The sequence below is a fragment of the Zootoca vivipara genome, chromosome 3 (assembly GCF_965207765.1).
Source record: "Zootoca vivipara chromosome 3, rZooViv2.hap1.1, whole genome shotgun sequence".
Classification (NCBI taxonomy): Eukaryota; Metazoa; Chordata; class Lepidosauria; order Squamata; family Lacertidae; genus Zootoca; species Zootoca vivipara.
The window spans coordinates 88,907,526-89,051,704 of record NC_142586.1 but is presented as its reverse complement, the minus strand read 5'-3'; the positions used below and the strand labels follow the sequence as shown (position 1 = coordinate 89,051,704).

Sequence of the window (144,179 nt, the reverse complement as noted above, 5' to 3'; positions counted from 1 at the left end):
GTTCAGGTTCATGTGTTTTAATTAGTAAGCTTGCTGCCATATTCTGAAAGTCTTTCAAACAGTCTTCAAGGGCAGTCCCAATACAAGTGCATTGCAACAATCTAATCTGACCTCACAAGAGCATGGATAACTGTTGCAAGCTCATTTTTGTCTATGAAGGGACTCTGGCTGGTCTACCAATCTAAACTGCAAAAAGGCTCTTCATGCCACGGACCCAACATGAGCACCCAATGAAAAGCCCAGGTCAAACATCACTCTATGACTATGAACCTGCTGTTTAAGGGGGGTGGCAGCCATCCAGAGTTGTCTAGACCTCTAAGAGATATTGAGGCATCAATGCCCCTCCTGGTTCAAATGAAAAGGACAAATAGAGCTGCGTGTCATCATTATATTGAGGGTACCTCACGCTACATCACCTTTAGCAGAGATTCCTGCATTGCAGGGGGTTGGATAAGATGAAACTTGGGTCCCTTCCAACTCAGCGGCTTCAAGTTGATGATAAACAAACCCTATGCAACACCACAGCACAAGTGCCACTGCCATGAGAACAAATTCAGCACAGTTTGAAATACAACACTTGATTACCACATTGTGGGCCCATACCCTCCTGAGTTTTAAGCAAAGCTTGTAATTTCTCACCTTGGTCCTATAGCTTTCTCTGTTACCTCATTTCCCATTTACTGTACTCTGGTTGTTGTGGTTAAAGGCAGGAAGGCTTTACCAGCACCCAGAACCTCATGCTTAATGCATAGCTTCTGGTAGGTGAGATTTTAATATTCAGGATTACTTCCAAGGGTCCTGGGAAATGGAACTACCAAGAGGCTTCGGGTTCAATGGAACCCCATTCCTCACTCTGGCTCCCTGGAAGGAATAGAAAGCAGAAGATTCATTTAATATTTGTCGATGAATTTTAAGGGGCCCAGGTGGCGCTGTGGGTTAAACCACTGAGCCTAGGGCTTGCTGATCAGAAGGTCAGCGGTTCGAATCCCTGTGACGGGGTGAGCTCCCGTTGCTTGGTCCCAGCTCCTGCCAACCTAGCAGTTCGAAAGCACATCAAAATGCAAGTAGATAAATAGGAACCGCTATAGCGGGAAGGTAAATGGCGTTTCCATGTGCTGCTCTGGTTTGCCAGAAGCGGCTTTGTCATGCTGGCCATATGACCTGGAAGCTATACGCCGGCTCCCTCGGCCAATAATGCGAGATGAGCGCGCAACCCCAGAGTCGGTCACAACTGGACTTAATGGTCAGGGGTCCCTTTACCTTTATTAAGTTTACCTTTTACCTAAGAAGCCCAATGGCATTTGCAACTGGGACTGAAATACAGAGAACTTTTTTATGATTTTAAAAAAAAAAACCCGAAGAAAATATTAGCTTGGAGAATTTGCTTGATGTTTCATCTTTTGCATGCGTAACTGGGAATAAATCTGACAGAAAACAGCAGGATTGGGCTGGGGAACTCAGTCAGCCCACCCCCAAATTTCTTTCAACTCTAATTCAGTGACCTTTTTAAGTAAGGCTAGTGTTGGGTTTCCCCATCTTTCACACTTGAAGTTGATCTCTGAAGAATGGTTTCAGTAAGGACTCTCTTACACAGAACAAAGCTGTAACCTAAATGACTTTTGTATGCTGAAAACATATGGGGCAGAAGGAGGCCTGTGTCATGCTTTTACAGTATCGTCACTGTCATCAAGAGTACCTTGGGAACAGTGCTTTCTTCGCAGCCAAGAGAGAGATAAGTGGCTCTGGCTTGCATTGAACTGAATAATGTCAGTGTAGCATGCATCATCCTTGACAGCTTTCGAGGCCTCGTCCATGAATAGAAAACTGAGCCTGAATCTTGCTCATTACACAGATTTCACAGGCATGCAATCCCACAGAAAGTAAACAGAATAACATCAGCATAAGTGGAGGGAGAATCGGACCCTAAAAATAATACTTTATGGTTCCTCAGCAGCACCAAACTCTTAAACTGAAACAAATTCCTGACAGCGGCATTGGCAGCAACCTAAGCGGCCCCCCGTCTGACAAGCTCATGGGTAGTAAAAATACTGCTTAGGGTCACACTCTGTACTTTCCTGCACAGATTTAATGAATGGAATGCATGATGTGCTTGCTAAGCTCGGCTGGATAAACATGGAAAAAATCTAGTGGAGCTGTGTCACAGACCACAATGGTTACATAGACTATGTAACTGGAAGAAGAGATTCCTTTGCTATGTATCACTTACTTTTTATATATCTCTGTTGACGAATATTTCACAGCCATTAATTCTTTGCTGATGTTCACTAGATATATATTAGATGAGATTGGCACGTACTTTCGTGGTGTGATAATTGGTTGCAAAAGCTATTTTTAAAAACCATGTTTGGAAGACTCTGTGGTGTTTTTGACTTTCGTTGCAGCTAAAGGCTATTGTTCGTTAGCCATTTTCAGTCTTGGAGCTGTACAATAAGTATCCCGTGGGTATCCAGGCAGAAGGAAATACAGCCTTTGTGGCTTCTTCTTGACATGGAGGATGTGCTAGGTAATATTTAAACACACACACAGAGAGAGATTATCAACTCCTGGTTTCTATTGAACCTGCCATTTGTCTTCTTTCATTCTGTTCTTTGCTTGTCTTCTCCCTGTTGTCCACTGACATATTGAGAAGTCTATTCCTGGTGGCCAGATTACAGAAAGCCTAAAGGGACAAACTCAATGCAAAGGCATGAATTTACACCATTTTCTACTTTGAACCAGCAAACATGTACATGCCTTCAGCTCAGTCACTGAAATATGGACTCCCCACCACCATTTTCCTCCAAGCTTCTTCACAGAGAGCCTATCTTATAATGGCCAATTGGGTATTAGAGTCTAGATTTTGAGTCTTTCACCTCACTCCACATTTTCTGGGCCATCAATACATGCAAGGCACGCTAAATTCCGAGGCCCCAAAAGCTCTGCAGTTGACATGCAGCTGCCCGCTGCATATTCCTCAGAGCAGGTTTGGGGAACCTCGGGCCACAGGCCTGATTGCCATTCTCCAGGCCTTTTTAGATGGCTCTTGGGACTTTCCCTAAGATATTCCCTATCCCCACACCACACCATGCTCTATGCTTGAGTGCATTTCCCTGTCTGGAATGTGTCCTTGAACAGGCACTCTTCTGTGCCTGTATGGAGGGGGTGGGGTGGGGGTGTAGAAAACCTTGGCTTGAGAGGCCATTGTACTTTTAAGCCATGTCTTGCTGGGACTCAAAGTGTTAAAAATTCTAGATTATTCAGATGGGAGCAGATTTGACACTACAAAGCTAACAGAAGTCAGAATGCAGAATGACTCTTCTACCAAGGGGAAAGTCTTCTTCTCCACACCCTTTCCTCAGAATCATCCGCCTTGCCCATGTCAGTGAAAGGATAGTAAACCAACACGAATCTGTTGAACTGTAGGTTCACATTCCTACTTATTCTGCATCCAGTGCAGTCCTACTGGTGGTTCTTCGAGCAGCATTCACACAATCCATATTGCTCTTGTAGCTTCTTGATGATTACTGCTGTTTGATACGGTTTTTCTCAAATCAGCATCAGTCAACTGGAAAACTGGATGTGGAATAAGCAGTAATGTGAACATTTGAGACAACCATTGTTCCTGCATAGAGGAGCATCCATAGCTTCCTGGGGGCGGAGGATGTTACAGGGCAGGGAAACCAAAAAGACTCACGTGCAGCTGGTGAAGACCTCCTCACCCCTTCTCTGCTGTGAACAACACAATGTAAATGCAGCAAGAACAAATGACCTCACTGTGTTTCAAAGCACTCTTGTGAACATACCCTGAACTACAACATAGGTGAAGCATTGGCCATTGGTCTTGCATAGGCCCTACTTCTTATAGCAGTGTGCCTCAGTGTGCTGTAACACATTGCCTTTTAGGGTATAGCAATGCTTTACATCCCATTACCTATTCACCTTCCCTCTCCAGCTGTGGAAGCAGTGACAGGAGGAAGACAGGAGGGGCAGCTTTAACTTGGCGCAACCAAACTTGGCCCAAGAAAGAAGGCAACCAATGGGAAAGGATGGCAGTGGCAATGAGGTGCACCCATTAAGGGCATCTTGCCAAAAGGTCATAGAATCATGGAATTGTAGAGTTGGAAGGAACCCCTGCAATACATTTTACAGTATATCTTTGTTTCATTATGCTTTATGGATGTTTATTTTTAGAAAGTTTTATGTATAATTTTGAACAAAATCCAGAACCCAGAATGTAAATTTAATAAGTAAATATAAATAAATAAATAGCATTCTAATACTGGTTTGTTTGTTTTTGGGTGTTTTTGTAGCAAAGGGCTTGATGTAATGGGATTTCCTAAAATGAGCTAAGTTGTTGTCTCATCCAGATCCCAAAAGCTTTGTACTTTCCATGAATATGCCGTTTATTCACCCGGTTTCATCTCTCCCCTCCCCATTTTTCATTCCTACAGATTCTTCGTTCTTTCTGCCATCCTCACATTTCTGATTCCACGGGGAGTTTTGCCATTCATCTTAATAGCAGCAACTCTGGGTCCCTTTGTAATCTTAGGGCAGGCTAAGACATGCTGAAAAAGCAGTTCCAGTCCAAGAAGGGGGCATGGTTTACTGGTAACATTAATATCCTTAAGGAGCCGTAATATTGCAATTGGATTCTGGCAAATTATGGAGCAACATGATGAGATGTGCAGAATCCACACTATTACCCTTCCCACAGCCTTCCACTGGCCCTAATAACAGCTTTGTTGCTAAACCTATATAATTTGATTTTTAACAGCATACTAAAAAACAAGAGCTCAGCATTCTGCAGGGCAATTTTACGTAGTTTGTGGGACAAAGATTCTGGCTCTACTGTGTGATAATAATTAGTACAAACGGATTTTGGTACGGAGAAGCTAAAAGACCTGTGGCTATGTAGTTTTAAGCAAAGGAGACCAAAAGGAAGGCAGGGAAGAAACCCAACTACAGTGACTGTTAAGGCACCCACTGTGTTGCTGGCTGCTGTTGCCCACCAGGGCATATAAGGAAATTCACATGAATTGTCCATGTAGGAGCCAGGGGATTGACCAGGGAGTTTTCTGGGTGTTGTGTTGTGTGTCCTTTCCTTCCTCTCCCTTCTGTCTGTTCTGACAGCAAGAGGACTCAAACCTCTGCCTGTAGAGAGATCTGTGGACTGGCAGTGGTGGGTCTGTGTCCGACTATGTCACTATGCCAGATGGCCTGGGGGTGCTGTGACAACATATTGTGTGCCATGATGCAAGGATGCCTCATCATCATGACAAGCTCTCCATATCCTTCAACATTTCCCTGATGAAAATAAGGAGCTAAGAAAAAGCGGGACATTCCAGGTTCAAATCAGAAACCAGGATGGCTTCTATAAATCAGGGACTGTCCCTGAAAAACAGACACTTGGAGGGGCCTGGCTCACTCCATTGGTGGAGACAGTCCTTGCCTGGTGAGCTGTGGAGGTGCTTTCCCAGTGACTGTGGGCATATCTGTCATTTCCCCACTGTCTTTGCATTTTCTTAGGACAAATCCACTTCTAAGTCAGTTGTGTGTGAGTGACTGCTTTACTGCTGTTTCTCACAGAGACTGCATACCACATCTCTTTCTCATCGTATCTTTGTCATGGGCTCCTTGAGACATCCTTTTTATCACACATTAATGACGATTTGTGCTGAAGATGCTACTGGGGCAGTCACACTGCCTCATCAGTGCATATCCCACAATTGCCTGGAATCCTTTAAGTTTTAATACCACAAATGTTCTGGTTTGTTTTGTTCAACTTTTGTTGAGCTACAGCTCCTCTGGGCAGAATGATGTGGTAGCATGAGGGGTGCATTGCAGTACAAACCAAAGCAAAATAAATCTATCTATCACTAATGCACTATTGTTGCATCAAAAGCATGTTTCAAAGTACACCCACACAGCCAAACAGCAGTCTGGAGCTGCCCTTTGTCATTTATTGTGCTTCTCTATATTACATGACACAATTTATGAAGGTAAAAGCAGTTTTAGGAATTTCCTCCTTCCCCTTCTAGCCTGAACACAGATTAGCGTAGATAGGGTGGCTGTTCTGTTAGTGTAGTACTGACTGACATCTCTTCTGCCCTGGTGTAATACAAATACAGGATTGCTCTGCTATTGTCCTAAATTTTCAGACTGAGAAAGCACAATAAGGCTGCAATCCTATGCACTCTTTCCTGGGAGCAAACTGCATTGCGTTCAGTGCAATATACTGTTATTAATATACTGTTATTATAATATCAATATACTGTTAGTACATCTGTTCTCTTCTCTTAACATAATTAAACGTAAATGGTTGTTTTCAAAGAGCATACTATAAAGTTTGGGTTTAGAAAGAAAAAGAAAGAATCACAGCTTAGCTTAGCTGACTGAAACTGGAAGGTCAAGTTTACTTGAGCTTTTGTTTTCTTGGTGCATTGCATTCCCATTGCACAATAAAAGACATTGTGCTCTCCGCCTCCCAGGAGCTGCCTTGCTAAGCCTTTTCTCTTCCAACATGCTTCACACAGATGAGCTTAATTGGATTCAAGTTCTCCTGTGATAATCACTGCTAGAGTATTTGGGCTGTAAACATTGCAGATGAACGAATATGTAAACCAAAATAAACTCTTCCTAAGGATTTGAAAACAAGAAGATAAGTCATGGAAAGATTTATGTTCCTTGCATGCAATTTAAAGTTTTCTGGCTTTATATAATCTGTTTTAAAAAATATGTTAACCCTTTAAGAGTGAAAAGGAGTAAGATACGACTGTATATTCCTGCGTATAAGACTACTTTTTAACCCAGGAAAATCTTCTCACAAGTCGGGGGTCGTCTTATATGCCGGGTCGTATTTCTTATACGGTGAGTATATCCCAAACTCTATATTTTAACTGGAAAAGTTAGGGGTCGTCTTATACGCCAGAATATACGGCACTATACTAACACTATTTTGAGCAGCACATTGAGGCCTTTCTTATTTTACCATTAGGGGAGGGAAGAGGAGCCATTGACATAATGTCAGAAGACGTGGGCCACGTCAGAAAACTTTATAGTAATATATTTCTATATTTCATATAGTAACATATTTCATATAACGTATTTCCCATGGACTGCAAGAAGATCAAACCTATCCATTCTTAAGGAAATCAGCCCTGAGTGCTCACTGGAAGGACAGATCATGAAGCTGAGGCTCCAATACTTTGGCCACCTCATGAGAAGAGAAGAATCCTTGGAAAAGACCCTGATGTTGGGAAAGATGGAGGGCACTAGGAGAAGGGGACGACAGAGGATGAGATGGTTGGACAGTGTTCTCGAAGCTACGAACATGAGTTTGACCAAACTGCGGGAGGGAGTGCAAGGCAGGAGTGCCTGGCGTGCTATGGTCCATGGGGTCATGAAGAGTCGGACACGACTAAACGACTAAACAACAACAACATATTTCTGAGGCAGTATTGCTCCTCTTGAAAAAGTGGAACAGTAAAATTGTAGGAGGAAAGTTTGCTGCATGGTGCAGATTACTCAACGAAAGAGTTAGCCAAGTACAGGTGATTTGTTGCCATTGTAGCTAATGGTCAGAGATGTTGTTTGGAAGCAGTAATGTCAGTATATACTTAGTCATTAGCTTACAAATAAAAATTCCCCTTTTTGCAGAGTCAAAAATGATTCATTAACTCCCCATAAAAACTGATGAAGCACATGAGCTGGGGTGTGCGGGGTAGTTCCAGAGGACAGTACTTGAACACCCCCAAAAATGCACTAATGTGAATTTGTGAGGAATTCCCCAACATATCACAGAAGGGGAGCCACTGACAAAAAAAGAGTAATCTCTCTTGTCCTCACCCTCCCAAACTCTGGAGAATGGCTTCACGCAATGATTGCAAGGTTCAGGCATTTTCCAAGTGGTTTTCCATTAGATGTTGGAGTCCTGAGGTTTATAGCCCTTTTAAGGTTAAAGTCAGCTGAACTGGGCTCAGAAATGTTCAGGTAGCCAATACAGGTCTGCTAGAACCAGAGTTAAATGCTCAGATTGCTTGATTCATGTCAGCAGTCTTGCAGCTGTATTCTTCAACAGATGCCGTTTCTGAGTCATCTCCACAGACAGCTCCATGCACTGCAGCAATCTAAAGTTACTACAGCATAGATCGCTGAATCCAGGTTATTCCTGCCCTAATGAGGAGGCACCATAGCTGCCAAGTTATCCCCTTTTTAAAGGGATTTTCCCTTATGCTGAATAGGCTTCCTCGCGAGAAAAGGGAAAACTTGGCAGCTATGGGAGGCACTGGCCTACTGGCCAAAGCTGGTGGAAGGCATTCCTGCCGTCAGCTACGATAGTGGACCTAGGACCTAGGGGGAGTGCGATCTCCATCTAGAACAGGCTGTACACCACTCATCTAGCCAGATGAAGCAAAGAACATCTCAGTCTGCTTTGGACTGAACCTCAGTGCATTGGCCCACATCCAGTCTGTTACCGTGACCAGCATCGGTTCAGCACTTCCACTGCCTCACTTGCAAAAGATGAAAAGGAGAAATAGAGCAGTGAGTCATCAGGATGCTGGTGACAGTGCACTCCACGGGACTTTGGCCAGTGGTTTCATGTTGAAGTTAAACAGCATGGGGGACAAGACCGACCCCTGCAGGACCCAATCATACCAACTCCCAGAAAAGACATTAGAAGGGTGGAGTGGCCCTTATTCTTGTGCCCCGCAACCCAGATTTGAGCAGAGTCTGTATTTAGCTGTTTTATTTATACAATGCTTAAGATTTCTGAGATACAGAAATACATTTATAATTAACTATTTTTAAAAATAATAATAATAATAATAAATCTAATTGGTTTTCTACTGCTTTCTCTTATTTCAGGGCTTCTTTTCATATTGCCCAATGGGAACATTTTGCTCAACGTAATTCATCACACGGCCCCCTCCAAGCCTTTTAATGCGCTGCCTAAGCCACGTCTTCTATGTGAAGCCTACAAATGCCTGGATACTCCGAAGACTACCAAATGCATTTTAATGAGCTGGCTTTGCCAGTGCTTGAAGCCTTAGGCACAGCTGAGCTGCACTAAATCCCAGTGAAGTCAATGGGAATTAAGCAGCCTAACTGCAGGATTGCCACTTTTACTTTCTAAAGGAAGCTGTTCTGGAGCAGAGAGCATTGTGTCTGGATGTCAACAAAGCAGGATCAAACCCACACTGAATGGTGAATTTCCCTTGGGAAAGACACTCAGACTAATCTACCTCACAAGGTTGTTGTGGAGGATTTATAATAAAAAAGGATTGTATAAATTGTTGGGTTTTTTTAACAGGAACTCCATTTGGGGTTTTAGCAAAGGACAAAGAGATTTCAATGGCATGGGAGAAATCTGTAGCACGATTTAAAGACCCAGTCCTGGATTTGTTCAAGATTAAGTTGCAAAAGGCAGTGTATTTTAAGTGCATTTGTTGTGGTTACTTTTTATATCTCATATAACCATAACAAGGTCAACCACATAGGACAATCACACAATCTTCTTTCAGCAAAGGCCTCTGGAATGCAAGTTGGTTATGTAATGCAATTTACAGGGGAAACCCAGCCAGATGGGCAGGGTATAAATAATAAATAAATAATTGTTTATAACAATAGTTAAAATGTGTAGCACTAATGGGCAGACCACAACTTTAGGTGCTCCAATTTTTTTAAATTAAAAAAATCAGTCTGACATATGCACTGTGTATACATGTGTGTGTGTACCGGTACGTACTCTGCCCATCCTAAATGACACTTGAAAAAGGCTATGTAAATTATTAATATTAGTAATGTTCTTAAGGGCCACACATTTTTCTTTTAATTTCTTTTATGCATTTAGCAGTCTATTAGCCCTCGAATGCAAATGGAAATTAAACATTTTATTAAATTAATGCTGCCAAGTTAAAAAGTGTTTTTCGATGTTTTAAAGCCCGTTCATAGAAACCTACCCAAAGCTGAACTTTTTACCCAACCGTTTCACATTGCAGATTCAGTAAGAAAATCCCAGTGATTTTTGTGCAGCATTTTTAATTGGTTCCATAGGTTGCCTGTCACCACTGACACTGTGCAGAAGGTTCACCATACAGAAGGCTCCCTCCTCTACCCCTCCCCTTGCTTTTGATCATTTCCCTTGTCTTTCACATCTTAGTCCTTGAAGGTATGTATTCGGTAACCAGCAGAACGTGCTTCCCAGATGGTAAAAATCAGACATCCCGCTTGGGTTATTGTATTTTTCTTTTTCGCTTCTCTCAATCCCCTTTGCGCCGTTAGGACTTTGCTGTTGCTAAGCTTAGTGCGATCTTGGCTCTGTTCCAGTGTAGGTAATTATATCCTGGCTGGTCTAAAAATTCCTCCTGTTGTTTCATCTGGAGAAGCTGATCTTCAGTTTCTGTCCTCTGTGGTCTCTGGGTGTCCATAAATGATAGGATACTCCCCCCTCCCCCGGGTCCCAAAGGAGGATATACATTTCAATGCTGGATGAATGAGGGCTTTTTGAAGGAAAGAGAGTGAAAAGCACAGCAGTTTGCAAAGAAAAACAACAACACAGAGAGACACTTTTTTGTAAGAATCCTTAGAATGTATGGCAAATGGTGGAAAGCAGGGAATAAAGAACGGGGAATTGAACTTCAGTGGGAAATACAGTGGGTCAGTATCTCCTTAGCAAGGGAGCCTAGAGTAACTTAGACATAACTTCTATCTACCTATAGAAAGATACTGAAAGATGCATTCCCTAAGCATGTACAGAGTACCACTCCCTTATCACTGAGCAGCTGCAGTCAACTTCCAGGCTTTTGAGCAAGCACCCTATAGAAAAAAACAGCATAAACATTATGTTGAATTGTATGCCTTCTTTGAGCAGATGAGGAGGTACATCACAACAGACATAACATTAAGGCTCTCATGATCCAAGATATTTTATCAAATTCCTCTGCCCACAAATAGGATAATTTTGAGAGGCCCTTTGTCTACAGCTATTGTATGAACTAGCCATAGTGCAGTCGTTAACAGTCATCAACAGGTTTACCACACCTATCAACCAATCACCCATTCCCACCACCCTTCTGAGTAATACCCCTCCCCACCCTCTCACTATATATAAGGGTCTGGTGACTTCTGTTTCAGTGTATCTGAAGAAGTGTACATGCACACGAAAGCTCATACCAATGACAAACTTAGTTGGTCTCCAAGGTGCTACTGGAAGGAATTTTTTTATTTTGTTTAGCCATTGTACTTTCTTCATGGCCTTTCATAATGTCCACTCACAAATGAGTACTATCTTGCAAAGGTCCCTAACAATTTTTTTAAACCTAGCCTGCATGCTCATTGCTCAGCTGGTTTCATTTCTACCTATTGGTCCAGCCTAGGAGAATAATGAGTATTTCCCCCTTGAATATCCTCCCTGTGAATTGTCACATGTCAGTTTCTGTTCCCCAACATGGGAAGGAGAGGGGGAGAAGGTCTATTACAAATTTCCTCTCATTTTTTACTTTCCTTTTTTTAATAGCAAAATTTCTCTATTAACAAAACAAAGTGGAAATTCCACCGCAAACTGCAAGTGGATAAGAAAATGGTCAAATGAAGAGGAGGGTGGGGAAACTGAGAAAATTGCAGAATATAAGAGGCACCATGGTCAATACAGGAGATCAAAGAAAACTACACCACGCCAGTAGCTATTACTTCTACAACTACGAGAAAACGACATGCAGTCAAAACGTTGTTGACTCCATGATCATCCAATGCCAGGCAATGTCAAGGGAAGGGTTCAAACTGCCTGTCAAAGAAAACAATTCTGCACTCAAAATAAGAACATGCTTAAAAGGCTGGGAAGCACAACCTGTGGAATAATTTAAATGCTTCGATTCCTGGTGCCATTTATGTAATACTCCCAAATTTTGGGAGAATGGGAATGGTGCTCTTTTGTGATAATGGACCTAAATAAACCCTGCTACTTACAATCCAGACTGTTGTCACCGTTTCCAAACAGCAGAACTTTCCAGTGTCTGTCTATATCAAGTCACTACATAAACACAATGATGCTTCTAGGCTTCTAATGCTAGACTAAGATTTAAATTATGGAGACTAGGCCTACTCCTGCCACAAGTCCTACTTCCACCCACATTCCCTTCTCAGAACCTATTTAAAGAGCATCTTCTCTCTTATGCCCTGCCATAATCTCTAAAGATGCCAGAAAAGATCTCCTGAGGCAGACTCAGAAATTAACTTTATGGACTCTTAAAAGCTCACTTTAAATCAGAGGCAATCTTTTAATGTCCCAAAGTAAATCAGTATCACACCCCCAGAACAACCATATTTTCTCACCTTGCTCTTAAGGTTGATCAATTGATATACTGATATATCAATATATTGATTGATATGTGTAATGCAACAGTGTTTAATGTATTGTTAAAGGGAGGTGATGGGGCTCTTTCTTTCTTTCTTTCTTTTTTCCATCCTTCCTTCCTTCCATAGATTTGTTACATTAAAAATATTTTTTTTTCAAAAACTTCCCCTTAAGGTTCACCCTGGAGGTTGAAAGATGATAATTCCAGATTAATAAACTTTCACCAGCGCCAAAAAACTCTAAAATCAAAATGACTTGAACTTAAAGACAGGGCACTTATGGTCACTTTTTAAAAGGCTGCTTCCATCCTTAAATACCCCTGAAACAACAAACTGTATCAATATAACAATCTTATATACAGAATCTAGGGTTGCTACCTACCCATAATCCTCAAATAATAATAATTCACCAAAATACAGAACACATATTTGCATATGCCCATTCATATGTATAGTTGCAAATTTAGAAAAAAATGCTGCAATTTAAATAGAAAATCTGTACATTGCACCATAGCGAGGAAGACTGTGACCAGGTTACCTATGTGTCTGCTCGGCCTGCTATCCCAGTGCTACTTTCAGGGACCTTGCTCCCCCTTCTCATGGCACTTTATATTTAATCCAGGCATAGACTGGACAGCTCTTCAAATAGAAGGTTCCTTTGAATAGCAGGCTGTCCTTTGGCAACTCCAAATAGAGGAATGTCCTCTGTAAAGTAGCACACACCACCACCCTAAAACTTGTGCACCCTCCTGAGTACTGCTACAAAAGAGGATATACCATTTTGTATACCTTGTGAAAAAGGAGCTATGATTGAGCATAAAATTACAAAAATTGAGATCTTTCTTTCTTTTTGTAAATAATTTTTATTAGTTTTTCACAGTTACCTTTTTACAAATAAAAACAAATACCTTTTCACAAACCTCCTCTTTGAGATTCTTTAAATCTCTGGACTTCCCTCCATATCCTCTTCTGGTTCCTTATATTAACCAATTTCTTCCGCATATCCATTCTTAAACTTTGCCCATGATTATTTCCCTTAATTTTATCTAATTTTCTACTAGTTTCACGCGTTTACTTAAAAGCCGGCCAATGTATCAACTTGTTTACGGTATTTTTGCACATAAACAATTCCCACTCTTTTTAAAAAATTCTCATTTATCGTAGTCTCTGAGTTTTGCTGTTAATTTTGCCATTTCTGCATACGGTAGTTCATTAGCTCAATCTGCCATTCTTCTTTCGTCGGTATCTTTTCTTCATTCCATCTTTGGGCTAACAGTATTTGGGCGGCTGTTGTAGCATACTGTACATAAATATTTTCTTCTGTTCTTCTGTCCACAGAACAAAAAAGGAGATCCTTCAAACCTCTCTTACTATTTACACCATACAAATAACACATTCATTTGTTCATGCATGCATGCACACACGGGCACGCACACGCACACACGCACAGAGCCTTCTTATCGAGCACTGTAGAGCTGTACTGTATCCAATGGTAGCTGCTGTTGACGAATAGTGATACAATTTTTAGATGTACTTTGCAGCTGCCAGACACTTCTAACCATAGGAGCTTAGCCACAAATGGTAGGAAATGGAGCCAAGAAGAACACGTTATCTGTTTGCAAAACTGACAAAAGTCTCATTGTGGTAGGATTGGGGAAAACAAAGGATGCACCACATTCTGGTAATGCAGAACTAAATGCTCTCTAAAATCCTTTTAAAGGCACATACAGGGATTTTCAGTTCTGGAATTTAAGAATTATGTTACAGTGGTTCCTCCTATTACTAAAATTTTAAGACCATAGGAGGCTGTCCTACACCAGATTTGTTTGTCTAGCCCAGTATGACTGGCAATAGCTCTCCTGGGTCTCTGGAAGAGGTATTTTCCTTTCCCTACTACCTGATCCTTAAAAAAAAAAAAAACTACAGAATCACAGAATTGTAGAGTTAGAAGGGACCAAAAGGATCTTCAACAATTATTTACCTGGAACAAAGAGAACCACAAACAAATATAATTTCAGGCCAAAGAAAAGGCTGAACAACTATGAAGACATGATAGCTGAAACTAACAAAATATTATTGCATATTGGGCAGGATGTGTCCTTGTACTAACAGTCTCATTAGCATGAAAAATAAAACTACTCTTGATATACCTAGAAACAGACTGCACTGGTTTCACCTTCTAGATGCTATCTCACTGACAAGGTGGAATTTCTGCCCCTTTATCTCTCTTGTGTGCAACAGTGATTGGGATGGGAATATATGAACACCAGGACTGGCTTGCAGAATCAGAACAAAAACATAGCTAATCTAGCATTTGTGGGAAGAGCCATAGCTCAGTAGGAGAGCACATGTTTTGCATGTAAAAGGTTCCATGTTCAATCCCTGACAATTCTAGGGAGGCCTGAGAAAGACTCCTGGCTGAGAACCTGAAGGACCACCGATTGCACATGCTAACCAGGGATGGGACACTTGTTGCCCTCCGCTAGCGCCGGCCATTTTTGGTGCCCATAGATGGGCAAAGCGACACCAGAAGTTGCATCTACGCAACTTCCGGTGTTGTGCGGCTGCCGATCCCGGATTTCTCCGTGAGAGACTTGCCAGGTATGGACTCCCAACTCCCATCACCCCCTGCTACCACGACCAACAGTTGTAGTCCAACAACATCTGGAGGACCACAGATTCCCCAACCCAAGTGTAAACTGGATAAACCAATTGTCCAGGACAAGGCATCTTACTAACATTACAGGCTAGCCAACGTTGATCAGAGAAGCTCACAGGCAGGGTGGATTTGATTTAAATCAAACTGATTTAAATCACGATTTAAATCACGATTTAAATCACTAGTCAGTAAGGCTTGATTTAAATCATAGTTTTCTACATAAAGACTAATTCTTGCTCGTATAACTTTAATATGCAAGTAGATCAAGATTTTTAGAATAACAACTTTTCATATTAGTTTTTTATCCCCCAGTTTAATAGGTTAATCATATTTGGACAACTTTACTGTTGTACTTAGGAAGGAGAAAAATAATCATTACCTTAATAACAACAATTTAAATAGATTTATTCAACTGAAACAAGAACATTACAGCATATGTTATTTGCTTAAACAAACATCCATGTTTGTTAACTAATTTGGCTAAACAAAAACAAAATATATATATTTTAAGAAACTTAGACTGCCAGCCCAGCCTACACATGAAAAACTTAAATACTGTCTATTCCAAACAATCAGAAAAATATTGTTTCTATTCTGTTCAGTGAACTTTTTGAAACTTAGCACTGAAGGGATTGTTTCTGTATTCATAGGTTTGTAGAACAATAGGATTAAGGTCTTTTTCTCAACTCTGTTAATGTTATAACATTTTTGCTGTGAAGAAGAGGCATGTGATCTCTGTTGAGTCAAATTCAGTTTTGAGAACTGCAAAAATAAACCAAGCCTCTGTGATAATATCTTGTAGGCAGAGAAACTGCCCAATAATCTTACAAAAAACCTCTGGAAGAGCATGACATTGTGAATGGATTAATGCAGGCATCCCCAGACTTCAGCCCTCCAGATGTTTTGGACTACAATTCCCATCTTCCCCGACCAGTGATCCTGTTAGCTAGGGGTCATAGGAGTTGTAGGCCAAAACATCTGGAGGGCCGCAGTTTGGGGATGCCTGGATTAATGGAATTTATTTACCCAAAAAAATAAACATATACAACCTTATTCTACATAATTTAAAAACTAATCTTTATTTCATGATGGAACAACCTTTGGATGGTAATATATTTTCCTCAAAAAGCATTATTTTTTAAAAAAATCCGATTTAAATCAAAAAAATCGATTTAAATAAAAAAAATCCGATTTAAATAAAAAAAATCCGATTTTTTTGATTTTAATCATTGATTTTTATCCACCCTGCTCACAGGTCATGGGGGAAAGCGCCAGTCTTTCTGTTCCCAGCGTCTGGCACTCAAAGACACATACCATTTTTAGATTTGACCTAAGATTCAGTCTCTATAGTGCTCTTGATGCAGCAAACAGCTTCCAGCACTAGCTTCAATAATGTATGCTTTCCCTTTTAGCAAAGCAGCTTGGCCCCGTGAGAGAAATTGCATTGTCTGCTGTTTGCTACTAAAAAGCTATTTGTGGTGAGAATTTATTAAGGGCAGTGCAATGGTCTTAGGGTTTCTAGGCCCCTGCCTCTCCTTTAATCTTTGAGCCAAAGCTCTTAGCTTCTGCAGCAGGGTCCATTAGCGCTTCTTCGTGAGCATTGCTAACAATGGCTTCCTTACTGGGGGTATCACTAGGATTACGCTCCCTGCCAGAATCCTCTGGCACAAGAATCACTGTGAGTCAGAGCAGGAAAATAATTAACCCTCATGATACTTCTCTGAGGAGTGAATAGAATACATAACAAGCTTTATGGGATATTGAATGAAATCTACTCCTGGGGGGGAAGGCATTCCATGGTCTTTATTATGCTTAAGAATTAGGATGTGGCTGTTCCTGGGCAGAACAGGTCTCCGAACTCATCTCACTCCAAAATGGTTCCTCCAGTTTCCATTTAAACAGATGTGTGCCACTATTTGCTAACCACATCTTATCATGGACTTTTAGGAGGTCAAAGTATGCTGGAGCATTCTCATCAGCAGAGACACCTTATTGTGCTCTCAAGAATCCAGTTCTCCAGTTTCTCCAGGCAATCTTGTAACAGAAAATTCACCTTAGAGCACCACAGCAAATTCAAGTTCAACAAGGGCTGTGAATTAGTAGAATTCTTACACATTAGCACCTACTGTAAATGGTTGCCAGTTTTCGGTGATTAAAAAAATCTGTGTTACATGCATATGTGGTGCCTAGCTTTTGTCTTTATCACCACTTTTTTTAAAAAACGAAGTTCTCAGTTCTGCATGGAAAACTACCGGTATGCATGGGAAACTGTGGGAAACTATGTTGACATCCACATTACACATTTGAAGCATTCATACAATTTTAACAGCCATAGCTTCATGGAATAGTGGGAACTGTAGCTTAAGAGCTGTTATGAGACCCCACAGAGAACTTCAGTTCCCAGCGCCCATAACAAACTACAGTTTTCAAACACCACACATTTTAAACACATTTATAGCACACTAGCTGGCCCTGCCACACGTTGCTGTGGGTCCCCAGTTCTGTTCCCTGCAAACCTGAGCTATCCATCCCTGTCCTGCCCCCACCCGCAACGCAGGCGAGTCCCCAGCTCTGTTCCCTGGCAAACCTGAGCTGAGGTGTTTTGGAATGTGGGTAGCTAGGGGCAGGATCCCGGCATGGCCCTTTGTGTAGGAATGGCCATTCTGACAGTTATAGCATATTGGTTGCTGAGACGCAGGTTCGGCCTTCTATTTCTCAGGATGCACTCTGTCTCGCCCTTGGAGATGCAGCTTCTGGGTTCTATTTCCCAGAATGCCCGGCAGTGTCTGCTATCTGAATTTTGAGGTCCACAAAATGGGGTTTTACCTTGCGCTGGGGTGTCATCTGTGTACACAAATAGTATGTGGACACTCAGTTAGTCGCATGTGATGTTGTGTCCAAATTTCATTGGCATTGGTCAAGTGGTTTTGGTGAGAGGTGGAGACCAACCAACATGCCCCTTTTACATTTTTGTGTATATAGATGTATAGCACATGGTGTGCTCTGGTCCATGGAGTCACAAAGAGTCGGACACGACTAAACGACTAAACAACAAAAGCAGCAGCAGCAGCAGCACATGGCTTCCCCCAAAGAATCCAGAGAACTGTTGTTTGTCCCTCAAAGAGCACCCTTAAAACTACAGATCCCGGGGTTCTTCGGGGCAAGTCATGACTGTTAAAGTAATATAAGAGTGTGTTAATTGAATAGTGTGGATGTGACTTATACCCTGCACCACAGTAGCTACAGCGACTAATGAACCAACCTGGTACAATTTTTAGACAATCACCGTGCTAAACTAATTCCTATGGATTCCAGAGGTGTGTGTTAAAATTTTTCATTGAGGAACAGTTAGGGTCAGAAGTGCAACTTGTGAGGGCGATGCGGGTGTGTGGGTGGGTGTGTTTGATGTCACGCGCATGAGCATCACGCCTCCCTCCCAAAGCCGGACAGAAGCTTCCTGGGCTTTGGGAAGGAGGCGCCAGGGGAACATTTAGGGGACTAGCCTAGTCCTTCTAGTCCACTGATCGTACATCACTGGTGGATTCCCATGTTTTGTCAATGCCGCCTAGAGTGGCTGGGGAAATCCAGCCAGATGGGCGGGGTATAAATAAATAAATAAATAGATGATGATGATGATGATGATGATGATGATGAAAATGCTTCTTACAGATATCTCACGTTTATTCTGCCCATTCACTACCGTACTTTTCAAGGGACATCAGGATCTCAAATTGTGGTACAGCTTTGTATGGGCTGACCTTGTGACCTAGTCTAAGGCTACCAGTATTTAAAAGATTTTGAAAGGGGGACTTTTAGCAACTGAACCATAGGAAAAACCCTGCTGGCTCAGACTAAAGTTGCCTCTAGCCCAGGTTCCTGCCTCCCAGAGTGGCCAATCAGGGTAAAAACAGAAGTCCGGTAAGCCTACAAGCAATAGTGCTCTCTCACTGCTGCTTCCCAGCAGCTTGTATTCCATTGCATGCTACCATACCATACTATAGTATCAATATAATAATCAGGCTAACAGCCATGGATAGAGCTATTCTCAGTTAAGTTGGCTATTCCCCTCTTAAAACCATCTAAGCTAGTAAGCTATCGCCACCACTTGTGGCAGCAGATTTCAGAGCTGCATGGTTCCCTAGGGGACCAGTTTGGTTATTGCTTGTGCTCCAGCAACAAAAAATGGAATATTGATTCAAGCTCTGGACTCCCTGCTTTGGTTTGGTGTTTGGTGATACATTTGCACTGCATAAGAGGAACTGCCACAGTTTCTTAGAAGAAAACAACATGGGAATGTTATGCAGATTATTGCATTTTTGGGATTTGTTTTCTAGTTAAAGGGGGAGGGGGATGTCAGTCTTCCACCAGCAGTCATCCCCAGCAAAGCAAATTAACGCTCCTCTTCCAGGAGGAGCTTGTCCTCCGTAAAACAGCTGTTTGTCTCAATAGAAATGGAGGAAGAGCATTATACACTACCCTAGAGAGATCTCCAGAAAACTGGAGATCACAGAGATTTGATAATGAGAAGCAGCAGTCTTCCAAAAAATGGAAACCTCATGATCCATCACACCTCCGCAGGGAGTTTAGTTCACAGAAACTGTGTGTTCATGTTTGTTGGCAAATGCGATGCTGGTTAGCGGTCTCTCCGTAATCCTTGCTTTTAATAAGTAAAAGCAAAAGATTCAGACCAACGGGCGGGGTATGCCAGCATTCTTATGTTCTTGTTGTTGTTTTACAATCATTATGCGGGAAAATGGAGAACAGCTTGGGACTCAGCTAGATTGGTAAAGAAAAAGCAATTTATATGTGTTGTATATGCGATATAACATTATGCCACCAGATGGCGATGTGGACTCTCATTTTTCTCTACCAGTTTCCCCTGTTTAAATTTACAGCACGTTTAACTGAAACGCTTGTTTGAAGTGTCTAGATCCAGCCTTGGTTAACAAATGTTAAAAGTTCAGGGATATTAAGGGGATGCTCCTCGCTTAAGATGCTTCAAATCTATTATCAGCTGGGGAGCTGGGGAGCACAAAGGTCACATTCGCATCGTATGTTTAAAGCATTCTGGGAACCATAGTATATAGTTGTTAGGAGATCGCTCATGGAGCTACAATTCCCAGTACTTTACAGTTCCTGGGATTCCTGGGGGTGGGTAACAGCAAAACAGTGTGTTAAATGTATAAAAATTCCTCCCAGTAGCACCTTAGAGACCAACTAAGTTTGTCATTAGTATGAGCTTTTGTGTGCATAAGTACACACTTCCTCAGCTGAAGAAGTGTGCGTGCACACGAAAGCTCATACCAATGACAAACTTAGTTGGTCTCTAAGGTGCTACTGGAAGGAATTTTTTTATTTTGTTTTGACTACAGCAGACCAACATGGCTACCTACCTGTTAAATGTATGTTATGGAAGGGACCTAAGACATCAGTATCAACTGGTTATCATATAAGGAAGCAGAAGTGCTGTTTTGCACAACCTTTAGCCCAAGAGCTAGCTGGAGACCTGGTTCACAAGCCTGCAATTTATTGTTTCAGATTTCCCAGCAGAAAACTCCAGCCAAGAAGAAAGGGCAGCTACAGTAAGGCATCTATGACAAGCCATCTTTAACTACAAAGAAACGGAAGAAGCATAAGATACTGTCCATATGCGATCTCATGAGAGGCAGACTTATGCAAATGAATGTAAGTTTAAGGAAACAGAGAAACAACAAGGTGTTATAATTTGGCATTTCATCTAAAGAAGGCGATTCATGGAAATGTAACTAGTCTCTCAATGACATATCACTGTACATTCCAAAACCTTAAAATGGGTTCATGTTGTCAACTCAGGACTGAATGCTGTCGCCTTCTTTGAGTTGTTGAGGAGAATCCTTCAGGAGAGACTTTTTAAACTCCCTTCTGCATTCCTGAAGGACCACAGATGACACAATTTCCTAAAACTGCTAAAGTTTTGGAAGGGAAAATAATTAGATGACACTGTACTGGAAACTTTGCTACCTGCAGGGCAGTCTTTCACACTTCCTAACTGCTTACCCTCACCCCAGTATTGAAGAGTGACCCTAGGAGATCTTTGTTTCTAAACTCACAGGTTTCTGGAAATATTCAGGATGACAGAAGACTGAGCCTAATTTCTGTAAAAGCTAGTACTCCCCCCCCCCCCACTGGCATCTTGAGGGAGTTTCTCTCTCTCTCTCTCTCTCTCTCTCTCTCTCTCTCTCTCTCTCTCTCTCTCTCTCTCTCTCCAAGAGAAGTTATAAATACTACCATGGAAAGAAGTGATTTTACTTAGCCAATTGCCAGAATCTGAAATACATATTCAGAAAGAGGGAATCCCCTCCCATATACATAATGCATGAGTTTTGTGAAGGATTCTCTTCACACACGCTTCCCACCCAAGGCTTTGAATATTTAATTTCTCTGCAATAACAAGTTCAGAAAGAGATTTTTTTTTTTAAGGCACAAAACCTCCCTAATGTTAAACATTCACTGGCTTTCAGCAGGAGCTGGTCTGTTTATGCAATTATAACTTTTTAAAGAGAGTAATTCTATCTCCTGCCAAAGAGAGCTCAAAATAAATAAGATTATGCATAGATGCTCCTGTATTGGCACAGTTTCAGTATTTCCAGATTGCCCTACTGCAAGAGACTTGAACTGCGCAGCTGTACTCAGGCAAAGTCTTGCAAGGGTATGTATCCTGTACAAGGGTGTAGGCCCGACTGAACACAGTGAGACTTACTTCTGAGTAAAAAGGCATAGGATCCGTCTGCATGAAACTGTAGGGCAGGGGAAGGATGAGAAAGTAGTAATTGCCACACGATCTTTCTGCCAAGGACCCAGATCCACACTCACTGAGTTGTGGGAATACAACACTGTATTCCTAAAACATCATCGTAAATTAAAGCCAAACACTGCACAGCCTAATATTAGCTACCAGTCTAAATTCAAGGTACTAGTTTTGGCATATAAAACCCTATACAGCTTGGGACCGGGATACCTGAAATATCATTTCAACCATTCTTTCTAACTGGGACATATATTGCTACCACATTACCCTGACCACATACATTTAAATGCAGATTATTTGTGTCCTGCTTCATTTTGAACTCCAAGGCCAAACTTGCCAGTTGTTCCTTTAATCTCTTGATTCCCTACTTTAGCATTCCAATCCCCTATAATGAGAAGAACATCCTTCTTTGGTGTCATTTCTAGAAGGTGTTGTAAGTCTTCATAGAATTGGTCAATTTCAGTTTCTTCAGCACCGGTAGTTGGTGCATAAACTTGGATTACTGTGATGTTAAAAGGTCTGCCTTGGATTCGTATCGAGATCATTCTATCATTTTTGAGATTGCATCCCAGTACAGCTTTTGCCACTCTTTTGTTGACTATGAGGGCCACTCCATTTCTTCTACGGGATTCTTGCCCACAGTAGTAGATATGATAGTCATCCGAACTGAATTCACCCATTCCCTTCCATTTTAGTTCACTGATGCCCAGGATGTCAATATTTATTCTTGCCATCTCATTTTTGACCACATCCAGCTTACCTTCCTTCATGGTTCTTACATTCCAGGTTCCTATGCAATATTTTTCTTTACAGCATTGGACTTTCCTTTCGCTTCCAGGCATATCCGCAACTGAGCGACCTTTCGGCTTTGGCCCAGCCGCTTCAACAGCTCTGAATCTACTTGTACTTGTCCTCCGCTCTTCCTCAGTAGCATGTTGGATGCCTTCCAACCTGAGGGGCTCATCTTCCAGCGTCATGACTTTTATATGCCTGTTGTCTTTGTCCATGGAGTTTTCTTGGCAGGGATACTTGAGTGGCTTGCCGGTTCCTTCTCCAGGTGGATTACATTTGGTCAAAACATAACTTCTCTAAGTTATACTAGGCCTTGGAGTTCAAAATGAAGCAGGGCAAAGGCTAATAGAGTTCTGTCAAGAGAACAAGCTGGTCATCACAAACACTCTTTTCCAACAACACAAGAGACGACTCTACACATGGATATCACCAGATGGGCAGCATAGAAATCAGACTGATTATATTCTCTGCAGCCAAAGATGGAGAAGCTCTATACAGTCAGCAAAAACAAGACCTGGAGCTGACTGTGACTCAGATCATCGGCTTCTTATACCAAAATTCCAGCTTAAACTGAAGAAAATAGGAAAAACCACTGGGCCAGTAAGATACAATCTAAATCAAATCCCTTATGAATACACAGTGGAAGTGAGGAACAGGTTTAAGGATTTAGATTTGGTGGACAGAGTGCCTGAAGAACTATGGATGGAGGCTCGTAGCATTATACAGGAGGCAGCAACGAAAACCATCCCAAGAAAAAGGAAATGCAAGAAAGCAAATTGGCTGTCCAACAAGGCCTTACAACAGGGGTGTCAAACTCAAATTCATCGGGGGCCGCATCAGCAGTTTGGTCACCCTCAAAGGGCCGGTTGTATCTGTAGGACTATGTGTCCACTCTTTATTATCATAAATTATTGTCACTGCATTCAATTATTACTGTTTTTTGTAATAATGTAAGTAATAACTAGCTCTGAAAGCAAAAACATAGTCAGAATAATGGCAGCTCCCCGGCAACTCATTCACCTGCGGCTCCTTGCCCCCCACGGCAGGGGCGTAGCCAGGATCAAAACTAGGGGGGCAAGGGGCGGGGCTAAGGCACGGGAGCGAAGGGAGGAAGCGTGCACGGCGGGGCGGGGGAGGAGCCAGAGCGCGATGGCTGCTGGGCGAGGGGGCCGCCGGCGGCAGCAGCAGGAGCTGCTGAGTTCAATGGGACTTGCTCCCAGGGAACAGCGCACAAGAGGGCAAGCTTCTTAGCGCCCGCTCCGCCAAGCGGCACTAATGTGGTGGTCTTTTAAGGTGACCTGCATGCCCAGAAGCACTCTCCTTTTTTCTTTTCCCCTTCTCTGAACGCAGTTCAGCAGCAGGATCGGCGGCAGCTGCTGACTAACACTTTATCATAGATTTGTAGAGTTGGGAGGAACCCTGAGGGTCATCTAATCCAACCCCCTGCAATGCAGGAACCTCAACAAAAGCATCCATGACAGATGGTCATGCAACCTCTGCTTAGAAACCTCCAAGGAGAGTCCACCACCTCCCAAGGGAGACCACTCCACTGACAAACAGCTCTTTCAACCAGAAGGTTATTCCTGATGTTTAGTTTGGAATCTCCTTTCTTTTAACTTGAAGCCATTCATTTGAGTCCTGCCCTTCAGAGCAGGATAAAACAAATTTGCTCCATCTTCCATATCAAGGTGTGTGTGTGTGCGTTTGTAGGGGGGTGTTGAATCAAATAAAGGTGTGGGGGTGTTGAATAAACTCAAGTGGTGTGTGTGTGTGTGTGTGTGTGTGTGTGTTGAAGCAAGCCAGAGGGTGTGTATTTGTGTGTGGGCAAAGAGGTGTTGAAGAGAAGCTTAAGGGCTCTGTGTGTGTATGTTGGGGTTGGAGCAGCCCTCTCTGCCCCTCGCCCCGTTCAACAAAGAGCAGCTGAGGGAAGCGACTTTCTTCCTGTCACCACAGCTGCTAACGCGGGTGGGCTGCTCGTTCCTCCCCCCCCCACCGCAAAAGCGGAGCACGCTGGCAGTGGCTTGGGAGGAAGAAGAGCAGCATCGTTAAGGGCTGCCCCCCTCCTCTTCGTGAAGGCAGCCCCCGTGCCTTCCCTGCTCCCTGTCAAACTTCTCCCCCTCCCCCCGCAGCTTGCGGAGCAGGGGAGGAGGGGCAGGCTCGCTTTTCCCGGAGCGGAGCTGCTTTGGAGGGAAGGAGGTGGAGCCATCCTCCGTGCTCACCCCAAAGCAGCAAAGAGGGAGAAAAGTCTTGGGTGGCGCTTGGATCCTGACCCGGGCTCCTGGAAGGGAGGGGGCGGTGGAGAAAAAAAGCAGAGGCGTTGCCAGCAGCCCCCTCAGGAAGAAAGGCAAAAAGAGAAGTATAGCTTTGGGGGCCGATCTGTAAGAAGCGGACAAAATCGGTGTGTGTGTGTTTGACAGACAGAGAGGTCTTCAGGCTGCAGCACCCTGCCAGCTTCTCCCCTGCCCAAAAAAGGGAAAGGTACGTGGTGGAGTTAGTGGTGGTGAAAGCCAGTCAGCCAGCCGTGGTGGCAGTAAGTACTATAGTTGCAGTGCTTCTGCTATTAGCTTCGCCCCCAAGAATCCCATTACACACACACACGCACAAAACAACAACCCCCCTTCATGCACACGAGACGCACACCCGTGTGTCCAGATTAGTGTTACAAGACCTCCTCCTCGGGGCGTGAGGACTCCCGCTTGGAGAGCTTCGGGGAAAACCTTTCAATGACGGGGAAGGGGGGGGGAGAGAGGAAGGCAGACAGGGTTAATTCTCCAAAGAGCCTTTGCCCCCCCTTCCAAAAAAAAAAAAAAAAGGCCGCCTCGTGACCTTCCTTGACTGGGGCGGAGAGAGCACAGCGGACGGGAGAGACCTAAAGGGGAAAGAGAGCAAGGTCGCTCACTACACTGCGCTTTGCCCTTAGGCAGCAGCCCGGCGGGAGGAGCTTTTATTCCGCTGCTTCCTCTTCCTCCTCCTCCTTCTCCCCGCTGCTTTCCAGCTCGCGGAAGCGGGAAGGCAGATAGCGGCCCTCTTTTGCGACCCGGCGGGGGCGGGCCAGGCTCCGTCATGTGTGGGGGTGTTGCCGGGCGAGTCTTCCTGCCGAGGCAGGTGTGGTTTGTCTTGGAGAAGGGGCAGCGCCCAGAGGCGCCCGTCACTTCTGATTGGCTGCAGCTGCTTAGCCCGCCCCTCACCACCTCCCAGGCCCCCCAGCCCGGCAGCCTCGGAAATAATCCAAAAGAAAGCCACCACAGGCGCGCCGTGGGAGGGCGGGCGGCGGGCAGCAGCGGGGGTTGGGGGAAGCGGCCGGCGGGCCACATCGCGAGGTCTGGCGGCGGGCGGGCGGCGGGCCACATCACGAGGGCTGGCGGGCCGGATTAGGCCCCCGGGCCTTGTCCTTGACACCCGTGCCTTACAAATAGCGGGGGAGAGGAGGGAAGCAAAATGCGAGGGAGATAGTGAAAGATACAGGAAACTGAATGCAGATTTTCAAAATATAGCAAGGAGAGACAAGAGAGCCTTATTAAACAAGCAATGCAAAGAAATAGAGGAAAACAATAGAATGGGGAAAACCAGAGATATGAAAGGAACATTTCGTACAAAGATTACCATAATAAAGGACAAAAGTGGTAAGGACCTAACAGAAGCAGAAGACATGAAGAAGAGGTGGCAAGAATACACAGAGGAATTATACCAGAAAGATATGGAGGTCTCGTACACCCCAGGTAGTGTGGTTGATGACCTTGAGCCAGACATCTTGGAGAGTGAAGTCAAATGGGCCTTAGAAAGCACTGCTAATAACAAGGCCAGTGGAAGTGATGATATTCCAGCTGAACTATTTAAAATTTTAAAAGATGCTGTTAAGGTGCTACACTCAATATGCCAGCAAGTTTGGAAAACTCAGCAATGGCCAGAGGATTGGAGAAGATCAGTCTACATCCCAATCCCAAAGAAGGACAGCACCAAAGAATGCTCCAACTACCGCACAATTGCACTCATTTCACATGCTAGCAAGGTTATGCTCAAAATTCTACAAGGCAGGCTTCAGCAGTATGTGGACCAAGAACTCCCAGAAGTGCAAGCTGGATTTCGAAGGGGCAGAGGAACCAGAGACCAAATTGCAAACATGCGCTGGATTATGGAGAAAGCTAGAGAGTTCCAGAAAGACATATATTTCTGCTTCATCGACTATGCAAAAGCCTTTGACTGTGTCGACCACAGCAAACTATGACAAGTTCTTAAAGAAATGGGAGTGCCTGATCACCTCATCTGTCTCCTGAGAAATCTCTATGTGGTACAAGAAGCTACAGTTAGAACTGGATATGGAACAACTGATTGGTTCAAAATTGGGAAAGGAGTACGACAAGGTTGTATATTGTCTCCCTGCTTATTTAACTTATATGCAGAATTCATCATGCGAAAGGCTGGACTAGATAAATCCCAAGCCAGAATTAAGATTGCCGGAAGAAATATCAACAACCTCAGATAAGCAGATGACACAACCTTGATGGCAGAAAGTGAGGAGGAATTAAAGAAACTTTTAATGAGGGTGAAAGAGGAGAGCGCAAAATATGGTCTGAAGCTCAACATCAAAAAAACTAAGATCATGGCCACTGGTCCCATCACCTCCTGGCAAATAGAAGGGGAAGAAATGGAGGCAGTGAGAGATTTTACTTTCCTGGGCTCCTTGATCACTGCAGATGGTGACAGCAGTCACGAAATTAAAAGACGCCTGCTTCTTGGGAAAAAAGCAATGACAAACCTAGACAACATCTTAAAAAGCAGAGACATCACCTTGCCAACAAAGGTCCGTATAGTTAAAGCTATGGTTTTCCCTGTAGTGACGTATGGAAGTGAGAGCTGGACCATAAAGAAGGCTGATCGCCGAAAAATTGATGCTTTTGAATTTTGGTGCTGGAGGAGACTGTTGAGAGTTCCATGGACTGCAAGAAGATCAAACCTATCCATTCTGAAGGAAATCAGCCCCGAGTGCTCACTGGAAGGACAGATCCTGAAGCTGAGGGTACAATACTTTGGCCACCTCATGAGAAGAGAAGACTCCCTGGAAAAGACCCTGATGTTGGGAAAGATGGAGGGCACAAGGAGAAGGGGACGACAGAGGACGAGATGGCTGGACAGTGTTCTCGAAGCTACAAACATGAGTTTGACCAAACTGCGGGAGGCAGTGGAAGATAGGAGTGTCTGGCATGCTATGGTCCATGGGGTCACGAAGAGTCGGAAACAACTAAACAACAAATTTGTGTTCTAAAGCTACAATCCTGTACCTTCTTACCTGGGAATATAATCAATGACACTTTTCTATAGGCATGTGTAGGTACTGTTTCCTTCTCTTGCAGCGCAAAGGTAGCTGAAATATAACCAGAATAAGTTTACATAAGGAATCACCATACCATATGTGTGGTATGAGGCAAATAGGAACATGAAAACACCTTTGTATGACCTCTTAAGTGTTGGCATTTGGAGTTAAAATGTTCTGCAGAAGTTAAACTTAATACTGAATCCCTTTTGGAGCAGCACACTTTACCCTGGATATAATCACACAGAGACTTGGAGTTTAGGAAAAATAAGATAGCTAGGAAATAGATGCTTGATAGGAGATATCCTAGTTCTAACTAAGGTGGAGATGCTTTCAGCCATGCTTGCTCTTTCATCTCAGTAATTTACAGGCGGTCTTCAAGGAAAACTAAAAGTAATAAATCTGAAGTGATGCTAAAACATGGGTCACTGAGGCCAGGCTATCCTGGTCCAGAAACCGCTGCAGTTGATGCAGCAGCTTTAGCTAGGCAGATTTTATAGGTGATAATATAGATGGTATAGGAGAGCATCTAAGTGTATATAAATACAAGAGCAGAATCAACCCCAAAGGGTTTAAAAACTTGCTTTTGATCAAAGGCCCAACACCTGTTTCTCCTCTCCTGTGAGAGGACCTAAATGGCTGTGATATTGTCACACAACCTGAGATGGAAATCACAGGAGAAAAATGTGTTGCTTTGCTTTATGACAGTGGTGGAGCTATATGCAGTTTTTACTCAGTTGTTAATAAAGCTGATGTGAAAAGGATGGGGGAGGAAGCTAACCTTTCTCACTGATGCAAATATTTTTACAATGTGCTTTGTCACCGATATTTTTTTAAATGCCAAAGCCCAGATAAGTCAGCTGGGATTTCATAAATATTAAGCACAACTGTGAGGCATTAGTAGCTAGTATCTTTTTTTAAGTGGTAGGACTGGTGCCTTCCCCAAAGCAGGATTTTCTACAGCATCCATGAAGAAAAGAGTGATATTAAAAATGTCAGTGTGCCCTGCTTTCCTCCTTGAGAAACATCAACTGCTCTGTAGGCACTCATAGACAGAGGGAATGCCTTCTATTTAAGAAAGAAGGAACGTGACTTTCAGACAACATCTCTCATTTTGAAACTAAGCCATACCAGGCGACATAAATTCATGCTTTTAGGAGTGGAGCAGGGAGGATGTGACAGGCACATATACTGTACACCCAATACCCATACCTGCCAAATCCTGGACGGAAAAATCCGGGATTGGCAGCCCGCGACACCGGAAGTTGTATAGACGCAACTTCCGGTGGCGCTTTGCCCTTCTATGGGCACCAGAAAATGGCGGCGCCAGCGCCGGAAGTCGCTTCTACGCATGACTGGACACGCGTAGAAGCAACTTCCGGTGCCAGTGCTGCCATTTTCTGGTACCTATAGAAGGGCAAAGTGGCACCAGAAAAAATGGCCGCCGGCAGAAGCAGATTTAAGGGAGAATAACGGGATAAAAACCTATACGGGAGACCGCCGGGAAACGTAGGAAAAAAGGGGGGTTTCCGGTGAAAGCGGGATACTTGGCAGCTATGCCAATACCAGACCCCCACAAAAGTATAAATATGGCAGAGCTTTTAGAAAAGCAGGAAATACTTGCACATAGTTAAAACAAAATAAAATAAAATCCAGCCTATTAAAAACAAGCTATGTTTCTCCTGAAGCTGAAAGAACTTGCCATTTCAGCCAGATACTCCTCACTTCAAAACACTCCTTGCTGCTGCCTGCCGGCTGTCGTCCACCAGAGAAGGCCTATAAACATAAAAGGGGTATCACCCTGGGGCACTCTTATCTAGTGCCCCCTCAAATATGGAGCTGGGCCAGGGCCAAACTACACTGCTCAGCAGGGGTGGGAACCTGTGACACACATACCCCAGATGTTGCTGGACTACAATTCCCATCATGCCTGACCACTGGCCACGCTGGCTAGGGCTGATGGGATTTGGAGCCCCACAACAGTTGGATGGCCATAGGAACTCTACCCCTGCTATTCTGCAATGTAAAAATATTGGTGGTATAACTTGCACCACTGTCAGGATCACAATAACCAGTGCTATTTTTCTGGAACTCACCATGAACACCTCCCTCATTCTCTTAGAACGACAATGGTGCCCGCCTGAGAGTTGTCGGAATCGGGTTCCAGCAAGTTCCAGCTGAAAAAAGCCCTAACAATAATTATATATTACCTCAGCAAACAGGAGTTCTCATAAACACGCACAAGGAAGGAAATATCAAGTGTAGGAAGGTAGCCTCCTTAGAGATTCTAATAACTATTGCACCTCAGCTGCAAAGTCCTCTTCCCCAGCCAATCTTCCTTCTGGCTGGGTGGCCGCATGCCCTATTTTTCAGAGCACACTCCTCTGTTTGAAAGCAACTTCTGTCTGAAGGGCTGTCCAGTTTCAAAGTAAAGAATGATAAGAATGGAAAGCTGCAGTCTTACAAGATACCAGTGCCTTAGCAATGACATTTGTAAAACCTCTCTGGAAGCCTTTCTCGTCAGGAAAAAAAATGCTTAAAAAAATAAATCAGTTGCCCATCAACAGTTAGCACCTGACTGAGCAGGTACACACCTGGCTTGTCTCCTCAACTAGGATGAGATGTATTGTATTAGTATAATAATTAGTTCTAAAATGCCAATTTTATGCAAATCTGAGTCCCCTTTGATCTTCCTTTTTGGTGATGCATTCTCTCTCTCAACACGTAAGTGGCTTCTTCCGATCCAATAATCTGTTTGGATACGGATTGATGAAACTGTAATGTTTGCAGGGAAGAATCAGCCGGCAGGGGAAGGGTTAAGCACCCCCTGCTCCCTCACCAGTTCTCCCTGCAAATGTTGCCTCCAGCGCCCATGTTAGCACTGTGAGACAAATGTATTTCTCTCATAATGTGTAATTGCATCTAATTGCCTGGCAGAAGGGTGAGCAGGCAGAAAAAAAGAGCCAAAGGTAAGATACATAATATATGTCTGAGCAATAACAAGTGTAAACAGCAGCTGCTCAGGCTTAGAGGCATTATAGCAACAATTATAATCACATTACAGTGGTACCTCGGTTTATGAACACAATTGGTTCCGGAAGTCTGTTCATAAACTGAAGCGTTCATAAACTGAAGCAAATTTTCCCATTGAAAGTAATGGAAAATGAATTAATCCGTTCCAGACGGTCTGCGGAGTAAGCGTTCATAAACTGAAGCAAACTTTCCCATTGAAAGTAATGGAAAGTGGATTAATCCGTTCCAGACGGGTCCGCGGAGTACTTAAACTGAAGCGTTCATAAACTGAAGCATGGGTGTAATTGGTTCCGGAAGTCTGTTCATAAACTGAAGCGTTCATAAACTGAAGCAAACTTTCCCATTGAAAGTAATGGAAAATGAATTAATCCGTTCCAGATGGGTCTGCAGCGTTCATAAACCGAAAATTCATAAACCGAGGTGTTCATAAACCGAGGTTCCACTGTATAACTACACATTACAAAGGATGCTGCTTTTGAAACTGGCCAAGGTTTCATTGTGATGGCACCACTGAGGGGGCGAAACTACACAAATGAACATCAACTCAAATGAGGGCTGGGCTCTCAAACCATGGGCCATTATTTCTACCTGCCCTGTGAGAAATAGAAGAAAGAGCAGGCCGCAAGGAATGCCTCTTCTGTCCTGAGATGAACCTACTGTTAGATCTTCATCTCTGGCTCCCTCCTTTGAGGGGGACTCAGAGGACAATGACAAGGGAGAGGGCCTTTTCCGCTCTCACTCCCCATTTATGTGACCCTCTCTACCGTGGTTCACTTTGATGCTTCTTTGACATTATTTGGCACCTGATAAAAATGTCCCTTTCCCCATGCAGTTGATGGACTAATGATGCTGTTTGCTTAGTGGTGCTGCTTAAGTTTTCTGCTACTGGGATAGTGTGTTGCTTTGTGGATTTTAAGTGTTTCTCATTGTAATGGCCCAGATTCAGCTAGCCTGGTGCTCAAACAAAACTCCATCAGTTCAGGGAACTGTTGGCGGGGTGGGGGAACAATTAAGAGGATTGCTCTTTAATGGGCTTTCATTACACTATTTTCTGTGTAATCTATAGTTTGACCTGGATATTTTAAAATTAAGAGTATATTTTATTGCACATCATTTAATAATCTTAATAGAATACACAGCACCACAAAAACTGGCCCACACTAACAATCTATTATTAAGTATTAGCAGCACAGTTGGGTAGCATTCTTCACCCAAACACAAGCAACAACCCTAGAAGGCTGAAAAAAACAATAAGGGCACACCTTCTCCCACAATTCCTGCAACCCTTTGATCCACATGCCATCATTTTGCAGCCAATAAACACATGGCTTGCACTTTCTTATTTTGCTTATTCTGCTGCTAGCTGGAGAGTCCAGAGCTGCTACTCTGCAGAATTCAACTTCTGGTTTGCTGAGCTATTCTGTGGGGTGCTTTGCTTCTTGTTTACTTGGCCATACACCACTGAGGCTTGCTCATTTTGGCTAATCTAAAACAGCAGATTCCATTGTAATTCAGATCAGGAACTTCAGGGTGTATTAAGTACATCTCCCCTAAGGCAGATAATAGAAGGCTGCTATTCTTGCTTGCTATATGATGGCAATCAAATAAGTTTTTTTTTAAGCATGGGCAGAAACAACGTTGCTATATTTTTAATTATGGAGCAACAATTGCCCATCTATGAATTCACATTTTGTTTTAATCTGAAAAGCTTGAACATTTTTCCTATTGTTCCAATAAATTTTAACTAGCTTTTACGGACTTTAGGAAAGCTAGGATCTCTAAAATTTGTCTCACCTTCAGCCTCTTGCTGAAGCAAGCAGCTTTCATTTCAGCTATTGGCTAAACTACAGTGCCTCTTCTAACTCAAGCCCTTGCTTTGAAATAGATGTGGCTGGATCTAGAACATCTCAAATTCAGCGGCATAATAAGACATTTTTAGAACAAAATGTTTCTCCTCTGTAGATGGTCATGTAAGTTCTTGCTTAAATCTTCTAGCCAGGGGAAAAGAAAACAATTTCTTTTTCACAACCCAACGGAGTAATTCTCTTGTCTCTTTGCTAGTTTTAATAAGCTGAGCAGCATAAAAGCATCTTCACTTCAGAGTGTGTCCCTCTTCCCAAAATGTCTACCTTTTTCAGCTTTCTCCCTCCACCCACCCACCCCACCCCTGTGCACAACCAACAACTTCTCCAAACCTACTGCAAGATTCTCTTTAACAATAAGGCTACAGTACTAAGAATTAGATGACATTAGTTACCTGTCCCTTTTATATTGTTATAAGAATTTTGAGGTCATATATATATATATAATAATTGTTCATAAAACATGTACATGAATGTACAGAAACATGTCTGAAGCAGCAAGGAAGAAGGGGGGTGGGGGGAACCTTCTCATTGTCTCAGGAATTAAAGTGATAATCCCTGGCATCCTGATACCTGGGTGCCAGACAAAAGGGTGTGATTAACTTGGCTGGGAAACAGGGAAATGTAAATATCTCTCTTTTTTGTTGATTAGGTTTTGGGGGCAGGGGGCAGGGTCCAGACTGCTCAGATTACTGCCACCAGACCTCCCCTTTCATGATGTACCTATGATGAATCTAGGGAGAGGGGTCTTGGGCTACACCCCTTCTGTGACATATGGATGATGCTTCTGGGGGGTGGGCTGAAACCAATTTCAAATTTCTTTTTAAGGGCAAGACACCTTTGTTTGGGGTTCCTTCCTTGTTCTCCTGCGTGAGAGGAAGGACCCTGTTGCAACAGTTTTTTTTATTCTTTAATAAACTGTACTTTGCTTTTGACAGCCTTAGTTTGGTCTCTGTCATTCTACGGCCAGCGGCAACATCGTGCCTGCTTGCCTGGATCCTTGGGCTCTCCCTGGGTCAGGATCCATTTCTCTGGGTTCATAGGAACCAGCTTAAATTTTACTTCAATACTATATCAAGCCCCACATTACATGAAAGACCATTCTGTAAGATGCAGCACTGCTAGTTTGCTACCGTCACATCCAAAGCCATACATTTAAAGCATATTTGAAGTGCATGGTTTCCCCCAAAGAATCTTGGAAAATGTATTTTGATAACGGTGCTGGGAATTGTAGCTTGAGGTGGAACTACAGTTACGAGAATTGTTTGGGGGGGGGAATACTGAGCGAAGGTAAGAAAAACGGGATTCTTACTCGCCCTTTGCACCCCTTTCTGAATTGTCCGAGCAGAGACCAACGGCCGCCCTCCCTCCTTGGCAAAAAAGAGCGCCGTCTTTGAACGGCTTCAGAGGCAAGACTTGCGAACACCTTACCGGCCATTGAGGGGCGCTGTGAGTTCAGCTCCTCGCTGGCCAAAGCTCCGGAAGCCGCTCTGCTCCTCTCTATGGCAGCATTCCGTCCCGGGAGTTCCCTTTGGCGCAGGAAGAGGCGGTTGTGGGTGGGTGGGAAGGGAGGAGAAAGCAACTTCTGAACAACACGGCTCGCTATTGGTGCGCGCGCAGACCCTCAAGCCAATGGTGATGTCCGTTGCTTGAATCCGGCCCGCCTGGGCGAGCCATCTTGCTGCTCACTCTGCAGACCGCTGAGCTGTACATTCTCGGTCCGAGGGGAAGTGGAGCCGCCATGCCGCACTATCAGACCTGGGAGGAGTTCACCCGCGCGGCCGAGAAACTCTACATGTCCGACCCCATGAAGGTAATTTGGGAGAAGCGAGGAGGCTCGCAGGCTTTTGCTGAAGAGGCTGCGGGAGGGGGGGGCGGGAGTGTCTGGTCGGATGTCTTGCCAACAAGGTCCTCCAGGATCTTGCGATACCTAATAGCTCCTAGCTTTGATTTACGTCTATTATAGGCGCGCCAGTTTGACTAAAACGTACAGATCTCGAGTTGTGCCGTAGTTGTAATCCTGAAAGTCTTCATATGGTTTATTTTTAAGGTTCTTTTCTTCGAATTCGTTCGTGAAACTCTTTTGCTAGGTTTTCTCCACGACCAGAATGGCTCTCACCCCGGGTTTGGGGAAAAGAAGCATTTAAATGGCTGTAGGAAAATATCCCTCGGGTAGTCGTTTCCATGGCATAAGATGGCGTTGTAAGCATTCATGTAAACTTTGCCAAGTCACATTCTTCCAGTTCGACAAGCTGGTCTAGATTTGAGAAGGTATTATGAGCAGACAGGGAAATGTGTGATTAATTGGTGTGCATTCCTTTTTAGGAATCAAATGACTCCTAAGGTAAGTGTTTTCTGGCAAGTGGGTTAGTAAAAGGAATGAAAGGGCTACTAATCCCTGCAGTTATTTTCACATCTGGACTAAAGAACTATGCTTCCGTGCTTTTGAGTGTGAAGTTCTCAGCCATTTATTCACCCATAAAATGTTGCTTCTTTCATTTCAGGTGCGTGTGGTACTGAAATATCGGCACTGTGATGGTAATCTGTGCATTAAAGTAACAGATGATGTAGTTGTAAGTAAAACTGCAATTTATTGATTTGGGCAGGCTGGGAAATGTGGGGGGCATCTGCCAAAATTGACCTGTGGGGGTGCGGAGATAAAGATCTGGCCCTCTGGGCCATAAAGGATCCCCAAACTAAATTATTTGGATCAGGCATCCCCAAACTTTGGCCCTCCAGATGTTTTGGACTACAATTCCCATCTTCCCCGACCACTGGTTCTGTTAGCTAGGGATCATGGGAGTTGTAGCCCAAAACATCTGGAGGGCCAAAGTTTGGGGATGTCTGATTTGGATGAATAATCTCTAATATATTCAGCTGAAAACAGCATGTGGTGGTTTTTGCAGCGAAACAGGTGGTACTTTACTAGTTCCCTCATTAGTCTATGCAAAATCTCACTCCCTATCTTGAGATTATTTTCTTCTGGTTTGCATCATCCCTTGTATGTAGGGGGTGGGAGTAATCTTGAAGGTTGCTAAACAGGAAAATGGTGAGATGACTTGCCTGAGGTCACCTATTGAGCTTCATGGCTGAGTGGGGATTTGAACCCTGATCCTCGTCTGACCCTCTAACCACTACACCACACTAGGTGGGGCATAAAGCTTTCAGAAAAAAAGCATTGCACTTGAAAGTTTGGAAATAGTGAAATATTTAATCTCAGGCTCAACAACATACTTTTTTTAAAAAAATACTAAAGCTTCAGCACATAATTAGAAATGACTTTAACAGTAGTGGACAAATGTAATTCCTGTGTGGACAAATGCATAGCTGCCAGGTCTCCCATTTTTCGCGGGAAACCCCCATATTTAAACCCGTTTCCCTTGGACTTGTGCAGAACCAATTTCGGGTGCCGCTCTGCCCATGTCTGGGCACCAGAAATCGGGCAGAGCGGCACCGGAAGTCGCTTCTACACATGTCTGGACATGCGTAGAAGCGACTTCCGGTGTCGCGCCGCTGCTGATCCCGGATTTTCTTACCGGGAGTTGGAGGGTATGCAAATGTAAAGCTCTTTGTAAATCTCTGAGTTTACTCGAATGCTAAAACGTTTAGGCGTTATGGTCCATAGGATGGCCAGTTCTAGTTCTTCATTAGCTTTTTATTGGAGGCCATATGAAAAATCCTTTGTATGTCCCATGTAGTCCAGCTTTTACTTTCTAACAGTGGCAAGCCAGATGTGTCTGAAACTCACAAATCAAGGTGATGGCTATTTCTGTTTGACCCAATCATCTGGTACTTGCTATCCTGGCTAGCAGGCTAGCTATTATGCCACTCCTTTGAAATATATCATTGTGCGCAGCACCAAGCTGTTGTTGTTGTTGAAGAACTGAACAGAAATGAGAATCTGCTTTGTTTCAGAGGAATTGAATAAAATGAAATTGTGATGTTTATTGTACCTGCAAAACATGTGCTGAATAGGTCCTTTTTGAACCTGTATAAAACCAAGACCTGGGATATTGTTTTAGAAACAATAATAGCTGATCCCTCTTGAAGCCTTTCCGGAACCTGCTGTGTTCACAAGTTAAACATAAGCTGTATTTAGCAAACTGGTTCTATTCCAATTTAGCCTTTCAGAATTTGTTAGCTGCTTCTAAATAAATTTGTTAGCTGCACCACTAAATATTGTAGAACTTACATCTGAATAGAAAGACATCACACTGCATAGTTAGCCTGCTTTTAAAAGAAGTGTTGTCTTTTAATAAAAAATGGGTCAGAACTTCAGAACACAGAATTTTGGTGAAATGAGTCTCTTGTGGGAGAAATGGAAATATTTTCCCCCTGCCAACATGAGTCAGGAATGCCTCTAAAATGTTGCATGCTCATTGGCCCATATCTGAAGGTTAGGAATTCGGGTAAATATGAAAATAAAGGTATGTTTTCTGGAGAAAGATTCTACACAGTTATATTTAATCTTTACTTCCACTCAGTAAATAGTGTTGGAGTCATGGTTCGGGTAGCTAACCTTAGCCAGCTTTCTTAACTTCCCTGAAAGCACTGTGGTGGTGGTGATAATAATAATGATGATGATGATGATGATGATGATGATGATGCCATTCTAGGCTACATTAACAGAAGTCTAGTGTCCCCAAGTCTAGTGTCCTTATCCTCTATTTCAGCTATAATACGCTATCTAATACCTAGGCTACAACTTCTCTACAAGCTTACTTGTGAGAAAGGCTCATTATTCTATGTAAATCTGCACTTCATTGGGTTGCACATGTGTTGGTTGAGAAGTGTGTTTCTAACAGTGCAGATGAGTAACTGTGTTTGACATTACCATCCTTGCAACAACTTAAGTATTTTCTATCGTTAGAGTACCATGCATTGTAATCCAAAATTGGACTGTGGAAAAAGTTGTGTGTTCTCAAAATACAGTAGCACAAATTTCAAAACAAATGTTGTTCAACATAGCACAATATCTTTTATTTCTGGTGCAATATTCTCTAAAAAGCATCTTCTTGGTGTCTTGGGTAAACCAAAATTAAAGCTATCATTATCTCCCCCACCCTTTTTTCTTTCAGTGTCTGCTCTATAGGACAGACCAGGCTCAAGATGTAAAGAAGATAGAGAAATTCCACAGTCAACTAATGCGACTCATGGTAGCCAAAGAATCCCGCAGTGTTGTCATGGAAACAGACTGAATAGTTGGAAATAAAATGAATGCTCCAGTCATATTTCACAGGAGGAAAATATCGTTGGATATGGGCAGATTTTTCGACAGAAGAAGTGTGGCATAAAGTGGATTGTAAAGGGGGTTTTATAAGGATTTTCAGGCTCCACTTCAGAGTGGTGAGAAGACTATATGCTTTCATTTGAAAGCCTCTATTTATTTTTTTAATTTGAGCAAAAGAGTATATCCTCTGCTGGAAATACTGAAGGTTAAAATATGTTAGGGTAGATTTGTACATTTTCTTTTGTAAATCTCAGCACTCTGCTTAAAAATACATGGGAGGGAGCAAGTGTCCTCCTTTGAGGGGACTTCAAGATGCTATCATAGAGGAGTTTTTGCTTGTTCTTAATGAATTTTATGTTGCTGTGTTGGCTAAAGTGAGAAGAACAATGAATTACTAATGTAGAAATTAGTAATAAGGGGTGTAATAAGCCTTTATGTATGGATATAGAATTGAGTTAGCGATAGCATCTTCCAAATGGATTAAAATTGCCAAAATGAATAGTTGGCAATACAGCTAAGCCTGTGTATAAACATTTTATGGATCTGAAAAACTGATACTGGCCTGAAAATCATCAATATATATTGATTACTTAGTAGTTATCTAAAATTTGATAAGGAATAAATAGCAGGCAAGTGTTCACAGCAACAGATTCAGGACTTTATTTGGACTGTCTTATTCTGGACTTGCCCAATGTGGTTTGTTGCAGCTAAAACATCTGTACAAGTTTTTTAAATGTCCTTTACCACATTGCTTTCACTTTTTAAGCTTTAAATGTTTTTGTTGTTATAAAGGTATCATAATCACCAAACACTAAAATTGGTGCTACAATATGAGTGGTATTGCATATTGTTAAATACAGCAGTCGAGAGAGGGAAAGCTTAGCTACTACATAAATTGTAGGTATGTATGTACGTACTTAGTGTCAAATCATAACTGTTTTCATGATGCCTCTTCTCTGAGAAAGCAGTCTTTTCATATTGTCTTCATATGTTATAGAAACCATTACAAGGGGGGTGTTGGTCACACAAGTATGCTTCATACAGCATGGTGATTTGTCTGATGCCACTTCAGGTGCTGATATGAGATCAGCAAAATAAAGTACTTGCCAGTACCACTGCCTCTTATAATGTTGCCTTTCTCCATAATTTATATTGCATTAATATAAAAATCTGTGCTTCTCATTGGGATTGAACTCCAGTCATTTTCACCTTTTACAGTTTGCGTGCTATAGAGAGGTTCATTCTTGAGTCTGCTTATTTTTTTCAGCATTATACTGCAACCATTTCAAAGGCCAGCTGCCTTCCATATTCTTCCTACTAAAGCACTTGTTTTCCCTGATTTCTTCAACATAGTGAACCTAGTCGTAGTCCACATTTAGAGTACTTTAGGCCTATAGAGTGAGATGAACGCCGCAACCCTAGATTCGGACACGACTGGACCTGATGGTCAGGGGCCCCTTTACCTTTATATTATTTTTTGCTTGTGCAAACCCTGATATTAAAAAATTGAACTATGCAGACTGTTTACTTATCTGTGCATGCAACACCAGTTTGAACAATGAGCGCAAGGCATACCTTTGCCTTGTGTACACAGAGAGTTATGGACTACATTTTCTTACCTTCCCTCTCTGAGGTGGGTGAAGCCTGAGCAAAGGAGAGGAAGAGGGAAAAGTTGGAGCATGGAATAAGATACAGTGGTACCTCGGTTTATGAACACAATTGGTTCCAGAAGTCTGTTCATAAACTGAAGCGAACTTTCCCATTGAAAGTAATGGAAAGTGGATTAATCTGTTCCAGACGGTCTGCGGAGTACTTAAACTGAAGCATTCATAAACTGAAGCGCACTTTCCCTTTGAAAGTAATGGAAAGTGGATTAATCCATTCCAGACGGGTCCGCGGAGTACTCAACCTGAAGCGTACTTAACCCGAAGCATGGGTGTAATTGGTTCCGGAAGTCTGTTCATAAACTGAAGCGTTCATAAACTGAAGCAAACTTTCCCATTGAAAGTAATAGAAAGTGAATTTATCTGTTCCAGATGGGTCCGCGGCATTCGTAAACCGAAAATTCGTAAGCCAAGGTGTTAATAAACCGAGGTTCCACTGTACATGCAAGCAGATGGGAATATCCTTTGGTCCTTCTGCTCTCATAACAAAAAGAACCTGCTGGATCAGGCCATCCATTCTAGCATCCTGTTTTCACAGTGGCCAGCCAGATGCCTATGGGAAACCCAAAAGCAGGAATTGAGCATAATAGCAGACTAGCTATCTGTGCCCAAGCACATATCTTGGCCATTTAAACATTAAACCATACTTTAGTGTTAAGTCCAAACACACAGGTTCTAAGGAGCTGAATAGGCAGATAGATTACATTACCCAAATGACATAGTTAAACCTTTTCTAGTGAAGGGTTGCATTTCGACTTTTGCCTAATGCCTTGTTGAAGAAGGCCGTGCTCTAAGCTATATCTTACTGTGAATGAGCAGTGTTCTTGGCTTCCTGATTCTGGTTTATTTGGGTTAGGAAATCATGGTTTGTTGCTGCTGTTCACACTAAGTAAGAGCAGCAACATGCACTGGTTTTTGGCTTGCCCTGATGGAACGTAGCCAATGATTTGGTTGTAAAAGCCTAGTACTGAGTATGCAAAGGATTCTTCTCAGCCTCAGGTTTGAGTGACAAGGAATGGTAAATGACTGATCTCTTATTTTTATTAAAATGCTCTTTTATTCTTCAAATACTAGAGGCTCTGCTATTATATAATCTTAGTAGCACCATACAGGTGGGTGTGTTTCCTAGAAAATGGCTACTTGTGTTTTGTTTTTCTTGTTTCTCTAAATTTTCATTTATTCTACTTGATCTCATGTATGCCTATGTTTAGCCAGACATTGACTAGTGGTGGTTGTTGTGTTGTGGTGGTTGTTGTTTTTCAGATAATTGTGTTTGGGATTTCAGCTATAGAGAATGCTGAGGACTAGGCAACCACATTTCACACTCAAAAGCCACTAGCATCCTATAAACGTGTAGCTATGATGGCACATGGGGGGGGGGTGTTTAGCACAATTATAATTGCAGCTTGCTACTGCATTTCGTATAACAGAGTGAGCTTGTTTAGCTGGTTCTCTGCTGTTCACTTTCTTCAGGATCCTAATTGGTAACTGGCTCCACTTCCTTTTCTCAGTTCTGTATGAGGCTACCATGTGCTAGATGCAATGATAGTTATTAAAAGCATCTGAGTCATCCTTGCTGTAATGCTGCAGTTAAAAAGTGGTTCATCAATACAGTATTATCACATCTAATCAAGAGCGTACCTTATGAAATATGTAATTGGGCTTAATTTTTCCTCCCTCTGATTTTTTTTTTTAAATCTATGTCTTTGTGAGGATGGTACAATGCAAAGTATTGATAGCAGGGTCTACTTGTGACCTGAAAGGGCATACATACAGTGGTACCTCGGGTTACAGACGCTTCAAGTTACAGACTCCACTAACCCAGAAATAGTGCCTTGGGTTAAGAACTTTGCTTCAGGGTGAGAACAGAAATCGTGCGGGGCGGCGGCAGGAGGCCCCATTAGCTAAAGTGGTACCTCAGGTTAACAGTTTCAGGTTATGAACAGACCTCCAGAGCGAATTAAGTTCTTAACCCGAGGTACCACTGTATATCGGAATAATTAGGGGATTTACTTACTCAGCATATCTTATATCAAAACCAGGCACTTGGAATTTTTTAGAACAGTAGACTCTATATTAGTGCTGTGTTCTTAATGGCGTCCTGACACCCACAGTAGCATCCCTTCCAAAAATCAAAAGCAGGTATGAATATACAAATGGAGGGAGGCCTTGAGATATTGGCCCATCAATGATTATGAAGGCCTCACTGAAGAGTTAAAAAATTGCCTGCTAGGGTGTTATTTTCTTCTTAAAAATCCACATTCTAGCCAGGCTAGAAATAACCTCACTGACTTTCCTATTCCATTCCCCCCCCCCCCCCCGTGACATTTTATCTGTGTTTTGTTTTATGCGCTGCCTCATACTGTTAACATGTTATTTTTATATTGTTAGATGACTTGGCCATATTCATGGAAACTGATTGTACAACTTTAAGAAATTCCATTAGTTTTTTTAAAAGCTGAAACATGGTTTTCCTACAGAATGCGGGAAGGAGAGTTCAGAGGTCCTAGAGGTGTGTGTGTGTGTGTGTGTGTGTGTGTGTGTGTGTGTGTGTGTGTGTTTTCGAAGCATGAGGAAGTACTACTTGCAGTACAGCCTCCCCCCACTCTCAAGTGATCAGCACTGCAGGCTCCTGCTGACTCATGCACTGTTTTCAGCACCTAAACAGGGGTGGGGGCAGAATGGAGGAATCCCCACTCAGAGGCGTCCTGGTATAAGTCCTGGTATAAGTGGGGATTCCCCTGTAGTTTGATCCCGATAAGAAATTACCTTGAAGATTTCACCTAAGGAAAACTGACACCAGTGAATGATCATGTTTGTATACCAAATTTTGCCCTGAGCTAGCTAACGGCATGTGTTAATTATCTCTCGTACCACACCTAAAACTTTTCATGCTGGTACATCCACAGGTGAACAGGAAGAGTAGTCAAGTTGGCATGCAAAGAAAGGCAACATAAAGCATTCGGCAATTGATCAGTATGAGGCATAATATGAATTTTTAAAAAAAAGAAATGCTTTATTCCTAGATGCTTAAAATGCCTTTGAAAGAATTTTAAAAACCCTGTCTTCAGTGTTTGTACTGAATTAAGTCTTCCAGTGTACTGTCACAGTATGTACTAATTCTGTATCAAATATTTATCTGTCAAGGGACAAGGTGATACCACCCTCATAGATCCACACCTTACATAACTATATATTTTTCAGAAATATCAATATGCAGGATCTATATAAAGCCAGAGTGGATGAGAGAGATCTGAAAAAAACAAACTAAAGGTGGTCTAACAAAGATACACAGGATACCAAGAAAACAAATGAAATAGAATAATACCTAGAAGTTTGTGAAATCTTGTTTGCTCACCTAAACTAAATCTGGGATGGGGTGTAAAAAGATGAATGCCTAATCTTATGTACCGTACTTATTATGGATTGAAATACCATTGAACAATAGATTGCAAAAAGCATTCTAAGTCTTTAATTTTTATAGGAATGCAGAAAGCATTCTAGGAAAGTAGTGAAAAGCTTACATAAGGAACCCTGGGGGAAAAGGGAGGAGCAGATTAGTTTTTCTGCACTAACGATGCCTGCAGGTTAAGGAAAAAATGGGAATACATGAATAAATGCTTACCTAGTTGTTGTTTTAAAAAAAATAAATACAGTCAACATGTTTACTATATGAAATCTACATTTTCTTGAGTAAGTGATGTGTTAGTGTGATACATTTAGAAAGGGCCAAGTGTAAGAAATTGTATACCGTAAGTAGTGAAAAAGGAGCTACAACTTTTGAGTGAATCAGCTGAGTCGCCTTACAAATCAGATATGCTCCATTGCAGTCCCATTGATTAGAAAATGCAGTGCACCAAAAGAAACTTTACTGTACTTCCAAACAAGTAAAGGATTTATTGGGGTATGCGGGGGGGGGGGGATAAAGATGTGGGTGGCGCTCACAGAGCCTAGGGCTTGCTGATCAGAAGGTCGGCGATTCAAATCCCGGTGATGGGGTGAGCTCCCATTGTTCAGTCCCAGCTCCTGCCCACCTAGCAATTTGAAAGCACGTCAAAGTGCAAGTAGATAAATAGGGACCGCTACAGCGGGAGGGTAAATGGTGTTTCCGTGTGCTGCTCTGGTTTGCCAGAAGCGGCTTAGTCATGCTAGCCACATGACCCGGAAGCTGTCTGCAGACAAACACCAGCTCCCTCTGCCAATAATAATAATAATAATAATAATAATAATATATTATTTATACCCCGCCCATATGGCTGGGTTTCCCCAGCCACTCTGGGCGGCTTCCAACAGAAAAATGAAATAAAATAATCTATTAAACATTAAAAGCCTCCCTAAACAGGGCTGCCTTCAGATGTCTTCTAAAAATCTGGTAGCTGTTTTTCTCTTTGACATCTGATGGGAGGGCGTTACACAGGGCGGGCGCCTCCACCGAGAAGGCCCTCTGCGTGGTTCCCTGCAACTTGGCTTCTCGCAACGAGGGAACTGCCAGAAGGCCCTCGGTACTGGACCTCAGTGTCCGGGCAGAACGATGGGGGTGGAGACGCTCCTTCAGGTATACTGGACCGAGGCCATTTAGGGCTTTAAAGGTCAGCACCAACACTTTGAACTGTGCTCGGAAACGTACTGGGAGCCAATGTAGATCTTTCAAGACCGGTGTTATGTGGTCTCGGCGGCTGCTCCCAGTCACCAGTCTAGCTGCCGCATTCTGGATTAGTTGTAGTTTCCGGGTCACCTTCAAAGGTAGCCCCACGTACAGCACATTGCAGTAGTCCAAGCGGGAGATAACCAGAGCATGCACCACTCTGGCGAGATGAGTGCGCAACTCCAGAGTTGTCCGTGAGTGGACCTAACGGGTACAGGTAGGTAGCCTTGTTGGTCTGCCGTAGTCAAAACAAAATAAAAAAACTCCTTCCAGTAGCACCTTAGAGACCAACTAAGTTTGTCATTGGTATGAGCTTTCGTGTGCATGCATGAGAAGTGTGCATGCACATGAAAGCTCATACCAATGACAAACTTAGTTGGTCTCTAAGGTGCTACTGGAAGGAATGTTTTTATTTTGTTTTGGTCAGGGGTACCTTTACCTTTAAAGTCAGTTTATTTGTAAAACACTCAATTGATACTGATTTATGAATTCTGCACATAACTGAATGTGCTCAGTTTTATTCTGTGATAAATAAATTACAGGGAATTTGCTACTAGAAGTTCTTTGAACTTTGAAGGGATAATAATTCTATTAAGGGTTGCAAAATATTTCTACCAGTATAGCTTCACATAATAGTAGCACTTTGCCTCTATCCAACTTTAAGATCTGCAGTGAAGCCATAATTATAAAACTAGCTTATTACAAGTGAGGCATATAACAAAATGTTGTGATGTGAACTGTTCTAATTCAGGGTGCAAGCTGACTGCCCCTTTCTAGGATACACCATTCCATCCCACCCTCCAGCAGTCAGCATTATGTGCCCATTGAACATGCTCAATCCTCACTGCTACTTTGGGCTCACCCCAAATATTCTTTTTTTGTACTTCTGTAAGTTTTTGGGGTCCTCCAAGCTTGCTACTGTGTAGATTGTGCTGCACTGGGAATTCACACTTTGAAGGTGAGTTTTCTAAGAAGAGTTTGGATTTGATATCCCGCTTTATCACTACCCTAAGAAGTCTAAAAGCGGATAACAATCTCCTTTCCCTTCCTCCCCCACAACAAACACTCTGTGAGGTGAGTGAGGCTGAGAGACTCCAGGGAAGTGTGACTAGCTCAAGGTCACCCAGCAGCTGCATGTGGAGGAGCAGGGAATCGAACCCAGTTCACCAGATTACGAGTCCACTGCTCTTAACCACTACACCACACTCTAGTGTATTCTTCTAAGAATACATTGCTTCCTGCCGGGTGACAGAATAAGAGATTGTGACCTGAGTTGCATTGCTAAAGATAGGGTGGAATGGATATCCAAAATAACCATGTTAGGTGTACTTATCACTAATGTATTGAACTTGTGTCTTGACTTTATATTTGCCTTACCTTAATATGAAATACTCCACTGCAAAAAGAAATGTAATACATCAGGGTGAAGAACAAGGGTCTACTGTTGTTATTTTTGTCATAATCATTGTCAACATCTTATCTTTTTCACTAACCTTCCCTAATCACAAATAAATTGAGGGAGAAGTGCTTGGCATTACCAAAAGATGGCAAGTACCGTAAGTACTGTATGCACTATCATGCCAAAATCTGGCAGACGCACTAAAGAGTGCTCCTAAGCATATCCACTATATTTTTGCTGGTATGACACCATGTTTACCATTGTTAGCATTTAGTATAAAGGTCACTGTGATTAGATTAGAGTGGCTGGGGAAACCCAGCCAGATGGGTGATGTATAAATAAATTTTTATTATTTTATTTTTATTATAGGTGATGATGACTTAAGCATAATGTCTAGGAGCATGCAAGTTGCTTATGTGTGTGAAGGTTGGGATATGTACTCTCCCATAGATGGACTGTATTTAATTATGATGCTGTAATTTCAAAAAGCGTTTAACACAAAGGAATAAAAGGTACTGTATTGTGATTACTGCTGGCACCTAGCAACATGTATATAGGGCACATACACTTTAGCAGTTTAAAATGTAACAAGGCCATTTCCCCCTGCTGTGTTTCAAGTCGTGTCTTACGTAGCTGTACACATAACTACCTTATTTGTTTCCTCACACATTACCCAGTTTGTTTCCCCCTGTCTGCAACCCTCCGAAACTCCTGATCATCTGCGCATGCACTGTTATCTGTGCATGTGCAACAGCGATCTAAAATTTACACACCTCAGTTTAACCACAGCTTGTTTTCAAATTGGATGAGAAGTGCTTTGAGGGAAAACAGTATTTTGCAAGATGCTACAGTATACATTTGGATTGTGGCTAATGTGTACTTGTTTTTTTTTTAAAAAAAACAGCTGTGTGAGTACACTGGAGTCTGAGTAAATGGTAATGTGTGCACAACCATAGTCTCTCACTATATTATGTGGGTGGTTCAAGTGGAGTGGATATAAAGGTACAAAGAAAAATGTGCTCTTAACACAAACCATATGAAGATTAGTTCTGGTACAATTGAAGCTGTGGAAACTTGGGTCATTAAATACTTGGACTCTATGAAATATGCTTAACCCTACTGTTGCACAGAGAGACTAGAGCTCCTCTGTACTTCATAACCCCAGTGAGGTTATGTGTTTATTTTCTTGCTGCATACCAGAATTCATTTGACATGATTTCTTCGACAACTCAGTATGTGTTTTCAGTAAAAAGCCACTGTTAGCTGTTACAGAGAATGGAATGAGTATAAACACTAGCAGCAATGGGTTTTATATGCATGCTAGAATAACCATGTTCTGCCAGGTTGAGCTTTTGCCCAGCAGGCTCTGAACACTGGTACGTAGCCATATATTTGAAGGGGGCGTTCATTTCAGTCTGCCATTTCTGAAAACTACCCAATAGAGGCCTAATTTAAAGTGGACAATTGGCACAATGAATTTTCTGTTCTTTCATTTGACCTGTACAAACCAGCTTCGGATCTGTGTAGGTTTCTGCTTTTCTTTCACTTCCCCTCGTGTGGGCTTAAGAGGATGCTCTGGGCTCCAATGCTGAAAAAATTACATGCATAACTCTGTTAAGGGAGAGCCCTGTAGGCTGTAGCTCAGTGGATTTATCAGAAAACAGACCTCTCCCACTTGACCTCTCACTTCATCTTTTATACATTCATACAGCCACCTAATTCACACTCCTCCATCCCCTTTCATACATGCCATTTTTAATAGCCCTTTGAATCTTCCCCTCATTGTGTTCTTCCAGTCACCATTATCCTTTATTATATAACATGTAGCAAGAGCAGGACAAACTTTCCTTATAGAGGTGGGAGGCATCTGAATTGGGACCCAGGTGGCGCTGTGGTTAAACCACAGAGCCTAGGGCTTGCCGATCAGAAGGTGGGCGGTTCGAATCCCCGCTACGGGGTGAGCTCCCGTTGCTTGGTCCCAGCTCCTGCCAACCTAGCAGTTCGAAAGCATGTCAAAATGCAAGTAGATAAATAGGAACCGCTACAGCAGGAAGGTAAACAGCGTTTCCATGTGCTGCTCTGGTTTGCCAGAAGCGGCTTTGTCATGCTGGCCACATGACCTGGAAGCTATACGTCGGCTCCCTCGGCCAATAATGCGAGATGAGCATGCAACCCCAGAGTCGGTCACCTTTTACCTTTTTAGCAAGAGCAGGACAAACTTTCCTTATAGAGGTGGGAGGCATCTGAAGTGTATTAAGCCTCCAGGCCGAAAAATAATCCTATGCAAAGCAATTTCTGAACACATTATTGGGTTAAAATGCATCAATTTCCCCTCTGTGTTTCAAGTCATGTTTGCATGCTGAGGTACACACCAGAGGGGTGTGTGGATGTCTTCAACTGATGTGCTTTATCTCTTTGGTTTCCTTGCCCCTGAATTCCCAACCCCAACTCTGACACATGAAACTGTCATCTGCACATATGCTATCATCTTTGCATGCACAATGGCTTTTTCAAATATACACACCTCAGTTTACTGCAAAGTGAACGCAGCTTATTTCTTCCTTTCAGATGGAAGCTGGTTTGAGGGAAAATGCAACAGCAGCATTTCTCTCTAAATTACAGGATAGCTCTGCACCATGGCTAATGTGCGGACATGAATTCAAAAACCAGTGGGATCCAGAGGGATAGCTCAATTGGTAGATCTTGAGACTCTTAATCTCAGAGTCATGGGTTCGAGCCCCATGTTAGGTGAAAGGTTCCTGCAATGCAGGGGTTGGATGATCCTCGTGCTCTCTTCCAACTCTACAGATTCAAGAGTAAACACCAATGTGTACACAGCCTAAGGCACACATCGCTTCACTATGTGGTCACACCCACGGCACACCTTTAAAGTGCATTTAAAGCACTTGACTTCCCCTAATAAATCCTGGGGACTGCAGTTTAGTCCTCACAGAACTGTCAAACTCTACAGTTCCCAGGATTATTATTTCGGGGGGGGGAGGTCACGTGCTTCAAATTGGTGTGGGCAGTGGTGGATTTGTCATGTTGCGCGTCCTAATCCAGAAGCGGGAGCCAAAAGATAATAATAAGCCTTCAGAGCCTTTGAAGCACGTTAGGCTACACGCCGCAGCGAAAACAAACCCATCCCGGGTCTTGAAGCTGCTGTCCAACCCAACGCAACGCAAAACTTTCGCAGAACGACACGTTACGACCTTGGTTTCCATCTCTGCGGTGCTCCGAGCAGCTACCTTCCCCCGTCGCCGGCCATAACGTTTCTCGGGCAGCAGGATGAAGAAGGTTTTGAAAGCCCAGGTGGAGCACCCCCCCACACACATACCGTTACATGGAGGCCCCCAAAGAACTACACCTCCCAGAATCCTCTGTTGCCGACCGAGTTCCTCGACCCCCCCCCGCGGCCTTAATCCGAACGGGCAATGCGAGAGGGCGGCTGCAGCGCCGCCGGCGGAGCCTGTGGAAAGAAAGGCCGCCTCGCCTCTTTGGCTCTTGTAAACGGCGGAGGGCCAGGCAGGACTACGCGGGGGAACTTCGAGAGAGGCTCTTTCTGAGGCGTTTTTGTTACACGTGAGGTTTATTCATTTGGCTGATAACGGTAATGTAAATCCTACATGCACACTCGGCGGCTTGCCGGTATTCTGCGGCTTTCCCCGCATCGACAACATTCACACAAGGCGCGAGCAGAGGCGCTTTTTAGTGTCACGTCACGTCACGTCTGAAAAGGGCTGAAGCTGCTTGCTTAGGCAGGACGGGGAACTTGTTGTGTGTGGCGGTTCCTGTCGAAGATCCCGGGAGAAACACATTAATGCCCACAAGTGAAGCATCCCATTGTGGGTTCCCTGGGAAACTCGTCAAACTGAGGGTTGCTTTCGGAGTTTTTTTTTTAAAAAAAAAGAATCGCAGAATTATAGAATTATAGCCCTTTGAACATCTCTAGTCTAAGTCCTCCCCAGTCCAATGCAGTATTTGCAATACAGGGTAGGTGCAACTAGAGAATCCCTGACAGGTGAACTGGGCTACACTGCTGCCACTTGGTATGTGATATGTTACTGTGGTTTGTATGCTATTTATTTAAGGTTTGAACTTTTAAAGGATACTGGTTTTTTGCAAGTACACAATGTAGGTCTGTAAAGTATAGCCCAACATCAAATAACCCAAGAAACAACCAAAGGAGGAGTCCTTTAGATTGAAGGGCATTGGGATTCCTGGTTCTGTCTAAGGATTTCAGTTGCAAGTGGACTGTGCATCAGGCCTTACAAAAAGGGGCGTTTGCAAGGATTGCTGATTTGCACATGTGTCACAAATTAACCACCATAGAGAGAACTTTAATATCATCTGGAAGTCACTAATTCAGAATATTTTGCAGCTCAGGAACCTGTTGTGGTTTAGTTGTCAATTGAAATTACCCAGACATGAAGTTTGGAACTGCCGTTTAACCTCCACAAGACTGACTACATGTGTGTGGTTTTTCTCTTGTTCTTTTCTGCTTGGATTTCTACTGTGAGGGTTAAAGAGAAGGTAATCCAAGTTAAATCCATGTTCTTTTAGAACTTTCTGGAAATTGCTGGGGGTGTAGTGAGAGAGCAAAGAATATGGTGTTTTTGTTGCGATTAATCCTGTTCCTTTCTCTATTGTGTGTAGATTAAGTTACAAAACTGCATGTTTACTGCCCTTGGATGTCTGCCATGCCACTGTAACCTTGGCCATTATGTGGGGAGTTCAGAAAAGAGTGCCTTGTGTTTTTATCACTCTGCAGTAGTGAGAAGAGTCGATTTGCAGGGATCTTCTATATATGAAGAAGAGGCCCATTATCCCAAGCAGAAGTGGCAGCCAGAGTTGCTATGGAACACAGTGTATATGGATATCCCTTCCTTTGCTAGTAGTGCTTTGCATTTTCAAAATATCCTGCTAGCAAGCTACTGCACACTGAAGGTTTTTGTAGTGTGGTTTTTTAATATTATAACTCAGTAAGGTTTCCAAACTATTCCCTGAAGGCTGAGCTTAGGTTTGAAGAAGTCTGCTCTGATGCCATCCTTCCAACTTTTGTTGGGCAGAGGGGCAGATTGGGTGACTTACTGCAATCTACTATCAGCAGCCAAGAGACCACTGAATTTGTACTCCTTTGCTCTTTGTAAGAGGAGAATTTGAAGTTAATAAAGATAAGGGGACATCAGAGTCCCTTCCCATCCTCCCAAAGCAAGAACTGATCACTCAGCAGCGGTTTTGCTAACAATGTGGAATGTTGCCAACTGTAGTTCCTCAGATGTCTTTCTAAGCCTGGTTTTGATTAGAATTGAAGTTTATGTCCAAGATGTGCTTTGCTATGGTAGTATTTATTGTAGCTTGCTTGTTTTACTTGCCAGCTTTTTTTTGGTGTTTACTGAAGTATTGTCTGCAGTTTCTCCTTCTAATCTTTTTTTTAGATAACTTTCCTGCAGGCGTATTTACCAACAGTGGGTTGTAGGGAAAAGCCCAGGGAATCTTGTTATCCTATTTCAACTTGATTCCCCCTACCGCCCTTAACATGCTTGCTGAATGAGAGGAAAATACATTCAGTGTCTAGTGACTGGATTTTGTTGCCTAACTGAGCTGGCTGAAAAGGACGAGGCTAAATAATGCACAAAATCTTTGGGTTTAGTTTAGTTTAGTTTACTGGAACTCAGCTTGAGTCTTGACATTTTTTTCTCCATAGGGATGCAATTAAAATATAATGTGGATATTGTTAGTAATCGGTCACTTTCTCCTGTCTTTCTTTTGGGTACATCCTGATATTCTGTACAGTATTATGATGAAATTTGGGGTGCAACTGTACAGGGTTGCCCTACCACCAAGCTTGTTACTTTGCAGTGTTAGGTGAATTACTCCCTGGATGTATTCATGGACTGTTTTCTTGGCTTGCATTTAGTCAGTCCATATGTATGGAGGATGGCAACAGTGAAGTCTTTCACTATTGGCCCAGATTGACCATGCATGTTTTATAAGTGGAGCAATGTCTTCGGGACAAAGTTGCATACTCTGGAGAAATGTCTGTGAGAGAAAGTTAAGACTTTTCTCTGTGGGAGAATGTTGCTTAATCAAGACATTAATACAAATCTTGACTTATGCTACTTTTAATACCAAATTAACTCATAAAACTTTAATACTGTCTCTTCTGGCTCTCCTCTCTCCCAGGTTTAGTTGTGAAGACAATTGCTAATCTATAAATTATTATTGTTCCATTACTAATATACTTGTTTTGCATTATTTATAGTAGACTTCAATAGTTAACATTTTAAAAAAACATACACAAGAGGCAAGTGAATACTGAAAGCTTTTGGTAAAATGTAGGAAGGAATACTTACGTATCTGGTGGCTAGGATCTAAAAAAGGGATGTGGGGGGTTGGGGAGGAGGAGAAATGTTGTCCATTCAGTCAGATTTTTCTTATTACTACATGAAAATAGCCTCTGAGGGTTACCATTGCCAGACTTCTGTAGCTTGTCTGGGGCTATCGAGCAGTATGACACTGTGATTAATTTTTAAAGGACACATGGTTTACCTGTCTTGGAAAGGTGATATTGATGGAATAGTAGGGACATTAAAGGTGTGCTATGAGGATATGTTGCTCAACAGTGTCTTCTATGAAATAAAGGCTAAATACATGCTGTATTATTAATAGAGCTGAGGCAGATCCGATTTTTCTAAGTACTTTACATATTACAAACAAAGCTGCCCCTTCCTGGTGACATCATCCACTGGAAGAAGTTTAACCCTTTCTGCTATACATGCAACTGTGTTTGCCCATGTTCATCCCTTGTAACCACTGACTTTCTTCCTCTCTTCCTCTCCTGTAGTCTCCCATAGTCTCCCATAGTTTCAAAATACAGTTTAGAAATTCTGGAGATTCTGAGCAGCTGGGGTGATTGAGGAAGAAGCATTAATCTGTGGATCATAAAGGTTTTTTGGTCCCTGCCCTAAACTTGGTTCACACAAAAAAGACAAGAATGACACCATTGCTCCCTAGCAGGTGGCAAATTGTGTCAGGTACATTAAGAATTGCAAAAAGATTTGTCAGAAAATAAAAATAGAACCCATTTACCCGTATCCTCTCTCCAAAGAGATTTTGTCTCTGCTTAATTAATATTGAAGGTGATTCCCACCCTTCTTCTCTTAAAGCTCTTGGGTTGAACAGTTCCTGATAATTTCCCTCTGCCCAGATAATTTTAATTAAAGCTCCACAAGCCACATAGACCAGGTTGAATGCTTTTTATTAGATATCTAAAGTGGAAATTTCTTCTCTTTCCATTCCTGGGTCTGTTTTCCAAATACTTTTTCTACTCCACATCCAGAGGATGCTCATATTAGGGGCTGGATTCCTCAAGCATTTTGATATGACTTCCCTGACCACTGCTTCTAAACATGTCCGACATCCTAAACATGTGAAAATGTATGAGAGCTTTGAGTAAATGGTTTGGCTATAACATGGAACAGAGGAACTCAGCTAGAAGCCAGCCAATGCCAGGGGATTTTATTGTATAGTAGAGAGCGCAATTAGGATTGCAAACATGAGAGGAGTTTAACACACACAGCCCTGCTCCCTTGCCATGATCCTGAGAAAAATCGCTCCAGGAGCAAACAGCAGTTCCTGGGCAGGCAGCGGCAGGCAGGGGGAATTAGCAGCTTCAGGAATCATAGGGATGGGGCGGGGGCGGGGGAGCCTATCCATATGCTGAAATCCCTATCCTGATTAATCCCCACCCCCAAAAAATAGGTCTGCCAGGAGCATCCCAGATGCTGAGATTTCAGGGCTTTTTATAGGACATTGGGCCAGTCCCACCTTCCTGGCTTCATCTACTTCACATGGTTCTTGTGAAGATAATGGTGCGGTGTGGGGTGGGGTGGGGGGAGTGGGACTATATGCATTGGTCTGAGCTCTTTGAGGGAGGAGCAGAATCAAAATGTAATAGCATACCGTAATCATTACAGGAGTACTCCCAAGCTACAAATCTGCTTCTTCCAGGGAAGTGCACCCATGTTCAGAACAGACTGACTCCTCACCTCCTGGACTCAAAAGCTTGGAGCACATAATACCACAGTCTTTTCAGGGTTCAGCTTCAATTTATTGGCCCACATCCAAGCCATTGCTACCTCCAAGAACAAGTCTAGCACCTCAACTTTACTATTATTTTGACCTGTTAGCTGACCGAATCGCTCTTTTTTTACCCATCAAATGCTCCAGATAATTCAGTAACGGAGAGGGGAGATGCCTTCAGCTATTGGGAAGCACTGTTAGACACACACTTTCCATTCATTGAATAGTCTCCTGGCATGATGCCTTTAAATATCAGAGCTGTTTTGATTTAACAATTGGTTCATAACACTTTTTTGCTGTTTGAATACTTGTACATAATAGATTTACAGTTGTTATGTGCAAAGCTGATCAATATATAACTAGGCATTCATTATTTCGGTATGAAAGCATGCATCACTGTTGGGGGGGGGGAGCCAAATGGGGAAACTTTCCCCCCCTTTCTAGCTACTGCTTCTAAGATAATTACTTCATTGTGGTTATGGATAAATATTTAGAAATTCTTCCTTTAAATCCCATTACATTAAAGTATTGGTGCTATTGCCAGCTACATTGAAGTGTTTCTGTTGCATATTTGCTTTGGCAGATCCCCTAGTGTTCCATTATGGAGAGAGAACATGACGGCTTTCATTTGTTTCCCTTGCTGTCAACTGCATACAATAGGCTTTCTTCTCTTGATTTACCCAGAGTTTGTCTTCACATGAGAATAAGGACAATTGGAAGAGCTATTGACCAGTTGCCAATACCCCCTTTTTGGGGAAGGTAGTGGAGGGGGCCACGGTGGGGCAACTGCAGGCATTCTTGGAGAGTGCAAACCTGCTCCTGCTTCTCTCGTTAGCATTTGATATCATTTACTATGGTATTCTCCTGGGCCAGCTCTGGTGAATGGAAATTGGGGGCACTGTATTACAGTTGTTCTAATCCTACCTTCAGGATCAAGTCCAGAGACTGCCTTTTGGCTCCCTGGCAGCTAAGCTGTGGGGTGCTGCAGGTGTCTATCTTATCTTCAGTGCTATTTAATACCTACATGAAGTTGTTGGGAGTGGTCATTAGGAGTTTTGAAATGAGGTGTCATTAGTATGCTGATGACACTCAGTTCTAGTTCTCTATAACATCTGAATCAGGCCATGCAGTGCCTGGGCCACTGCCTGGACATAGTGGTGAAATGGATGAGGGAAATCAAGCTGAGCTTGAATCTTGTCAAGATTGACGCATTGTGGGTGAGTAACTCCAGTGTCTGAGAAACTGGTCCATTTCCTACCCTAGATGAGGTTGCACTCTCTCAGAAGGAGCAGGTTTGCAGTTTGGGGGTGCTTCTGGATCCAGGCCTGTCACTGGAAGCTCAGTGTTAACTGCCTTGAGGTTTTTATTATGAAATAAAATGAGATCCAGCCAAAGTTAAGCACTTTGGTGTCCAACTGATTGTGCAATGCTAACTTTGGCTGGATTGTGCCCCAGATATTTAGTGATTACAGTTGCCTTTAAGACTTAAGCATTGAGGATTGTTGCTCATAGTTTTAATGTGGAAAAGGTGTGAGTGACATGTGAAGTTTCATTCGGCAATATGGATTCCAAAGGCAGTACAGAACACTTCGCACCACAGCTCATATGAGGAGCCATGGCTGTCCTGCGAGCATTGTAAAAAACAAAGTGTCTATAGCAAATCTATGTAGTTCATAGAATCTTAGAGTTGCAATGGACCCAAGGGTCATCTAGTCCAACCTCCTGCAATGCAAGAATCCCAGCCATAGCACCCAAGTTGTATAGTTCCATTCAGGTGTAACGGTGGATCGTGACATTATGTGAGTGAGCCTTGTGCTTATGCATTCCCATGGTTTGATCCTGGTTTGGAGGGACCACACAAACTAGCTTAGTGGTAGCTACAGATTAAATAGGAAACCTGGAGTGTTTCCAGATGGAAGTTTATTGAGGAACTGCTCATGCATTCAGGATTATGCACCAGAAAAGGAAAACCAAAACCCAAGAGTCTATATGGCTTAATTTATTTTTGAACACACATAGCTTTGTTTTAACATACTGTAATAATACTAGCTACATTCACATATTCATTGAATGAGCATTTAAAGAGACAGACAGAGAGAGACAGTGTTGCGTAGCCCCCCACTCAGTGCGCTTTGGACCAGTCTGCCTCTCACCCTAACCTACCTCACAGGGTTGCTATGAGGAAGAATCAGGGAGGAGGGGACCCATGTATTCCACCTTGATAATTCTTTGGAGAAAAGGCAGGATACTGTATAAATGTAATAATATTTTTAAAATACTGAACCATTCTATTGAGTTCATTTTTTAAAAAAAAGCTATGTGCCTCAACGTTACCCCCTATGGAAAGAATGGTTCTCCTTAATATTTAACTATTTTGAGAAACTTTTTAAATATGAGAAATGTGGGGGTGGGGCTAATGTGTTAATGAACAACACATTTCAAAGGCCCTCGCCACCCAGGGGATTATTAATTATTTCCCCCAAAAAAGCATGTTTATAACACATTCTGCTGCATAGTCTCTCGTGGGCTGGATGGAGCCTTGTTGCTGTTGTTTCACAGAGTTAATTCAATGCTTTGAAATCGCTCTGGGGGTAAATAAGATATTCATGGGGCAGGGGGATATACACAAGGCAGCCTTTCTCGTTTTTAAGAGCACAAGCACCCAACTGAATTCCATATTTATGTCCTAATGGGACAGTGTACAACATGTAGCTCTCTCTACAGAGATCTCACACTTTTAGACACATTTTTTTAAAAAAGGTCAGTTCCTTGCCTGAGAACCCATATTGAGAGGCTAATTACACCAGGACTTCAAGGAGGCTCAGCTTGCAATGCTGTGTGTGCTCTGTAGGAAAGGGTAACTGAGGGAGGGAGTCCCCCCCCCCCGGCAAAAAAAAGAATAAGGCTTATATCGCCTTTGAGCTCCTGTGACCCAAATTGAAGCAACTGTTATGAATTATGCATCAACAAAAAAGACTCTTGTCTTAAGATTTATTGCATCTTAGTGACAGTCCGCATGGAAATAACTTTAAGAAGAAACAGGAGGAAAGGACTGGTAGGACAACAACAGAAAATAGGTGGAGTCAAAAAATTGCTCTAGGTCCAACAGGACCACCTTGCATTATTAACCCTTGAGGAGAGCTACTATGAAGTGATGTCTGATTGGTGTATTATGTCATACAGTTTAAAGAAAATACATAATGTTTTATAAAAACAGCCCAAAGACTGTTTTTATTCTGGTCCTAAAATATAAGCATTCTAGAGAAAAAGCATGCACACAACCAGTGCCACCACTGCTGCTGCTTCAAAAAAAAGTGCTGGTACTCACCATGAAGTTGTTAAAGTAACTGCCACACTTTTAACATTTTTTTGGGGGGGGAGGGGGGAAGGTACCAGTACCAAAATGTCATTTAATGCCATAATTGTGGTGATTCTTTTGCAGTCAAGATGTTGTTTGAAATACTGTTGGCTGTTGTCATGGGAGCAATCATTTACCTGTTTCTGACCAAGAAGAAAGAGGACAAATTATCTATGGGAGATGGATGGTGGGGCAAAGGACAGAAGCCTGACTCTGAAGAAGATGTAGCTATATATCCTTTCAAGGTGGAAACATCAGACAGCGAGATAAATGTAAGAAGACTCTCTAGCAGGATATTCTAGGGCAGCAGCATAATCTCAACCACAGTTTGTTAAAAATGCTTCAGTACCATTTATAGCAGAGCTTTCCAAACTGTGTGTTGCGACATGTTAGTGTGTCGGCTGCAGTGTGTAGGTGTGTCACGCAAATGCTTCCCGCACTCCTTCCGGGGCTGAAAAACTGAATTACTGTGTCACAAAATGATGCATGTCTAAAAAGTGTGTCAATAACATGAAAAGTTTGAAAATCTCTGACTTATAGCCAAGTAAATGTGCTCGGTTAAAATTGCAACATAAATCTTAGTTCCTTTAGAATTACATTTGTAACCAGCTCTACTACCTCCTTAATTTTAACTTGGATAATTTAAATGTATAAAATGTGCTTAAAGCATTCAACTGAGTTGCATCAGTTTCCATTGATTTATAAATCAAGCCAAGAACTATTTATGTATAGAAAATATGATACATGTTGAAATGTAGGCTTGCTGCACAAATAAGTTATTTTCTCTCAGGCAGTAATTTTTACAAGCAGTTTTGTTCAGAGGTCACGGCTGTATCATACTAATCTGGATATGACCCTCCTGTTGCCTGTGCTGTTAACAGAGAACAATACAATAACGTGTTGTAGTTGTCTGTTTGCGTTAATCAACCCAACCTGGGCTATTTTCTGTATCACACATCACTGATAATAGCTTTAAAACAATGAAATTCAGAAGGGTACAATGCACACAGAGCGGAATCTAATTTTAGCTGTCTTTAACATCTGCTGCTGTGTTGGCCCTGTGCTCAGTTCTCAGGGGAGGGAGCCTTTGATTTTTAAAGTCCAGCTTCAACCTAATGGCTGTGACTTTCTCTTGTTTGTTTCAGGCAAATGGAACCAGCTGGTTCTAAGAGCACTGCTGTGTGATCGGTCAAATCGTGCCCCAAATTTCTTTCTCTTTCTCTCTCTTTGTGCCATACTTGCACAAACCCACATAAAGCTACTCTATAGCCTATCAGGAGAGTGGGAAATGCACTGCCTCCATTGAATGGGGGGAAGAAAGGTTAGATAAAAGGGTTCACACAATAGGGCAAAATGAGTGTTGGTGGGAAGTTAATGTTTGTGACTTCCCCTCTTTTAGCAGAAGAGTATTCCTGTGTTACAAACAGCGCAGAGAGAGTGTACAGCCTCCCTCTCTCTTTAAATGCCGCTTGCTGCTCTATGTGAACTAACCAGTTGAGGTTCATGATACCTACATTCTGTGGAGCATTCACAAAAGAACTTAATGCATTGTCAGAAGAGTTGTTTTTGCAGTGGAAGTAGTATGAAAGTTCAGTATTCTCAATAGAAGCGCAACCTGAATTGCACATGTGGGTGGTGCAGAACAAGTGTGAAATGGATGTTCATCCCACACCACAGAAATATTGCATAGAGCGGCCTTGTGTAGGTTTTACACAAAGCTGTGTTATACCAAGGCAAAACTACCAGAAAGACACCAGTCACAGCAAGAAAAGGGAGGAAAACATTGTTTTAAGAGTGCTTGGAATAGTAGCTCTGTGGGGGTGAACTACATTTCCCATAATTCTTTGGGGAAAGCCATGTGCTTTAAATATGTGGTGTGGATGTGATTTGAGGGGGGAAAAAGTATTTTAACTTTTGCATATAACTCTCATGTGAGTTTTCAGTTCTTCCTCTTTTCATTTCCTCATTCTTCTTTTTCCCTCCCACACATTTGTGGGGTTCTAGTATTTACATAGAAGACTTGATGAGGTGAGATTTGCCGAGCCATTAGAGGATAGTCGCTTTCAATATGGGTTTAATTCAAATTATCTTAAGAAGGTTGTCGCTTATTGGAGGAATCAGTTCAACTGGAAGAAGCAAGTGGAAGTTCTCAACAAATTCCCACAGTTCAAAACAAAGATTGAAGGTTTGTAGCCAATCTTTGATCTTGCCTTGTGTTGCATGGGTTTTCAGCATGAAATCAGTTTGCTTGTCCATGAGTTTGTTAAAGTAAGATTGCTTTGACTGTATTGTTTTCTTATTCTGTATTTTTTATATATTTACAACAATATAGTAAATAAAATTTAAAGTCATGTGACATTAAATAAAATTTGACTTCCCAATTTGGCTTTGAAGTCTTTGAATTCTAGGATCCACAGAGAAGAACATTTGTTTTTCAGTGATAGCACCTTTCAAGTCTGAAATTCAGATGGGTCTTCTCTAGAGAGAACGTCAGTCTTCCCTACACCAAAAGTACAGCAACATTGGAGTGGAAGCAGTGCAGGGTTACTGCACTGGACACTTTCGACCTGCTGCTGTGATTGTAGATCTCCGATCCGTTCACAACTTGAGCTGCTGAACATAGGGGAATCTCTTTTTGCAGCAGCCTCTTGTATTATGCCTGATCCAGTAGTGGCCAGTTGTATGCTCACAGTCATAATGTGACAGAGGTAGTCTCTCTGGTAATCTTGGATAGATTTATGCCAGGAGTTAGCAACCATTTGAGGCCCATAGGCACACTAGCAAACTAGAGAAACTGTCATGGATACCAGCCCCTCCCCTCCCCCATCACAACCAAGCACACATCACAACCTTTTTTATTAGCTACAGTAGAATGGGCACCTGAGGGCATCTGTATGCTTGCAGCAGCCTTGTTAGCAACCCCTGAATTAGGCTACGTGTGGGGTGGTGTTTTTTTAAGTGAAGCTAGTGACGACTACTACTACATTCAGCTCATCAATCTGGCGTCTAGCAGCTGAGTCAAAGCGCTCATAACTATTTTTTGATCCTGGGTTCCCAGTTATGCTAGGAAGCAGCACACACAAGTTACTGGGTTATAAAACCAAAGTCTCTCTTTTATTGACATGTGATTCAGTGATCAGATGAGGAAATTGGCAAATGTGTTGGTCCCTGGAATTTCAAAGGACCAACTCGGTGAGCACAGTTAAGACTGGCTTCCTACTAAACAGAAAATCACAAGGCAAGCAAACCAGCACTCTCCAGAGCACCCTCCCTGTAGCAAATCTAATTCACAAAACCATTTAATGATGTTATGCTAGTGACTAATGCTACATTTAGTATATGTTTATGCCCACCTAATCTGTTTTAATGAGTATTCTAAAGTTTTTATGTGTTTTTATATTTTCCATAGGAATCGATGTCCATTTTCTTCATGTAAAACCTTCCCATGTGCCTGAAGGCCAGTCTGCAAAGCCATTATTAATGGTCCACGGCTGGCCTGGCTCAGTCTATGAATTTTACAAAATAATCCCCCTCCTGATGGATCCAGGGAACCATGGCCTGAGTAGCGAGCATGTTTTCGAAATAATCTGCCCTTCCATCCCTGGCTACGGCTTCTCCGAGGCACCTCACAAGCAAGGTACGCTGCATTATTTTGAAGGATCTTGACGTGGTACGTGTACAGCACTTACCTTTGTTAATTCATAGGAACAGAGGAAGCTGCTTTGTACTGAATCAGACCATGTAGCTCAGGATTGATTGTGACAGGGGTTGACAACATTTTGGGGCACATTTATTAACAGTAGGAACTGCTGTGCTTAAAACACACACCCACTCACACACACACACACACACACACACTGCAACCAAGTGCACAACATAGTCTATCCCAGGCACCCCCAAACTCGGCCCTCCAGATGTTTTGGGACTACAACTCCCATCATCCCTAGCTATCAGGACCATTGGTCAGGGATGATGGGAATTGTAGTCCCAAAACATATGGAGGGCCGAGTTTGGGGGTGCCTGGTCTATCCTGTCGTCTATGACAGAATGCTTCTTTCAATCCTAGCTTCATCAGGGGCAAGGAAGGGATTTCATGGTTACCTTAGGTGGCAGGGCAGACCTCTCTCTCTAGGTTCATGGGCACCAATGAGCACCATGCTGGTGACCACTGGCTGGCAGTGGCTCTCCAGGATTTCACATACCGTAGGAATTTCTCCCAGCTCTACCTGCACACACTGGGAGTTGACTGCTCTACAATGGAGCCATAGCCATTCCCAAGATTGTTTTGACCTCCGCTCTGCACCTGTGCTGTTTCAAATAGAGCAGTAGATGTCTGTCTAGGCAAATATACCTGAAACACTCAAATGTACTTGCTGGGGACAGGGAGTTACAAATACTAAAGCTGTACACATAAGGTAGCTTTATTTGTGCTTTGGCACCCTAGCCCCATCCAGGCATTCAGTCTAGATGTGTAGCTGGGCAGTGCATGCTTGTCCCACCCGCAATGCCCTGCCCTCCTCCTGCTGCCCTTTTCTTGTTCAATGCAAACATTCAGAAAGGGGCCTCTCACTGCATCCAACTGAAGGTGATCAGAAGCCTCTGCACAACTGGGACCCTTGTTTTACCATTGCTCAGCATGCTGCAGTCTGAGAGGAGCCCCCATGTACAGGAGGGGTGGGGACATTGCAGGGAGAGGCTTCTGTGCACAAGTGGTGATTCGTCTCCCCTTTGTATCCTGCTGTTTTTCAGGGCAGTAAGGCTGCTATTTTTTGTCCTCGTTATAGTTCTGTGATGAAGGTTAGACTGAGAGCACGGGCATCACAGTGATTTTCCTGGAGAAGGTCCCACATTTGGTCCTTGGCATCTCCGCTTAAAGGGGGAAATAACACAGGAGTAGGGAAAGAACTCTGACAGAGGACCAAACTGCACACTTTACTCCAGAAACTCATGACGAGTTGTGCAAACTGAGTGTAAAGGCTATTGGCTTTTCTGGCAAGGTGTGGATCAGAAAGTTGCGTTGTCTCTGCTCTTTTACTTGAAGTAGTAAATAAATGCTCAGTGTGACTGGGGATAAAATTCCTGTGGCAGCCTTAAATCTAGCTAGAAATTAGTATTGCACAGATTGTGTTTGCACTTGGGATGGGGCGAAAAGCAGTTCTACTTGATAACTTTCCTCCCCCCTCTATAGGCTTTAATTCTGTGTGTGCTGCCCGTGTCTTCTATAAGCTGATGCTCAGGCTGGGCTTCCAGGAATTCTATACCCAAGGAGGGGATTGGGGCTCGTTGATCAGTACCAATCTGGCTCAGATAGCTCCAAGGTGAGTGTTCATCTTCTTGACAGGCGAAATGCAAAACAGATTTATTATTTAAGCAGCATATTGGCTACTTATGAAAATGAGGCATGTCCATCCTTATTTAGATTGAATCATTTGCCATATGATGTCCCCCATCAGCCACATGCCCCGGGGGGGGGGGAGCAAGCCCTGTGACTCGAGCACCCTGCCAGCTAGACTGTAGGAACCAAATGTGCTGGAATTGCACAACTACTTTCCTAGAGTCATGAGTGTGTCCTGAGACTCCCAAGATTCTGGCTTCTTAATGGGAGCTGCTTGTTTCTTCTCCAGTGGGCTTGGCCTATATGTTTGTTTGAAACAGCAACAGGGTGCCATCTGAATTCCAGGTAAGTCATAAATCTGTGGAGTTAAAAAGAAACATTTTTGTGGATTACTTATCTAACTTTTCTAAATTATTTTAGCCACGTGAAAGGTGTTCACTTAAACATGGCAACAGTGACTACCCTGCATTTCAAGCAACTTCTTTCAATTACCTTGGGACGGTATTTGCCAGGACTCTTTGGTTTTGAAGAAGTGGATGTCCAGCGGATGTTTCCTTTTAAGACAAAAGTGCTCTACAGGATGCTAGCGGAAGGTGGCTACTTTCACCTACATGCTACGAAGCCTGACACTGCTGGTAAAAGGCTTTTAAAAAAACTTGCTTGTCCTTCCAAGTAGTCAATTTATCTTTGATCAGCTAATAAACTTTTGCTTTCAGAGTTGTACTGTTCCATGCTACCCACTTTCCCGAGTGGTGAGAAGTTCCAAGAGCAGCACTGCCAGGGTCATTCTTGCTTTTGGAGGCTCAATGGTGCTTTTGTAATGTTTTATTTATTCATTTACAAATATCCCACACTTTTATCTCCTCTGGCTCTTAGTTGAGCTGTTCTGGAGGACTAGTTAGCTTTCACTGAACCATTGGCATATTTTACTCAATTTAAATGTTGCCTCTTTATACATGGAGCTTTTGGATGAGCTGACAATGCCTGGGGGAAAACAGTCAAATTTGATTAATGGGTTTTCACCTAGATACGCAAGTGAATTAGCTTGACTGTATTGTCGTGATTAGGTCTCTAGACTTTTAAGTGCCTCTGTTTAAAATTATCTTTTTTATAACCTGATTGGAAAAAAATGAATTAAGAAAAAATGGATCATGCATTCAGATATATGCAGATTAAATTATAGGGCTGAGTGACAATAGCACTACACTGAAATAATTTCCCTATTTGGCATGCTGTATTACTGCATTGCTGCAGAAATGGCATATACTGATCTAGTTCAAGAGAACTCAAAAGCATGGTTAAATCTAGTCTGTACATACGTTGTTTGTTTCTATATGTAGCAAAGGTGGAGAACCCCAGACCCAAGGGTCTTTTGCAAGCACCAGGCCTCTCTTTCTGGCCCTAAGGACTCTCCCAGGCCAAACACCAAGGTCACACCCCCTTCCCCTCTTCGTTTATCTTCCTTGATCATTTTTGTCTAGCTCAAATGTGTTCTGCAGCTACTGATAATGACTCTTGCTTGCCTGGGTGAAGGATAGACTGGAGTGAGTGAGGGAGCGCACCTTGATTAAAAGTTGATAATGTCGACAGGGGCAGATTAAGCCTGCGGTTGGTTTCTCTCCCACTGCCACTGCCGCCACCACCCAGTCTAGGGAAAGCATCCAAAAGTGCTACCTACTTTTAATGTTATGGTTAAGAGTATAGGCAGAAGGAATCAATGGCATGGTAATAAGAGGTGCTACAGAGAGCTTCGTAAAGGACTCCATGTTATGCTGTGGCAAAAGATTGCCATATGATGTCAGTGTAGATATGTTCTGAACCGCTTTGTGATCTTCGGATGAAGGGTGGTACACAAATTTAATAAATAATGAAATGGTAATAATGTTAACAGGTGAAAACAGGGATGACACACACTGGTGTCTTGATACAGTAGGTGCAATGAAGGTGTTTAAAAACTCAGACTGCCCAAAGTGTCTACGGTAAATGTGCCCAAAATGGCACCATCCAAAAAGAAGATTTATTTATTTGTTGGCGAACTCCACGGTGGACTTTACATTTGGATTTAAAGGGTCCTGTCGAAGCTGGTTTTAAACAAGCTGATGCAAGAAACACCCGCACAGCCTTTATCAAGAACAGTTTTGAAAGTGCCGTTGGTTTCTATGCGATATTAGGGCTTGCATATCTGATTCTTTTCACAAATGATGTCTGCATTTGCCCTGGTCACACCACTGATTGTATTGGAAAGCTGTGTTGGGTCGAGCATTTTAGTAGGATTCTTTCATGGGTAATCCACAGTGACCAGGACAAATCAGAGCTAGCATGGTGGGATAATGGTCAGGCTCCACTGTGCTGCTCTCCCACCTGTGGGAGCTGCTATCACCAATGAGAGAGGCGGGCAACGTAAGAAAAGATTCTGGCCTTGCCTGGCCTCCAAAGGAACATAGCCTTACCCTGTATCATGTCACTGGTCCATCTAGCTCAGAAGTGTCTACACTGACTGGCAGTGGCTCTCCAGGATTTCAGATGTGTGTCTGTCCCAGTCCAACCTCAAAATAGTTGGGGATTGACCCTTAGACTTCCTGCATTCATAGCAAATGCTCTACCACTAAGGCCCGGGCCTTCTCTGTTACCAAATCTTTATCCTACTGCTGGTTTAAGCTTCAGTTTTCCCTTTATAACTTAAAAAACAAAATCCTCAAAGCTGTTTCAGCTTGTTTGTTTATTCTGTAAGGCTGTTAATACTGTTGGTACATAATTCATCCTACAGATCAACTTGCCAAGTGTCTCTTTATTTAGTGTCTTGTCAATCAGCAGCTGCTTCAGACAGCTGGAGTCTTGTGTTTATTTGGGGGCCGGGGGGGGGGGAGAGAAGTTAGCTGAAAATATGTTGGATGAAAGCGAACCCTTGGTTTTCATTCTTGTTTAGGCTGTGGCTTGAATGACTCTCCTGTGGGCTTGGCTGCATACATCTTGGAGAAGTTTTCTACATGGACCAATCCTGCCTTTCGAGATCTAGAAGATGGAGGACTAGAAAAGTGGGTGTCATTTCTCCCTGCCCCTCTCTCTAGGTTTACAGATGCCTATTTACCTTTGATGCTTGTTTACCTATCTGCACTATTCTCAGATTAGTATCACAATCGCCTCTTGTGTTGGATGCTTAGCTGACACTCTTCTTGGTCTTCTTTCCAACCAGAGGGCTGAATCATCATGGGAGCAGAGAGGTATAAACATCTTCCCCTGTAGCCCCCATACTCCCCCGTCTATCTACGTTCTTCTTCTGTTTGGACTGTCCCCTGTTTTCCTTCTTCCCACCTCCTCCGTGAGATCCTCAGCTTCATCTACAACAGCATTGTGAACCTGGAAGCAACACTCCTCCCTGTTCTGCTGCCCCATCCTGTCTCTGTCCAGCCGTGTTTGCTTTCAGTCGTGTTGGCAGGCTCAGAGAACCAAATGTAACACAACTTACCACAGTCTATTCATTTTAAGTGTTTATGTTGTGCCTTTGTAGTGCACGTTCAGAGCTGCTTAATGCCAGCGCAACTTGGTTTGCAGTTAAGTCTGACTGAGCAGGGAGGCACTGGACTGCAGTGTTGCTGAATTTAAGAAATCAAATGCTGCAGATGATTTTGAAGTTAGCTTGTAGTGCCCAGTTCTTCACCTGCTTTGAAGGTTTGAAATGCAGCTCAGTCAGAAAACTCAGAAGAAGAGCACGTGTTATTGCATGTCCTTGCTGACATCTAGTGTCACCGTGCATGTATGAGCATTGTGCAAACACACCCCTTTGGACAGGAGAAACATTTGTGAAGGTGGCAGCCTTCCTATGCCGAACAAGAATTTGCAAGGAGAATACCAGTTTGCCCCACAATCTAACTTGGGGTTGTTTTGTGGTGGCGTCCTGCAGATTAAAAATGGCTTAGACCCCTTTCTGAGAGGAATGAAGCCTTAACTTAGTCTTTATAACAAAGTCCTATGGCCAGCAAATTAGCTGCTCTACATGCTTCTCTTATGCCACAGTCAGCTTCACATCTCCTGACTGCCTGGACAGCTGAACATGTTGAGGCCCTAGCAGTGGATTATCTAAATTGGACATAATCCTCTGGGAACTTCCCTTACAATAAATTCTGTTGAAAGGGAGTGGATCTGTGTGCTTTAACTCATTTATAACAGGGTTTTAGCAAAATAACTGAGCCGCCTTCTTTCTTTCTTTTTCTTTTTTTTAAGCAATTCTATAAATGGGTATATTATATAAATGTGAAGTGCTTGAGGGGTTTGCTGTCCATATTCTGTCCCTGTTCCCACAGAGTCAACAAAGAAAGGGCTTGATTTACTAGATTATCATTTTGTTGCCTCCTTAAAAAAAAAAAGCAACAAGGGAAAAATAGAGTCAGGATAAATGGAAGGAAGAATGTATTCCAACAATATCCCAGAGACTCAAGCTAAATTTAGGAAATAGCTGGAGATAACATTTCTGAACCAAATGTTGATATGTTAACTGAGATCTTACACCAGCATTTCCCAACCATGCTGGCTAAGACTGATGGGAGTTGTAGTCTTGGGAGTTGTAACCTGCACAGAGCACTTGAGAGGGATAGGACATGTAATCTAAAGAATATAATAATAATGACCTTAATCTTTAACGGCTCCAGATTTTGGTACCAATGTGCCAGCTTAGGCTAAGCATGAAAAAAGACTGCAGATGTTGACGATGGAACATAGTTGATGAGTTCTGATGTGGCTGTTTCTGGATTGTATTTTTCAGGAAGTTCACACTGGATGATCTTCTCACAAACATCATGATCTACTGGGTATCTGGATGCATAGTCTCCTCAATGCGTTTTTACAAAGAGAATATGGGGAAAGGAATTGGCACCCAGAAGCATGAGAAGTATGAGATTCCTCTGCCTATTTTAGAGAGCTCTTTTCATACCGCGCGCACACACATTTAGCTGCCCTGTGTCATTTTACAGTTTTTCATATTTACTCAGATACCATACATGCATGGGCGTACCCAGCGCAGGGCAGGGGGGCAGCTGCCCCCCTAGAAGGCCAAACCGATGAGCTCCGATGCTCAGAGAGGCAGGAAACGGGGCCAGCCAGGGGGACTCAAGAGCAGCTGCACTTTCCTGCCCCCCACCGAGGAGAGCAGAGGAGCAGCGGGCAGTGGCCTGGCAAGTTTCCCCAGAGAGGAGCCGGATTCTGGTGCAGGGACGGAGCGAGGAGTCGTTGGGGGGGGTAGAGCAAGAGGAGGAGGAGAGCCTGGCAGGATCAGGCCCCGAGTCCAGGCAGAGGCTGCAGGAAGGGGAAGGGGCGCAGCTTGAGGGCAGGGCATCTGTAGGAGGGCACAGGGGCAAACATCTCTAGGTCAGGCTGGCACGGACCCTGCCTGAGAGGTGGCAGCCAGCGATGTCGTGCGGTGGCTGAAGGCGAGCCAGAGCCCCTGCGCTGTGGAGGTAAAACACAGGCAGCTCCTCTTCCTCCTCCCAGCCGGGCTCACTGAAGGGGACGGGCGGGCGAAGGCAGTCGCAGGAGGGACCGCATTCGCCGGGTGGTGGACACCCCACCCCACCCCCGGCTTGGTCCCTTGGGTGGGGTGGGGAGGCAGGGAGGAAGGGATGGGTTGGTTGTGGGGTGGCCAGGAGTGTCGTCCCCCCGGGGGGCGGGCACTTTTCAGGGACGGGGAGTGGAGGGCGCGGGCGAGGTGTGTGTGTGGGGGGGTGTCCTTGCAGATGCAATGCATTGCCAACTAGGAAGTTAATTCTGTGCAACTTTGGGGGTGCAGTTCTGGGGCAGGGTGTGTGTGGGGTGGGCGCCATCCCTCCCTTCCTGGGCCCCTGACTTTGAGGTCTGCAGCTGCCAGGTTCCTCAAGAAGCACAAGGCGGCCGTTGCAGCCGCCGCGGGCCCTGTAGCCCTGCCCACATTCCCACTTCATGGCCCCTCCCCTCCCGTGCCTTGGCCCCGGCTCTGAACGACCATGCCTTGCCTTGCCCCCCCCCCCAGTTTTGATCCTGGGTACGCCCCTGCATACATGTGCCAAGTTTAGACAGAAAGTGTACACAAAGGTATTCCTGGTGACTTGTGAAATCCACAACCAGACATTTAAGTGTCAGCAATAATGATATACAAATGTCCTAAATGCATTTGCAGGCTGTAGGACTCATGTGGATTTGCAGCAGGGCCAAGGAAGCTATGTCCTTGTACTTTTCTCAGGCAAGCTCATTCAGTCATTTCACTTGCACGTGGCAGCAGAGAGAAACCAGTGCTTCTGCTGCCACGCCCTGTGCCAGGCTCCCTGCACCTCTCCTTTTGGGCAAGCTGCAGCAATCTGCTTTGTTGGGAATTTAGGAAAGCAACAGAGGCCCACCGGCAAATGTGATTGGGATGCTTAGGGCAGTGAAATATGATTTGTGGTTCCTCTCCAGACCTTCAGCTCCCTGTTTCCCATCCCTGAGTTAGTTCCAACTTCACAACTGTGTTCTGTCCTTGCCTTTTATCTTCTGAGGGCCAGCTTGACGGAGCTGCTCTGCTCGCTGGAGCCTTTTACATATGCTTCTGGAGCAAGGTCTACTAGCGCAGGAGCTTAAGATATGTGCTAGTGCAAGGCATTTCAGAAAGCCTCAGAATGGGTGCTAAGCCTATGTTGCACAAAGTCTTCCACTGACTCAGCAGCATCTCCCCCAGAGTTTCTTCCACTGCTTTATTTCTGGAGTGAAAGCAAAGCTTGTCCTGCCACAGCATGTCTACCTGGGTGCAGAACCTGTTGAGCTCGGTGGGGCTTACTTCTCCCTGTTTTGCCTGTGGTTTGGAGTCCTTGTTGGAGAAGTCCCTTCACTGCGAGGAACAGAGTAACATGTTTTCCCTCTTGGTTCTCTTGCAGGCTCTCTGTGCAAGTCCCTGCAGGAATTGCTTCATTTCCATATGAAGTCCTGCATATGCCCCAGTCATGGCTTCAACAGAAGTATGCGAACATCGTTTCCTTCAGCTACATGGCCAGAGGTGGACATTTTGCGGCTTTTGAGGAACCAGAGCTCCTTGCAGAAGATATTTTGCAGTTTGTGGGAAAAGTAGAAAAGGGCAACTTCGCCAAGAAGTTGGGTTGTGGGCTGTTGTAATCACCACTGTAGGGAACCTTCCCCCCACGCTTACGAAGTAATTGAGATTAAAAAATGGTAAAAATGCTTTGCATTTAGGGTAGCTTTTGCTGAAGTTCCTGTTTTTTTTTCTTTTTTTCTTTTTTTGTAGCACTGTTTCTCTTCCCACGTGGCTAGATAAAAATTGAATTGAGGCACATTCAAACTGACCTTGTGATGAGTTTATATAGCGTAGTGCCCAGAAGCGTGAAGAGTGAATTAGGATGTCTTTCATTCAAATGGTTACTATTGCTATATCACCATCCACGCACATGGCAATTTCTATAATCTTTGATAATTCTTGGAGAACAAGTGAGGTCCTTACAAACTGGAGATGGGCAAATGTTGTCTCCAACTTCAAAAAGGGGGGGGGGGGAGTAGAACCAGGTAACTACCAACCAGTCAACTTGACATTGATACCAGGAAAGGTCCTAGAACAGTCAGTCATTGCCCACTTAGAAAAGGATACTGTGAGTACTAAGACCCCACATAGGTTTTTGCAGAGAAGCTGGTAAAATGTGGGTTAAATGAGATAACTGTTGGGTGAATCTGTCAATTTCAGGTTCTGTGTTTTTATCCAATCTTAAATTCACTTCCCTACATTTCCACACCATTTTGCATTTTCTTTTTAAGTCTTCATGGAAATGAATCAGCATTTTAGCGTGAATTTCTCCTAATATACACGTTTGTATGCTATTTTGCCCCACGTACACATTTTTTGCAGAGCAGTCTCCCCAAATTTTCACTAATTGTATGTATGTAATTTTCACTAATATATGCTTTTTTATGTGCATTTTAATGGGATGCAGGTGGCGCTGTGGGTTAAGCCACAGAGTGTAGAGCTTGCTGATCAGAAGGTCGGCGGTTCGAATCCCCGCAATGGAGTGAGCTCCCGTTCCTCGGTCCCAGCTCCTGCCAACCTAGCAGTTCGAAAGCACATCAAAGTGCAAGTAGATAAATAGGTACCGCTCCAAGCGGGAAGGTAAATGGCGTTTCCGTGCACTGCTCTGGTTCGTCAGAAGCGGCTTTGTTATGCTGGCCACATGACCTGGAAGCTGTACGCCAGCTCCCTTGACCAATAACGCGAGATGAGCGCTGCAACCCCAGAGTCAGTCACAACTGGACGCCCTCCCATCAGATGTCTAAGAGAAAAACAGCTACCAGATTTTTAGAAGACATCTGAAGGCAGCCCTGTTTAGGGATGCTTTTAATGTTGAATCGATTATTTTATTTTATTTTTCTGTTGGAAGCCGCCCAGAGTGGCTGGGGAAACCCAGTCAGATGGGCGGGGTATAAATAATTAATAATAATAATAATTAGTCAGGGGTCCCTTTACCTTTACCTTTTTGTGCATTTTATCCCAGGGCATGCATTTTTCTGCATGTTTCTTGACTGGATAATTTTGAATTTCGAAAGGTGGCTGTGTTGCAGTTCATGTACTGTTTCAGAAAGTGCAAATTTAAGCAGGTTCACCTTTAAATGCAAATGGAATCACATTTCTCCCCCAGCCCTACATGTAAGGCAGCTTTCTATGTCTAGTTTATATCTCAAGGCCGGTTCTTCTTCCACCTCAATGGGGAAGGGCAATAGCTCAGTGGTTAAGCATTTACTTTGCATGTTATGGTCCCATGCTCAATTCCCAGCATCTCCAGCTAGGATTGGGAATGACCCTTGCCTGAAACCCTGGTAGGGGACATCCTACCAGGCATTGTAGATAGTGCTGAGCTAGATGGACCAGTGGTCTGACTTGCTAGGAGGCCGCTTCCTATGTTCCTAACACTTAGCTTAGAAATTGCCGAAGCAACCGGCTCTGGAGGCCACAGGCTGCTCTGCCTGCATTATTTATCTGCACCTTTTTGTTCCTTGGCTTTCTGAGTGACATTCATTTGTCCTCCTGCATCTTCATCCCCCACGTGTGGTCTCCTATTTCAGGGCATGAAGTCACTCGCCAGAAGGTTCCTTGTGCACACCAGCATCTGTTACAACAAGGGAACATAGCTGTACAGTAATTTAAATTAATGTTCCCCGGTAGACTGATCTGTCACGATACAGACAAAATAAGTGGGAAGGAAGTTCACTAAGTGATGTTTGCCATACCTTGTTTTCCACTCTTTAGTGCAGAAATATTTCGTGTCTTGCCTCCTGCAGCAGCCCCATTTCAGGGGCCCGGCCCAGGGAAAGGGGATTGCGGGAAAGCGACTGCACACACCACTGTGCTCTTGTGCTAACAATCTTTGATAGGGAGGGGGGGAGTCTTGGGAGGTGAGAATAAATACTACCAAGAAAGCTGCCTTTGCATACAAAGACTTCAGATGCCTTGGCAGCTGCTATGCTGTGTAACTGGAGACAACTAAAGGTATTATTCATGTTCTGTCCCACAGGCGAGCCAAGAAGTTCCTTACCTAGAATTTATCTCTTTCAGGCCATTTCAAAAGTCTTGTGCACTTGTCACAGTTCAAGAGACCGAATCACAGACTTATAGGGTTGGAAGGGACCATGAGGGTCATCTGGTCCGACCCCATGCAATTTAGGAATCTTTCATCCAATATGGGGCTCTAACCCATGACCCTGAGATTAAGAGTCTCGTGCCCTTACCACCTGAGCTATCCCAGACTAAACAGACCAACCTAAATATGAGAATTTGGGAAATACATCGTAAGATGCCACGTTTTCCTCTAGTTTCTCAGGGTTTCGAAGAGCTGGAATTAATTTCCACTTCCAAAATGGCCCTGTGCAAATGTTGATGGTAAATATTCTCCAGGTGTGTTGATACTCCACACTTCCATTTGATATCCGAAGGTTTGGCAGTAGGGATCAGCACTTGAGCTGCTGACAAATGGAGAGGAGTAACAGCTAGCATTTGATAGGTGCCTTGCAATGTTTTATGCTTACTTGCTTATTCTGGAGCGGTGACAGACTTTGGGCTTTAAATTTTCAGGGGTGCCCCATGCAATGCCAGAATTCAGCACCCTCCCCATCTCTCGCCTTCAGTTGTTCATCATTGTTTTCTGAGGAGATAATGAAAAGGTCTTTATTTCTATCTTTCGGACCTGCCATTGTTAAGTCTTCAGCTGCTTACATTGACCATCTACCTGCCTGTAGCAATGAATCCCAGATGGGCAGAAGAGGTGGGGACTGACCTGGTGGAATTTAGTCTCACACTTCTGGGAGCAGGGGAAGCCTCTGGAGGCAAGAGACCTGCTGTGATTGCCTGGCCCATCATTTCTGAGCAGGGGGTGGGAGGTTGGAGTTGACCAGGTAGGTCCTGGGCATGGTGAACACTTCATTGTGTGGTGCTGCTGCTACTGAGAAAGCTGGCTCTGGACCCAATGGATTGTAACCACAAATACCCGCCTTTTAGGGGGTGGTGACTTAGCAGGTCATGGCAGAACTGCAGGCATTCCTGGATGAAACATTATCTGGATCCATTCCAGTCTGGGTTCAGGACCCAGCTTCTTACTCTGATGGATTACACTTATAGAAAGGAGGACCTGGGGAATGCAACCTTGTTCCTTCTGCTTGGTATCTCAGTGGCTTTCGACACTATTAGCCATGCTCACGCACAGGTTAGTGCAAGGTCAAAATAAATCTTTATTGTTTTCCAGCCTGAGCCGGTTTTTCATTCTACTCTGAACAGGGCTTTTGTTCTACTTAAAAGTCCCACAGTTGCACAGATGAGTAACAGGCATACTCCAGTTTTTTTAAAAGCCATGGCTTTGAGAAGAAGATATGATTAGGCAACTACAAGTTGATGAGCTCCTTTTTTAATAGAGCCAGATTTTCGGAAAACGTCCAAACTGCCATCTTCTGAAAATGGTGCCCTTTTAAAGCAGCATAACCAAAACGGAGATATGAAGCGAGGAACTCACCTAAAATATGTACATATTGTCCCCTGCTCCTATTAATCACTGAGGGTTCCTCCCCCCCTAACCTTTTCATACCTAATTAGAGCCAACTCTCTCTATCCATTTGAGAGCTGCATCCATTAGCCTGTATGTTCAGGCTTAGCCGCCAGCTCCTCATTAACATTCCATCCCCTTGCAAAGGGCTGCTCTCTCCAAAAGAGGTCAGTGGTAGATTCCCCATTTTAGAATATTGACCTTCCCATTTAAATGCTGCCTGTGCTACAAGGACACTGTGTTCCTTTCCTGTTCACATATTCGCACAACCATGTTATCACTGTCTCAGTTGCTTGCTGCAACGAAAAAAGTGCATAGCACTATGGCTATACACTGCCCTGGCACTCCTCTTATCAAATTAATTTGTCTAGGGACAGACACATATAGCACTCATGACAAAATGTCCACCACACCAGAGTGAGAGCAACACTATGTGACACATTATTAGCTATGTGCCTGTGTTCTTAAATGCAGCTATTAAACACTCAGATTGCCAGTGTGGGGTCATTTGGCTCAGTGTAGGAGGCTCGCACCCTTTGCCCCACACTATGATCTCAATTTGGATCAGGCCCCTTGTCCCCTAAAGGCACAGCTTCAGGTGTATTGTCTTGCGTAGCCCTGAGGTCTCAGATTCTGTGTCCTTACTTTATATAAGCATCATCAGTTTTAGCTGTGCAAGTATTAGGAATTGTATAATGTTGGTGTATTAATTTTTGTCCTCATCTGTGACCATTTAATAAACGTGCTGGTTTTCTGTCTCACGTGCCAAAGTAACGTTGGCTTACCAGGATGGCATAGGATGCACTCTGCTCTCTTGAGTGTACCCTGTGGCTCAGAGTCTGATCTCCAGTCAAGCCCAGCTCTATTCCCCTTCTGGTCTGTGGCAATCCTTACTGCAGCAGTTGCTCTGTATACTGACATTAACCTTTCCCCTTCCAGCTAATGGATAGGGGTCTATAGGCCACTCTGTCCCCTGAGTTCCTGAAAAAGTGATTTAATAACATGTTCACATTGTTCCAATTGTTTTCTCTACAAATACATTCCCCGCATTTCTGTGGCACATTAAGGGGGCAGGATGACAGAAGAGTATTTTTCCTTGTTCTCTTTCCCACCCTGCCCACCATACCGATGCTATTAAAACTGGCTTATGTAGTTTCATATAAATTCAGCAGACTTCAGCCTTTAACCCAAACAGGAATTTGGGGACCCATTTTTTTAATGCATTATTTACCATGGTGCTGATGCTGTTGTGACCCATCTTTGATCAGGCTGCGAGTGGGTTCTTTTTCATCACGTTAAGACCAATTATATGATTGAAACTGATGGGGGATTTCAGATTAACATGTGGCTATTTATTTCACAACATGATTGTAGAAAAACAAACAAACCCCCCAAACCCTCCAAGGGTCTACTTTTCCAAGGAGGAAGGGTTAGAAGTTTGATCCAGATAATACTTTGTACCATATCCCAAAGCAGTGGTTCAAGATGAGCATTGCCAGCTGTCAACAGGCATGTATATGGTAATCCATACCCTATAATGTAAACAGAGGACGACGACATGATATGCTTCAAAACAGACCTTACAGAATAGTTACACATCCATTCCATACATACAATCTACATCATGGGTGGGTTGATGTCCACATTTCCTAGGGATAATCTGTTGCAGCACTGCACATTGATGAAGATGACCCAAAAGTGGTTAGGCACACACACATACAGAGAGACCCTTCATTTGTTATGCTACCTCTATTCCATCTGCGAGAAATTAAGAGGGTCACAGACAACCCCTGATCTCCAGGTTGCCCACCCCTGCGCTACAATATACGTTGACACACACCTGTCATGATTATATTCTACCTCCACCCTCTAAATCAGTATGCCTCGGAGTAACAAAGGGCAGAGAGTGCTGTTGTGCTCATCTTGTAGGTTGCTGGTTGGCCACTGTGAGAGCAGGAAGCTGGGCTAAGTTGGGCCTTTAGTCTGATCTAGCAGGCTCCTCTTAAGGTCTCCCTCAAAGTATCCTAGCAATTGTAGTCTGGTGCAGGTGTGGAGAATTCTGTTAGAGCACTAGTCGTACAGAACTGCAATGCCCAAAGTTCCCAGGGTCCATTGTATATTAGAACAGGTTAGGGGTGAAGATTAGTGGAATAGGGAAAAATCTGGCACATTTCAAGACAACTCCAGCTTCCCATCCCTACCACGTTCCTTCGTAAGGGTTCAAAATTAAAACATTTACGTAGGCAGAAGACAGACAGCTGGCTCTGATTTAAGTGCTACCCAAGGGACAGCTGCTTGCAGGCTGCAAGGAGACATATGACCAAATATGCCAGAATGCCAGGCTCGGCAGTCAGGAAGAGGGGAACAGCACATTTGCTCCAGCTGCCATCCTAGCACTTTGCACTATGCACAGACTGGTGTGATATCGCACCATGCAACTGCTAGGAGACATAGTTGCAATAACTTAAGAATAAACGTGCAAGGGTGAAGACTTTTATGTATCAACAACCGTAGGCGGCAGCTTTCAGCTCAGTTGCCTTTATCTGCTTATTTGCTATTGGCGTTCTACGGAACAGCTGCATTTAGAGTTGAAATACTGCCCCTGCTCAGCTGGCCACAAACTATCCAAAGCCGTCCCTTGCAGCTGTTACAAACTCTACAAAATGCAGACTCTGGGTAAGTAATTTCCAAAACTAACAACTGCAACTGTTGCAGGCCATATAGTTTTAAAATTCAGAACGAGATCACAACTTGTAAAACAGTTCAAGCAAGTCAAAACTGAGTAAGTCCTTCATGATTACAAAGAGTCAATTATGTTGAATATGAGGTTCTGGACAAGATCCCAGGATACAGCAAGAATATGGTATCTTTTTGAAAAGTTAGTATCAACGTAGGCAAATGGGAGTAGGTTGCTGGTAGTTCTGTGTTGAAAGCACAAACACAACAATACTTGGAATACCTCAAGTAATATAAAATTATTCTATTGTGGACAAGAACTTGCAAAAAATAACACAAGCCTCTGAGCGAGCAATAAAATATAAGAATTGAATGCAAATGGAGACTGTAATGTGAACTCTGGGTACCAAATAGCTGCTTACATTCATGTAATGGACTTACTAATCCAAATCATTTTACTACTTTTTATTTACTCTGCTTACATGTCAGTTCTTCAGAGGCCCATCATCCAGCAACTAGTTTTGAACCACGTATGTCTTTGGAAGCCCATAAACAGGATACAAGAGTCAGCAGATTTTCCACTAGCTAGGGAGTGGGTTTCCTGCATAGCCCTATACCCCTCCTCATGGCTAGCAAAAGTAAAATATATTGGCAGGCTAGCAAAGAAAACATGCTTAATTTGCATAATTTTAGGGCACAAAATGTGGGCATTCTTATGCCAACACTGTAGGTCTGAACATTTCATGAAGTTTTGTGATAATCAATACACTTAAGTCACCAAAATGTATCTGAATTTGTGTTTTATTGAATGTGATTGCTTAATTATCCTTTAACATAGCTTTTGGTAAACATACCTACTTCATAATTTTAAAAATGTCTTACATACTTATGGTAATCTTGACACTTAAAGCAGATCTTTGTTTGATAAAGCAGAGAGATTAAAAGTGATAAAATGTTCATATCCTTTATTGTTTGGCTCATAAACTTCCCTTGTAAGAAGCCCTTAAAATAGTGACCAGAAAATAACAAATTTAGCCCCTACTTAAAAGTTCTCATATAAATACAATCTGTCATCTCCTATAGTTTTGGAACATCATATCTCTCTTACTGTATTAGCAGAAAAATAGTCTGTCTTTTTTTAAGAGAAGCAGCACTTCAGCCAACTGGAGCATTAGAAGAGGACCAGAGGGATCCCCAGATCACATTTGCTTGGCTTTTTTTTTTTGTATCAAAACAGGAGTGCCCTTTGGACATAAGCCAAAAGTGTTTAACAGAATGGTTAAAATTCAGGAGGCATAATTTTAAAAAACCAAAAAATGAAACCCCAACCCCAAAAGGTATGTGTCACATTTGACAACTCTTTTGGTCCCAGTGATCTAGCATTCGTCCATACAGTCACATCTTTCCATAAAGGCAAACAATTAAGTAAACCCAAAATAATTCCTCTGAGCATTGTTGTTCAGTATAAATGTACCACAATCTGTGCAAATTACCTATAAAGATGACCAAACCCAAGATGGCAACTTTGTAAAATCAGCACTGCAAATGAAACCCAGACCAGTGCTCCCTTTGGAAGAAAAAGACTGTGCGACACAGAATATTTTGTGAAATCCGGAGGTCCAAGGGCGCCACCTTTTGTTAGTCCCTGACAAGGAGACACACGTTTACATCTCTCCAAAGAAAGCAGGTTCCTCAGCGTAAGAGACATGAATGACAGTGTCCCTTTTTAAAGGCCTTTTTGCCATGGTGCCATAGTTCTTCTGGTGCTCCGAATTATCCAGAACTGACCTTTCATTAGGAGAACGCAGTAGAACATGGGGTAAAAACACCTGGAACGGCAGAAAAGTGGAATCTTGAATAATTTAAAATAAAGAGGCAAGATATGATCATTTCAAAATGGATCAAATATTTTTATCTCATCCCCTATTTTTCTTTCTCCCACGTATCTTCTGCATGGAGGCTGAATGACGTTTTGTTTCTCTCTGGACTCTTAAACCAGAAGTGAGGTGTTTAGTAGGAGAAACAGCATTTCATGATTTTACAAAAATCTTTCCCCCCATGATTAAGGACAAAACTTGGAATATTTGGTTCAAACTAAATAAGATTGCCATACCTGAACACAATTACTATGTAGAGAATGTGTTTTTTAAATATGTTTCCATTGCACCTAAAACTTTCTATGCAAGAATATATTTTGTCAACAGAAGAACTTTAGGTCAGCTAGCCCTGAAGGCAACCAAACCAAGTGTTTTGTCACCACAGAACTTGCTGCTACAAACAAATCCTTTCCTGTCAAGAAACTTGCTTTCCCGTGAAGAATTAATAATTGTTTTCTGATAAATGCTTACAGCAGATCTTCGAGTTGTTGATACTGAAATAGCATCAGCCCCTGTATCATCTTTTTTCTCTTTCTGCAACTATCAATAGAGAAGAGACAAACAAATATAAAAATTTGTGAAAATATGCCCAGTCTTATGTAAAACGTAATATTTAACTGTATTGCTCCTGTTTGCCAGTACTCACAGTTCTATCATTTAACACGAAGAAGCAAGTACATAGCTATACGGGAAGAACTCCCTCATTTTTTAACATAACACTTTATTTACAGCTAGGGTAAGCTATTAATTAGTCAGAACTTAGCTTTACTGATGTAATTGCTTTAACGGTTTATTGTTTAAATTGTGTAATATTTGATTGTAACCCACCCTATAATCATATTTGACAGTGTGAGGCATACAAAAACAACCAAATAAATGAAGTAGCTCAACTGGCTTTGGATTCAGTGTTAAGTGCCAAATTAAGTGAAGCAGAAATTATTAGCAACTCCCAGATACAAAAAGAGTGATTTACCTTATAATTCAGAGGGCTGAGGTACTTGAAGCAGCCAAAGCAGGTATAGCCTATGCAAACACAAACTGCTATGGCTACAACTAGGAATGTAAATAAAGTTGTAGGTGCTCTGAAACCTAAGGAGAAACATTTACAAAATATGAAATAAAAAGGGGAATGAGATAAGAGGGTGGGGAAATCTCAGCAGCCGTACACACAAGCAAGCAGGTAACACACACAAATCTTGAAATATGGGAATGTGCCGTATCATTTGAAAACTATTCTTCTGCCTTTTAAATTAGAACAGGGTTCTTCTGGATGGTGAGGGCGACCGTCCTGTTTCCGCACTTGAGTTGAAATACCAAGGTGCCGACCCCCTGCCATGCTGAAGCCTTGCTTGCCAGGCTGACATGGCTGTGGTTTCTGGCGACATCTCGCCAAAACCCAGAAGCTGCAGCCGCTTCTCCCTGACACAGTATGCCCCCCCCCAATCATTATAAGCAGTAGTAGCAGCAAGATCTCCAGAAGGTCTCGTCAGAAGTCGCTGCCACTTCTTGGATTCTCCGGCAACGATGGCAAAGGGTGAATGAGGCACCTGCGGCGGTGCCACCCCTTGGGATTCTGCCGCCTGAGGCACCTCATGGGCAGGCCGGCCTTGCTCGATGGACTGACTTCCAACACTGCCAGGCAACTTGGACAGGGATGCTGAGAGTTAATAGTCTAGCATCATTTGGGGGGCACCTTGCTGGCTACCCCTGCACTAGAAGATCTGCCTATGTCCTTGGGTCTCAGTGTTTGGGACTGCACCATTAGCTGTTCCCAGAATTGGCAGCCCTACACTTCAGCTGTATCTTTGCCCTTTGCTCCCACTCACACAGCATAGAGATATCCATGCTCTTCAACAAAAACCACTACTTGTCTGCTACACAAACCTCTCAGAAGTGTGACCATTTGCACGCCACTCATACTTACCTAGCCTCAAAAAAGAGAAAAAATACAGCCAAAACAGGCAGAGAATTGGAGCTGCAAGGGCTTGAGTCACAGCCGCAGAATGGATTCGTTTCTCTAGCTTTGCAGGAAGGTATGCAAAGTAGAGATTGTGGCGGTCAACGGTATGCCTTAGGAGCAAATAAATTAATCCTGAAAATAGGAAATAATGTCAGAGTTACAAAAATGTTTTTCTGCTGCCATTTCTCACCACAAAACCATAAAGATGTTAAATGTCCCCTTTGTTCTATACAAGCCAAGGCACCAAAATGTTATTGTGCCTGTAGACTCAGGGATTGCCAAGAATCAAAAGGTAAACTGCATATAAAATACCAGACTCTTGCTACTGCCTTTGAATAAATTATCAGCTTCAGTTTTATAAGGTTATACAAATGCTTCATTTCTTATTGTGGGGTGTCATGATATGGTATGAGGAAAGGCTCTAGCATGTGCTCTTTACACTGAGGCATCTCTGCTTTAAATTGTATGAACTAGCAAAGTTCTGTTGTTTTAAATCCCATCCCATTCTGTTTTTCCGTGTTTATTTTGTGATGCACACTAGTATTGTGTTTGTTCCGCTGTGAAGTACTATCAGCATTCTGTTATCATGTGTTTGAGGAATTCACTGTGGTTTTGTTTAGTTAATAATTTTATTTATTTGTTTAATAATTACAAAGGAAAAACACAACCACCCCACTTTCGGTGGTATAAAGAACAGGATCTCCATTCAGAAGAAGAGAAATGCCATGCTTGTCTATTAGAAGTTCAATGAAACTTAATTCCAGATAAGCAGGACTGCAACCTAACTGTTATTAGAAGACAAACACACAGCTTATGTAAGGGTGTTAAATATGTAATAATTGAAACATAAAAACCAATGCTGGTTTCTGGGAAATCAGATTTTACAGAAAAATCTAGCACACAATTTCTAACCAAAATCCAGTTGGCAAAAATGGTGCCTGTTCGCTGTATCAAACTGAAACAAAGATAAGATACATCTTTCCAAGTATGTTGCTATATTCAACTGGTGTTGTTTGTTTGTTTTCTGCTTTAAAAAACCCAACTATGTATTATTTGGGATCCCTGGCATGAAAAATTACATTTTGTTTAGTATCTAGCATGATTTTTGTAGGAATAAAAAAAATACATTCCAGAAAACAAAGGTAAAAAAACTAGGCACTACAGTAAATAAGAATGTTAAAGGTGTACCATAATTTGCCAGCCCTGTACTATGGAATATTTGTCCACCAGGCATCTATGCTGTTAAGCTCTGGATGTGTCTTGAAGACTTTATGCTGACAGGCCTATTCAGCTGTTTAGTTTCCTTTTTAGATGAGCCAGTTATTCTTGCAATTATTCTGTGCTGTTTTAAAGTATCTTACATTTTATGACATTTGCAATATATGGGAAGTATGATCTACACCTGAGAGCTATGTTCTCATAGGTTGTTTCATGAGCTTGCAACTCCCTTTTTCATCCTCAAGACCACAAAATCCATAGCCTAGTCTTCTTACTGGTCTATGCTGACCTCAGGGCTGTCTCAAGCATGTCGGGTGCCCTGGCGCCGTGGTGCGGAGATCGCTCCGGTGCCCCCGCCCTGATGGGCGGGAGCAGTGTGCAGCATGGCTTCCACGCGGCTTTTCCGCACGGCGCCCCTCTGGCGCCCCGCGCCACCCAGCCTACCCCTAGAGCTGGCCCTGGCTGACCTTTTAATGTTTCTCGTGTTGCACTTCCTACAATGCGTAACCCCTTTCAGATAAAAAAAATACTATGCTATACTAATGAATACAACAAAAAGCATACAAATGGAAACTAAGAATAATATAGAGGCAAACCTAAAAAGCATGCGGAACATGTATTTAGATTAACCAGCACTACACTAAGTTCCCACTGAGAGCAGCAAAATGATTTACGCTCTTTTCTTACCCTGTGTGACAATTCAGCCAGCACAGAAACTAGTATAACACATATACTTCTCAGTCTCAATACTATATTCAAGTCGATCTGCCACCAAGCCCTCCTGTTTGTCCTATTACAATTCCAGCACACTGGCCAACTTACCAAATGGGACAATAAGGGGGCAGGTGATGCTGTAGGCCATGATGACAGTGAACACACAGAGTGTCCACGCATACATTGCTCCAAACGCAAACTGAAATGCTTGGTGCTACAAGGAAATAAAACATTTGCATTAAGTGTTGCAGGAACAATATTCTGCCTCTTATTCTCTCCATACACCAGTTATTTTTAAAGTGGTGCATGCCACACTTTAGGAGACATGCGCCAGCAACCTTTGGTGGCATGAGTGCATACCAGTTGCATCACCAGAAATTTGTTGCGACAATGGAGAGAGCGCCACTTATTGACGTTTACTCAGGACAACTCAATCGTCTTAAATGAAAATTAAATTAAATGAAAAGCCAGATCTGTAAATACTTTCAAATGTTGGGGTCCTTAGATGGAAAGATTTTCTAAGCTTCCTCAGAAAGGAAAAAGTGAAGCTGCTCTGTTTGAGCTACAGACGTTAACTGTGCTCCAACAGAAGGCCACCAGAAAGCTGGGGAATCGCCAACAAGATTTAAATTATCAGGATGATCAGAGTCCAGGGATGAATGCTGGAAGCCCATGTGAACAGAGATGCAAAGTATTGCTGCGTATGGTTGACGGGAATGTAAAATTCTTTGTGCAATAGGTCTAGGTTTCATACCTGCTTAACATGTTTTCTCTCAGAACTGGATTTGGCCATAAACATGCGAAAAGTGTATAGCAGGAGTCCTGGCAAACGCAACAACTCACTCCCAGTGCCAATGAAAGCCGATGCAATCACATAGTTCACAAAGAAAGCTCCTTGGTCAGGCAAAAAGACACACCTGCACATATTTTTAGAAAAAAGAAAAAACACAAGTGAGTGATGATGAAGAAGGTGATAAACCTCAACTGGTCACCAATTAACATCCCCTACCCCTGCCTGCTCTGGGGAGAACTCTGCTAGATCTCATTATATGTCCCAGTATGCCCGATCTCAGGGAGGGGAGCCTGGGAGGTAAAGTAAGTTGGAAAAGGTAGCTAAACGGAAAGAGGCAAATAACAAGGCAAAACTGTGTTTAAATAAAAGAAAGGAAAAGACTTAGCCAATATTGAAGAAATGCAGGAGTAATGGAGGGGGTACTGCTTTAATCTAGAATATGCTATGGCAGCATGATCACAATCGCTTGCGTGAATATGTATTCAATAAAATTAAACCAAATTTAACTGTTTTCAATTTCTGCATTAATTTTTCCAACAATGCTGTTTGCCAAAGTTTCTGAAACCAGAATCCCAGATTGTCCATTTTAAATTGCAATAGCAATTCTAGTAGCAACTGGATGATGAACTAATAATTATTTGTGGTGCAGCAAACTCAAAGGGCCAAATGTGGTGACAGAGTAACCTGTTGTTTAGTAATTAAGCGTTGGGTTTTTTAACTAAGGGGATTTACAGTGCACGTGGCAGAAGTCGCCAACCACCTGGCACCCCTCCAACCCAAAGGAAATGCTTCAGAACTGATAAGAGAAAGTTTATGAGATAACATTTATGAATTATTATTTTTTTAAAAAAAAACCAGCTCTCCAGCTTGTGCTGATGTGTTTATTCCAAGGTTGTGACTTCTATTTGAGCATCACATTTCTATTCCCACATATTTTTGAAATCAGGAATGCACCTGTAACTTTTGCCTACTAAAATTTTATGTATGACGGGCACTCAGCTTCTAAGCACCATCCTTTCAAATTGCTCTAGCTGCCTTTTTTGCATTTTCCTTGATAATTGGCTTATTTTGAAAATAATTGCTTAATTGAAAATACCTGTAGTTAAATTTGGTTTAATTTTATTGAATACACATGAAATTGTAAGCATGCTTGTCCTCCTGTCATAGCATATTCTAGATTGTGGCTTGTATAATAGCAATGAGTAATAATTTATATTCCGTATACAATGACTACTTCAACACAAAAATAACTTCCATATATTTAAATATGAATCTTCCTTTGTCTTTCAGTGATAATACACATAAATAATGATTAATTGGCTCCATAACATCCAAGCTAGGGAAGCATCATCTAGACTCTCTTTAATCTCTTCTTCGGAAAGGAGATTTACCACTTCTATAAAAGTCTTTCAAATAAAACAACTGTTTATCTTTCCATGCCTCAATATTATATGCGTTGCATTTATTGTAAAAAGTTGGATGTAACTGTACAGGAAGCAAAAGAGACACTGAAGGTACCAAATATGCTGCATGCTTAACCTAGATTCTAGATGTTGAATCTCTTAGTTATCCAGGTCAAAGTTCTAAATTTGTGTTTAAGGTAAGGGTAGGTAGGCACAGGTCGCGCTGTGGGTTAAACCACAGAGCCTAGGGCTTGCCGATCAGAAGGTCGGCGGTTCGAATTCCCACGATGGGGTGAGCTCCCGTTGCTCGGTCCCAGCTCCTGCCAACCTAGCAGTTCGAAAGCACGTCAAAGTGCAAGTAGATAAATGTCATTTCCGTGTGCTGCTCTGGTTCGCCAGAAGCGGCTTTGTCATGCTGGCCACATGACCTAGAAGCTGTACGCTGGCTCCCTCGGCCAATAACGTGAGATGAGCGCCACAACCCCAGAGTCGGTCACGACTGGACCTAATGGTCAGGGGTTCCTTTACCTTTACCTAAGCATCAACCAGTAGATTCTGTAGTCACTCCTTTATGGACAATGTTGTTAAGACAAAATGCAATAATGTTTTCTGGGCTCCCAGAGTAATTTATTTTTGCAGGTTAAGCAAATGGTTGAATATTCTAGACAGATGTAGGATTGTTCACATATAATAATAATAATAATAATAATAATAATAATAATAATAATAATTATTTATTATTTGTAAAAAAAACCCAATCTGGCTGGGTTTCCCTAGCCACTCTGGGCAGCTTCCAACAAAGATTTAAATACATTAAAATTTCACACATTAAAAACTTCCCTAAACAGAGCTGCCTTCAGATGTTTTCTAAATGTCAGGTAGTTGTTTATCTCTTTGACATCTGATGGGAGGGCATTCCACAGGGCAGGCGCCACGGTATCTAGAAGACATACAAGCTCCTGGGCAGGTAGAAAAAGGATCTTAACTACTTACTCTAATCTAAATCTAGATTCAGATGCGCGGTCGAACACCCAACGGAAGAAGACATCAAGACTGGAAGAAATATGCTAGCATTAGTCTCCATAATTCACTACATCCAACATGTGAACAAAAGGGTCTTTCTAAGCACATCGTTGTTATTTAAGAGTTTTAGTTACCCTTTTGTTTTGAACATTTGCCTACAAAACAGAGGAAATTATACATGCCTAAAGGTCAAAACGGATGTGACTCGGGAGATTTGTGTAAGGATCTACCACAACTTTTTTATTAAAACACCATTAACCAAACTTAAAAGCAGCTGCTGTAGGGCCTCCAATTTTGATTGGGGTTCCCTGAACCCCTTGAAATTGCCTCATTTGAAGGAGGGGGAGAAAAGATGCCTGAATATTGTCAGGAAGAAAGGTGGGGAAACTTTGGTGAAAGGGTTAACAGATCCCAGCAGCACATAAAAGACCATCACCTCTCCTCACAGCTGCTTCTTAAGTTAGAAAAGAAAAAGAAAAATCCAAGACTTTCTGTGCCACCTCTGCTTTGGCCTTTAAGTCCCACTGAAATCAATGAGGAAAAAGTAATGAACTGTGTCCTTACATCCCTTTTATTTTAATGGGATTTAGGTGTCATTGCACACTACACCAAAACAAAATATGGTTTACGCAAGCAACAAGAAGGTGGAAATGTTATGTGGCTTGAGCACAGATGTGGGATGATATGGATTCAACTGTCCCTGGTTACACAAACATCACTGTAGTGCCTCAACATGTGCACTGGCTAATATGAAATAAAAGAAGCCAAAGTAAGTAGTTTAAGAAGTTAGCTTTCCATGACATAAGAATAGAAGTAAGCGACTTTTTAATGTAATTAGTACGGCAAAAATTCCAGCACCAAAAAAAATTCCAGTGTCTTAACTAGAAAGTTGGAATTCCAAATTGGTTTTTACAGAGCCATAGCTAGGGTGATCTTGCACCCCTGGGGGAACCATCCAAATTGTGCCCCCTAGCCATGGACAAATTAGCTATTCTTTCTGCCTCTCCTCCAACCCCCACCTCCACCCACCCATTCAATTCCTCACGCACTTCACTTTCACCTTTTCTTATGAGGCAATAATCAATATTTTTATTTATAGACATACTTAGGGACATATTTTAAAGCCGATTTTGTGCGTCCGTGTGCCCCCCTGCCTGCGCCCCTGGCAGGGGCCTTCCTCGCCACCCCCTAGCTACGGCCCTCGGTTTTTACCTGGTCAAACCAAGTGAAGGCAAAATTAGCACCATGAAGATTAAAAAAGTGTAGACCTTATGCATCATTATTCTGTTTTCACCAGACCTATAAAAAAGAAAATATTAATCACATGATATATACTTATGTTATAAAACAGTGATGGCGAACCTATGACACGCGTGTCAGACGTGACACGCAGAGCCCTCACTGCTGGCACGCGGCCCATCAGCCCATTCGCGCTGTTGTTGTTTTCCTCCTCACACTATAGCTTGTCTCCGCTGTTAAAACCCGGATCCTTTTTTGTTGTTGTTGTTGCTGGTAGCCAGAGATTTGTTTTTTAACCCTTTCTGTGCTGTTTTTTCTGGCGCTTTGGCAGACGATGATTGGGTGTTACGGCGTTCGTTTTTTAACCCATTCTGTGCTGGGTTCTTTTTTTGCACTTTGGCAGACTATGTCGGTGCTGCATGTTAGTTCCAGCGAAGGTATTATTTGTCATTTATTTCTGTTCTCTCCCCCCCCCAAAAAGCACAGCAGCTTTGGGGCACCCCCCCCAAAAAAGCAAAGCAATGTTTGCACCCCCCCCAAAAAACCTCCAAAATTGTCAGCAGCTCCCCCCAAAAAGCTCAACAACTCTGGGCATTTTGTGATAAATATGGGGTTTTGGGTTTGGTTAGGTTAAATAATTAGTTTTTGGTTTATTAAATACAGTTATATATTAGAATTATACATTTTTGTTATTTAAACTATAAATATTGTGAAATTATGGTGTTTTTTCTCAAAGTGACACACCACCCGAGTTATGCTCGGTTTTTAGGTGAATTTTGACACACCAAGCTCAAAAGGTTGCCCATCACTGTTATAAAACATGGGCCTTTGTCTTCGTTCTATCTTTCCTGTCAGTGTTTGAAAAGGAAAAGGTTCTGACCTCCTTTGCCTGGTCCTCAGACCCTAGTCGGCACAAAGAGTCATTGAGAAAGAATACTTTGCAGAACGCTGCTTTTATTTTTTTAAAAAAAAGTCTTCTCCAACCACGACTGACAGCTTTATACATATTAACGCAACCAGCTTTCAACCGTCTACCAACCCACACCACACACAATCAATGACCACTCTATATATACAGGCATATGTAGGCTTTGCCGATTCGTTGTAGGCCGCTGACTCATGTTGACTCAGTTCCTTTTGTATTAAAGAAACAGCGGCTAATTTTAAGCTGTGACATTTCCAGCTCTCACAGGTAACAAAAAATGACATTTTACTATTTGGCCTGACTGCACTGACTACCAATTAGGATGCAGGCCCAATTCAAAGTGCTGGTTTTGACCTATAAAACTTGAAACGGCTCAGAACCACAATGCCTCAATTACCACTTCTCCCCATATGAACTGATGCAGACTTTGTGAGAATCATCTTATGCCCTTCTTGAGCTGCCCCCTCCACGAGAGGTCCAGAGGGCGGCAACACAAGAATGGGCCTTTTCTGTGGTGGCCTCCCATTTGTGGAATGCTCTCCCAAGGAGGCTCGCCTGACGCCCTCATTACATAATTTCGGTGCCTTCAGCTGATTAAACAATCCATGGCCTTTTAAATGTGTCTTGTGGGGGGCTATTTTTTATGTTATTCCTTTAATTAAGCTACAATTAGTGCAGAATGCAGCTGACAAGAACACTGACTAGAGTGTCTACCAAGTGTCTAAAAGGTAAAGGGACCCCTGACCATAAGGTCCAGTCGTGACCGACTCTGGGGTTGCGTGCTCATCTAGCATTATTGGCCGAGGGAGCCGGCGTACAGCTTCCAGGTCATGTGGCCAGCATGACAAAGCCGCTTCTGGCAAACCAGAGCAGCACATGGAAACGCCGTTTACCTTCCCGCTGTAGCGGTTCCTATTTATCTACTTGCATTTTGACGTGCTTTCGAACTGCTAGGTTGGCAGGAGCTGGGACCAAGCAACGGGAGCTCACCCCGTCACAGGGATTCGAACCGCCGACCTTCTGGTCAGCAAGCCCTAGGCTCAGTGGTTTAACCCACAGCGCCACCTGGGTCCCTAGATCATATAATGCAAAACTTGAAAGATCTACATTGGTTGCCTATATTCTACTGGGCTTGGAATTCTGGTGCTTGTATTATCTTATATGTACAGGTATCTGAAGGAAAAACCACCCCTGAATCAGCCTGCTTAGGCCCTTCAAACTATGTGGTAGGCTTTCTCATTGTCTTACTACCAGGAGAAATACAGTGCATAGTGACACAAAACTGGGCCTTCTTGGGGGTGGTGCCTTGATTGTGGAATGTTCTTCTAGAAATAAAGCTAGCGGCATTTTGGCCCCAAACATTTATCTGTTTGCCCATACGTGTATGGGATTATAGCTGCCCAGCAACTGATAGCCAAGAGAGGCTCTATGGGTGCTTTTAATTACTGAAGTTCAGTGCTGTGCTTTCAGCTCCCTGGAAATGTAATGATTTAACTACGCTGTTACCCACGCTGGGATTGTCTGATAAATTATAATTGTCTGATAAATAATAATAAAATAATAATAATAATAATAATAATAATAATAATAATAATAAAAGGAAGACAGACACGTAATAAATGTCATAGGCTAGGGATTGAGAACCTGTGGTCCTCCAGATGTTGTTGGGTGACAACTGTCATCATTCCTAACCATTGACCTGATCGGAGTCCAACAAAATCTGGGTGTTCCCTATCCTTGCAATAAGCAATCCATAGTCATAACAGGTCTACCTTAAAAGCATTCAGTCTTTCAGTGCACACTCCCAGTGCACACACTACACCTGATTAGAAACTTTAGCAAAACAAACAAAAACATGATAGATTGCATTAGTTAACTCACCTAGGGAAAAGAGTTGTTATAATATGGTCCATGGTGCCTACTGCGAGGGAGCCATGAAGAGTCTTGTTATAATATGACATGACCCTCATGGTCCCTTCCAACTCTATGATTGTCTAACTTCTCCTTTGCCTTATGGGATGTTTAAATTAAAAATCAGTGTTTACTTGGGAGGAATGGAAGCTGCTAGTTTTTGCTGTTCTACTTTCTATAAAGTATGTCTATCCTTCCTTCCACAGAATTTTGAGGTCTTTAGCCAACAAAAAAGGAACATATATTCTTACATTGTCCAGTGCGATTCAAGAAACGTTGAGTACATTACTATTGTAGGCAGCAAAGCTGAAAAGGACCACAGAATGAGTGTTGGGAAGAACTGGCTCACAACAGGGTTCTGTGAGGATGGAGAGGAAAGAGAAAGCAATGAAGCCCAATTCTATATAGTCACCTTGAAAACAACTGAGCTGGAAGCCTATCTGTTATATTAGCTTTTAAGAAAGGTATCGAACTCACTGAATATGGCTTAGTCTGTGGGCAGAGTACAGAGGTGGTGGCTAGGATTTGGCCAGTTACACAAACTTTGGCAAAAGATTAAGTTGAAAGAGTGTGTTTGCATAATTACAATTTCTGGGCAAACCCCTCCAAAAATCTTTGTGGGAGGTGTTAGTTAGAACCAGGGGTCAGCAACCTTTTTCAGCTGTCCACCATCCCTCACCATGTGGGGGGCCGGACTATATTTTGAGAAAGTAAAAAAAAGAATTCCTATGCCCCACAAATAACCCAGAGATGCATTTTAAATAAAAGCACACATTCTATTCATGTAAAAACACCAGGCAGGACCCACAAATAATCCAGAGATCCATTTTAAATAAAAGGACACATTCTACTCACAAAAAACACGCCGATTCCTGGACCATCCGTGGGCCGGACTGAGAAGGCGATCGGGCCGCATCCAGCCCACGGGCCTGAGGTTGCCTACCCCTGGATAGAACTGTACCATTTCCAGCTCGTCTACACTTTCTGAGTTTCCCCATGAAGGCATTAACAGAGAATGAAACCGGAATGTAATGGGCTACTCACATTAAGATAGTGAATAGGCTTGGTTACATTAAACTTGTCCATTGTCGAGATAATGATGGAAGGTGTTGTCAAGAAAAAGAGCACAATAAACAGGAACAAGTTGATGCTAAGCCAAAGAAACCACCACTTCACCCCTTGAACTGAGAGCTTTTCCCTGTAAGTGAGAAGACACAGCAGACTAGCAAGTATTCTATACTTTGCAATAATGGTATTAACAGATGTATGGTACCTGTTGCTTAAACAAGTACAAAGCATGGGGCAGGGAAGAAAGAGGCATGGTTTGAGGTAGGAACTAACAGGCAGGGTGATGCCTTATCCCTTTTAAACATGACTGTGAGAAGGACAGTTATTGTTTTGCTGTTTTGTTGAATTATTTACTTGTTTTTATCCTGTATTTTATTCTGTGATCCACCCTGAGATCTTATGATGGAAGGACAGTATATAAATCTAATAAATAATAAAAATAAAAATAATAAAGTTACCAACAGATATCCTCTGGATAAGTAGCATATGCAACATTCCACTTTGAAACAGAGAGTTCCTTGCTGTGGGGTGACGGCTGAGGTTCTCCAATACACCTAAAGCCTTGACATTTACAGGCATTGAAATCTTTAAGAATACTGCAATAAAATAAAATATTTCAGCATTCATCCTTGGAATTACTTGAAAATGTACAGAGAAACTGCTAGGAAAGTTAATATGCGTGATCAAAGCAACCCTTGTGTAACCTTTCAATGTCACTCAGCCACCAGAGGGTGTTTTTTAGATTAAAACTGTGTAGGCAGACATATAACATATAAAAGTAATTTAACTCTGAGTAGACTATTCAGGCTGAAAATACTTTAAATATCATTAACAACCTTGTGGTTTTCCCTGTTTTCACTGCCAAAAAATTAATACAGAAACTCTTCTGGAATTTGGATCCTTAAGTCTTTCAGATAAATGCAGTTCAGACAGAAGAGGTTCATTGTTTGATTAAGACAAAAGTCAATTGTCAGCTAAAATTAGTTAAATGTGAGGAGAGGAATGGGTGAAAAACCTCAGGTGAGCTGAAAAGGCAAGATACTCTGAGTTCCGTCTGCTGACTTCCTGTGGTATTTAAACAGATGCATAAATGGTTTTTTGGGGGGTGAACTGGGATTGGTTTGTGTTCCATTTAGTGTAAAAAATTCAGCTTTGTGACCATATTGAATTAAAAGAACAAAATACTTACTGTGTTGCCATGACTTTCTCATCAAATGTTACAAAAGCCATTCCCAGTGGCTTGTCATAAATTAGCTTTTCCTCTTTCAAATATTCGCTCAGATATTTATTGCTAACCTTGGTGTAGTAATCTATAGCATCCTCCTGTTGAAAGGAAGCTTCGGTTACAAAAACAGTGCTGAATAGCTCTTCAGACCTGGAAATACTGTAGTACTGTTTTCACTTTTCATGCATTAAGCTTTTCCTATTTTAAACAGAGACATCACATACAAAAACTACAAAGCATTTTATCTTCCACACAGTTAAGACAAGTAATAAAACAGGTTCTTTACCTTTTTGCAACCTCTGACCTCACAACAGCAGAACTGGCCAAACCATTGTGTGTGTATGAAACATCGCTTACCACTCTTCTGAAACACTTGTGTATAATAAGCCACATGTTTCTCTGCCTTTTTTCTGGGCACAAACACATAAGGTTTCATGATGCAAAAACAGATTAATTCCCAAAACTGTGTGTCCATCTTAGAAACACATTTTTATAAGCAAAGAGTTACGGAACAGCTCAAATACATACATATAATGCAACATGTGTACTAAAGATCTAAAACTTGTACCAGCTTATGAATGCCAATCATGCAGGTATGCACTATGTAGACTGATGGTGTTCCTATAATGTGGAAGTATCATGCTCTATACTTCTGTATATATTATGTTTTTGTCCTACCCTTCCCCAAGGAGACATCCATGAGGCTCTCTTATTTCACCCTCACAATATTCCTATAGGATAGGCTGAAGCTGAGAGACAGCAACTGGCCCAAGATCATACACAGAGATTCTTCGCCTCGTAAGAGATTTGAACCTGGATATCTTCAACCACCGAACCCCCCCCCCCCCCACACACACATTGCTTTGCAATTTCAGGAACCACAAACTAAACTGGAGTTAAGAAAAGCTACTGGGCTGTCACTGTAGGGACATTATAGCTACATGTGGTAAAAGTCACTCTGTACCTCTGTATAGAAAACTTTAACTTTCTCTTGCTAAAATATTGTTTCTGTATGCAAAACGTAATAGTATCTCGTGATTGATTCTGCAAGGCTGAAATATTCTTGAGAACAGCAAAGATAATACCAGCAGCCTGGTACTGGCACCGGATCATTTTGCTGTTAACGTATTTTAAAATGAAGGGAATGCAGTTTCACCAGGACATTTTTCATGCAGGTACCTTTCTTTGTAGAGAGAGGTGAGTTTGGCTACATTATAACATAACTGGACCTCTTGTACATTGCAGGTTGGATACGCTTCACTGCAAAAGGATGAAACAGATAATTACAAACTGTAGTAAGATGGTGAGAAACACTGCATTCAAAAATAGGTAGGCTCAGAATATAAATTTAGACATCTTAGCACAAACCTATTGTGACTGGGGCGCAAAGTCATCTGAAGCACAGGCTTGCTGTCCTCAACTCTCTTTAAAAAACTGATTTGGTGGCAGGTGGCAGATGAAGGTCTAGGAATGGACATTCCTATCACACCCTAGAAGGTACAGGACCCCTAGAATAATGTTGCAACTACACTTTCCAAGGTTCCGGGCTCCTGCTGTGCAAGTGCAGGAGGAATAATTAAGGCTACCCACATTCTGGTGACATGGGAAGGGAGCACAAGGGTGTGGGGGGGGGAAATAACAACTCGGGAAATTGTAGTCGGGCTCAGCCCTCATTGTGCTCCTGGTTATGTCACTCAGGGTGAAATAGAGCTAAACCTCAGAAAAGAATCTAATGTTTTTCTGGGTGTGAGAGGTCCCCCCCCAAAAAAAACATGTTTTACTTAAATCTACTTGAAGCTGAACAGAGATTTCACCCCACCACTAAAACCCAAATATTAATTCACAAAGTTACATCTCGAGAACAAAGAAATGTACCAGGAAATGCTTCCTAGGAGCTGGTTTATCATGCCCAAATAATATTGCTCCGGGCATAGGATAATCAGGCAAATTGCCACTGCACAGGTCAGAGCGTGGTGCCAGGCCACAAAAAGTTATACTCCATTGGCTCCACAGATTGCAGTGACATTCCATACAAATCGGGTAGCCAAGTGCAAGAAAGCTCTCCTCTGACTGCTCTATCAACCCCCACTTATGCCAATTTAAAATTAAATTGCTGTCACAAGTTTACAAAGTTGTCAAGATACAGTGCCCATTGCTCTTCTGTACCATTCCAGCTAGCCTCCCCCCCCCTTTTTTTACAGTTTTTCCTGTAGTGGGTGGGTAGATAGGACTAACCCCAGGTACCAGCTAATATGGACAAGGTCTCTCCTTAAGTAGGAAGTCTAGTAGTTTATCCATCCTTGGCTGCCACTACACACGACACAGCTAGGGTAGACACTAAATTCAAGGACTACATTTAGACAATTTTTTTTAAAAAAAATCCTTCCAGTAGCACCTTAGAGACCAACTAAGTTTGTCATAGGTATGAGTTTTCGTGTGCATGCACACTTCTTCAGATTTTTTAAATTTTGTTTTGACTACGTCAGACCAACACGGCTACCTACCTGTAACTAGTGCATTTAGACAGGCTTTGCAAATTAATTTTTAATAATAGTCTATAGGTAAAATTAAACAATAATTTAGTTATATATTTTGTTAAGGGAGCTTGAAACTATAAGGACCCTTTGTTTAAAGAAAAATAAACCAATAGAAATTCAGCTTTTACTTACTTGAAGTGATTTTCTATGGTTGTTGCTTTGGCATTTTTGGGAAGCCCAGTTATGAACAATGTGCGTTTTACCTACGGAACAGAAATTATTAGTTTCTCAGAGACTTTGAACTAGGGAAGAAGCCAGAAAAGAGAGACATTATTATATATTTCAAGTTGGGATGTGTGTATTTGAAGAGGAGAAAAAAACAAGGATTACATTGATGACCCCCCCGTTCACAAAAGAAAATACTTTCCACCCCCTGCTGAAACAGAACAGAATCCAAGCTCGACCAAATTACTTGGTTTTTTTGTGTTCTGTTTTGTAGACTTGTCCCACAACCCAGCAAATCAAAATGTGCATACATGATTTGTCAAGGGGTGGTGCTGTGGTCTAAACCACAGAGCCTAGGGATTGCCGATCAGAAGGTCGGAAGCTCGAATCCCCGCAACGGGGTGAGCTCCCGTTGCTCGGTCCTAGCTCCTGCCCACCTAGCAGTTCGAAATCATGTCAAAGTGCAAGTAGATAAATAGGTACTGCTCCGGCGGGAAGGTAAACGGCGTTTCCGTGCACTGCTCTGGTTTTGCCAGAAACGGCATAGTCATGCTGGCCACATGACCCAGAAGCTGTCTGCGGACAAACACCAGCTCCCTCGGCCTATAGATGAGCGCCGCAACCCCAGAGTCATCCGTGACTGGACCTAACAGTCAGGGGTACCTTTACCTTTTTACACTAGAAGTAGCAATACACATTTTTAAGAATATAGAAACTTACTATGCTTTCTTCTTCATATTTGATGGCTTGAGTGTGATGTCTCATAAAGGCAACGGTCAAAATCATGTACACAAGAGCAAAAATAGTGTGCAGCCAGAAAAGATTGTTGCTGTGGAACACAAGTTTTGATATATTAGAAGTGAAATGACTGGAGTATAACATTTGCCTAAGCTACTATTCAATTTATGACTGTTTAGTGGTCAGCAAGGCAGGAAAGCAAGCATAAGACTGACTGTGTTACTTTTTACAACCTCCCCTTAAACCATACAGGACACATGTATTTTTAAAAATGTATATTCAACGGCCTACGTTAAATGTAGTTGTTTTAGCATAGTGCCACCCAGCCAATGGGTCTAAACCATGTTCAGCACATACTGACTTAATGTTTCAGCCAAACTGTCTACTGACAAGTTAGTGTCAAAGGAACTTAAAACACATTCTAGGAGCCTAAGGGCACTGTGGTCTCTCAGCCTCCTCAACAGCATTTTCAAATGGATCAGCCTTTCAAGAGCACTATACTATTAGACCACCGGAACACAGGACTATTTATAAAGCAGCATTTTTTTATTTATTATTTATTTTTACAATAGAATGACCAATAGAATGAGTAACTTGCATGTACTTTCAAAGCCCAGTGGAGCACACTAATGCTTATGCATTATATCTACATGGTAGAAATTATACAACTCTGCTAGGTGAAAGGGAAAGTGATTTTTTCCCTATTTCAGAGTATTTGAGGACCAACACTTAGAACAAGTCAGATTACATATTCTGTTCCCCCACATCCTACTATAATTAGCAATGCCTGCTTTTTACTTGTACGTCTGTCTTTTTCTTTTTTCGGTTTCTGTTTTCCCTCTGGTAAGCGGCAAAAGGGTTCAAAAGTGGGGAGGAAAAATACTTTCACTTTTGAACAGAGTGGGAAACGCAGGTGTGACCTTGAATAGATCATAACCAAAGACTTTTAACTAGGGTGGAGTTAGCTAAAATATGGAAAAAGGGAAACATGATATGGGAGCTGACTTGGTGGTGATACCAGCATTTTGTCTTGCAGTGCCGTTACAGCAGTGACTCAGGTGCGCAAACCCTGAGAGAAGTGGTTGCCAGGGCTGATCATGTCCAAAATAAAGACTTGAGAGGCCCAGGAATTACATTTCCCAAGTTTCCCAACACTTGGAACATTTTGTGCGGTGTTCTAGCGCATAACAGAAACTGCACTACAGTTAAAGTGAATTAAAGAACTCTGTCACCCAAGCAAATCAAGACTTTTTTTTTGCGGTTTGGACAGTGATGAGTGAATTCACTGAAAAGGGTGTGTTAAATAAATGAATGATTAGCAATAATACATATAAATATGCTGCAAGGTAATCAGGATGGATGTGGGATTGATATTTATTGTCACATAACTGCCCCACAAACAATTAAGAAAGAATGCTCGAGAAAGACTAGCTAGGACCCAAAGTCCATGTAAGCTTTGTGCAAGCATGTTTCAGGATGAAAACACAATAAACAGGTCAACCTGAAGGGCCTTAACTTTGAGGGCAAAGGAAGGAACATTTAGACCCCACGGTACTTCCAATAGCAACGGGTTGAACATTTGTGAAGAAATATATAATTAAATTATATATTTCTGAAGAATTATTTTACCCAAGTCTATTCCAAATCAAGCTAGGGATAAGTAAAATGCAGTACACTTTCTGTATATTTTGTTCTGCCATGCCTGCTTTACATAAACCACTTGCTTTTTACTTATATGGCGGGGGGAAGTCCCCAAGTGGTAAAATCAAGGAACGTGAGACTCGGGTAAATACTACAGTACACACACAATATACATATATGATGTTAACACCTCAATAGTTACATACCCAGCTCTTAGGTTTGCAATAGTAGTTCTGCCAAAGCTGTAAGGGTCTTTATCTGAAAAACAGGACAACAGCGCAGTATACACACTTTGAATTAATTCATTTAAAAAGAACAAAATGCTCTTGCATCACTATAATATTACCACTGTTTTATTATAACGGTTCTACCCTTATATACTGCTTTCATTTATAAATCTCAAAGCAGTTTGTAATACAGATAAAAACCATTATTAGTATAGAACATGTCATCAGTATACACACCAGGGATGCTATAGACAAGGGCAAGCAAGCAAGACTAGTGGGGGTTTTTTTTACCATCCAGCTGTGCAAAATAATGGAGGAATGGGGCAGAAATGACCCCTGAGCCTCAAATCCTAAAGCAGTGCAGTAGCTATCACTTGCGCTCAAAGATCAAGTCACTGGGAATCTGGCATGCAATATCTGCACGCATGCACTACAAGAAGTCAGGCCAAGTTGAAGGACTCATTGAGTTAGCGAGGAAAGAAATAGATAACCTTAAAATTCATTGACATCATTATGTATCCTCCATGTGCTCACCCTTCCCTTGGAAGGGACACACGGCCATTCTCCCACTGCTAATACCTTCCCACCCCAGACAAACTCCAAACAAGCATGCTTACACCAGTTGGGTCCCTCTGCCAGATTCCACAAGTTCATTAGGTTAGCACCTTTTGGAGCCTAAAAATCACATAGGAAGGAAGAAAAGACTCTTCTTCCCCCCCACCAGGAAATATAAAGGAAAGAGGCAGAAGGAGCAAGCCACCACCACTCCCTTCTGCTGTTTGAGGAGTAGGTAGGGTATTATTTTTAACCATTTGGTATAAACATCCCGATTCCTATGATGTTATTTTCTCAGTAATAATAAATGCTAAAAATGAGCTTCTGGGTTCCTTTAAAAGACAGAGAAAGCACAAACTCTGGCTAGATATACTGATCATATATATATATATATATATATATATATATATATATATATATATATATATTGCATGCCTTCTTAGTTTTATTGATTTCTTACCTACAAGCTGCAGCGCCTTAAGCATCGCATGTAAAAAGAGACAGATTTTGAGTGTACCACATTCAGTTCCATTGAATGTATTATGCATTATACAATCCTCTTTTAATGTAGTCTTTTTGCCAACATAATCACCCCTTAACTTTTCAAACCCCCTTGGTCATGTAAACACAGGCTAGTTTAAAAAGCGATGGAAAGAGGCCTCGGGATTATTAAGAGTTGTTGACTCGCTTTTTGTGTCATCCTGGGATAAAAGACTGTTTAGCTCTGTTCATAGCCATTATCTTTGGTATGCTGAGACATGGAATTCTTATATTTTCAGTGGCCACAATGGTGAACAGAATGGCTAAAACAGCCTAGGATGTGTTCCAAGCCGGAGTTGTTGGTTCAGAAGGAAAACTACCTACACCAGCTAATATAGACACATTGTGAGAATCTAATATACTTGGCAAAAAAAAACTTAGTCTGGTTACTGAATACCAATGCATATGCTTATACAGTGGTACCTCGACTTACGAATGACTCGACAACTGAATTTTTCGACTTACGAATGGGGGTAATGGCCGCATGCTTACGAATGTCTCGACATCCAGAAAAAAACTGCAGCGGTTTTAGATAGGGATTTTTTGACTTACAAATTTTTAGATAGGGTTGCTTCGACTTACAAAGTTTTCCGTTTTCAATGCATTCCTATGGGAAACTGCGTTTCCAATGGCGTTTTTCGACTTATGAATTTTTCGACTTACGAAGGTGCCTTCGGAGCAGATTAAATTCGTAAGTCGAGGTACCGCTGTACTCTCCTGCACCCTGCATGGAGTAGTAATAGGGTATCATCAACACAGATGTGCTACTCCAATATAGAAGCAGTAATTTACTGTCAAAGCCACAATAGAGGTTTTACCAGATGCCCAAAGGTTTTCTGGAGAAAATGAAATAACTATAATATATCCCACCTACAGAAGAGTACTTTAATCACTGGACCCACTACAGAGAGATTTTCTAACCAGACCCCGTAAGAATAAGCAAGCCCTGGTCATCAAGGCATTAAGAGTGACATGGAACACCAAGTCATAAAAGGTTCTCACCAAGTAAGTCGCCTGATAAATTGACAGGAAGTATGATGCACAAGGACAGCATGCTGACTACAATCAGCAGGCAGATGAGATGGCGCTGAAAGGCGAGGTAGGTAATGGCATCATCCCCACATTTTACACGAATCTCTTCATCGCTGCACCACAAATAACAGAACAGGTCAGTTGCCAAGTTTTACAAAGGTGGGCGTATGCTTAAGGAGAAGGCTGACTAAGGATTGCATTACAGTTGCAGACAAAATACTCTGTTGTACAATATGGTGGTATCATAAAAGGTCACATGGATACAGAAGCAAAAGAGGCTAGACGGTAAAAAGATGCTGAGCAGGTTCAAACAAAAGCACATCCACATGGAAAGAACAACTGGCATTTAGCCCACTCTCTACTCCAGTTTATAGAATGTGAGTGCTTTCTCCCGATTCAATTCTATACGAAATGAAAAACTTTTCAAAAATTGGATTAGGGAGGAATTATTTGCACAACCAAAAGCAGATGCCAATTTGAAATGCAGCTAAACCTTTGAACAGAATTATTACACTAAATACAATATCCTGCAGATGCAGAAAGACACAGTAAACACAATTTAAAAAATTATGTTTTTGTAATGGAGTAGGACAGCTTTCCTCACTGTAGAACTCAGCAATACTGACATAAAAAACTACTGAGCTAGACAGCATTACACAATTCCAATATACCAACCTGAAAATTATTTCCTCTTATTTCAGAGGAGATACATACATAATTTGATTTGTATATTTATTTTTTTAAAAAAACAAAGAGGTTTACAACATACATAAAAACCATATAAAATTTTAAAATCAGAAATCAACTAACTATTATAGCAGGGTATTTTCTTAATTGTCATCATTAGGTTGGCAGTTCTGCGACAACATTAAATTTAACCCTCAACCATGACAGTATTTACTGCAAAGCACAGAGCTCTAGGTAAGAGCTGTGATCCTGAAAACCATTTACTGAGACGCAGAAGTACACTACTATTCATTATAACTGGAAAAAAGTTTCCTGAAATGAGATAAATTGCAGAGGTGGGAAACTGAAAGTGGAGTCCCTAAGGAAGCTTGTACTTCCTACTTTTGAGAACATCTTAAAAACTCAAATTTAGAACCATTATTTTCTTGGCAAGCTCATATAATGAGTCAACAGCAAGATCTAATGATCCTTCCCTAGTGAATTTTTATTTGGGGACTGGTGTCATCACAGCCAGTCTATCCAGCTGTTAAGATGGTAAAAGATCAAAGAAGTGTGTAGGCTTGCTTCATATAATAATGAATTAGCCTTTTTAAAAAAAAGACAAAAAAAGAAAGAAATGACATATACTGGGATACGAATTAGAGATTTTTTTAAAAAAAAAACATTAAACGATTTATAAATACTTTTACATAACACAATTCAAATCTTATTTCAAAGCTGTGGGCTTACTGTTTTTCTAACCATTTTAACGATAGTTCTGTCCCTTCTTGTATTTAATATAAAAGCTTTCTATTCCGTCTTATTAATAATTCTCAAGGTGGCTAACCAAAATCCAATTGCTGCAATGATAAAGCATAGAACATTAAAAATGTACAGCCCTCTGTTTTCAAAATTGCTAAGAAACTGTTATTAAGCAATGTATAGCATAAATAGCACTCAGATTTCTGCTACTTTGTGTACTCACCTCATTCGAAAGGCAGATATCATCCAAGAACAAAAACCCTAGAAGAAGCAGAAATATTCTTTTTTGAACACTGAGTGGGATCCAGAGAAACATTAGCAGAGCAAGCAAGGTTTCCCACATCTTCTTCCAAGCTCTAGCTGCACATATTCCCTGAAAAGCTGCTCCTGGGGTTGTGGGGCTATCCAAAATGGCATGTACAAGAAGCTGCAAATTGGAACAGGAAACTGGGAGTAATTAGAAGCTATCCCCTTTGCATGAGCAGAAACAGCTCCTACACCCAAAAGCTCTCCCATTCTCCTGCTTGGGTAAGAGGCAGAATAATCAAATTATAAATTTATATTTGTAATTTATTTTACAGGGGGGGGGAACACTTTGGGTTGGTTCTAAGCCTCCTAATAATATCAGGACACAATGTTTCAGAGAATACCCAAAGAAACTGGAAGGCTTTTGGGGGGTGGGGTGGGGTGGGGTGGGGAAATAAGAAAACATGGACCTTTAGAAAAGTTTCTTTTTTAAGCAAGATGAAAAGAGAGGAAATACAGTTCATTTCAAGTCTAGAACTCCTCAGGCAAGCCGAGTGAAATGGGATCCAAACATGAATGAGGAAATGATGGTGAGCAAGCTTTGTGACCTCATGGGAACATGAACTCCCAAGAGTGACGGGGCTCATCACTCAGTTGTGCTTCAATTGGGTGCTCCTAGATTAATCATGCCTGCTATCACACTTTTCGCACTCACTCCCCTTGGAAACCTCTTAAATCAGGAGCGCCATGGACCTTGAGTTTCCTGAACCAATGACCTTCCATGAAAGTAGAAAGAAGCAAGAGAGAGATAAGGGCTACCTCAATGACTACATCACTTTAATCAAACCAAGTGAACTATTCATAGTCTACAGCGCTGTTTCAACAACTCAAGAAATTATACACATCATTTCACGTTTGGACTCCTTAAGTAAAACAACAGTACAACTAAATGATTACAAGGAGACAACATGAACTAAAGCCATTTGAAAGCAACTCTTGCCATGAACAGCAAATATTGTTATTATTAAACTTATTACCTGCCTTTTACCAGAAGGGTTCAGGGTGGGTTGTAGCAATATAAAATACAGCATCCAGTAGGTCACTGGAATAATTCTATTGCCATAATTACTGGTGCTTCGGTGACATTTTTGAGATGAACAATCATACACTGTTGCAAATTATAGTTACTAGTCAATTTGTTTTATATTTAAGCAGAATTCATAGTAAGTATGAAGTGTTGTGCTACTGCACACTGTACGTTTCTTCACAGTAGTGTTTTCTACCTCATTTTAATCGTAAGGTTTAAAGAAAAACATAACTATAATCAGTTGATGAAGCACTGGAAGATAGAAGCCATTGAAGCAAAGAATCCTTCACACTACTGATAAACAATTATTGTTTCAGTCACCGGAACATTTTCCTATGGAATATGTATTCATGACACATTTTACATACAAGAATATGGGAGAAGCTTAATGCAAAATATTACTGACTTCATCAGGATCCAAATCATCAGGATTGGGTAAATCAGTAGATACAGCGGTTTCACTAGAATACACAAAGGAAGACTTCAAAATTAGAACACTAGACTTCACAAAACTTTACTCAAAAGCATATTTAAAAGAAGCTCAAATAAAGCAGCTAGCAGAAGTACTCAAAAGGGAAAAGAAACAAATAGTTAGGTGGAAAGCATACTAGAGTGAAAACATGAGCATTTTAGACAATTAGGAGGGGGGTTCTGAAATAATCCTTTCTGTAGAAATTATTCACTCTCATGTCAATATAATGCTTTGCTCCCGAAAAAAGACCTCAAAGCAATATTTTTCTAGATCTCATTCCATGACTAAGAGGACCATCTCTTCATTTCTAGACACTGTTAGGGCCGTCTCAAGCGTGTCGCGTGCCCTGGAGCCGTGGTGCCGAGATCGCTCTGGCGCCCCCGCTCCGCCCCGTTTCTTGGCGCGGCTGGTGGGCGGGCGCAGGGTGCAGCACGGCGCCCCCTGCTGGGCCGGCACCCTGGCGCCCCGCGCCACCCAGCCTACACCTAGAGCCAGCCCATGACACTGTGATACAATACATAGCTCAGATCCAGTATTTCCACAAGCCCATTGGTGCAAGGATGTTCCCAAATAAGTGGATTACATTTTCTGCCTCTTAACTAGTAAATCAATGGATCCCATCCAAACCATGAGAGGTATTCATGTGTTGTGTGCATGTCCCCACTGCTCAGGAATGACAACCATGGAAGTACACAGCAGCAAATGTTGTGAGATTCCACATGAATATCTCTTTTGGATCTGTCACCAGAAAGCTGGTCAAGGAAGTCTGCTTGCTGTTCTTCTTTCCCTTGCTGACATGTCCCCCTATTTCAGCAGAGGGTATAGCTTTCTAAATAACCCATGATGCAACCCAACCTTGGGGGAAGCTACAAAAAGACTTCTCCCCTCGCCCTTCAAATATGAAACTGACAACATTCTGGTAAGTTTCAGGTAGTTCGATTCTTTCCTTCTTCTGTGTCCTTAGGTTAACTCTTCACCACCTGTCTTCACATTTCTCTCTTCCTTCACTCCCAATTCATGTTTACACATTGTAGCTGTTTGTTCCCCTTCAGTTTTGCTACAGAGGTTTTGAGCAAGAACAGTCTTTGCAAAACCTTCATATTAAAATTAAAATGCTGTTTTATTTTCTGCAAACTCTGACCTCAGCATGCAGCAACTGGAAAGGGGCACGCTTGGAATAAGCACTGTTTCAGCCACTGCAAGAAACGAACATGCCCTGCACTCGCCGATTCTTCCTAGAGATCTAGCCTTATACAGCTGTTTTGCTCAAGAGATGTTTTGAACGAAACAGTGGTTTCGCAAATTAAAAAAAATATGTACTTCAGGGCTAAACTAGGTGTAATGCTCTAAACTCATCGTTGACAATGGGCTTTTCTTTTTTAATCAATAGCATGCATGACCAAATAATTTTCATGGGAACCACAGACATGCACACACATCAACCACCATAGCTGCCAAGTCTCCCGCTGAAAAATGCGGGATCAGCAGCGGCGCAGCACTGGAAGTCGCTTCTATGCATGTCTGGACATGCGTAGAAGCGACTTCCGGTGCCCCGCTACCCATGTATGAGCACCGGAAATCGGGCGGCGCCGGCACCCAAAATGGAGCCTCCCTGGCAGGTAAGAAATCCAGGGGATTTACGGGATTTTTTCCAATCTGGGCTGCCAGCGGAAAACGGTTTAAAATACGGGGTTTCCCCCGCAAAAAACGGGAGACTTGGCAGCTATGCCAGCCACAAACATGCTGCTCTTTTTTATTATTATTTTTTAAACCCATTACCGAAGGAATTCCTAATAATGTACTTAGTGTCACAGTTCCTCCTCTTTGTAATCCATAGAACTGTTGGTGTTAGTGGTCTATGACAATGCCTATTATATCAGGCATGAAGCTGTGCTACTGCCTGAGAGGCCGGGGTTCAAATCCCCACTTGGCCATGAAGTTCACTGGGTGACCTTGGGCCAGTCACTGCCTCTCAGCCTAGCCTACCTCACAGGGTTGCTGTGAAGATAAAGTGGGGAGGAGAGAAGTATGTACACCACCTCAACTTCCTTGAAGAATATAAATGCAATAAGCAAATGGATTATATAAATAAACAAACATTTACCTCAATGCTTCCGATACCAGGGCAATACGACCATAATCCCAGAATCTTTTTCTTATAAAAGAAAATACCAACAATAAAATCTAAAAGAAAAGAAGTAACATTCATTCAAAGGCATAAGGTTTCGTTATTTCCTGTTAAGCTGGCTTCAGATATGACAGCGCCATTAGAGCACCAGGACCAAATTTTTCATACTTGACAAAAACTTTGGATTTTTATTGTTGTAACACCAGAAAATAGCTTATGGCTAGTATTGGACAGGGCCTTTTTTAGAGCAAAAAGAATAAAACATGTGCTGTGAAGGGTGAGAAATACCTGTCTTAAGCTTCACAAGAAAGAATTCAGACAAACCCATGTTAATTCTGACATGGCACTCTTAAATATAGTTTGGCAACTACCATATGCTCCCATCTCAAAGAGACTAAAAAAAATGGAAAGTGTTGCAAATCCTATAATCCAAAGATGACCACACACTTATTCTGCATCCCCTCCACATATATTTCTTTGGTCAGGACAAGCCACACCTTGCAGACAGTCTGTCTGAAGGGATGGAAAACATTTGTGCAAGACAAAGGATGCATCTATTTCAGCAGGGTAAATTACATGATGATTCACCCTTAAGAACACAAGCCCTATTGGATTGGACAGTAAGTCCAGCTTATTTAAAGGGAACACTTTCTCCATATCCGCCATAGAGCTTCTCTTTTTTGCAGAGGATTCTGGGACTTGTCTTAACACACATGCTCAATTGACGTAGCACACCAACCATACTTCTTGAGCCTCACCATTGCCCCACCAAGCCCTTCCTCAGACCCTGCTTTGGGAACTTGGGGATTGTATAAGAGGCAGTTATCTGCCAAAGTTGAGACTCCTAAAATTAACTTACCAAAAAGCAAGTTACATCGAGCAGAAGGACAATAGGGACTCCACCAAAGCTTACACCTTGAAGCACAGTACTTCCCCGTGCTCCACTGTAGCAGTAGGATCCATTGCTAGCACGGATGTCTGTTTTAGTCCCATTCCATGAGTGATCCAGCCACATATCTCCAAAGAATGGAACCATGTTGTTTCACTTAGAAAACAAAATCATAGGGCAAGTTACAACCGACAGGAAAGCATTATATATATATAAAGAGAGAGAGAGCAACCAAAGTCAGAAAAGAATGGCTGAAGCAAAATCTATATTAATAACAACAACTATTCCCCATTACTTAAATAGCTTTGCAACAGTTCAATCAAAACAATCAAAACATAAGCTTTTATTGCAAGTAGGTACTTTGTCACAATAGTGCTACCTCTATGTTCTAAACCAGGCAACCCCAAACTCAGCCCTCCAGCTGTTTTGGGACTACAGTTCCCATTGTCCCTGACCACTGGTCCCATTAGCTAGGGATGATGGGATTTGTAGTCCCAAAACAGCTGGAGGGCTGAGTTTGGGGATGCCTGTTCTAAGCCATCAAGACCCAAGTCATGAAGGAAATAGTATGAAAGGACTGAACTGGGAAAAGCCTGTAGCAGGATGGAACTGTAAACACCACAGATCTGTCATTTTCTAGCTCGGCTACGACACAAAAAATGCCCCTACAGAATGGATCTCCCCACTCTATCATTTTCTCTCATTCATATATATCACAGAGGGGTGGAGAGAAACAGAGACTGAAATTCACCACTGCCAAATAATAGGTCACCTCTGTGTCCACATCCTATGTAAAAATAATAAAGGTCCTCAAGTATGCTTTTGTGGTTGGCACTGGCAAGCACCAGATTTGTGATTTTTACTGTGGAATGTAGTCGATCAACACAAGTATTAATTTTATAGTAGTTCTGGAGGACTGCATGTAAAAAATCTTGTAATTTCAAGAGAGTAAGTTTTAATTCAACCGGATGAAGCAGTGACCTAGAGGACTGTGACAAGCACGTCCCACGGCACACTCTCAAAACTGCCAATCAGCCCCAAAAGGGAAGACCTGTTCTAGAGGTTTTGCAGGGCAAAGCCAAGTATCAAAGCTATCCAATACCTTAAACTGTTTTAGAAATATTCATAATTTCACGCTTTAAGCATGAAGGAAACTGGTTCAGCCCCATCCAGCCGCTATAAACAACTGAATAGTCTCTTAAATTGTAGGTGACAACCAGCCATCATGAAGTTGTGCATGTACAGGCAAATCATCTAAAGATGAATGCAAAGATAAAATTATTTAAGAGCTCACAGCAAGTGGCAAAGAAAAATCTGATGTAAAATCAAATTTTACATTCTTATGAAGGAACTTTATGTTTTCACAGTTGTAATTTTACAGTGTACAAGAAACCATCCAAATGAAGACATCCAATATGTTCTTCACAAAATTCTATGATGTTAGGCCTCATTCCAAAACAGATGCAGTTCATGGTTAACAGGCAAGTTGATGGGTGGATTATCTGTTTAGATCAGTGTCTCCCAAACTTGACTCTGCAGCTGTTTTTGGGCTACAGTTCCCATCATCCCTGACCACTTGTCCTGGCAGCTATGGATGACGGGAGTTGTAGTCCAAAACCAGCTGGAGACCCAAGTTTGGGAAACACTGGTTTAGAGATGAAACTTGTTTGTGTCCTGTCATCCCACACATTAATTTAACTTCAAGGGAACGAACCAGAAAGCAGCGCTTATTTTATCCACCAAATCACAGCTCCACAAGAGAGGTAACACAGGACAATGAATGTCTTTCTGTTTCTGAAATTCTGATTTGCCTGCAACCAAAATAATTTCAGGGCAGTCTACAACCTGCAGAGGGCAGAAGAGAGCCATCCCAGATTTAGCACCAGCTGTTGATAATTACACATCATCTCAGCAATTATCAAGCCTGCCCAAACTTTCCTCAACAGAAGAATAAGGTATTTTATTTATTAACAAATGTCAACCAGCAATAACCTACCCAGTGCAGGTCCTTGGGAGAGGCTCAGAAATTAGATCACAGCCCAACTTAACTTCTGATATATTAAGAAAATGTGGGCGTCTACCCTACGATAAGTAGGGATGAAGGATATAAAATTGCCCCTCCCTCGTCCCCCAAAGTTTAGGGCTGCCACCCTCCCCTTCCCCCTGGCAGGGGGCATGTGCTTTAGCACCCACAGAACCTGCTGAAATTTAACTGGGCAGCTTCTCACCACCACCACCACCCGCACCAGTTAAGCGGCTGGATTTCTGCCAACTCATACAGCTGTTATAGACCTGGGGCCTCTGAAGCCATTAAAAAAGAGAAACAGTTGTAAAACAAAACGTGGCTATAAAATAACGGGCCCATTCGAGATTAGAACTGCAGGTGGCGAAAGAAAGAATGCAAGAGACGCACAATTCACCAGGAAAGTCGCCTCCACTTGATAATAAAGAGAAAATGGAAGCCAGGTGAAGAGAGGACGGAGGGGACTTGCCTGAAGTCGCAGCAGGGGCCGGGAAGAGGAGCCGGGAGGGAGGCTTAGGTGGGTGCCGGAGACACACACACACACACACACACACACACACACACACACCTTGGGCACAACTCACACACACTTTAAGAGAGCAGGAAGTGGCTGGGAAGCAACCGAAGAGGAGCTGCTGATGCTGCTCTCCCTGCTGGGCAGGGGCAAAGGACCCCCCGCCCCACCTTCCCACCTCCTGGCCACGGGTGGCGCCTCTGCTTTAATTTTGCTTTCGAGGAGGAAAGCCCGCCCGGTTACCGCCGCGCACAACTCCTTGGCCAGAAATGGCCCCGTCCTCCGTTACCTGAGCCGGCCGCTGCCACCAGCTCTGCTAAGTGGGAACGACGAGGGCGCAGGTGAACCCGCCCCGCCCCCTCCGGAAGCGCCGCGAAAGCAACAGATGACTTGCCCGAGCCGCGCATGCGCCGCCCCCGTTATGTGGACCAGGCCCTGCCCTGCCCTCCGCTCCTCGGTGTGAGTCTCGCTCCACCTGCGGCGGGCCTTGTTGTGGCCGCAAGAGAACGGCCTTCCCTGGCGGGCGGACACGCCCTTGGGCACCACCCGGTAGGCCGCGCCCCGACGTGCTTCCGCCCGCTTTCTGTAAGGTGACGACAAGGCTGTGTAGTTGCGTTTGTAAGTTCTTCGAAGGTGCGGCGGGAGGAAACAAGACAGCTGCAGGCGTCGTTTTCAAGTATAGGTCTGCCACGACTTTCCAGGCTGTACGAAGATGCGAGTATTTCGAGGCCCCTTCACAGGTTGTGTATTCTAACAGGAGAAGCTCTGTTAAGGTCACAGATTTGGTGGTTCTACCTAGTGCTGTGAGGTAAACAACCTACACATGCTCAAAAGCACTCCTAACTTCATTTATCTGGACATAATCCCCACTTAATTCAGTATGGCTTACTTCTGAGTAAACATGGTTAGGATTGTGGTGTATTTTGATTAAGGTGGGAAGAGAGATATCCATTTTCTCCACACAGGTAGGTAGCCGTGTTGGTCTGAGTCGAAGCAAAATAAAAAAATTCCTTCAGTAGCACCTTAAAGACCAACTAAGTTTTTATTTTGGTATGAGCTTTCGTGTGCATGCACACTTCGTCTATAAGTGTGCATGCACACGAAAGCTCATACCAAAATAAAAACTTAGTTGGTCTTTAAGGTGCTACTGAAGGAATTTTTTCATTTTCTCCACAACATGCATAATTGTATAAGGGGAAGTTTTCCTTCCTTTCCCATGATCCTAAAACTCAGGACCATTCAAGGAAGCTGAATGCTGGAAGAATGCTGACAAACTAAAAAAAAAAGTTCTCATTCACACCATGCATATTTAAACTATGGAGTTAGCTTCCACAAGATGTAGTGGTAGCCACCAGCTTTTCTTATTTTTCCATTAGACAAAGGAAGATATGAGGCTGTCAATGACTACGAATCATTATGGCTGTGTTCTGCTCACTGTCCAAAGTAGGATGCCTCTCTGGGTACCAGTTCCTAGGAATCACAAGTGAGGAGAGTGCGACTTCTTGTGGACTTCAATAAACACTTGGTTGGCCACTGTGGGAACAGGATTCTAGACTAGATGGCCCTTTGGCCTGATCCAGCAGGACTTTCCCTATGGTGTTATATTATAGAGCTCAGCCAACAGTTTCTAGCTCAAATTTAGCTTACTGCAATAGATACGGAAGGAGAGTCTTCTCATTTAGATTCAAAGTCAGAATTGAGCTGTAAGGAGACTACTGTATAGGTGATTTGTAAATTAAAGCAAGGACCTTGAACCAGCCTCAGTAGTAAATGAAGAACCAGTGCAGGTGCTTTAACAATGGTGTCACTTTTTTCGGCCATGTGCTCTCAGAAGTCTTGCCACCATATTTTGCACCAGCTGGAGCTTCCAGACCAGGCTCAAGGGCAGCCTTACATAAAGCACATTGTAGTCATCTAGCCTTGAGATTATCAATACATGGACTACAGACTATCCCTGTGCAGGAACAGCTGTAGTTGGTGAACTAGACAAAGCTAATAAAAGGTACTCCTAGCTGTAGACACCTGGGCCTCTACTGGCAGAGATGTATCCAAGAGAGCCCCCAAACTACTTACAGTGGTACCTCGGTTTATGAACACAATTGGTTCCGGAAGTTGAAAGTAATGGAAAGTGGATTAATGCATTCCAGACGGGTCCGCGGAGTACTCAACCTGAAGCGTACTTAACCCGAAGCATGGGTGTAATTGGTTCCGGAAGTCTGTTCATAAACTGAAGCATTCATAAACTGAAGCAAACTTTCCCATTGAAAGCAATGGAAAGTGAATTAATCCGTTCCAGATGGGTCCGCGGCATTCGTAAACCGAGGTGTTCATAAACCGAGGTTCCACTGTACCTGTTTCTTCATAAGGAGTACTACTGTATACTGTCCAGAATGAGGAACTTTTCTATCTCCTAAGCACAGAACCACTCGCCCAAAGAACCTCCATCTTCCTAAGATTCAATCACACTTTATGGGCCTTCGTCCAATTCATTATTATTGCATTCACTCCAGAGCTTTTTACAGCCTCCCCTGATGCAGATGTTGAGAGATATTGAGACCTTGCTCCAGAACTCCTAATGACTGATCCCAAAACCAACCACACTGGGTCGCTCCTTTAGTTTAACATGGTTCACAAGAAAATGACTTGATTGTTTTCTTTTGGTTGCTGGGTTTTGGCAATGATGCACAAGTGATAGCTGCTGGGAAACACAGATGGGCCTTTGGTCTGATCCAGCAGAGCTCTTTCTTATGGGAGAACTTCCATAAAATTCTCTGTTTTATGCCCTTTTGTTATTCTCCTTTTTTTTGTTTTTTTAAGGGAATTGTATGCTGGAGCATAGACGCTGCTAGACATTGCCACTAACACACCATGTGTTCTCCTAGATGTCCACACAACACAAAATGTTTTAATACGGCTAGTGATTTAAAGTGAGGTTGGAGAAATGAGCTGTACGTACTGTGCCATCAGCTCAAGTATGAATAGTGCTGCCAGAATCCATATATCAGTACAGAGTGTTGTGAAAGTATTCTTTAGCTATTGAACTGCCTTTTTATTTGCCTAGCTTAGTACTGCAACCAAATACCATATAACTCCATATTGGATCCAGAGATGCATATTTTTTAATCCTGAAAATGCTAATGTATGAATGTAAAGTTTAGAAGGCTGCAGGTTGTGAACATTTGCTATTACTGGACAGCCCATGTGTGTTAAATTATATTCTGTTTAGTTATTGTGTGGCTTCCAGGATTGTGTGGAAGGAGAATAAATTTATAAAGGAATTAAAGAAAATTGTAATGTGTGTGTGAGAAAGGCTGAGCAAGTGAAGGCTGTGTTTGAAGAGACAAGGGCAGAACGAACAACATGCATACGGAAACTATCACTATAACTGTTGACCAAAAAGGAAGGAGGGAAAGATAAGGAAGTAGCTATGCCTCGTGATTAAACCAGTAGAAGCTAGTTGAAGGAAGTGTATGTGTGTGTATGTATGGACATAACTGCCTCTTTGCTTCCTTGTGCTTGTGCCATCCCTCACTGCAGGTTGAGGTGGTGTTGCACCGCCCTTGCAATGCTTAAATATAAACATCCTGTTTGACTGACAATTGGAGTCTAGATCTCATTGGCCGTCCAAACTGATCCCACAGGTTTTGAGTATTAAACCCCTATATTTCCCCAACAAGTGCATAAGATTAACAGTGCTTTGCTCCATGAAAACTAAAATTGCTTTCCAAAAACATACAGGCAGACATATTTTTTTAAAAAAAACCTGATATATTTATGTATGTAAAATGTTTGTGAATCACCTATAATCCTAGATCTCTAAGCAAATTGCAACAAATAAAGAACAAACTAACAAATGCCATAACTAAAACCGAGTACGTATTAAAAGTGACCATAAGAAATTAAAGTTCCAGAAATGTTTTCATGGCTGAAATCCATACAATGCTGAAATCCATACAATGTTGGCATCTGCCTCGTGTCCATGGGGAGGTTGATCTTTAAGGCAGGAGCTACTGTGCTGAGTATTCTCATCTGAGTATAGAGAGATGTGATTTCTGGAGCTTGAAGGAGCTTCAAAAACTCAGCCCTGATAATCTCAGTGATTTTAGGCTTTCTTCAATGTACCTGGTCCCAAGTTATTTTTGGCTTTGTACACTAGTACAAAAACCTTGAGCATGGCAGGCTGTGCAGTTACACGCTGTTAAAAAGTTACTCCCATCAGCAGTTGAGTTGCCACATTCTGCTCCAGCAAAAGGTTCAGACCAGATCCAAGGGTCACATAGATCCAAGATGCACATAGAGCATCTTGCTGTAATCAAGCCCTGAGTTCTGAGTGTGCTATGGGCTACACATGGAGTTCTGAGTGTGCTATCGTGGTTCAGGAATTGTCTCATCAGGTGTCTTTCTTACCAGCTAATGCTGGTAAAAGGTGCTTCTAGTGATAGGATCGTGAAGCTGAGGCTCCAATACTTTGGCCACCTCATGAGAAGAGAAGACTCCCTGGAAAAGACCCTGATGTTGGGAAAGATTGAGGGTGCTAGGAGAAGGGGACGACAGAGGATGAGATGGTTGGACAGTGTTCTTGAAGCTACAAACATGAGGTTGACCAAAGTGCAGGAGGCAGTGGAAGACAGGAGTGCCTGGCGTGCTATGGTCCATGGGGTCACGAAGAGTCGGACACGACTAAACAACTAAACAACAAAGTGATAGGATGTAGAAGGACCCCCTGAATACAAACTTGCTCCTTTAGAGGGAGTACATGTTGATTCAGAGCAAATAACTGGTCGATCTCTGAGACCTGGGAAATGTTCTCTGTCTCTGTCTTGCCAAGTTTCAAGCTTAGTTTATGAGTCCTCATCCAGCCCATCTATGCACTGATCCAGGTCCTGCACAGCCTCTCCTGATCCAGATGTTACAGAGAAATAGAGCTGAATGTCTTCAGCATAGTGATGACACCTCACTCCAAATCCCCTAATGACAGCTCCCAACAGCATCACATAGATGTTAAATAGCGTTGGAGACAGAATAGCGCCCTGCTGCGCCCCACAGCACAAACACAAGGTTACAACTAATCACTGTAAGCCCATCTGTTCCTCAATTTGTGAACAGAGTTGCTTTTGTTTGGCACTGTTTTTCTGGTGGAAAAAGCAGCATTTGCTCACTAGTTAGCAAGCATTTTTCATTTCTGGGAATAAATGAAAACTTAGTGTCAGTGTCTGTGACATGGGTCAAGACTCTCTTAAATCCTTCTAACCATTTTATTTTAAAGATACCACATATCCCCTGGACAGCTCTTTAACACCCAAGGAAACTAAATGTGCAAGTGCATATGTGTTACTTTCTTCATATGTGGTTTAGATTACTGGACATACAAATTTCAGATAAACCTCACCTTTCCATTTATCCTTCCCAGCAGGGTTTTCCTCTGTGGGTCAGCACCCCTGTAGGGTGTACATATCCTCAACATTTTGGGCAGCAGGTGGTAGCAGGAGTTACCACTTACATAACTGCTCCCTGTGGTTACAACATTTCCACTACACAGGCATTTTGTTTTTTCTGAGTGGTGAATGTTGAACTGTGGCCAGATTAGCTGTTAAATGCTTTCCTCTTGAAACCCTAATAGATAGATCTAATTCATTTTCTTGACACTTTACTTCCAGATCCTTTTGAAGTTTTCGTCGCACATTATGCTTCTTAGATATAAACCATTGATGCTTTACATGTACCTTCATAACATAAAGTGAGAATATTACACAAGTACCATACATATCAGAGTTTTGTACTCATTTAATACTGAGCAGATGCAAGCCAGTCTTTCCTGTTACACGAACACTAGGCTGTAGGCTGTAGCCCAGACCAGTTTTAGCCTGCTCAGAAGGCACCTGTATAATTTATCTATTGGATTTTGCTATTATTATTTAGAATTTGAATTAACTTGACCTACAAAACATGCTGTACAAAATGTTTTTGCCCAGACCTACCAATAGCAAGACAAAGGTCTACCAGGCTTGCATGTTGAGCACACTGCTTTATGGTAGTAAGTCATGGGCAACTTACACTCGCCAGGAGCAACATCTCAGTGCCTTCCACATGCACTACATCAGGAAGATTTTGGGCATTGCATGGTAGGACAGAGTCTCAAATATGTGAATATGATCAAACCCACAAATATGTGAATATGATCAAGCCCACATTCCCAGCATATTCACACTCCTGTCTCAGCGACGCCTGCACTGGCTTGGTCCTATTTACAGAATAGAAGATGGCAGGATCCCCAAGGATGTGCTCTATGGGGAGCTGGCTTCAGGCACAAGGCCTGTTGGCGGCAGACAGTCGCAGACCAACTCTCTTATCTGCAAACATGACTGGCAACGTTAACCCCACTGTGTGGGAATCCCTTGCAGTGCCTGAGACAGTTACATCATGCATCCACAGCAATGACCAGAGGAGGAATGACCATTGCTGGGAGGAGCGCAGAAAGAAGAAACGCCATGGTACACCTGCATAAGCACAAATGGATGCCTTCATCTGCCCCAGCAGCTTCTCCCTTATCAGTCTCTACAACCACAGCAGCTGCTGTAACTCTCGAATGGTTTCACTCTACTCCCAAGGTGCACTTCATTGTCTCGCGAGACAGACGGATGCCAGCAACAACAGCTCAGGCCTGGAAGCTAACCCTGTATGCAAATTCTTTAATCACATGGCAATATTAAAAGGTTTCATGCGTGCATGACACGGGGGAAAAGTGTCTGTTTTCCTTGCTCTCTTCTGAAACCTCCGCTGCTATCTGACCCCAGCTACCTGATCCACACACAACACTACAAGACACTTCTTCAAGCTGCTTAGAACTTTGAATGGGAGCATTTTGTTGTGAGCTATTTGTACAGTTCTAATTTTAATAGTACAGATGCTTGTGTTGTTAACAGCTCTACAGTGACAGTAATTTAATTCACACCTCCTTTGCACTTTAGGAAGGCAGCATGAGTTCCCACTGATAATCTCACAGAAGATACCCAAAGGGGTGAACACAGGATAGTGCTGCTCTTTGAGGTAGGCAGGGAGCTCTTGTTGGTGTGACATATGCAATGTAGCTGAAGGCAGCAAAGGGATGTGAAAGTGAAATGTATGATTACATTTTTTTAATAAGATAGAGAGGTGCCTGATCCCATCTCCCCAAGGGAATGACTTTAGCACAAGAGTGGGGAATCTGTGGCCCACCAAATGGGGTTTAACTTCCAACTCCCATCACCTTCATCTACCATGGCTGATTGGGAAATGGGATGGTAGATGTAATTCAGCAACATCTGGAGGCCCGCAACTCCCTACACCCCTACATTAGTAAAACAACCAAACCAAACCAAAAAAGAATTCCACTATAATCTCATATACTTACTCTCTGCAGAAAACGTCTATTGGATTCTCTTCATTCAGGCATGTTCCTAATGGTGCTGGCTATAGTTCAGAATAGAATGATAAAATAATTCTAGATTTGTAGTAACTGAAAGCACAAAACGAAAGAGATGGCGCACAAAAATTCTCACTCATGAATCCCCTCTTTCCCCACCCCGCATTCTTGCACAACTATGCACAATATTAGTTTCTTTCATTGTCACATGTTCATGTTGGTTACTTCCCCTCCATTAAATTGCTTCATACTTCCATTTCTATAGGGTGGTTACTGCTGCTGTCCTGCATTCTTAGAAGTTCTCTGCAATGCTCCCAGGCCTGCCCACCACCTTTATCACATATAGAGAGTGTGCATTCTCCTAGCACATGGGTAGCATATTTGTTGAGTCATCCCTTATCAAACAGCAGTCACGTCTCATCAATCTTCTGTCTTGCAACTAAGCATATGACTAGCATTTTGTAAATTAACGCAGGGCGGGGAAAGCATAAGCAATGACAGGATAGCTCTGCATGGCTTTCTTGGATGCACTTACAGTATGTATGTTGCAAGGTCATTTGTTTTACAGTATTGGGATTTGGTAATGGAAATTGCCATTGCTCAAAATGTGTTTAATTCAGATTGCCTGTTTAAGACAGATGGGGAACTGGCTGTGGCCCTTCAGATGTCTTTGGATTCCATGTCCCATCAGTCCCAACCAGCAAGGCTAATGCTCAGATATTATGGGAGTTGTAGTCAAGCACAGCTTCCCCATCCCAGGTTAAAGAGAATATATATGAGACTGAGGGGTAAAGTCCATTTGAACATGTGTAATCTCTATATTGTAAGATCTCAGTGAAGAGGTAAAAGGGGTTAAATCCCTTTGAACATGTGGGAGCTCTGTAATCTCACATAGTTTGGCCCTCAATGGCTTGAAGAGATGGTTCCTAGAAATCATGACTTCCTCAAGCTGCCACCTGTACTTCTTTTTAATTATTATAATTTTTATCACAGCTGATTTAACTCTAGGACTTTTAAAATATAGGAAAGTCATTTTTTGAAGAATAATGAAAAAATGGGTAGTTAATACAGGTATATGTTAATTTCTCAATGAGCTTTATTGTGACCCCTGGACATTTTTCAAGCCTTTAAGACTTTTTCATTATGTCATACACAGAGGTTTCATACTATTGCTGGATCTTGAGTTCTAGAGTTCATGTAGGAACTGAGCCAGTGCAGAAGGAAAGATTGTTGTGTATACATTTAGGCCCTGCCACAGAAATGCTAAGAGAGAGAAACAGAAGTTTTACTTTCTGTGAACACCAAAGTACGAGTAAACATTTTTTAAAATCCTCCGAGTACAAAAGGTTTTGTCACTTAACTCAAGCAACTGTTCCAGAATCTAAAATGATATTATTGTTAATAATGTGTAACGGTCAGCTTATGTACTATTCATACCATATATTTATTGGAAATGTTACAGCAGTCTCTGTAATTTTTTAGCCAAGATCTAGCAGAGTGCCACCTCTTTCCTAATTTACAGTTGGAGAATTAAAGCTCTTTGCACTAACCATCTCACAGGTCTTTAGCAGGAGACTTTATCCACAATTCTTATTTAGATTGGTCTTCAATATGCTGGCTGAGCTGGAGGAGCCAGCACCTTCTAGGAAATTTAGAAATGCAAATCACCTTGTATTTTATTTGCATGTGGTTTGTGACTGCTCTGCCTTTGAAGGTCTTTATTAATGTATCCAAATAACACCTGGTAGAAGTTGCTGTTATTTGCAGAAGGACCTTTAAAGGGGGTGGGAATGAATAGAGCAGCATTTACTATTCCTTTGTTGCAACAAGAGACACATGGAGAAATTAAAAGTCAACAGAATTCTAATTATAGGAAGAACTTTTCTTACGCAATGCATAATTAACCTGTGCAAATTGAAGCCACAAGATGTAAGAGGAAACCAATAGCTTAGTCAAATTAATCGCCTTCAGAAAACCTACTTGCATGCCAATGAATTATAGGTGTAATCCACCACCTGCTGAAATCCATAGCAAGCCTCTCTCATTGCACCATTCTACATCATTTTCTAATTGTATAGATCTTCAGCTATGTTATATGCCGTTTTAAAATGGCATATAACATAGATCCCTGTTAAAGGAACGCAACCTTTGGAAGCATATATCACTGATAGAACAAGATGTAATTTAAAAATAATAAAAAGCAGTCCAACAATATACATGCAATAATCTGGCTGTTTTTCATTGCTCTGGTAAACTATGTTTATATACATAAGTCAGGCAGGCAATGCTTACCAGGTCTTGCTGAACTTTCCTCTTGTCTCCAACCAGCAAAACAAAATGCAACTCCTGAGGAAAGAGGAAGTGAGCAATAGCTAGCTGAAGGAAAGTAATTAAGCTGTTGTGCTCCTTGTTCCCTTTTCTAAAAAGTGCCATAGAAAGGTCTTTTATGCAGAAAACCCTGGCACACTGTAATATAATTTAAAGCATAATTAAGTGCAAATAATTTGAAACATCTGACCCACGATTTTCTGCTGCAGAGTGAAGTCGGATGGGGTATAGGTAATGTCCACTAACTCGTACAATAACATGCACCATCTCATATAGCCTACTTGAAGTAAAAACTCAGTCTGCAGTAACAGTGACTTGAAATGCGCCACATTTTATGTATTGAACAGATGGTTTCCATGTTGGAGAAATATAATCCCCGAGGACAAATAATGCAAATTCTTTGTTCTTGAATTTACACAGGAGGAGGGTTGTAGCAAAGAATACCCTCCCTTGATTCTCTATGAAAATATTTTGTTTTTATTTAAAATATTTATATGCTGATTTTCTATTTTAAAAATCCAAAGTTGCTTACAATAAAAATTATACAGTTGAAGCAAACCTACATACACCTAAGACCATCAAAGAAGTTGCTGCCAGGGTGAGGAGAGCAGTTTTAAAATATAAAAATAAAAATCGGATGAAAAGAGCAGAACCACTGCTGATCGTCAATTATAAAAAGCTTAGAGAGAAAAAGTATCTTAACCTGATGTCCATAAGATAATAATGTTATCTTGCAGATCTGCCTAGGGAAGATATTCTAAACACCTGGTGCCTCCTGTGAAAAGGCCACCTCCCCAATCATCATCAATCTAACATCTGAAAGCAAGAACATTCTGAAAAGGGTTTCAGAAGCAAATCTTGACAATCAGAGTAATTTCTTATGGGGGAAAGCAGCCCTTTCTAGTATTCTGAGTCGACTATTGGGTGTTTGGGAAGTCTGCATGATCGAGTTCCCTGCAGGGAGCTCAGTCATTCCACTGATTCAGCCACATCTTTACCTTCCCTAATGATGTCAGGTGGCCATGGTTTGGGGAAAACAGCCCCATAGACCACATTGAGACTCATTCCAGGCAAGTTTGCTATGTGAGATGCACAAGCAGGACTGAGCCACAATGAGGCTTGTGCTCCCTCCTCTCCACTCTTCCTCCTACATGGTGTGAGGAAGAGTTCAAAAACTTCCTCTTCCATTTTTACCTACTTAATGCGGTTTGCTTTGTCATGTATGACAACCTGTGGCTCATTTAAAACAAACCAACTTCAAACAGTTGTTTTGGAAGCTTGCTAATTTAAACACTATAGTTAGTGTTTGTTTTTAATCCATGGTTTATTAAGTTTTTCGCATTCCTATAATGTAACACTACAGTCCCTTAGTCTCCCTCCTACCCCAGCCTCTCCCCCTCCACCTGACCTCGTTCTTGCTTCCTCTTTTCTTTTTCTTTTCTAAGTCACTTTGTGTTGCCTAAAGCAAAAAAAGCAACCAATAAATCTAATGATGATGATTAGGATACAGCATTTTCATCTCTGACATTCAGTTACCTAGCATGCTATACAGTATTCAGGTTTGCATGCTTAGATAAAGGTTAGGATGAATTAATGTCAGTAATGCTATGCCGCAGTCCTAGATTCTCCTTCATGGATCACTGCCTTGTTGTGGTGAAGAGGCTTGAATAACTCAGAGAAGCTATGAGCTATGCTGTGCAGGGCCACCCAAGATGGACAGGTCATAGTGCAGAGCTTTGACTAAACGGGATCCATCTGGAGCAGGAACTGGCAAGCCACTCCAGCAGGGCCGTCTTAAGCGCCCCTGGCGCCGTGGTGCGCTGCATCCCTCCGGCGCCCCCCCCCCGTTTCCCAGCTGCTGCGCGGCGGGCGGGCAGGCACAGTGCGGTTGCTGTGCGCACAGCTGCGTGGCAGACCGGCCGGCCAGCGGGCGGACGCAGCTCGTGACGCCCTCCTGGTGGGCCGGCGCCGTGGTGCCCTGCGCCACCCAGCCTGGCCGTAGGGCCGGCCCTGCACTCCAGTATCCCTGCCAATAAAACTACATGGACAAAGACAACAGGCATATAAAAGTTATGACGCTGGAAGATGAGCCCCTCAGGTCGGAAGGCGTCCAACATGCTACTGAGGAAGAGCAGAGGACAAGTACAAGTAGATTCAGAGCTTATGAAGTGGCTGGGCCAAAGCTGAAAGGTTACCTCATGAGAAAAGACGACTCCCTGGAAAAGACCCTGATGTTGGGAAAGATTGAGGGCACTAGGAGAAGGGGACAACAGAGGACGAGATGGTTGGACAGTGTTCTCGAAGCTACCAACATGAGTCTGACCAAACTGTGGGAGGCAGTAGAAGACAGGAGTGCCTGGCATACTCTGGTCCATGGGGTCACGAAGAGTCGGACATGACTAAACGACTAAACAACAACAACAGTCCTAGATTAACATCCATTAAGTCAAGCAGGTTTCCCTCACTGCCCTGTACCTCCCACTGTTTCTAGTTGTGGATATTACTCAGTGAAGAGGTCCAAAAATGCACTTCTAATCTCCCAGAAGTTTGATTTTATGTAGTTTATAGAGTAGAATCTTGTAGAGCAGTTGCAGGAAGTCCAGTATCCAGCTTTCTTTGCTTGGTGTGGTCTGGGCTTTCCAATATTGAAGGATTATTCATTTTGCTGCAAGTCTGGCTTGGTTGCATCTCATTCCTGCAAATGCCGTAAACTTTGGTACAACCTATCTCGTAACATGGGCCATTGACAACTATGAAAAGCATAGGATTAAACATAAGATTAAATAAACTGAGGCACTAGCCACCTCGAGCAAATATGCTGTCATACTTTCTCTTGCAGGTGTGTTTGAAATGCTTATCACACTTCCCACTTAACACATAGGATTTATTGATGAAAGAGAAAGTGGTCATTATGCAAATACACACCTGCAACAAAGCAGGTGATCCTTATGATATGGTTAGATAGCAAAAACTAGTTTTACATTTGCTGAAATGACCGCTATAAACTTTACATGTAGTCTTTGGCTGGTCTCTTATATTTCATTCTTTGCAGACACTTTAAATCCCTTGTCTGACATTTTAAATCCACCATGTAGATTCCAATACACATCACACAGAGGGAGCTCCTATAAAATGCCTGCCCTTTCTTGTTTGCATGACAAAAAGGGAATAGTAAATCCAGCAATTGGAGGAGATAATCACTACTGTGTGAAAAAGAGTTCAATCCACATTTTTTTTCTAACTGAGCTTCAACTGTTTGCCTAATAATTTTACATTACCTGTTGAGCTCATAAATCGCTTCCAATACACATTTGGCATTAAAGGGTTTTCTTTCTATTAGACTGGACATCAGACATGAAAGAAAGCACTTTCTAATCTAGGGGCCCTCACTGCAGTGCACCACCAGAAGATTGTATTTATCATTAATGCTTAACAGACCTTAACACATATCACTTAAATCCATGAAAATAATGAGCAGGTGATTCAGAACTTCATTCAAAATTTTGGGTAGAGTACTTCTGTGGTGACAGCAACAGTCAAAGTTCATGCTTGCTTTGTAAGTCCTGATTCCAAAAGTAGATGGTTGTATTAGATAACTCTGTTTCTATTCCTTCAGAATACACAAAAATGCTTTATGTCTGATCTCTTCCCTGGAAAATGGGCTATGAAGGTCTTTTTGTAGCCATAACTAAGGATTGGGTATTTCATCCTGCATTAGATTGGTTAAAAGAAAATAATATTCAGGGGAGGTTATTTCACAGGATTTGAGACATCTAATACAGGTGCAATTCAAGATTGCAACTTTGCATTTCAATAATGCTGTTTGGGCTATCCATATAAATCCTGCTACTTTCACACAATACAAAATTCTCTCATGGAAGACACGTTCCCTCCCTTTTTAAAACTTAAATTATTTGCTTACAGGGCAGCTGGGCATGCTACAAAGTGCATTGCTGGTGTGACTGAAGCCACCTGCCATCTTATTTTGCCCAGAGGCACTCTCTACATTTATGCAAATGTGTGTTGTGAGTCTGTGTTCTGTGTCCTTTAATACTCTAGCCATGCTCCTGCAAGTGCAAACAGGTGATGATTATGGTCAGGTGGTGGTGGGGATTCTTGTGAGGACACAATTGCCATGTAAGGGATCTCTCTAGGACTAGGTCATGACCAATTATGTTTTACAATGTATCAAGACAGAGTGTTGCATAAGAAACAACAGGATTGTGGCTAGTGTGTGTACTGTACACTACTTCTCAAACCACTGGTGGGAGCACACTTGATGCAGAGTAAATGAGAGTGTGGAAGAACAAGTGTTGGCGAAGGAAAATCAGCATGGCCTGCAAAAGCAAGTCCTGCCTCTCTAAAACCTTTTAGGGTGTCAACAATCATGTGTGGATAGGTTGACAGTGTACACCTGGATGCTCTAATGCTCCTGCGTAAACATAATGGGATAAGAGTACACAGTAACTGACTAAAGAGCAGGAAGCAGAGAGTAGTAATAAATTGACAGTTCTCATATTGAAAGGTTGTAAGAAGTCAAGTCCCTCCGAGGATCCTTATTTGGACTGAAACTTTCTAACTTGTTCATAGATGACCTGGAGTTTGGGGAGAACAGTGAAGTAGCTAAATCTATAGAAAACACCATATTATTTAGAGCAATAAAAGGTATTGAAAAGAGCTCTGAAAGGATCTTTCCAAGGGCACCAAAATGGCAAATTCAATTCAATGTAAACAAGTGTAAAGTAATGCACATTGGGGAAGGGGGTGAACCTAACTTCACATATACACTGTTGTGGTCCAGCCTAACCTAGTTCACAGGGTTGTAAGGTAAGGTTACCAGACGTCCCCGTTTCCCGGGGACAGTCCCCGGATTTACAAATAAGTCCCCTGACAAAATCCATTGAAGTTGAAAAGTGTCCCCTGATTCATTGAAAAAAAATCTGGTAACCTTATATAATGTAAGGATATAATAAGGAAAGAGAGAACAATATAATAATAAACAGGAAGCTGAAGCAACTATGAGGAAAGGTTTTCCGTTTAGCAACAAGTGAAATAAGGAGGAAACATAATAGAGGTTTTTCAAAATTATGGTTGGTGTGGAAAAAGTAGGTAAGTTTGTCTTCCTCTTTCATAACAGCAGGATCTTCCAATGAAGCGGAGCGGTGGAAGATTCAGGACAAACTGAAGCACTTCTACATGCAGAGCATAGTTATGGAATTTGCTTTCCCAAGATGTCGCGATGGCCACTAAGTGATTCCAAATGTGATTAGACAAATTAATGGAAGGTAAAGCTAAGCTGTGACCATGTATTTGCTTTCTACGGGATGGGAGGCAGCATGCCTCTGAATACCAGTTGCTGTGGAGCACAGAGTGGCTGGGGCAACCCAGACAGATGGCCAGAGTATAAATAATAAAAGTATTATTATTAAGGAAGGAAGAACAGTTGCTCTTATGCTTTGTTTGTGGGCTTCCTATACGCAACTGGCTGAATATTGTGGGGGACAGGATGTTGGACATGATAACATGGGCATAGCCAGGATTTTTTTGGGGGGGGAGCAGGCATTTTGTTGCAGGGCAGAACCTCAGTTTGCTATGTATTTTTATTTATTTTTATTGATTGGGGGCAGCTGCCCCTCCCTGCTCCCCCCTTGGCAACACCCATGCATGATCAAGCAGGGCTCTCCATGCTCCAATATGATCTTAATTTTTCAGTAACTATGGAAATGTCACCGAGATTAACAAGGCAAACGTTCCCCATATTAAAAGGATAATAACGCCCGAGGAAAAGTTCATTGTTGCTTTGTTCCCTCTCAAAGATGGTTGTCTTCTGTAATAATTGGTATTACTGCAGTTATGGGATTTTACCAGGTTTTTCTCCTGAAAAACGATGTGGTAGTTGAATACTGCCTTAAATGTCCAACCTGTATGTTTCAGAAATCTAACATTCAACCTTGCCTGGTTCGAGAAGATAAACTACTGAAGTGTTATGATTAATGACTATTAAACAACAGCAACAGCAACAACAACAGTGTAACTGTAGTAATTCATGAACTTGGCAAAAGAAAGTACTTGAACTAGAGAGATTGTTATGGATAATTATTTTTTTTAATGTAGCTATTGTTAGGAGAATTAATATTATGTTACAAGTTATAGTGTGTTCAATCTTTTATCATCAGTTAAGAAATTCTGTGTGATCCATGTAGCACTGAGCTTGTTGGCTATCTATGTGAGCACCATAGATCTGCACCCGGCAGAAAGGCAGTTTAGTTGCTCTCAACACTGGTATATATGGCTGGCTTGGTGGCCGCTGTCCTGAAAACATGAAGCTCCTGACGTACAACATGCTCACCTGTCACATGCGAGGAGTGAGGCCCGGTGGAGGATTCCCCCTTCGTATCCAGGCCACAGAAGTGAAAGTGAACAATGTATAGATTTCAGCCGGGAGTTCACAGCGCTGATGGTACCTAAGGTGGAATGGGCAGCTTTGATAGAGGCAGCGGAGAGTTTGGGTCACCGATCAGACCTGCCACCTGAGCCCATCCCTGACTTCGAGAGCAATGAGGCTTTCCTTCGAAAGGTCCATCATGTGCTGATGGAGGTGGAAGTGGTGGAAGGTGTGCTGAAATGTCCAGATATGGGTGTGAGTTTCCCATAACTAAAAGGATGCCTAACATGTTGCTGAGCAAAGAGGAGACATGAGCTGGTTTGTGTCAATGGAGCTTTGAGAAGCAAGCCTTGCGGGTGAGGGGCAGGTGGGATAAGTTCCTGTGGAAAGCCCAGCACCCTTATTTTTCTGTTGGGAGAAGGAGATGCTCTGAATATAATATTGGGTTGCTTTTTTGTGCATGTAAAGAAATGCAAGTTCTTGGACGGACGGATGGACACACACACACACACTGGTATATATCTCCATTGATATCCACAAGACTTTGCATGAGGTTTTCTGGGTTATGAAGCAGGATCTAATATCAATCTTATTAATAACTGCAATTGATGTGATTTACAAATGCTAAGTGGTCCAAGAATTATTCCCAACCCTCTCACCCTGCCCAGTTTATGTATTTACTGCACAAAAAAGGTGTCCCAGTACACTTCATAATGTTGCCATGTCTTTTCCTTCATGGAGATTGGGCAGACAACAACAGAATGACTGGAGGAAACCTGAGTTGTTTAGCGGCACAGAGAGCTTTGGGAACGTGTAGAGAGTCTTCTAAATATTTCTGTTTTAAGTTCAAATGCACTGGAAGGTGTCACTATAGCTTGAATGTATCAAAGGGGATGTAACACTTTCAAGCTCCCTGCCTCACTTCTGCTTGTGGAATTTGTAATGCCAGTGGGATCAGACTTGCTATATAAAGCCACCACATTAGATCGCTTTCCCATTCAGGCAGCTCGAAACCTTGCAGAGCTGTCTCTTCTTCCCCAAGAACAGCTTGTGCCGAGGAGAGAGAAAGAGAGAGAGATTTAGGGGCTCTTCTACCCACTGATAGCTAGGCAAAGGATGGCTGTGAATCTCAGATGCTTGGTAACCTGTGCTCTCATCATAGCTGCCACCGCGAATGGATTTACTCAGAAAGGACTCAAACAGATATTGCTGGATAAATTAGGGCTTCCTGAGGTCCCTGCTCTTCATAGGACAGACATGGAAAATCTGGTCATTCCAGAAAATATAAGGAATAAATACATGTCTATGCTGAAGCGCCGCCGAGAGAAGCGGAGAGCAATGCCAAGTCTAGCTGGAATCCTGAGAGGAATTCCCGGCAATGCAGGTAAACTTTGCTGTTATCGTCACAAGTAACTAAGAGCAAGTCAGCCCTAAACTGAAATCTGCATATGGTCTAGAATTTTATAGATTCGGGCTGTGTAATAACTATCATGCAGATCACTGTAACTATCTCTGATAAATGCAGACCTAAATTTATACCCAAATATTAGTTTTTCAGCTTAAGTCTCTCTCTATATACAAAACATTTGTCCTAAATGTGACAATAAGGTGGTGCAATAGACTTGTTTAACAATTGAAGCAGGACAGGATTGGTTTCAGGGAATGTATACCTCTTGAGTAAGTTTCTCATGCTTCATGTTATTATGTATTATATTGCAAGTGGTATTCATACAGTTAATCTGCTATTAGAAATTCACTGGATTAATGCATCTCTTTCCTGAAGGGCAGCACAATCTTAAGTGTGCTTACTCCAAAATTTGCTGAGTCCAAAGGACATATTCTCAAGTAACAATGCAATCCTATCCATACCTACGAAGAAATAAGCCATACTAAGTTCAATGAGGCTTGCAAGGGAAGTAGGTGTAGAATTGCCCACTCCTTAGCCTTCTTACTGTATCTGTACTTCCTGTATCTATTTTCTTACATGAACCAAAGGCACTGTACATGTAGCTTTCAAGCTACATGACACCCATCCAGGCATTGACCAGACCAGAAATGTTTGCTTCAGCAATGTACCGGGGGGGGGGGGGGGGAGAGAGACGACTGAAGGTTTAAAATAGGCATTAGGTGGGGAAAATGACTATATACTGTATGGTAGCTGGTTTAACCATTAACTCACAGTGGCTCTTAAGTACATAGGGAACCTCTTATTTATGGGTTCCATCCACATGGTGAGTTGTATTGTTTCTCAGCAACCAAGGGAGAGTGAGGAGTGTGTGGCACAATTCAACTCACTATGCTAGTGACTATGTAGCACATGGTTACTTAGTGCATTATCTAGCACAATTCTCTCTTTTTTTAATGAAGAAAGGCACCAGAAGCACCTTTATATGATCTCTGTTTCTGTTTTATGTACTAACCTCGCAATGCAGAAAGTATTGCAATCAGAGTAATTTGGGGGAGCGGCGGGGGTAAACAGTTGCCTTTCCCACTGATTCCTGCTGTGTAGTTGACACAGTCCATACTAGCGCATGTTTCCATCACCAGGAGGGTGGGAGAGAGGAACAGTGTGGGATGAAGTTGCAGAGGAACAGTAGAGAGTGGATTCACACCGAGTACCAATCTGCCATATCTTCAGAACTTATCTTCAGACACGAAAGCTCATACCAATGACAAACTTAGTTGGTCTCTAAGGTGCTACTGGAAGGATTTTTTCTATTTTGTTTCGACTACGCCAGACCAACACGGCTACCTACCTGTATTCAGAACTGGTGTCCAGTAAATAACGTAATTGCAACGTGACTTCATAGCTTTTGCAGACAACTCCTTCCAGTGCTAAACTATTCTTAAGAAGATTTTCCTCATGCATAACTTCAAACCTTTTTTCTGTTATTTTAAAATAACAGCCTGCATTTATACAGAACCAAAATACAAAATGTCCCAAACTGGAAAAACAACCTGTTAAACTGTCTTTCTCTTTATCCACTGGGTTGCACATGAAGGAGATATGATTGATCTATCACAGGAATGAGGAACTTGTGACCAACCAGATGTTATTGGACTGACCAGTGGACCAGCTGGCTGGGGCTGAAGGGAGTTGGGGCCCATAATATCCAGTGGGTCAGATGATTCCTTTCCCTATTCTGGTGTAACATAAAAGGAAAGTCTTTTTTTTTAAGTGACAGATGAAAACAATGATGAATATAAGTATTTCTGTTGTTTCTAAATGCATACAGATATTCCTGGAGACATTCTCTATTCGGACACCACCCGTCAGAAACTTATCTTTGACATGGAAGGCAGGATACCAGCAAACAGCGAAGTCACCATGGCTGAGCTGAAGCTTTTCAAAAAGCCCCTGGAGAGGAAACACCTGCCCAGCAAGCCATCCCATCGGCCAGTCATGAATGCCAGGGTGAGCGTGTACTGGGTGCAGCCCCAAGAGAATGGCACCAACCGGACCTCTTTGATTGATTCCAGGTATGAAGGAGGAGTCTAATCTAATGACTCAGGAAAGGTGGACTTGAATAGAACCACACTCAGCAGTGCTGTTTCAAGGGCAGAGGGGGCAAGCTTTCTCTCAGACATATGCACGGTTTTCAGAATGTCTTCATTACAGAGTTTCCCAGATCAGATCATTTATTAAGATGATCATCATAATTGTTATTTTCTTGAAGAGCTTGTCAGCCTAATCTGTTGCTTTGCAATTACAAGAGCAGGGTTTACCTGTTTACCTCATTGGCAGGCATACATCTTAATGCACCCTGGGGGGTGTATAAAGAATTGTTACTTATAAGGGAAGCCTTTATGCAGAAGTTCAGATCAAGAACCTGCAGTCTAGGCTTTGACAGCATTTCTAACCGAAATGAATTGTATTTTGCCTTTTAAACTGAGGTGCCTTTTATCCACCCAAGTTCAGAATGCAATATGTGAATCGGCTCTGAGATCAAGCAAAAGTCCTTTTAGTTCAGTTCCTTGTTTGAAAATAGATATTGTATTCTCACTCATTCCAACATTTTTCTTTCAATTTCAGTCTGTTATTCTGGAATAAGGAAGCTAGTAGATATCTCCCCCTATATGTGTTTTTATTCTAGGTTCTCTCTTCACTATTAACCCATTTTTGTCCATTTAGGTTAGTTCCACTTATGGAGTCTGGCTGGAGGAATTTCGATGTCACCCAGGCAGTACATTTTTGGCTGAAGACCAAGATGCAGGGGCCGATGCTCCTGGAGATCTGGATTGAAGGAGAAAGATTAGGCAGCTATGCCTCTGAAATGGCCAAGAGTGTGCGCTTTACTTCTCAGGATCCTTCGGACAAAGCACTGGGCAAGCCTGAGTTGGTGCTTTATACCCTTAACCTGGAAGACTATGGGTAAGTTTCAAAGTTTAATAATATTGGTGACCAGGGAGTTTTATTTCTGTCCTTTAATACAGTCATACCTCGGGTTGAGTATGCTGCGGGCTGCGTACTTTCGGGTTGTGTACTTGGCGGACCTGGAAGTGTTTACTTCCGGGTTCCGCCCCGCACGCATGCGCAGAAGTGCTCTACCAGCGCTTTGCACATGTGCAAAAGTGCTGCAGACGGCACCCCGAAATGGATTAAGTACTTAACCCGAGTTACCACCATACTGAAGACAAACTCAGGCACAATTTAGATAGCCCTTAAACCCAATCCAAACCACATTTTCTCAAAAGTAAGCTCAGTTGATTTTGCTCAGTATTGCAGTCCTACAGCATGACAATAGGCATGTTTACTTTCCTCGCTGTGTTTAGTGGGAATAACTCTCAGGTAAGTTTAGGATTGAGGGACCCAGGTGGCTCTGTGGGTTAAACCACTGAGCCTAGGGCTTGCTGATCAGAAGGTCAGCGGTTCGAATCCCTGTGGCGGGGTGAGCTCCCGTTGCTCTGTCCCAGCCCCTGCAACCTAGCAGTTCGAAAGCACATCAAAATGCAAGTAGATAAATAGGAACTGCTACAGCGGGAAGGTAAACGGTGTTTCCGTGTGCTGCTCTGGTTCGCCAGAAGTGGCTTTGTCATGCTGGCCACATGACCTGGAAACTATACGCCGGCTCCCTCGGCCAATAATGCGAGATGAGCGCGCAACCCCAGAGTCGGTCACGACTGGACCTAATGGTCAGGGGTCCCTTTACCTTTAAGTTTAGGATTACCTCTCTGCTTACTTCCATCTAGAATTGGGTTTCACAATGTGTACTTTTAGAACTGATCTTGAGATAGTCATCCACCTCGCATTGCTTTTAAAAGATGCAATGGTTGCATTGGATATACAGCTATCTATACTGTGGTACACAGAAATCCCGACATTCAACTAATTTTTTTCCAAAAGCTGCTGATTACTGCTACATTCTTGCAGTATACTGGAGACAAACAATCACACAAACCATTATGAGAGAGAGAGAGAGAAGGTTAGGCTGCAATCCTAACCCATTTGGGAGTAAGCTGCATTGAATTCAATAGGACTTACATTGGAGTAAACATGGTTAGGATTGTGTTGCAAGTGAATCTCTCTCACACACACACTCAAAGAATAGGTGAAACAAATTATGTTTGGTTCATTAAACCAGTGCCCAATGTTTTATCAGGGAGAAATGCAGACTTTATCGTTGCTAAACCGTGTGATGCAGTGGATAGAGTGGACCAGGGAGTCCAGGGTTCAAATCCCTGCTCACCAAGAGACCACTTCACATAGTTGTTATGAAGATACGATGTATGAAGCCATGTGGGAATATATCATGTATGGGTATGCCTAGAAAGGGTAATAAACAATCAAACCCATACCGACACTTAAACACTAGAAGAATAAGCATGTTTGCACCAGTTCTAACATTTGCAAGCTCCAGATTGTCTCTAGCTCAGGTCTTTCCCCATCTCAGACATAAAGCTATCTGCTTTTCGGCAGGGGACCTGGGGATTGTGAAGGAGGAACCCTGACTGAAAAGACCAGCTGCTGCCGCCAGGAACATTACATCAATTTCCGAGAGCTGACCTGGACACAGTATTGGATTATCGAGCCAGCAGGCTACCAGGCTTACCACTGTGTGGGTGGCTGCCGGCAACCCAAGAACTTGCTGCGCCATTTTGGCTACGGGGAGAGAACCTGTGCTGTGCTGGAGAGCTCTCCGCTGCCCATGATGTATCTTGTCAAGAAGGGAAACTACACTGAAATTGAGGTGGCAGAGTTCCCTAATATGATTGTAGAAAAATGTGGCTGCATCATGGACAATATAGCAGCGGTCTAACCACACACCAAACACAGAATGGCAGAAAGGCAAGAGGTAGCTTGTTGCAGGGTGCTCTTTCCCTAGTTCAACCAGAAAACTGAGTTCTCCTAACTCTGACCACATATCACCCGTGGCACACTGAATTCGGTTGCTGGTCTTCTTAATACATTTCAACAATAATTTGGTTCCTCTCCTGTCATAGGTATACAATCTTGCAGTCGCAAATGCAGGTTATTCCAATCTGGATGGAATTTTGCCATGTATAACTTGTATGTCTGCCTTTCATGGCCATGATGGCTGTGTTCTGCCTCCACTGTTGCTGGGAATCTCAAGTGGGAAGAATGCTGTTGCACCTAGGCCCTGCTTGTGGGCTTCTCACAGGTATCTGGTTGGCCACTGTGAGAACAGGATGCTGGACTAAATTGGCCTTTGGTCTTACTGGGTACTTAAATTCTATTTACTGAGGGTTTGTTTGTTTGTTTGTTGCTGGCCTATCATTTTCCATGGTGGGGCAGCAAAGTAGGATATAATCCCAAATTCAGTGTGTGATAGCAGTTTGTTAATGATAGTTGAAAGCTGTCAGCACCAGAGATAGATTGCTGGAGTAGATGGATTTTTCACCGATCCTTCGTGACAGCTCTTCTGTTCTTACTAACAAAACATCCATCAAAACAAGGGATAGGCCTAGGCACCTGTATTATGAGAGGACAGCATCCTACAAGAAGCACTTTGAGAAGAATTGCATGTGCCTCCAAGCAGAGTCCTACAGCACCTCTTGCAGGATCCCTGTGGGTAAAGGCTAAGCCCTTGGTATCAGGGATGGAGGACAGGTTTACCTTCACTTGCAACAGTGTCCCAGAGTGCAGTGTAACTTTCTCCCATGGCGGTGAATTGCTGCAATTCACTCCTGTGGAGAAAAAGTAAAGGGATGTACCGTATTGAGGGTAGAGGTTTTCAAGCTTTTGGAGTGCACGGCTACCTTGACCAAACCCATTCTTTCTGCGGCACTCCTGTGGGGCTCAGGAGCCCAGTTATGTCACCCCTTGCCTGCCAAGCTGAAAGCCTCTCACCCTTTTTCAAACACCCTCCCTTTTGCAGTGTTCCCTCAGCCTCCTCTCCTCTTGCCTCTCCTTGGGAGTCCTCCAGGCAGCTGCCACAGCCACCCCAATCTCTGAGCCGCCTCAGCTCCTGGCAACCAGCACCATTTGCCTGGGGAGCTTGTAGCCAGGGCTGCTGCAACAAACAGCTGTGCTAGCCCACTGAAACCAAAAGAGTATTAAAAGTGTGTCACCTTTCCTGGATCACACCCATGGAAAGTTTTGCATTTCCCAGCTGCACTGATTTTAATGGGAGAGTAAAGTGTGTAGTTAAATATCTCCAGTTTGAAATCAATGGGTCAGCTTTGACTGGATTGAGGCCATCTACCGTATAGACATTGATTTGACTATTCAGTTCAACTTGCTCCCAGACCAAGACCAACATTCTGTCCTTTACTATCTTAGGAATCATAAAAAGCACTTACCTATTAATAATATAGAATCCATATATATTCTCTGTCCTTATTTGCTATCTTCATCAGAAGGCTGATCTATGTACCGGTACCTTATGGGTTAAAAAGTGAGGCAGAAACCCTGTAATAAGTGGGACTTGTGTGTAAGGATGCTTGCTCCATATGCTTGCAGGATCTCATCCTTTTTTATTTGTAACATACAACTAATGTGATTGATGAGTTTCCCCTGAATTTTGTACATCTTGACATACTAGGGAAAACAATAAAATATACCATAAATACAGTGGATTATTTTATTTGAATCTTTAAAAATATGCACACAAACAATTACTGATTTATAATCTGGGTAATGTAGTCTGTTTTGAATGGGGCTTCCAAGGCTTTAAAATATCCTATTTAAAACAAAAAAATAAAAACAAGAAAAGAGCTAAAATCTAATCTTTGTAAGGGACTGAAAACAGATGGTGTATGTGCAAACAGAGTAAGTCTGTGGAACTGGCTGTAATTCACTTACCTGAGAGTAAGTTCTATTGAACCCAGAGGAACTTACTTCTGAGTAGACATGCCTACGATGTGTAAAACTCGTGTAAGAAAAGTGGTGGTAGAGAGGCTGCAGAAAATTTACTTATTTCGAGTATTGCATTTATATCTCATCTTTGCTCCATTGAGCTCAATGTGACTCCCCATTTGAGCCTCACAACAACCCTGTGAGGCAGGTTAGGCTGAGAAAGTTACTGTTACAAGGTCACCCAGTGAGCTTGATGGTTGAGAGGAGATCTGAACCCTGATCTCTGGTCCTAGCCCTTTAAACACTGCACCACACTGTCTCTCCAAAGCATAAAGTAATTTGATATTCGCCTATATTCTTGTCACAAGTAGCACGCTTACATTTAGGCAATTACAGAATGCATTGCACCATCTCCACATCCAGTTGTAATCTGGGATCAAAGGAGTGGCAAAACATTTCCTTATAACCTCATTATGACTGTAGAAAAGTTTTCTATGATGCTATTTGGTGTCATGCAAAGAAATCGGAAGTTGGCAACGGATTGGGCAAGAGAACAGTATCAGGCTGTTTTTATATGCGACAACTGCAGCAAGAGTATTACTGGCACAGAAATGGAACCAGGAAGAACTACTGAAGAAGGAGGAATGGCAGATTAAACGAATGGACTATGCAGAATTGGATAGGATGACAGGGAGAATTCCAAACCAGCAGCACCAGAAATTCTTGAAAGATTGGACTAAATATGCGAGTTATTTGAAAGACAATTGTAATCAACTGACTATGCTTGTAGGACTACAAGAAGTTTTGTAAGGAGAACTATATGAAATATTGCAGAAAAGATTTATAAGAATGGGTTTTAAGTTATGGATTATTAAAAGTAATAGGTCAGGATAATAAATGTAAGATTAAGAGATGAGGTTTGAAAATCATTAGATGTGGCTGATGGAAGTCTCAGGCTAAAATAGCCAAAATGTTGTATAAGATGAGATGAGATGATATGTTCTGTTTGGAAAGTATATGTAAAAACTAATAAAAATATATATTAAAAAGAGAGAGAACAGTATCAGGTGCCAACTTCACAAGTGTTCAATAGAACAAATCATGTGAAAATTGGCCTGTGCCACATCCTTTGAATGCAAAGTACCAAGACCTGAAATTGTTGACACTAGATATGTGTCTTGTTGAGCAGATCCAGCACCCACTATATCTTCATCTTGGTATTTTTGATAGCAATGAGTGGGGGATGGGGAGGGGGAGGGGATGAACAGAGGAACACAGGAAGCTGTCTGATAATAAATCCAGTATTGACTGGCAGGTAGGGGATTTTCCCAGCCTTACCTGGAGGTCATGAGAATTCGACTAGGGCGATTTGCATCCCAAAGCAGATGCTGTCCCACAGACCAGGCTATGACTAAAGTATATGCCATTACTGAGTAGGATTCTGCCTTTTTTAGCATTAGGAACTTCAGTTCCAAAGTTCCAGGAGTAGTCTGAAAGCTGTGGGTAACAAAAAGAAACCTTAACAATGGACACCCACCCAGGACAAGGCAGCCAATTATAATCCTCAAGTCATACAGTACATCACAAAGACAACACAAAGGTGGGAGCTCCATTCTGATTGGTTTCCACATACCTTTAAATCTGGACACTCTATACAGTATCTAAGTTTAAAATGTAAAGATTAGATTATTCATTGCATTCACACTTTTTGTTTTGTTTTGTGTGTTGTTGTTTTTGTCCAGGAACCTTTATTCCATTCAGGAGACATGCTGCATTTTGAACCTTGGTCAATCTTACTAAAAGATTGTTTATTAATGCAAACAAGCATTTTCTTTAAAGAGAACATTAAAAAGGTTGGATTCTTAGGTTTTGCAAGGGACCTCACAACATGTAGAGGCTCACCCTTCCTTCTGTTGAACAGGAAGGAAAGACTAGAAGATTATATAGGGGGTGGTATTCAAATAAATATTTGCACAAGTGCATGGCAAATGCAACTTGAAAAATGTGGCCTGGGGGGTGCATTTTACTTCTAGCAATTATCCCAACCTCACTTTCTCCTCCGCTCCCTTAAAAAAAAAATCTGTGCCTTTGCCTGTGACATCTTGCTGTATCTGCCTAAATTATAGGTGAACAGTCTTGCCGCTTAGACATTTTTTTATTTGAGTGATGAGGAACTCTTCCAGGAGAAGACAAAACATTGTCACTACATACTGTCAGGTTACATTAGACTCCCTAGTTAGGCGCTGCTAAAAATAGAATCCCAAAGGATAAAAACTTCCTCACTCTAAACATAGAAGGAGTAAAAAAAAAAATCTTGCTGAGGTATCATTCATATCATTAAAAAGGTATTTCATTGGGAGAGTTAAGTCCAGGGGTCAGCAACCTTTTTCAGCCGTGGGCCAGTCCACCGACCCTCAGACCATGTGGTGGGCCGGACTATATTTTGAAAAAAATATATATGAACAAATTCCTATGCCCCACAAATAACCCAGAGATGCATTTTAAATAAAGGCACACATTCTACTCATGTAGAAACCCCAGGCAGGCCCCACAAATAACCCAGAGATGCATTTTAAATAAAAGGACACATTCTACTCATGTAAAAACATGCTAATTCCCAGACCGCCCGTGGGCTGGATTGAGAAGGCCCACTGGCCTGAGGTTGCCTACCCCTGGTTAAGTCCATGCATAAATCTCTCCCCCTGAAATCAACAAAGCTGAAAAGTGTTTAAACTTGGCTAGACTACACTTCTCTGTGTGTTGTAATTGTTTTCTTTAAAATTGTCCCAAGGATATGACTTGGGGGGGGGGGGGCGCGGATAGAGAAGGAAGCTGCATTAACAGTGGGCATTTAATTAAGACTGTTACTACAGAAAAGGATGCATTTATAATTGTTGTTGTTGTTTGTTTGTTTCTTTTAAATACGCATACCACCACCCTTCATTTGAAGATAACAGGGCAGTTCACAACAGAAAAATAGAAAATAAGAACACAAAAATACATAGTAAAACAAAAAACAACCAATAATGCAAACACATTTAAAGGGCCACAGAATGTTAATCAGCCAAAGGCCTGCTCACAGAGAAATGTTTTTTCCTGGTGCCTAAAGATATTTAATGAAGGTGCCAGGTGACCCTCCCTGGGGAAAGCTTGTCACAAATGGGAAAACACCACATAAAAGGCCCATCCTTATGTTGCTACCGGTCCAGACCTATATCTAATGACTATTAACACATCATCACCAAGGGATGGGTGATGGAGAACTTCTAAGTCAGGAACTGGTACTGTACTTCTTGGTAGGCAGAGGGCTTTCTTGGTAGTCTTGCCTGCCCTGTGGAATGCCCTCTCAACAGATTTCAAGGAAATAAAGAACTATCTGAAGACTTTTAGAAGAAATATGAAGGCAGCCCTGTACAGAGAAGTTTGTAATGTTTGATATTTTTTTTACTGTGTTTCGTGTGTTTAATTTGTTGCAAGCCACTCAGAGTGGCTGGGGCAACCCAGTCAAGATGGGTGGCATTATTATTACGGTTGTTGTTGTTGTTGTTGTTGTTGTTGTTGTTGTTGTTGTTGTTGTCATGCACTCCAACATAGTTCATTGGACTAGATGACACTTGTGGTCCCTTCCAATTCTATAGCTGACTTGTGATTCTAACAACATCACGGCAATATTGTCCTAACTACATGTAACTTCATTCTACTAGTCCCGATAGAGTTACCTGACTTAGCCTTTGCACCATCTTTTTTTTTTTCCAAAAAATCACAATCTTCTCTTATGTAATTAAGGAATGGAATATATTGTTCTGATTGATTAGATTCCCCAATTGTTGTTGTTGTGGTTGTTTTTGACTAGTTGCTATTTTCCTTTCTTGGTTTTACCATCCCTGTGACAAAGCCATAACCTTCCTGCAACCAGGACTTGACACTCCTCCTCCTCTTCTTTTGACAAGGCCCTGCAAGTAATGTCTGGAACCTCGGTTTCTAAGGCTGCCCCTAATTGGTAGTTTAAGCAGAAAAACAAATGCCCAATCCACATCCCAGGGAAGGTGGAAATTAGTGTGGCTCTGCTTAGCTGCTGACCAAACCAGCTGGGGCTCTGGAAGAAAAGAAAGCCAGACAAAAAGGATGGTGTGTGTGTGTGTGTGTGTGTGTGTGTGTGTGGGTGGGTGTGCGCGCGAGCACGCGGACAATTTCAGGGCCCATTGCACAGCAGAATGTGCTAACCAAGTGGATTGTTCTTGAAACTAATTTGATTCTCCCACATACAGCAGGAGAGTCTCATTCTGATGTCATTTTTAAAAGTTATGGAAGCCGCCCCGCCCCCCAAAAAGTTACAAAATTCCTACTGTTTTTAAATATTGTGTGTATATTTCACTGTATTAAGCAGAATGCTTAATGTTATATATCTACTTATATATATAAAATTCTAACAGAAATAACATAGGGGAACATCATGATCTTAACAGGTAAATAAAAAACAACAACCCATCCACTACGTCCTGGTACAATAGTTTGAGATCAAATCATGAAAACGCGCTTGAACAAAAACAAAAAATTAAATGATCCTGAGCCACCCATTTACTATGTTTTCAGACAGGTACCACCTCTGCATACGTTACAACTGCCAATATAGAGTTTTTACAGCACATAAATAAGACGGAAGCATTTGCCAGGGACATTATGCAGCCCTGTGAGAAAGTTGCCTCATGCCCATCCCGAATGTTTTGCTTTCTTATATCCCTGATAATAAACGGCTTCTGCTCTCCTAGCCTTCATAAATAAAAACTCTTAAATCACCAACAATTACTTTGTTCTCCTTACTTCCTGTGCTATAAAAGCATTCCCTTGTGTGATAATAGATAAACCACAGAGCCTAGGGCTTGCTGATCAGAAGGTCGGCGGTTCGAATCCCTGTGACAGGGTGAGCTCCTGTTGCTCGGTCCCAGCTCCTGCCAACCTAGCAGTTCGAAAGCACGTCAAAGTGCAGGTAGATAAATAGGTACCGCTACAGCAGGAAGGTAAACGGTGTTTCCGTGTGCTGTTCTGGTTCGCCAGAAGCGGCTTTGTCATGCTGGCCACATGACCTGGAAGCTGTGCGCCGGCTTGCTCGGCCAATAACGCGAGATGAGCGCCGCAACCCCAGAGTCGGTCACGACTGGACCTAATGGTGAGGGGTCCGTTTACCTTTTAATGTTATAGTCATAGCACCACATGCCTTTAATTTAGGCTACATGTGTAGGTATAAATACATTTTTTAAAAGATACATTGTTTGTGTGTGTGTGTGTGTGTGTTAGAAAAGAAAAGGCCTAAAATTTTAGGACACTGGGACCTTCACTTAGAAACTGTCATTGTTCCAACAATGCACAGTGCCACAGTGAGTAGACAAAAAGAGCAATTGGTGAAGGATAATTAGGGCTGGTGGAAATTGCTGCATGTCTCTTTCCCACTCTGCTGCTGGGAATGTTTGCAAAAGCACATTGAGCTTCCCAGATGAAAGGTTGCCCCATTAGGATTCTGGATTAACATTCCGTCACTTTCTACTTTCACAGACTCACTGGGTTGGAAAGGAGAGATGGATGATGGATCATTCTGGCTCTGGAAGTGCAAAATAATACAAGAGTTGACTAATGGAAAAGCCATCTCACCCAGAGATCCCTGGGGAGTGACTTGCCCCACTGATTATGTTGGGAGGTGGGAAGGAATTGAAAATTAAACGGCTGGTATCATAACGCCATTATACAAATCTACGTTGCAACTGTATTTGTGAGATTGTGAACAGTTCTGGTCGCCTCATCTCCAAAAGGATATTGTAGAGTTGGGAAAGGTTCAGAAAAGGGCGACAAAAATGATCAAGGGGGTGGAGCAAAACGCCCCTCCCCCCCAGGAAAAATTGCAGCATTTGGGACATTTTGGGTTGAGAGAAAAAGTGAGTAAAATCCAACGTGATAGGTTTTTTGTAACACTATGCATGGCATAGAGGAAGTGGATCGAGAAAACTTTTTCTCTTCCTATCATAACACTGGAACGTGGGCATTCGGTGAAGCTGAGTGTTCAAAGATTCAGGACACTTAAAAGAAAAGACTTCTTCATGCAGCACATAGTTAAACCATGGAACTTGCTCTCTCATAGGAGGCAGTGATGGCCACCAACTTGGGTGGCTTTTAAAAAAGGACTGGACTATTAGCCACAATACTTTTGCTCTGCGTCTGTGGCTGGAGGCAGCAATGCTTCTGAATATCAGTTGCTGAAAACCCCAAGAGCGAAGAAAGCTCTTGTGCTCAGGTCCTGCTTTCAGGATTCCCCCAGGCATCTGAGCGATCCCTGTGAGAACAGGATGCTGGGATGGGCCATTGCCCCTTTGCCTTCTCTTTTTTTGGGAGCAATGTATTTTCTCTCTTTTGGTGGCATGGATTCAGACTAGCAAGCTATTATTTACTTTTATTTCACCTCATGTCTCATCCGCACCAACATAAATAAATAAATCAACATCAACATAAATAAAACACTCTTGTGCCATTTTAACAGCCATGGCTTCCCACAGAGAATCCTGGGAACTGTAGTTTGTTAAGGGTGCTGGGAGTTTTGTTAAGCGTGGGAGGGGCTTTACTAGTCCAACCCCTGCTCAATGCAGGAAATCCAGAGTTAAGGGTAGTCCACACAAACAGCTGTCCTGTCTCTCTGAAGATCTCTAGCAAGCCTCTGGGTAACTGGCAGGCTGCTGAAACCAGTCTGAAAGTGGTCCAAGGCCCACTCACTGCCCACTCACCATCCACTGCTTGAGAAATACTAGCCTTCTATACATATAAAGGTAAAGGTAAAGGGACCCCTGACCATTAGGTCCAGTCGTGACCGACTCTTGGGTTGCACGCTCATCTCGCATTATTGGCCGAGGGAGCCGGCGTATAGCTTCCAGGTCATGTGGCCAGCATGACAAAGCCGCTTCTGGCAAACCAGAGCAGCGCACGGAAACGCCGTTTACCTTCCCGCTGTAGCGGTTCCTATTTATCTACTTGCATTTTGACGTGCTTTCGAACTGCTAGGTTGGCAGGAGCTGGGACCAAGCAACGGGAGCTCACCCCGTCACAGGGATTCGAACCGCTGACCTTCTGATCAGCAAGCCCTAAGCTCAGTGGTTTAACCACAGCGCCACCTGGGTCCCTCTATAAATATAGGTTTGTGCAATTAAAGCAGCTCTGGTGCAACAAATCCACTTTAAAAACAAAAACAAACCCCTAATAACAGAATCTTTGTAGATAGGAATGCACTAAAAGTGTGGGATAGCCAGCAATGACTGGAAAGGAGGTATAAGCTCCCCACAAACAAATCAAAACAAGTGCTCAGTAAAGAGCTGACATCATACAACCTCCCTGTGGGAAAATCAGGATGAACGCTCAATAAACTAGAGGAGCCTAAATTCCCAGCCTTCTTTACTTGGGAAATGGAGCTGTCAACAAGCAATGGTCTCTGCTGCCCCCTGCAGGTGAACTGCCTGTGATCTGAGGCAATGGACTTTATTCCACAAGCAATTGTGTCACAGTCAAGACGCTTTGTTGATTTTGCAGCAGCAGACTTCCCAGCGTTTCTGAAAGTTAACCATGGAAGCCTAATAGTTAACACAAAAGTATTTTTCTGAATTTATACTTTGGTGCTGGGGATTGCTGTAACATCTCCATATATAATGGAAAGTGTTTTGGAAACATGCGTAAACAGTTTTCAAAAATAATTTTACATTTCCTACGTACAGGGATTAAATTAATTTATTAACTACATTTAGCCTGGTCAGGTACTATAGGATCATTTCCAGCTTTTACAGCTTAAGAATATGACCAAGAGGTTTGACCTTCCCAGTGTTCCCTTGACCTTTGCTCTTTTTGCCTGATCAGGAGTAGACAGAAAGGGGCAGCTAGGGGTGTGTGACAAAAGTGTCTTTGCCTGAGGGAGTGGTTTCTGCTGCACTCAAAAGAGATGGTGGTGTCACCACTTCTTAAGAAGCCCTCCTTGGACCTGAGGGTTTGGAAGCACTACTGCTTAGCTGTAAACAGCCCCTTCTTGGAGAAGGTTCTTAAAGAGGACTGTGGTTGCTCAGATGCTGTAGTCCAGTACTAGCTGGACTTTCTCCACTCTGGATTAAGACCTGGGTTTGGGACTGAAGTGGCTTTGGTCACCATGCTTGATGTCCTTTATGGGGAACGGGACAGGGGAAGGATGGCCCTATCATTTCTCCTTAATCTCTCAGAGGTATTTAAGACCATTGGCCATAGTATCTGTGGGAAGCCGGCCCAATACATTGTGGCACCTGAGGCAGACCCCCAAATCACACACACCCTTTGCCATGAAAGAAAGGCTGAGGGAAAATCTACATCATAAAAAAAGGAGGAATAAAGATTGACATTGGGATCTGCTGCCCCGGAGAATTCTGCTACCTGAGGCAGTAGGCTCACCTTGCCTCATGGGTGGGTGGGCCCTGTCTGTTAGATTAGCTTTGTAGTCTGGGTGTGAGAGGCAATTTGGTAGTTCTGATCCTGCCTGCAAGACCAGCTCCGGAAGGCAGCATTGGGGGGCTGTTGCTCAGTCCCATAGAATCTGTGCCATGGAGTCCTGCAAGATTCTATCTTATCTTCCATGCTGTTTAAGAGCTATATGAAGCTGCTGGAATTTGGAGAGAGTTGCCATCATCATGTGGATGACACCAACCCAGCTCTATTTCTCATTGTCATCTGTCTGGATGAGGGACAATACGCTGAACAGCTACCTTCCTGCAGCTGTTAAATGCACAACTCTTCCAGCAAAACAGACAGCCATCTTAATCCCTAAACCAGTTAAACGGGAGTGTGGAGGCTGAAATTCATTTGCAATCTATCTAAGATATGATATGCTCTAATCTTAAATATAAAACTGAAAACCATAGTAATTGCCCCTATGCACGCCTTAAAGTGAATCGGGTAAGGGAGATGCTGAGCAACTAGAATGTTGATGCCATTTTTAAGCACCTTTGAATAACTAACAAATAATCTATTCATACCAGACAATAAACACATATTATTAATAAAACATATGATCAAACCATTGTAAAGGATCTTCTAGCAATCTAGCTCAACAGTTGTGCAGTGTAAAGAGTTTTTTGTCGATTTAGTTGGTGCCCAGCGACACCTGGTGGCAGATTGTTGCCATCATATTTGAAAGTCAATGAAGAATTATGGATAATGGCAGAGATTAAAAACAAAATCAAGCATGATTGATCAGTCTGTTTGGTATCATTCTTCACGACAATGAACTGCTGATACATGGGTTCAGATCATCTGGTTGTTTGAGAGTGAAATATGATTTCTACATTTCCCCACTATGTAAGTTTTCAGCATACAACCTCCTCTTCACCATTGGAAAAGACTGAAGGGTTGGACATTGTAGCTCACTTTAAATACCAGAAGGCTGTCATGTAGAAGAGGGCACTTTCAGAGAGCAGGATTAGACGTAATGGACTGAAGTCACAGGAGGATAAGGAGAAAAACTTAAAGAGCCCTGTTGGATCAGGCCAAGGGGCCAATCAATCACGAGACACAGGACACACATAACATCTGAGTGGCAATGCCCATCAACTTTTTTTGGGGGGGCTAACCCCCTCAAATATTTTATTGTGGGGGTTAAGCTACCCCTGCCTCTAGGAGTTGGCTCCTATGTCCCCAAGTCTCGTTCCTGGTCAGTCACCACCAGTTCAGACCCTGTGAGCATATATATGAAGTTTAGATTATCGTGCCCCAATTGAATTCAGCTGAATATCAGGAGAAACTTATTAATGGCAAGAGAGTTCAACACTAGGCTGAGTTCCCTGGAGGAGTGGTGGTCTCTCTCTTGCTGGAAGTCTTCAAATAGATAGAGACTGTTGGAAATGCCCTCTGTTTCCTGCACTGAGCCCAGGAAAGACTAGACAGCCTACGAGGCCTGTGCCTACTCTATGGTAAAAGGAAATCATAGATGACTACATAGCATACCCTAGGGAACCTTAGCCTGCAGGCCAAATGCAGCCCTCCAGGCCACTCCATCTGGTCTTTGGGATGCTCCCTGTGCCATGTCCCTCACCAGTCTTGTTCCATACCCACCTCCAGAGTTTTTCCATGGTTTGAATGTTTCCTTCAACAGTGACAGTGCTTCATGCTTAACTGGATTGAGAGATTTGAGGGCAGGGACAGAAACCTCTGGCTTTTGCACAGCTGGAATGGAACCAACTGCACAAAATCAAGAGTCATATTCCTTGCTCCACTCGCCTTTGCCTCTGGCCCTCCTGAACTCTGGCATGCGGCCCCTGGGAGATTCCCCATAAAGGAATGCAGCCATTGTGCTAAAAATGCTCCCCTACAACAGTGTTATGGTGTGGCTTCGCTCTCCTCGGGTATCATTACAGGTGAAGGGTGAGCTATCATCAATATTTTTTAATAATCAACAAGGATACAAATAAATCTCTGAGGTGCACCCAGAGTTGTGAGGCTCTGCGAGCTGTTACCATTGGCTAAGGACTACCTGTGATGTCACAAAAGCACATGACCTTTTCCTCTTCCCCAACAGAACCCAGCAGGTAACAGCTGTGATGTCACTAAAGGACATGGTGGCTGAGGGGAAAGAGCCCCTCCCTCTGTGACATCACTGGGCCACTCCTAGGTCTCAGGTTTGGGACCGGAAGTCTCAGGGTCTGAGGTGCTACTGACTTGGCAACCCTACCTCTATTGGACGAAAGCAACATCACACATTTACATTGCAAGAGAACATACATAACAACTATGGACAAGCTACTTCCATAGCTGAACTCTCCTGCTTCCCCTTCTACCAAACGATACGGCTAGTCTGAATCAACAACACCCACCACTCACAAACAAACCACACTGAAACCAACCGAACACAACTAACCGAGCTCTGGGTCCTCCAATCTCTCGCAATGCCAACAAAAATTATATATATTATATAATTTATACATATATATACATACATATATATATATATAGAACCTACCTGTGTGGTGCTGTCACAAAAACCCTGTACAAAAAATAGAATGAAAAATCATTATCCCCCTCCCAAACCACACAATGCATATTACAAGTGTCTCATACTGAATGTACTGTAAATGGACTGTGAAAAAGACTCTGAATTGAGAATGGAGACACTTTTATTTGTCTTGTTAGACGAGAAAATCTTTAATAAAAACTAATTAAAAAACAACTCTGTTGTAAGCCGCCCAGAGTGGCTGGGGAAACCCAGCCAGATGGGCGGGGTATAAATAAATTATTATTATTATTATTATTATTATTATTATTATTATTATTATTAACTCGCCTTCCCCTTGACCTAATAAGAGGACATGAACATTTTCAGGGGCTCTGGAAACAATGATAGGGAGCAATCCAGCTTCCAATCATACCCACAGAGCAAGTAGCCACTCTGGCCATAATGAACCTTGCATTATTAGCAGTGGCTGGGAGGAAAGAGCTGGCCTCTTCGCCATAGGAAACCACCTCTCAGTCCTTCCCACTTTATATTCAGCAAAAGTGCCCAGCAAGGCTCTTGCAAGTCCAAGACTCCCGTAACAGAAATATATTTTCACGGCATTCTTTGGAGGCTCTTTGCTGACTGGCTAGAGCACTGAAAAGCTAATGGGGCATTTTGCTCAGAGTCCATCTCTTTGGGAACCACACCTGTAAAGACAATCGTGGTAAAGTCAATTGTAACTGGGCGGTCTATGCTTATACAAATAAAGTAGTACTGTAGGCAGGGGATCTGCATGTATGTAGCGGTCCCAGATGGGAGGTCCCAGCCCTGGAACTGCAGGTGATGTACCTGTTTGCACAAGTAGTTTCCCATGTAGCAAGGCATACAGAGGCTCCCCTCTTCCCCTCCTATCAGCATTGCTGGATGAAAATGGAAATATTTAGAATATACATGTGCAAAATGCAGATTTCAGCAGATATCATTTGATTTAAGCTGTGCATCAGGACATTTTTTTGTGGGAAATCCTTCTCGTGACAGTC

General features: G+C 42.5%; 4 protein-coding genes and 1 pseudogene across 14 annotated transcripts; 4 read left to right on the top strand and 1 right to left on the bottom strand.

Moving 5' to 3' along the window:
* Nucleotides 1-34,452: 34,452 nt before the first annotated feature.
* SRP9 (signal recognition particle 9) lies at nt 34,453-39,137 on the top strand. The gene is made up of 3 exons (XM_035111435.3): nt 34,453-34,608; nt 35,300-35,368; nt 37,874-39,137. Exons 1-3 carry the CDS (start codon nt 34,537-34,539, stop codon nt 37,991-37,993), a joined length of 261 nt encoding a protein of 86 aa, XP_034967326.1. The 5' UTR covers nt 34,453-34,536; the 3' UTR covers nt 37,994-39,137.
* Nucleotides 39,138-49,182: 10,045 nt separating this feature from the next.
* On the top strand, nt 49,183-73,241 carry EPHX1 (epoxide hydrolase 1). 4 transcript variants are annotated; one of them, XM_035111437.3, is made up of 9 exons: nt 49,183-49,343; nt 57,261-57,448; nt 59,181-59,361; nt 60,586-60,813; nt 62,365-62,494; nt 62,932-63,146; nt 65,438-65,546; nt 67,271-67,396; nt 69,387-73,241. In XM_035111437.3, exons 2-9 carry the CDS (start codon nt 57,266-57,268, stop codon nt 69,619-69,621), a joined length of 1,407 nt encoding a protein of 468 aa, XP_034967328.1. In that variant the 5' UTR covers nt 49,183-49,343; nt 57,261-57,265; the 3' UTR covers nt 69,622-73,241. The 4 variants fall into 4 exon arrangements, with proteins under 4 accessions (XP_034967328.1, XP_034967329.1, XP_088522768.1 ...); XM_035111438.3 differs by having other exon boundaries at nt 49,183-49,315; nt 69,387-69,805; XM_088666642.1 differs by having other exon boundaries at nt 49,183-49,782; nt 69,387-69,805.
* Nucleotides 73,242-76,997: 3,756 nt separating this feature from the next.
* Nucleotides 76,998-117,542, bottom strand: TMEM63A (transmembrane protein 63A). 6 transcript variants are annotated; one of them, XM_088666638.1, is made up of 24 exons: nt 117,487-117,542; nt 115,183-115,241; nt 105,226-105,411; nt 104,343-104,422; nt 102,173-102,227; nt 100,657-100,694; nt 98,976-99,118; nt 96,858-96,909; nt 94,993-95,101; nt 94,240-94,310; nt 92,750-92,830; nt 91,857-91,980; nt 91,535-91,668; nt 90,804-90,941; nt 90,322-90,475; nt 89,529-89,635; nt 86,415-86,501; nt 85,173-85,232; nt 82,738-82,900; nt 82,092-82,197; nt 80,016-80,183; nt 79,065-79,180; nt 78,563-78,631; nt 76,998-78,043 (listed from the first exon to the last, which is right to left on the bottom strand). In XM_088666638.1, the coding sequence occupies exons 3-24, from the start codon at nt 105,400-105,402 to the stop codon at nt 77,879-77,881; spliced, it is 2,397 nt and encodes a 798-aa protein (XP_088522764.1). In that variant the 5' UTR covers nt 105,403-105,411; nt 115,183-115,241; nt 117,487-117,542; the 3' UTR covers nt 76,998-77,878. The 6 variants fall into 6 exon arrangements, with proteins under 6 accessions (XP_088522764.1, XP_088522767.1, XP_034967332.2 ...); XM_088666641.1 differs by lacking the exon at nt 115,183-115,241 and having other exon boundaries at nt 117,487-117,508; XM_035111441.3 differs by lacking the exons at nt 115,183-115,241; nt 117,487-117,542 and adding an exon at nt 108,082-108,310.
* LOC118083222 (left-right determination factor 2-like) lies at nt 108,276-133,217 on the top strand. 3 transcript variants are annotated; one of them, XM_088666644.1, is made up of 6 exons: nt 108,276-108,532; nt 122,660-122,807; nt 125,070-125,291; nt 127,144-127,387; nt 128,040-128,279; nt 129,825-133,217. In XM_088666644.1, exons 2-6 carry the CDS (start codon nt 122,801-122,803, stop codon nt 130,162-130,164), a joined length of 1,053 nt encoding a protein of 350 aa, XP_088522770.1. In that variant the 5' UTR covers nt 108,276-108,532; nt 122,660-122,800; the 3' UTR covers nt 130,165-133,217. The 3 variants fall into 3 exon arrangements, with proteins under 3 accessions (XP_088522770.1, XP_088522769.1, XP_034967338.2); XM_088666643.1 differs by having other exon boundaries at nt 108,415-108,532; nt 122,663-122,807; nt 129,825-131,939; XM_035111447.3 differs by lacking the exons at nt 108,276-108,532; nt 122,660-122,807 and having other exon boundaries at nt 124,894-125,291; nt 129,825-131,939.
* Nucleotides 123,717-124,310, top strand: LOC118083223 (multifunctional methyltransferase subunit TRM112-like protein pseudogene; annotated as a pseudogene).
* Nucleotides 133,218-144,179: the final 10,962 nt, after the last annotated feature.

Coding starts and splice junctions, on each gene's coding strand:
- EPHX1 (XM_035111437.3), top strand. CDS start 57,266: ATGTTGTTTGAAATACTGTTGGCTGTTGTCATGGGAGCAATCATTTAC. Junction 57,449..59,180: donor CATCAGACAGCGAGATAAAT/GTAAGAAGACTC, acceptor GTGGGGTTCTAG/TATTTACATAGAAGACTTGA. Junction 67,397..69,386: donor GGCACCCAGAAGCATGAGAA/GTATGAGATTCC, acceptor GTTCTCTTGCAG/GCTCTCTGTGCAAGTCCCTG.
- LOC118083222 (XM_035111447.3), top strand. CDS start 125,024: ATGGCTGTGAATCTCAGATGCTTGGTAACCTGTGCTCTCATCATAGCT. Junction 125,292..127,143: donor AGGAATTCCCGGCAATGCAG/GTAAACTTTGCT, acceptor AAATGCATACAG/ATATTCCTGGAGACATTCTC. Junction 127,388..128,039: donor ACCTCTTTGATTGATTCCAG/GTATGAAGGAGG, acceptor TTGTCCATTTAG/GTTAGTTCCACTTATGGAGT.
- SRP9 (XM_035111435.3), top strand. CDS start 34,537: ATGCCGCACTATCAGACCTGGGAGGAGTTCACCCGCGCGGCCGAGAAA. Junction 34,609..35,299: donor ACATGTCCGACCCCATGAAG/GTAATTTGGGAG, acceptor CTTTCATTTCAG/GTGCGTGTGGTACTGAAATA. Junction 35,369..37,873: donor AAGTAACAGATGATGTAGTT/GTAAGTAAAACT, acceptor TTTTTCTTTCAG/TGTCTGCTCTATAGGACAGA.
- TMEM63A (XM_088666638.1), bottom strand. CDS start 105,402: ATGGTTCCATTCTTTGGAGATATGTGGCTGGATCACTCATGGAATGGG. Junction 104,423..105,225: donor TCGATGTAACTTGCTTTTTG/GTAAGTTAATTT, acceptor CTTTTCTTTTAG/ATTTTATTGTTGGTATTTTC. Junction 82,198..82,737: donor AGAGAAAACATGTTAAGCAG/GTATGAAACCTA, acceptor ATTTCCTTGTAG/CACCAAGCATTTCAGTTTGC.